Below are 144,179 nucleotides of genomic sequence, written 5' to 3'. Positions count from 1 at the left end.
GTGACAGATACAAGAATAGCTGTGGGATTTTGCAGAATGACCACTGTGGAGCAAAGAGGGCGCAGTCTTTCACCCGCCCTTGGGTCACTGATTAATTACCTGAAAAGTTTTCTCACCTCAGACTTAGAGAGTCTGGGCTTTTCCCTTGTTTATTTTGGCTCTTTTAAAGCTCCGGTGGGATGGTTACACAGTAATCCACATTATATTTGTGAGGAAGTGCTAAGAAAATTTTCCCTTAAAAGAGTTTATCACAAATGCTAGTAAGAAGATGATGACTCAATTCCTGCACTGGGAAGTCAACATGTCTCACTTCCTGGGTTTTTCAGAACGAGCTGCAGAGTCTCTTAAAATCAAATAGTTGCTTTTCATTAGATATTCTGTTTATATTATTTATGTACTGAAATGTGTCCCTTTTATTTTAAGCAGTAGAATAGATATCTCTACAGTCTTTAAGAAATACATGGTCAGGGCTGTGGGTTCTGGAAACACTGTGTTTTTCAGACTGTAACAGCTGTGGATGGCAAATTGTCCTTGCCTCTGAGGTGAGCAAACAGTATTCAACTACTTAATCCTATTATCAAAGTGAGTTAACAGGATTCAGTTTAAATAGCACCAGTTCATCATTGCTGGTGCAGACCTGAATAATGAACGCGCAGGTCTTCTTGTGTCTCTGGCTCTAAGACAAATACTACCGGTTTCACACTGTCTAGTGTGAGTCTGGGAAACTGATGACCCACATCCCTCTGTTTGTACATGTGTGTGTGCTTATGTGTGCATGTTGTGAGTGTGTGGGAGCATTGTACATGTGTATGTAAGTACGTGTGTGCATGTTGTGAGTGTGTGAGCTTGTGTATGCATGCATGTATGCATGTGTGGGGGAGCATCTGTGCATGTGTATGTGTGTTGCATGTGTGTGAGCATGTGTATGCATGCACATGTGTGATGTGTGTGTTTGTTCAGCATTAAATATATCCCTGACATTTGATTGGCTTTCCCTTTTTCATCTCTGTTGAAAGAATGCAAGTCCTAAACTCATCATAATTTTTAGGAAGCAAACTGAAATGCAGCTATCCACCAGTCGGTATTGACTCTATGCCAGTATCTTTTTAGCAAACACTTACTTTATTGTTATTGAAAAATAGTATAATATATAAAGACAAGTTAGACATACAATGTTTGACTATATAGAAAAAATGACAGAGAATGAAAATTAAGTCAAAACAGTGGAATAATAATAGTTAGAATATGAAAAATGGATGATCAGTACATTTTATAGGAATTCAGAAGACACAATCAGAAGTGCAACTTACAGAGAAGCAAACACGTGGCCTAGTAACAAATTTGAACTTTATTTTTATGTTATCCTGAAATAGTCATAATTAACTTTGTTCCAAAATTATAAATGAGTCAACATGACTAAAAGGTGTTTTGACACTGAGAGTTCTTTTCTAGAGGAAATAAATTTGCCTAATTTTCAACATACTTAAAATAGAATCAGATTTTAAATGAAGTCAGCAATGACTTGGCACCAGGTTTTGGAAAAGTTTGATCACGTTGTTGAACTAGCAGCAACAAATGAAATATTTTTTATTTTTAAATTAAAAATTGGAGAGTGTATATGAATAAAATGGCAGACCTGAGTTCTATCCCTGGGTCAGGAAGGAGGGTCCATCCCTTCTTCATCCCTTCCATGAGGGTCCATCCCCATGGAAAGGGGAGTGACAACCCACTCTAGTATTCTTGCCTAGAGAAATCCACAGACAGAGGAGCCTGGCAGGCTATAGTCCATGCGTTCACTGTTCATTCTTCAGGCAAGTGGTACCATCTGAGTCTCCCTTGTCTTTGGAGGCTCACAGCCTGTGTTGAGGTGGGAACCCAGGCCCCCCCGTTGCTGTCCCGGCTGTGGCTCATCCCACTTGTCATCCTAGCGTACCACCCTTCTCTTCCTGCTGCCACCACCCTGCCTGACTCACCGTCTCCCACCTGGCGAATCTCCACAGCCTCCAGGCTGGTTTCCATGCTCAGATCCACCCACCCCAGGGCATTTTCTGCAATGCTAGCGGCTGAACGAGCTTCTAAAACTCATCCCGAGCATGTTACCGTTCTGCCTAAAATTCTTCAATGGCTCTCGACTGGGCAGACTCTAAAATCCTTCACAGAAAGACTTGAGAACCGATTTTCTGCCCTGTCTTGACCCTACACTAGAGCTAGCAGTCCCCTGGGGACCTTCCTGCTGACCTCATGGGGGTCTCTCTGCTTGGGGATCTCAGCCTGTCACTGGGGGGCTTGCATGACACCCCTGCTCTGTTCCTCTACAGAACCTCACAGCAGATTTTTTTTTTCCATCCAGTACTGGAGTAGATTATTGTTTCAATCAGTCAGTCTGAATTTCCTGTTAGAGGCTAGACACGGAGCCCTGTGGGAATGGACCATCTCTCACTACATTGCTTTTGTTTTTGCGTATTAATACACAGCAAATTTTCAAAATTTTTAGTAGATTAGTATTTGTGAAAATCTGAGATCAAAATATTCCCAATATCCTTTCTTCGAGTCATCTGATTATCAATTATCATTTGAGTCACTGCGTTATTTACATGTCATATCTTTAAAAAAATATATATGGAGTTTTCTAACAAGAAATCTACATCGTGTCATTACAGTGAAGCTTAAACAGTGGGAATTACACCACCCGGGATGTGCTGGTGACTGTGATGCCATCTCCACCGTTAGGGAAAAGCACGGACAAAAAGGCAAAAAATAGAAATGCACAAAGAATTACCTACGGCAGAGTGTTACAGCTTAGCTTTAAAACCTTAAATATCAAAGAGTTCTTTTTTAGCTACCGTGCTTTTTCTACCGACAGTATCTCCTCATCTCTCATCAGATGAGGATGGTGCGAAGATCCTGCTGAGGCGTGTCTCGGCCCCCAGAGTCCACTGGGGTCATATTTAGAACTTGGCCACAGCAGAGACTTGGCGCTCACACCCCCCAGGCCAGCATTCTGCTTGGCGGAGCCTGCCAGGTGCCTGATTGCGCGAGCTGGGATGGGATCGCTCAGTGTGACAGTCGGGGGAGATTTCACAGATCACAAGTGTTTGGAGAGCCTAGTCGCAATCCAGCCATGGACACGAGGACTGCCATGTCCCCACTAACCGCGGTGGGCTGCCAAGCAGGAGGCGAAGGTCACACGGCGGCACCGCTCCTTTGGATGGGCGCCTTGGAGGGAGAGATGCCTCAAGGCGAACTGCGGGTGGGTATCGTTTTTGGAAAAGAAATTTCCAAACTCTGTTCTTTACCTGATCAGCCGACAAGCAGAGGGAAATTGGAGTTCAACATCACTCGGTGGATAATAAGCCTTTAAGTAATGACATTTTTACAGGCCGTCCTCAAAGGAGTCCAATGCCAACTTTGTTGTGAGGCAGATGGTGGGGAAAAAGGTGGATGTGAATCTGATCATTTAGCAGGCAAATTAATTTATGTGACAATAACCAGCCTCCAAATTGGGTTTATTGACTCATTACATTTTCTCCCTATGAAATTTAGTAAAATGCCAAACTCTACATTTTAAAGGAGCTGAAGGTTATTTTCTCATTTTAAAGGGGGCACATTCAACATTTGTTAGGATCTATATTAACAGTATTCCCAGAGCTTCAAGTAAGCTGGTGATTTTTCTGTAGTTTCCTGATAGTATGTGTGTAATAAAATTATGGTCCCCTCAGCAATCCTTAATTAACCTTAGAAATAATCAATTATTTAATTGCTGGATCGCTCTATTTAGGAACCCAAATTATTTTTTTAAATTAATTCTCCTTTTTAAAAACTTTATTTTACATTGGAGTATAGCCAATTAACAAAGTTGTGGTAGTTTTAGGTAGACTGCAAAGGGACTCAGCCATACATATAGATGTATCCATTCTCCCCCAAACTCCCCTCCCATCCAGGCTGACACCTGACATTGAGCCAAGTTCTCTGTGCTATCCAGTAGAATCTTGTTGGTTATCCCTTCAAAATAAGAGGAGCTCAAGTTAATAAAAAAATTAGACCAGTAAAACCTCAAATTATTTTGATAAGTAAAAAAAGAAAAGAAATTAAAGGAAAGAAGAGTGAGATGAAATGTTAATATCATTTTGGCTGCTCCTCGAGTTTGCGAGGTCTGCTTATAATAGAGAGGTTGTCTTATGTGATCTGCTAAAGCCTAAGTTTGAGCAAATTTTCTGGTAGATGGTGAAGGACAGGGAAGCCTGGCATACTGCAAAATCCATGGGGCCACAAAGAGTTGGATGTGACTTAGCGACTGAACAACAACACAAGTCTAAGTAATGAAAAGGAAGGATTTTCTTACTCTAGAAAATCTAGAAGAGAAACAGTCTATGGTTTTGATGAAACCATAGACTGGGCACTGAGTTCTTCTATCCCAGACCTTGACTCGTAGGGCTGGCCCTGTAGGACCTTATTAGATACACCTCTCCGAGGCATCTCTGAAGATGGTGTCTGGGGCCGGTGGCTTTGTTCTGGTTGTAGCTGGGGGCTCCCTGGGCAAGTGCTTCAGCACCTCCACCCCAGCCCAGCTGCAGACTCTTGGACTTGCTCTTCTTGAGCTTTAAAAAGCCACATCTTTCCCAGACTTTCTCACCCTACCTTTTGCTCATCTCCTCAAGGAATTTTGCTAGAGGTGTCTGTTTTGTTTGCAAGACAAAAGTAATTGGTATGGGAACCATGCTTTTAAATCTATCTTTTAAAAAAATCACATAAATACACTTTTGTTGGCACCAATGTGAGAAATGCGGATGGATCTAGGCTACTGAGTGTGTGCTCCCGGTCCTCCAGGGCTGATTCTGGGTGGTGTCTTTGTACTTGTCCATGGGGGTCTGTGGGGCTGAGGCTGCCCTGTCTGTTTTCTAAATGTGTAGCCAGTTGCTTCGACGCTGTCTGCTGCCTTGGATGATTCATGTATGCATGCTCAGTCATGTTCTACTCTTGGTGACCCCATGGACTGTAGCCCGCCAGGCTTCTCTCTCCATGGGATTTTCCAGGCAGGAATACTGGAGTAGGTGGCCATTTCCTTCTCCAGGGGATCTTCCTGACCCAGGGGTAAAACCAACATCTCCTGAGTCTCTTGCCTTGGCAGGTGGTTTCTCTACCACTGAGCCACCTGGATTTTGAGCTCTTGGAATGATGCTAAATCACATAACCTTTTCACAGCTGCATAATATTCCAGGTGTGACTGCATCTGTTTTGTGCATCCAGGCCTCTTGGTTTCCTCCCCTGAGAGGGAAGAGATAGGACACATCTTCCTCTTCTGGACAGAAACTAGCTGCACCGTTTTTTTCTTATGGCCAGAGGCAAGATCTGCCAGCAGACATGGGAAAATAAGCATAATAAAGCATGATTAGGATCAACAATTGCTAATTTGTTTAGAAAGCAGTGTATCCAGCAAACTACTTTTGTGAAATGCTCTGAAACTGGTCCACCCAATATGTCCCCTAAAATACACACCACTGCTCCCTCTCCCCCCAAACCTGGGCCACCTCCTGGGCCAGGGTCTCCCTAGTAGCCCCCTGCTGCTGGTCTTCTGTCACTGCCCAGCCTTGAGCAGGACCCCAGACCCTCCTTCCTGCGACCTGGGTCTCAGCACCTTGTGGGCAGAAATCATTAATGGCTGTGTTGGCAGTAGGGTTAGGGTGGTCTCTGTACCCCTGCAGTGGTACCCACAGCTCCCACAACCCAGCCCCAGCCAGAGCCAGGGGATGGATATTCCGACCCACCTTAACCACTGGCCAGCCATGGGCTCATCCATTGCATCACTGGCACTCCCCATGTAGCCCCTCATGCACAGAAGGAAGTGTCCTGTTGTGTAACCCATGTGGTTCGTCTCGGTTGTGAGACTCAGCCCATCTCCGTACTGATCAAAGAGCAGGGGAGCTCTGTCTCTCAGATGCCAGCTCTTAGATCAGCTATGTATTTCATCCTCACTTCAACAGTTTAAGATCTTTTGAAGGATTTTGCTTCTGCTTTAAGCATGTGAGTAGAGATGGTTATTGAAATCCCCAAGCCGCCGGGACCTGGCTCGCTCACACCCTGGCACCGCTCGCCGTGACTGGCAGGAGGTGCTTTGGCCAACAAGTCCTGTTCTAATCAAATGCTTTCATCTGAGATGCAATTCACCATTTCTGAGTGGCAAAGAATCCTTGCCCGCAGGATGGACGTACAAAGGAGCAAAGCTGAGCTCTTTAGACACTTCCATCCGGAGGGAAAGAGCCTTCTTCCAGAAAGCCTGCATCCAGCGCTCTTCGGAGCCACTGTCCTAAGACTCAGGGTGACTGGATGGTGCTCCCACCCCCGTGTGGCTTTGGGTCGAGTTGTGGATAACATCACAGCCAGCATCACTGCACTGTGATAGAAGATGGCGAGGTCACTCTAGAAGCATCAAGACTCTGGAGTTCACAAGGGGGCAAACGCAGTGGCAACCAGGGTGAGGAGACCCTGGATGGAGGTTTCGGAACTCTGATGCTTCTTCCACCAATCTTGCCCCAGCTCTCATGAGGTGGGTGCCCTGCCATCCAGGTGGGCCCAGGTAGATGCCAGTAGTTCTGGCACAGGTACTCAGGCACCTTCTTTGCTCCAGGACCGTGTGGTTCTGCGACAAGCCCCTTCCTGCTGTGCCTGCAGCCCCCGTCCTGCCCAGCTGGGTGGTCGAGTGTAGACCTCCAGACATCATACATAATGCAGGCGAAAGGCCAGCTGAACATGCTCCCAGCACAGTAAAAATGCTCCACCTGTGACCACTGTGAATCCTGCACACGAACAGATCTCCAGGGAGAAAGGAGAAACTAAAAATACCCCTGCTGGGTTTTTATTCCTCTCGACCTCAGCCAGGAAGTCTCCGCCATGACCCCTGGTAGTGGTGCCTCTAGCCCCCATGCTTTCTTCAGCACCTTAGAAGTCCAGTCAATCGATTCAAGACAACACACATCTCTCATTGCTTCTCTTCCTGAAGAATCATCAAGAAAGCCTTAGGCCAGGCAGGTTCCAAGGCAATAAATCCCCAGACCATGGAGATTGGGTACCCAGGATACAACAGGAATTTCTGAAATACAGTATGCATAAAATTCCATTTTCCCCATTCATGGAAATAAAAATGGGAGAATTATATGTTTTATATGGGATCATTCCACTCTGATTTGAGGCCTTCTGGAGAAAATGGCCTCAGGGTGAAGGCAGACGCTGCCCCTGATCCCCTCCCCAAAGGGACATGGCCTGTGCCTGGAGGTGGCTGAGGGGCACAGCCCGGATGCAGGGCTCCAGTCCCTGCTTTCCTTCTCAGGGTTGTGGGGATACTCCAGGGTCATGGGGAGGCTCCCGGCTCACAGAGGCAGGTCCGTCCTTAGCAGAGGCCTTGGTTGCTTCAGAGACACACTGGGTGCATGCCAGGCAGCCTTAGGGAATGAAGGTGAATGTTTTCTTTTCAGCTTAATAACCAATAATTTGGTACTCTTTCTGTCAATATTTAGCAGATTCTTTGGTTCTGCTGTGCTAGATAACACTGAACCAGAATGGAAAGTGAGGATAAAAATCACCCCCTTCAATTAAAACACAAGGGCTTCCTCGAGAAAGCGACCCTTGAGCCCTGTCCTCCGCCCGCCCGTGAGCAGCCAGCTTTGCAGACAGGCTGGGCAGCTGTCGGGGCCTGACTAGTGTTCCCAGATTATACGTGATGAAGCCCTAACTGCAGTCCCTGAGAGCAGGACTGTGGGTGCAGACAGGGTCTTTACAGAGGCGATAAAGGGGAAGTGAGGTCACTGGGTGGGTTCTCATCAACCTGACTGGTGTGCTTGTAAGAAGAGGAGATGAGGACACAGAAACTCAGACAGCAGCTCCCCGAGGGGAGACCGAGTGAGGCCATGGGAGAAGAAGCCCCACGGCCGTCTGCCAGCCGCGACAGGCTTCCAGAGAAACCAACCCAGCCTACACCCTCAGCTCAGACCGCCAGCCTCCAAAACTGTGAGAAAAGGGTTTGTGTTTTTAAGTCGTCCAGGCTGTGCTGTTTTGTTACTCCCACTCTGGGAAACTAATAGAATGACGCACACATTTCATTTTACACTTTTGTTCTGCGTGAACATCTGGTTGTGAATCTGATTCAACCTTATGATCTCTCTTTTTCTTGGAAACTAAGGAGAAAATGTGCTAGGTTTACCTCTGAGTCTTCTTCTCCCACCGAGTATTATATTTTGTGAGAAACCTAGTGGATAAGTCATAATTCTGGGTCCATTCCAAAGTATAAAAGAAAATATTATGATTCATCCACAATTCTTTAGAAAATAGACATGATGTATATATTCCACTAAATGAGAGAATGAAACAATTTCTTAGTTCTAAAGACAACTTCCAACATACTGAAGCAAAACACACAGAGAAAGTGTTTTCAGAATCAGTGGAATATTTTCCAAGATAAACCAACCCATGTTCATAAATTGGAGTGTAAATTTGCTTTGCTCAAACTTCTGCAATTGTTTCTGATGAGGATGATTTCGCAAGAGGTTTTAACAGACACTTGGGTGATTATTTCAGCTTCAAAACAGATTATAATCAGAACCTGTGCTGCAAGCTCAAACTTCCAGTCAGAATGTTGGGAGTGCTGGATCCTGAAATAACTCTCTTTCCACAATGACAGTGGCTGGGTCCCGGGTACCTTTTGATTCAGAAAGACTAAAAATGAGCAAAATGAAACGACTGCTTTCCACATTCCTCTTCTAATGTTATGTGAATTCATAAAAAGAACCAGATGTTGTAGTCATTCATTGTCGAAATACCTAATGAATGACAAAAGAAGCCTAGGACATTTTTAAAGGTAATTAACAATACCCTAAAAGCTTCCTTTAATGTACATTCACCTGTGAATGTCAGAGATCAAGGTTTGGGACAGATTGCTTTTAAAGGGATTGGGGGGGGGGGCAAGTTTTTTATTGCTTGCTTTTGAACAAGTAAAAATAAAAACACAGAGAAGCCGATAACAATTATGACACAAAGACTTCAGCTGGTCTGAGACACAAGCAAGGGAGGAAGGTCATCTCAGCCAAGGATGTGACCTGAACTTCGGATTCTAATTTTTGCCCAGGCGGTTTTTTCAGGCTTCTTGTCATGTAATTAAAATAAAGGCCAGGGAGCAAATGAAATGAGTGTTCAAACATCTAGGAGCAGAATGTGTCTGTACTGTCTGATTTCTCAGGCTGAATTCAGGGTACTTGAGTGTTTATAAACTATCCTCAAAACTATCAGTTTATCTATCTGAAATATGGCATAACAAAAATAAAATGAGAAATGTCTTCTCGGCACTTTAAAATTTCCTTGGGTTGTGGATGATGACTGGTGGCCCATCCCTCCGAGTGTGGAGGGTCCCCATGGCTGGGCGAGCAGGAGGCCTGATGGCCGGTCCCCAGGGCCTTAGAAGGGCTGCGAGGTCCTTCATCCCGTGGGACTGGCCAGACACTGCAGTGCCCACGACTTCTGCTCTGTTTATGCCATCAGGTAGAAATGCACTTGGGCACTTCCAAGGTAGGGAATCAAAACATTTTTTTTTTTTTAAATAATTGGGACTCTCCAATGCTTCAGGAAGCTCTTGTGAGATTTCAGATGTTCAAAAGAGGGGATCCTTTGATGCTGGTGTAGGAAAAGCTGTCAGGAAGTGCTCATTGTCACTGGTTAAGGCAGACCATTCTGTTTAGAATGTTGGAAACAAAAGCGTGTTTACTCACAGATGTAGAGAACAGACTCGTGTTTGCCACAAAGGAGAGGTGGGGTGGGGGATGGAGTGGGAGGGTGGGGTTGGCAGATGTAAATGTTTATATGTAGGAAGGATAAACAACAAGGTCCAAATGCAGAGCACAGGGAATTATATTCAATATCCTGTGATAAACCATAATGGAAAAGCATATATTAAAAGAAAACACAGAACAGCAAAAAAAAGATGCAAAGTTTTACAGAGGGGATTAAATTAAAGTAAGTCATGTAGATGAGTAAGTCAAGAGGTAATTAAACCAAAGTAAGCCCTAATCCAACCTTGTAAGAAGAAGAGACAGGATGCTCCTGCACAGAGAAAAGACCTTTCGAGGACACAGGGAACAGCAGGCTGTCTGCAAGCCCAGAGGGGCCTCAGTGCAAACAAAGTACGTTAGCCGCTTCAGTCCTGTCTCACTCCTTGTGACCCCATGGACTGTAGCCCTCCAGGTTCCTCTATCCATTGGAGTCTCCAAGCAAGAATGGGTTGCCATGCCCTCCTCCAGGTCATCTTCCCAACCCAAGGATCAAACTCAGATCTCCTGTGTTGCAATCAGATTCTTTACCATCTGCAAGCCAAGGAGAGGGGTCTCAGTGGAACCAAACCTGCCCACATTTGAACTTAGGTTCCAACCCCCAGAACTGTGAGAAAATGCATTTGTGTTGATCTGGCTGCCCAGAACAGTGGTATTTTGTTATAGCATCTCTAGCTGACTAATACAATAACTGTGATAATTACCTTTTATCATCAATATCTTTCTCAAAAAAGTCTGAGCCAACACTATCCTACCCCTTCCTATAACCTCTAAAAAAGATCCAAAACAAAATAAGAGAAATCCTGACATTTTTCCCCCAGGTGGAAGTTCTGAGAGGGACATCGCTTTCAGATGGTTTTCTCTGTCCTTTTGGGTGAACCTCCAAAAGAACCAACCCCTGCTAGCTCACTTGTTTGCAAACTGGATAGTATTCCAGGCTTTTGGAGGGTTTATAAACCACCCTCTCCCCTGAGTGCAAACACACCTCCCGCAAGTTGAGAAGCAGGAGTGTGAGCTACTCAAAAAGCTTCAACCTCCTTCATCTCTTATTTTAAAAAATACTAATATATTAATATTTGATGTATTTGTATTTACTTCAAACTTTTTTATTTTGCATTGGGGTATAGCCGACTGACAATGTTGTGGTAGATTCAGGTGAACAGAAAGGGACTCAGTCACACATACACGTGCACACAATGTTATGTGCCAGCCCGGATGGGAGGGGGCTTTGTGGGAGAGTGGATACATGTTTATGTCTTTCTTTTTAAATCATTCTCTTTTCAAAGATTCTGTCTGGTATGAAGTGTGCCCCTTGCCTTGTGGGAGGGCTCCTGGATCATTCAAACTGCTCCTAAAGGTTGTTATTTTTTATTCTGTTCAGTTTTAGAAAATAAGGTGTTGCCTTCTGGTTTCATTCTGCCAGGTTTCATCCTTTGATGCTGCCCTCTGGTTTCAGAGGGGCCTCTTGAGTGAAACAAAGATGGAGCTGGGGTGGGGTTCTGCCAGGAGGTTTAAAAAAAAAATTTGTATTTATTTATTTTTGGCTATGCTGGGTCTTTGTTGCTACACTGGCTTTTCTCTAGTTGTGGTGAGCAGGAGCTATTCTTCACTGAGGTGTGAGGGTTTCTCATTGTGGTGGCTTCTCTTATTGCTCCTGAAGCATGGGCTCTGGGGTACTCGGGCTCCAGTAGTTGCAGCAAGTGGGCTCAGGTAGAGGTTCCTGGGCTCTAGGGCACAGACTCAGTACTTGTGGCACACGGGCTTGGTTGTTCCACGGCATGTGGGATCTTCCTGGATCAGGGATGGAACCCATGTCTGCTGCACTGGCAGGAGGATTCTTTACCACTGAGCCACCAGGGAAGACCCAGCCAGGAGGCTTTAAAAAATTATTTTGGCTGTGCTGCGGGGCACATGGGATCTCAGTTCCCCAACCAGGGATGGAACCCGTGCCTTCTGCATTGGAAGTGCAGAGTCTTAACCACTGGACCCCTGGGGAAGTTCCTTGTTACAAGCCTTCATACTGTCTGAGGCAGACCTAGACAGTCCTCAAGCTGGGTCTCTGCACCCCTGGCAGTGATCTGGTGTGAGTGGTGTGAGCATCATCAGATCCCGCTCCTACTCTTACTGACAGAAGGTCAAGAAATGTGTGAACTGGAAACACGCTTCTGAGTGGTACCATCAACATGATGGGCTCCTCCATGACTTATATCTTATACCTGAAATTAACAGCCCAAATTTGGTCTCAATGCTGAGAAGCACTATTGTGCCATGTGCTCCAACACCATAGTTTTGGGAATTTCTGTGTGGTGTGCTGAAAGACTGTTTTAAGGGGAATAGTTTATGGTGAAGCCTCCTGAGAGCGCCTCTTCACTAAAACAATTCGATATTTATAAATGCCTGGGAGGCGGATGGGCTCCTGAAATTGCATCCCCACCTTCGGAAACATTTTTAAAGGGCTTGTTGAATATTAATGTGGTGTACAATGACTTTTGAGCTCTTGCCAAGAGTGCCAGAGTAATATAGGATACACATGTCCCAGGGTGCCTGAAAATTATTTTAATTTACAAAACCCGACCCAAGCTGCTGTTGGTAGATTTGAACTTGAGGGCAGATTCTGCAAAAGAGGTAGAACATTTGCAAAAGTCTATAAAGAGGCATTAGAATGCAGCCCAGGACTGAGAGCATGTTGAAGCACATGAGCTCACAAGTGCAGGGAGAGATAGCACATGATATTCAGAAGCACAAGATGCTTCAGGACCTGCAGTTTTTGCAGGTGAGTCACAGGTGGCTGTAAGAAAAAGGGAGGCAGGGAGCTCAGATCACCCTGCTCAAGGAATCCTCACGTCCTCACCTTTTCTCCTGGTCCTGTGCTACTCGACTTCTCTCTTCTGATTTTTCTATCATTCTATTTTATTTATTTATTTTTAGTTCCCATTGTTTCTTTTTCTACTACTTTATTAAACTGAACAATCAGCTTTCTTTGTCTCCACCGCCTTGGGGACTTTCCCTTTCCCTTAAAACACATTTCCGCTAAACTGGTGGCTTAGCAGTGAAGAATTCACCCGCCAACTCAGGAGACTTGAGTTCAATCCTTGGGTTGGGAAGATCCCCCAGAGAAGGAAATAGCAATTCACTCCAGTATTCTTGCCTAGAGAATCCCATGGACAGAGGAACATGGTGGGCTACAGTCCATGGGGAGGCAAAGAGTCGGACACCCTTAGTGATTAAACAACAACAAGAGCCACCTAGTGTGAGATATATTAAGTACTTTTCCTCATGTTTTATCAAATAGCTTTTTTCCTTATCTCTACATCATGTCAGCATCCTCTTGTGTAAAATGGGATGCTTTTGTATTAAGATCAAGTACAAAAAATGCAGATTATTATTAGATTGAAAGAAGATGACATAACATTTAAAATATAAATCAGCTAAGCTTGAATTGAAAACTCTGACCTGGAGCACAGGCATCTCTGTTAATTATCTATTGGGTTATGCAAACAGTGTTTGCACGGGGACAACAGAATGTCAGTTTTCTCTGAAGTCCTGCCATGTATCGGCTAATTCATGCAATAAGAATTTATTCTGACATTAATTAAAAAGCAACCATCACAAAATGTCTTTCTATTCATGGAACGGAAAATAGTGCATTCTTTGTAGAATTAGGCAAAATTTCAAAAATTGTCCCTACAACAAATAGATGAATATAAATTTTAGTGCCAGTGCTTGTGGTTTAGACCCTAAGTCATGTCAGACTCTTGTGACCCCGTGGATTGTAGCCCGCTAGGCTCCTCTGTCAATGGGATTCTCCAGGCAAGAATACTGGAGAAGCCATTTCCTTTTCCAGGGGAGTCTTACTGACTCAGGGATTGATCCTGGATCTCCTGTATTACAAGCAAATTTTCTATTGATTGAACCACTAGAAAAACCCCTTAGTGCCAATAGTCAAGAACAATTACTTTTAATTAGAAATATTTTGTTCTCATAAAAGTTCTGACAGAAGTAAAGAAAAATTGAATAAGATTGTAATAAATATCAGAACATTGTATCTGACAAACAAAAAATGTTATCTATAATGATACGGGGATTTTTATTATTTTTACAGGAAAAGGAAGTAGACTGCAGGGATGTTACCTCCAAAATCACACAGAAAGTCATCAATGAAACCAGGATTTCTCTCCACTCTTCTCAATTCCAAAGGTCGTGCTCATACAAACAGGAAAAATTGTGTTTACAGGCCCTGCATTCTCAGCCGTAGTCAAAATAGTCACTTTAACATATAGATAGATCTAAGAACCTCTTGATGAGGGTGAAAAAATAGAGTGAAAAAGCTGGTTTGAAACTCAACATTCAAAAAACTAAGATCATGGCATCTGGTACCATCACTTCATGGCAAATAGATGGGGAATAAGTGGAAACAGTGACAGATTTTACTTTCTTCGGCTCCAAAATCGCTGTGAATGTTGACTGCAGTCTTGAAATTAAAAGACACAGCAACCCAGGGCAGTGGTGTCAGCAGCACCCCGGGCTCCCACCTGGAGCTGCAGTCTCCTGGCGGTGCTCTTAGAAGTAGAGGCTGTGCGTTGCCTTCTACATTTCCCTGTCCTGTGTCTAGTAGACACAAGATGTTGTTCAACTGCTAAGTCAAGTCTGGGTCTTTGTGACCCCACGAACTGCAGCACGCCAGGCTTCCCTGTCCTTCACTATCTCTGAGGGTTTGCTCAAGTGAATGTCCATTGAGTCAGTGATGCCATCCAACCATCTTATTCTCTGTCACCCCAACTCCTGCTCTCAATCCTTCCCAGCATCAGGTTCTTTTCTAATGAATCGGCTCTTCATATCAGGTGACCAAAGTATTGGAGATTCAGCTTCAGCATCAGTCCTTGCAATGAAAATTCACAGTTGATTTCCTTTAAGACTGGCTGGTTTAATCTCCTTGCACAAGATATAATGCAGTTAACCCGTGAAAAACAAGCATTAATAACTTAGTTTTTTTTTTTCCCAATTGCCATGGGAGAAGCCCAGGAACAGCATGAAAACACAAAAAGATATGACACTGAAAGATGAACTCCCCAGGTCAGTAGGTGCCCAATCTGCTACTGGAGAAAAGTGGCAGAAAAGTGGCTACTGGAGAAAAATGAAGAGACGGAGCCAAAGTGAAAACAATGCCCAGATGTGGATGTGACTGGTGATGGGAGTAAAATCCAATGCTGAACAATATTGCATAAGAACCTGGTATGTGGGGTCCATGAATCAAGGTAAATTGGAAGTGATCAAACAGGAGATGGCAAGAGTGAACATCGACATTTTAGAAATCAGTGAACTGAAATGGAGCAGAATGGGTGAATTTAATTCAGATGACCATTATATCTACTACTGTGAGCAAGAATCCCTTAGAAAGAATGGAGCAGCACTCACAGTCAACAAGAGTCAAAAATGCAGTACTTGGGTGCAGTTTCAAAAATGACAGAATGATCTCTGCTTGTTTTCAAGGCAAACCATTCAATATCAAAATGATCCAAGTCTATGCCCCAACCACTAAGGTGAAGAAGCTGAAGCTGAAGGTTCTATGATGACCTACAAGACCTTCTAGAACTAACACCAAAAAAAGAGAGATGTCCTTTTCATCATATGGGACTGAAATGCAAAAGTAGAAAGTCAAGAGATACCTAGAGTAACAGGCAAGTTTGGAATTGGAGTATAAAATGAAGCAGTGCAAAGGCTAACAGAGTTTTACCAAGAGAAAGCACTGGTCATAGAAAACACCCTCTTCTAACAACACAAGATATGACTCTACACATGGACAAAACTAGATGGTCAATTCTGAAATCAGATTGATCATATTATTTGCAGCCTAAGATGGAGAAGCTCTACACAGTCAACAAAAAAAAAAAAAAAAAAAAAAAAAAAAAAAGAAAAGAAAAGAAAGAAAGAAAGAAAGACTGGGAGCTGACTGTGACTCAGATCACAAACTTCTTATTGCAAAATTTAGACTTAAATTGAAGAAAGTAGGGAAAACCACTAGGCCATTCAGGTAAGACCTAAATAAAATCCCTTATGATTATACAAAGGAAGTGACAAATAGATTCAAGGAATAAGATCTGATAGACAGAGTGCCTGAAAAACTACGGACGAAGACTCATGACATTGTAGAGGAGGTGGTGATCAAGACTGTCCCCAAGAAAAAGAAATGCGAAAAGGTAAAATGGTTGTCTGAGGAGGCCATGCAAATGCCTGAGAAAAGAAGAGAAGTGAAAGGCAAAGGAGAAAAGGAAAGATATACCCATCTGAATGCAGAGTTCCAAAGAGTAGCAAGGAGAGTTAAGAAAGTCTTCCTCAGTGATCACTGCAAACAAATAAAGAAAAACAATAGAAGGGAAAAGACTAGAGATCTCTTCAAGAAAATCAGAGGTACCAAGGGAACATTTCATGCAAAGATGGGCACAATAAAGAACAGAAATTGTATGAACCTAGCAGAAGCAGAAGATATTAAGAAGAGGTGGCAAGAATACACAGAAGAATTATACAAAAAAAGATCTTCATGACCCAGATAACCATGATGGTGTGGTCACTCTCCATGAGCCAGACATCCTGGAATGTGGAGTCAAGTGGGCCTTAGGAAGGCATCACTATGAAGAAAGCCAGTGGAGGTGATGGAATTCCAGCCGAGCTATTTCAAGTCCTAACAGATGATGCTGTGAAAGTGCTGCACTCACTATGCCAGCAAATTTGGAAAACTCAGGAGTTGCTACAGGACTGGAAAATGTCAGTTTTCATTTCAATCCCAAAGAAAGGCAATGCCAAAGAACTTTCAAACTATCATACAATTGCACTCATCTCACACGTTAGCAAAGTAATGCCCAAAATTCTTAAAGACAGGCTTCAACAGTACATAAACCATGAACTTCCAGATGTTCAAGCTGGATTTGGAAAAGGCAGAGGCACCAGAGATAAAATTGCTAACATCTGTTGGATCCTAGAAAAAGCAAGAGAGTTCCAGAAAAGCATCTTCTGTTTTGTCAAATGCCAAAGCCTTTGACTGTGTGGATCATAACAAACTGTGGAACATTCTTAAAGAGATGGGAATACAGACCACCTTACCTGCCTCCTGAGAAATCTGTATGCAGGTCAAGAAACAACAGTTAGAACTGGACATGGAACAACAGACTGGTTCCAAATCGGGAAAGGAGTATATCAAGGTAGTATACCGTCACCCTGCTTATTTAACTTACATGCAGAGTATATAATGCAAAATGACGGGTTGGATGAAGTACAAGCTAAAATCAAGATTGGTAGGAGAAATATCAATAACTTCAGATATTCAGATGACACCACCCTTATGGCAGAAAGCAAAGAGGAACTAAAGAGCCTCTTGATGAAAGTGAAAGAGGAGAGTGAAAAAGCTGGCTTAAAACTCAACATTCAAAACACAAAGATCATGGCATCCGGACCCATCACTTCATGGCAAATAGGTGGGGAAACAATGGAAACAGTGACAGATTTTATTTTCTTGGGCTCCACAATCATTGCAGATGGTGACTGCAGTCATGAAATTAAAAGACGCTTGTTCCTTGGAAGAAAAGCTATGACCAACCTAGATAGCATATTAGAAAGCAGAGACATTACTTTGCCAACAAAGTTCCATCTAGTCAAAGCTGTGGTTTATCCAGTAGTCATGTATGGATGTGAGAGTTGGACTGTAAAGAAAGTTGAGCACTGAATAATTGATACTTTTGAACTGTTTCATTGGAGAAGACTCTTGAGAGTCCCTTGGACTGCAAGGAGATCCAACCAATCTATCCTAAAGGAAATCAGTCCTGAATATTCATTGGAAGGACTGATGCTGAAGCTGAAACTCCAACACTTTAGCCTCCTAATGTGAAGAACTGACTCATTGAAAAAGACCCTGATGCTGGGCAAGATTGAAGGAAGGAAGAGAAGGGGACAACAGAGGATGCAAAGGTTGGATGGCATCACCAACTCCATGGACATGAGTTTGAGCAAACCCGGGAGTTGGTCATGGACAGGGAAGTCTGGTATGCTGCAGTCCATGGGGTCACAAAGAGTCGGACATGACTGAGTGACTGAACTGGACTAACATGGGAAGGTATTGAAGTGTTTCATGTCGGGGTTTGGGAGTAACGATGTGACTTGTGTTCTATAAAGATCATTTTGGCTCCTGAGAGCTGAACGAAATGAAGAGGTCAAAAATAGAAACTTGTTAGCAATCTAGGCAGGAAAAAAACGTAGTAAACTGGGGATTTGTCTGGGTTCCCGTGGGGAATGAGTAATAGGGAGGAGTTCACGGTACCCCTTGGTTTTTAGGTTTGGCAATCAGGTAAAAGGTGTTCACCGCAGCTGAGGTTGTAAATTCTGTTTAAGGGCTTATATGTAAGAACTGTGCTTGCGATGTGTTGAGTTTGAAATGTCCGTTAGCTAGTTAACTATAGATATCAGGTATGCGATTGAATTCGATGCTGCGGCTTTGGATTACATCAGAGCTGGAAGCATAAACTTGGGAGTCATCAGCAAAAGGTAGTATTTAATGCCTTTGGATTCTGAATGAAACATAACAGGTGTTTGATAACTATAATTATGTGGTGGGTGAGTGTGATGCCATAACAATATGAGGTGGAGGGGGGGAGGAGAAGGAGGGCAGTGCTCGCAATTATCAATGGTAGAAACAGTCACTTTATGAAATACACACTCTGCACAGCTGAGATGATCGGGCCATATAAAAGCACAAAATGGAGAAAACAATGTTAGGGATGTTGTGTTTAACTGAAAGGGTGAACCACAATCTCTTATTTTAAAGTGACTTATTTCACTCTCTTATGATTTATTGCTAGTGTATAATTTTTTGAATGTTATTCATAAAACAAAATTTCAGAAAACAGGCAAGATGCATTTATCAACACTCAAGCCAGGAAAATTTATTTTGATGCCACTTACCTAAGAAGAATGGTTCAAAATGTATTGAAGGAAAAAGCTCTAAAATAAAAGGGAACCAAAGGATACATAAAATGCTATGGAAAATTAGGCAATTTTTTATCATTACAGAAATATTTGCCTTCACTTAGGAGAATGAATAAAAAAAATTTCCCAAAGTCTTTGCCATATGAAATTGAATTTTTTTAACTGTAAAAAATTAGCAGCTTGATAATAACATAAAGGGATGAAACATTTTTTTCTAATGATGCAAAGTGGACTGAAACCATCACAACCACTGCCAGGAAAATTTCTACAAACAGATTGTTCTCCTCTTATTAGATTGGTGTTAATAATTATCCAGGCACCAAATGGCAGTTTGGAGAATTGCTGGAAGAAGACTTTCAGACCAATTCTTCCAATTGAGACATTGAGGGACTAAAAAATGTGTGGAATTGAATTAAAACACTGGTAAAGCAATTTGTTTTTTCTTCTCTGTTACAAATAAGCTCATGGAGTCTGTTAGTGACTCTCATAGCTGGTTGGAGGGACTGGGCAGAGCAGGTGACATTCACCAAGACCAAGGTCACCTGGCCCCAGGGCAGGTAGTGTGGCTGTCCCCACTCAGCTTCCATCCTAGAGGGAAAAGCTTTATTTTGAGACTTCTTACCACAAACCCAAAGAACAAAGTAGCATCTGCAAAGAGGTGATTACAGATTGTTGTTCACAGATTTGCAGGTGAGAAAACCCTGACCAAAAGCAAAGGTGTCCTCTTCCAGCCCCTTTATCCTTTAATCCACCCATCACAGCAGCTGGTAAACTGTACATCACAAGTATCACAGAGACCCTTCACAGGCAGGACTCCCTTCCTTTCTCAGGGAAGTAGTCCTATGTGGTGGGAAACCACATGAGACTGTTACCTATTGTCCTATAAATTAATAACATCAAGGCTTTTAACATCTGTCCCCGAATTGTTCATTGTGCATATTGCAAAAGTGAAATTTGAATTTTCTGGATATTTCCTTTTAAATGTTATTAGAAAAGAGGTAGGAATTTGTCCATGAAACATCACCCAAATACGAATGATTAGTTGTACAATGGCTCTGCGTTTCTGCCCCACAGGAGGGAATATATAGGTTTCCCAGGTGGCTCAGTGGTAAAAAATCCACTTGCCAATGAAGGAGACACAGGTTCTATCTCTGGGTCAGGAAGATCCCCTGGAGGAGGAAAAGGCAACCCACTCCAGTATTCTTGCCTGGGAAATCTCATGGACAGAGGAGCCTGGTGAGAGTCCATAGGGTCACAATGACTCGGGCATGACTGAGGATGCACGCACTATATGGTTACATGTCACACCCTCTGTATTTGCCCTCCAAAGGAGGGTGAGGCTCAGAACCAGTTTCAACTTTTGAGAAAAAAGAAAAGAAGAAATGTCTCTGGCACGTGGCTTAAATGAAACCAGTAGAAAACTATGCTAATGAAAATAATATCTATCAGTAAATGTTGAATCACATTTTGGGTACAAGATACATGTAAAGTCCTGGACTTCTCTCAGCCTCTTGTTATCATAGAATGTCCATCTTCTTGTTTGTTTTCAGAGAATCAATATATTTAGCTTAGCTTAAAGAGTTGCGACACCATCAATTTTGACCAATGCCAAAGGTATCTAGGTATAACATTAAAAAAAATCTTATGGTAGTTGAGTTAAAATATAAATACTACTTTTCTCTCTACAAATAATGTCACAAAATCAAGTTTCTTTCTCATGGTATAAATCAGAAGAAATTTACCATTTTAGTTTGTCCATGGGCTTCCCTGATAGTTCAGTTGTTAAAGAATCTGCCTGCAATGTGGGAAACCTGAGTTCGACCTCTGGGGTTGGGAAGATCGCTTGGAGAAGGGAAAGGCTACCCACTCCAGTATTCTGGTCTAGAGAATTCCATGGACAGTATACTTTATCCATATTAATTAGAAAATGCCCACCTTCTAGGCATTTCAACGCATATTGCGTTTTTTTTCTACTTTGAATTTGAAATTCTGAAATAATCTGTCATTGCTAGAATGACTTCCCTCATGCTATCTTACAAAAAAGACTGAAAATCTAGAATGAAGAAGTTTTGATCTGTTCTTGCATAAATAGCTCTCATGTGGCTCAGCTCCAGAGAGAAAATGCTATTAATGTGGAATTATTAGATTAGGTGAATTTACTGGTTCCAAAACAATATTCTTGATGGATGCAGAATTTCTTTTGTTTGTTCCAATATGTTATTTAAGGTAAACTCTAACCTTAATTTCATTTTTATCTGCCTTCTTCAATATGAACTGTACCTTGACCAGATGACTTCTATTAAGAGAATTATCTTCTATTACTAGTACTAGGGTTAAAAAGAAAAGTGCTTTTGATTTGTGGTGTTGGAGAAGACTCTTGAGAGTCCCTTGGACTGCAAGGAGATCAAACCAGTCAATCCTAAAGGAAATCAGAGATGAATATTCACTGGAAGGACTGATCTTGAAGCTGAAGCTCCAATACTTTGGTCACCTGATTTGAAGAGTTAACTCATTGGAAAATACCCTGATGCTGGGAAAGATTGAAGGCAGGAGGAGAAGGGGCGACAGAGGATGAGATGGTTAGATGGCAGCTCCGATTTGACAGAGTTGAGTTTGAGCAAACTCTGGGAGATGGTGAAGGACAGGAAAGCCTGGGATGCTGCAGTCCATGAGGTCGTAAAGAGTCAGACATGACTGAGCGACTGAACTGAACTGAGCTGAGCAAAAGATACAAGAAAAAATAAAGTAGCAGTAAGATGACTGGAGTAGAAACTGTTTCACTGGGAGGATTTTAATAAAATGTCTTTAGAAGAAGGTCCCCAAGAAATCATCGAATCCAACTTCTTAGTTTTTTGTTGGAGGAAGACAAAAAGAGATAAAATCATTGGATAAGAAGTATCTTGCAGATCAAAGGCTAGAATGTAGGCCAAATGAGTTTAATTCAGTGTCTTTTCTACCTTGGCTCATATCGATTTTATTTCTTTACTATGTCTGTATCTATCATGTATCTCTCTATCTATAGATTTGTCTATTGATTTATCTACTGATCTATTTATCTATTGATCTATCTTCATCTACATCTACGCTTATGTAATCATGACTTTCTATGTACATGTGCTTATATAATCTTGTTCTCTAAAAGTATTCACATTTGGAAGAAAGTTCAAAATAGCTTTTCCCACGCCATGTCACCTAGTGTCTTGAAATAAACTGAGAATTTTAAATAACATGCAAATAATGTCCTAAGGAATTAAATTGAATTATGCTTAATTGGGGATATAAGTTATATATCACCCACATTAACTTATTCTTTCACTTATATGTCATAATTAACTTTTTATAAATGTTTTGTTGCAAATTAACCCAACCCATTAAAGAAATGAGGTTATAGTGGCAAGGTTGCCCAAATAAGCTCAGTTTAGTTCAGTTCAGTTGCTCAGTTGTGTCCAACTCTTTACGACCCCATGGACTGCAGCACACCAGGCTTCCCTGTCCATGACCATCTCCCAGAGTTTACTCAAACTCATGTCCATCGAGTAGGTGATGCCATCCAACCATTGCATCCTCTGTTGTCCCCTTCTCCTTCCTTCAATCTTCCCAGCATCAAAGTCTTTTTGAATGAGTCAGTTCTTCACATTAGGAGGCTAAAGTATTGGAGTTTCAGCTTCAGCATCAGTCCTTCCAATGAATATTCAGGACTGATTTCCTTTAGGATTAACTGGTTTGATCTCCTTGCAGTTCAAGGGACTCTCAAGAGTCTTCTCCAACGAAACAGTTCAAAAGCATTAATTATTCAGTATTCAGCTTTCTTTATGGTCCAACTCTCACATCCATACATGACTACTGGAAAAACCATAGCTTTGACTAGACAGAACTTTGTTGGCAAAGTAATGTCTCTGCTTTCTAATATGCTGTCTCGGTTGGTCATAGCTTTTCTTCCAAGGAGCAAGCACCTTTTAATTTCATGGCTGCAGTCACCATCTGCAATGATTGTGGAGCCCAAGAAAATAAAGTCTGTCACTGTTTCCATTGTTTCCCCATCTATCTGCCATGAAGTGATGGGTCCAGATGCCATGATCTTTGTGTTTTGAATGTTGAGTTTTAAGCCAGCTTTTTCACTCTCCTCTTTCACTTTCATCAAGAGGCTCTTTAGTTCCTCTTTGCTTTCTGCCATAAGGGTGGTGTCATCTGAATATCTGAAGTTATTGATATTTCTCCTACCAATCTTGATTTCAGTTTGTACTTCATCCAACCCATCATTTTGCATTATATACTCTGCATGTAAGTTAAATAAGCAGGGTGACGGTATACTACCTTGATATACTCCTTTCCTGATTTGGAACCAGTCTGTTGTTCCATGTCCAGTTCTAACTGTTGTTTCTTGACTTGCATACAGATTTCTCAGGAGGCAGGTAAGGTGGTCTGTATTCCCATCTCTTTAAGAATATTCCACAGTTTGTTGTGATCCTCACAGTCAAAGTCTTTGGCATAGTCAATAAAGCAGAAGTAGATGTTTTTCTGGAACTCTCTTGCTTTCTCTATAATCCAGTGGATGTTGGCAACTTGATCTGTGGTTCCTCTGCCTTTTCTAAATCCAGCTTGAACATCTGGAAGTTCATGGTTCATGTACTGTTGAAGCCTGGCTTTAAGAATTTTGAGCTTTACTTTGCTAGCATGTGAGATGAGTGTAATTGTGCAAAAGTTTGAATGTTCTTTGGCATTGCCTTTCTTTGGGATTGGAATGAAAACTGACGTTTTCCAGTCATGTAGCCACTCCTGAGTTATCCAAATTTGCTGGCATAGTGAGTGCAGCACTTTCATAGCATCATCTTTCAGGACTTGAAATAGCTTGACTGGAATTCCATCGCCTCCACTAGACTTGTTCATAGTGGTGATTCCCAAGGCCCACTTCGCATTCCAGGATGTCTGTGGCCCAGATCATCAACTCCTTATTGCAAAATTCAGACTTACATGGAAGAAAGTAGGGAAAACCACTAGATCTAAATCAAATTCCTTAAGATTATATACTGGAAGTGACAAATAGATTCAAGGGATTAGATATGATAGACAAAGTACCTGATGGAGGTTTGTGACATTGTACAGGAGACAGTGATCAAGACCATCCCCATGAAAAAGAAATACAAAAAGGCCAATAAGCTACCTGAGCGGAAATGCTTCAGAAAAAAATGCCAGAAAAACTTAAGGATTATAATAAACTGATGGTGGTTTATTTGGTCAGTCATGTCCGACTCTTTGTGACCCCATGGACTATAGTCCACCAGGTTCCTGTGTCCATAGAATTCTGCAGGCAAGAATACTGGAGTGGTTTGCCATTTCCTTCTCCAGGGGATCTTCCTGACCCAGAGACTGCAGGCAGATTCTTTACCAACTGAGCTACCAGGGAAGCCCCTATAATAAGCTAGTGATAGATGGACAATCTCCATTTGATTCATATGTGCATTTCTCACTGACTCAAGTCGAGCTTTATTAATACGCTTTTACTCTAGATGTTGTAAATGATGAACTTCCTTCTCATTTCCTAACAACAATAACAGTAATAAAATATTAGTACCCAGGGACTATTAGGACCCAAGCACTATTCACATCATTGTTGCTCAGTCATGCCTGACTCTTTTATGACCCCAGGAACTGTAGCCCACCAGTCTGTGGAATTTCCCAGGCAAGAATAGTGGAGTGGGGTGCCATTTCCTATTCCAGGAGCACTCTTTTACTTACACAATCAATTAACTTAGGAATAAGAGAGCCTTCGCTATTTTCTTTCACTGAGGCCTCTGTTCTGACCATCCTTCCAGGGGCGCAGCCAAAGGACCCACTTCCAGTCCTGCGCCCTGACTCGTCAGAACTTGGTCAACCCTGGCGGAGCCCTGAGTACCTGCTTCTGCCACTCCCCGTGCTCTCACTGGATTCTGGTGCATCTTTTGTTTTTATGGTTCATCCATTTGCTGATTTGAATGCATTGATGGTTTGTAGAGGTCATGTGTCTTTTGGGTGAAAGACGATAAAGAATCTGATTTATTAGTCTCTCCCATTTGTCTGCTTTGTCTGTCTTGAGCTCAAATCAGTTAAGGATTCATACACTTTGGGGAAGAGAATTGCTCTTTGGTTTGAGCAGTGAGTTTCTTAATCTTGCGCTTACCTCTGACCCATGTCTGAAATTCTGCACCAAAGCCAGAAGCTTTCTCTCTCTGAGTCACAGGTTTCTACGTCTGTGACTCAGAAAGGCCTTTATCTCTCACTGGTGAGTATGTAATTTTCCCTTTCTCCTGATGATATTACTAAATTAGATTATAAATCTCTTAAAGGAACTATGATCTGATTGCACCTATATACATCAAATATTTGTAAAAGTTCCATAAATGAAGGAAATGTAACTTTGGGTACTCTCAATGTTCTCAAAAACTGTATTCTTATAGCCCGATAGGCTCCTCTGTCCTTGGAATTCTCTTGGCAAGAATACTGGAGTGGGTAGCCATTTCCTTCTCCAGGGGATCTTCCCAATCCAGGGATCAAATCTGGATCTCCTGCATTGCAGGCAGATTCTTTACCATCTAAGCCACTAGGGACTCCATATTTCTATCAAAATCAACCCAAACAACATTCTCCCTATTGCAACACGCTGAATGAAATCATATCTTTCATTGTACAGTGCATTTTATACTTGACACCAAAGATCTACTTTCTGGCACTAGACTAGTTTTCATGTTCTGGAGTTTTGTATAAATGGAATTTGTCCTTTTTTTGGGGGGGGGGTCTGGCTTCTTTCACTCACCGTTATTGTTTCAAGTATCAGCACCTCACTCCCTTTTATGGCTGAGGAGTGTTCTATTACATGAACAGGCCACAATTTGTTCATCTACTCACCTGTTGCTGGACATTTGGGTTGTTTCTGGTTTGGAACACTGATGTACAAAAATTTTCATGGACATACGCTTTCACTTCTCCTGGGTCAATACCTAGCAGTGAGAAGGCTGGTTCTGAGCAGATTTCAGTGTTTAGCTCCATTGCTCTTCTGTTAGAATGTCTTGAAATTGAACCCTTCTTTTTATGTGGCCAAGGGAGTGATTTTAAGCAGAAATTTTCCACAGAGAGATTTTCCAAAGCTCACAGGATGACCTAAACAATACTTTTGACAAGAACAATGAATTTGAAAAATCTGTGTGGCTTCTACAGGTTTTATTCAAAAAGAGAGAATCTAGGTTGCCTGAAATATCTGTAAGTTTCAAATAATATTTCCAATAGCATAAAATTATCCCAGTGAGACACTGTTAACCAGAAATTACACTAGTGATGGTCATAAACATGAATGAATAGATCAGAAGCTTCACTGATACAGGAAAGTAATATTATGAGGGTGATTGTGGGGAATGATGAAAGAGGTTAAAAAATTATCTCAGAACGGTCATTTAAGGACATTTCTTTATAAAGTTTTTTTTTTTTTTTTTGGATGTGGCCCATTTTAAAAGTCTTTATTGAATTTGTTATAGTATTGCTTCTGTCTTATGTTTTGGTTTTTTGGCCACAGGGCATATGGGATCTTAATTCCCTGACCAGGGATCACACCTGCACCTCCTACATCCAAGGTGAAGTCTTAACCATTGTACCATGAGAGAAGTCCCTAAGCACATTTCTTTATAGATAGCATCTGTGCCTCTAATCAGCTCTTTCCTGCTGCTGCTAAGTCACGTCAGTCATGTCCGACTCTGTGCGACCCCATAGACGTCAGCCCACCAGGCTCCCCCGTCCCTGGGATTCCCCAGGCAAGAACACTGGAGTGGGTTGCCATTTCCTTCTCCAATGTGTGAAAGTGAAAAGTGAAAGTGAAGTTGCTCAGTCATGTCTGACTCTTAGCGACCCCATGGACTGCAGCCTATCAGGCTCCTCCGTCCATGGTATTTTCCAGGCAAGAGTACTGGAGTGGGGTGCCATTGCCTTCTCCAATCTCCTTCCTGTGGGCCTATAATCATGTTCAAGGCTTTTCCCTGAGAAGTAAAACAGAAGGACACTTTGCCCCCACCCTCCCCCGTGACCCCTCCCCCCTTCATCTTGCAGAGCCAGTCCTTCGTCAAATTCCTCCTGGCCTGCAGGTGGCCTTCTGGGGAGGATGGGTTTCCATTCCATGCTCCTGCTCAGTCATATCCGACTTTTTGAGACCCCATAGACTGTAGTCTGCCAGGCTCCTCTGTCCATAGAATTTCCCAGGCAAAAATACTAGAGTGGATTGTCATTTCCTCCTCCAAGGGATCTTCCTCACCTGGGGATCGAACCCTCAGCTCTTGCATTACAGGCGGATTCTCTACCCAGGCAGCCATGGAGAAGCCCTGGGTTCCACTATCAGTAATTATCACCAATTGCTCCCCTCAATACTGTTCATCACATGCTTCCTGCTTAGCTGTCTGCTGCCCTGAGTCTGCGGTCCTGCCTTCCGCCCGGTGATTCTCCTGCATCCTCACCTTTCGGGTGGATTTTTCCCTCCTTCTCATAAACATCAGGGTCCTCACTGCTCTATCCTCTCTACACACGCTTGCTCTGACACCGAGGTGAGGATGTCAACTTCTCTTGAGTGAACAACAGACTCAGAAGCCCCTGGAAGAGGGTGAATTAGGAAAAGGCAGCCCAATCCCTCCTCCCTGCAGAGGCACAGCTGAGCCCAGGGCACGAGGTTCCCGGAATCTGTGCCCTCAGGCATCGTCCCCGACACCCTTTTTCCTGCTCTGGGTGTCTCTTTGCTTCTAGCTGGTTCTCACTGTTTCAGGAAATGCAGTTTAAAATGTTCCTCTGCACTGCAGGTCTCCTCCTTTAACTCACCGCCCCTTCATTCTGCTCTGATGAAGGAGATTGGCGTCTATAATTACAAACAAGATTCACCTCCAACTGGCATGTTTTCTGAGAACAGCAGGAAGTACACAAGTACTGATAGTAATGTTTTCTGGATAAAATTACAGTTTCTTTTTTTTTTTCATTCAGAGTAGCTTATCAGAATAGCTTTCACTGATATGATTCCCCACTCATCTCTTCAGTGATATCATTTTAATAGAAATGTATGTGTTTAAATATGGTAGGAAAATTACAGGAGAAGGAGAAATTTATTGGAAAATACTGGGAGAAGGTAAGAAGGAAGTTGCTGCCAGGAAATGGCCACTGATGATGTGTTCATTTAAAGATTAACATTTCACAAAATCTCTTTTCAATATTTCTTTGTATTTCCTAATTTTCAGTGCAATTTTGTCTGTGTTGACTTGCTAATGTATTTGTGTGTCAATGAAGAATAATTTGCAAGAAAAAATACAGTCCAATATTAAATAATAACAAACAGCATTGCGGTTGTTTCCACTAGAGGTCAGACAAAATAAACGTGCCGGAGACTTTGTTCCTGTGTCCTTCACGAAATATAATAAAGCTGAGCTATTTCCAGTGCATATTAAACACATGCTTTGTATTTCTCCTAGCTTTTCCATGGAGCCAGAAGAGAATGCCTCTATTACTGTAGATTATGTAGTCGAAATCATATCCGTTTATTACTCTGACTTTTTAAATGAAATGAATAGTTTATGAATTAGTAACAAAATCGTAAGCATTTACAACATTATATTCCTTAGCTGACTGTTGCTAACTCGACTCATAAAGATATATGAAGTTTCATATATATTTTAAAAAGACATACAGTGTGAATTAGTGAAAAGATTTTGTTCAAGATTCTTTTACAATAACTAACCTTAGTAATGAACATATTTTATACATTGTACTATCTTCTTTATAAGATATATTAGAAACGGACTTATAGACACAGAGAACAGATTTGTGGTTGCCAAAGGGAAGGGGAGGAGAGGGCAGGGTGGATTGGGAGAGTAGGGTTAGCAGATGCAAACTGGTATATTTAGGATGGAGAAACAACAAGGTCCTACTGTATAACGCAGGGCACTGTAGTCATTATCTTGTGATAAACCATAATGGAAAAGAATATGAAAAAGAATGTATGTATATGTATAACTGATTCACTTTGCTATACAGCAGAAACTAACACAACATTGTAAATCAACTATACTTCAATAAAATTAAAATACAGATATATTAAACACTGAAGCTCAGTAAAATCTCTACTGAGTACCAAGAGAATCTCCCTCTCCACCCACCGTCCCCCAGCCACCTCCTACCCTTGAATCTTTTCTGTGAAGATGGAATGGACAGGCCTGGAGGCAGGAGGACCCGGCTTTGATTTGCGTCAAAGCTGTGACCTCAGGTGAGCTCAGCAAATTCTCTGACTCATGGCCTGTGTTCACAGTTGGATGGAGTCATAGGGACCAGGGCCAGTAGCTGCAAGGGCTTGGGGGGGTGGGGGTGGGTGGTGACTGGATCATGGAGGCAGGAATTCTTACAGTGAAAGGCCCCCAGGAGAGCACATTAGGACCCTCTTAGATCCTAATGGGTTTGGAGAAGGTGCTAGAAAGCCTGTAGATTATGGGGCAGAGACTTGAATTAAATCACAATTTCCTCTAATATCCAAACAACCCAGAAGCTAGAACTTGAGGACATTTATAATACTTGTAAACAATGCTGCCCCGAACTATTTTACTTGTGAAAGACAATTAAGTAAAACACACCTTACAGGTCAAATACCATTAGCTGCTCATACCTCACTTCCCGAGAGTTGTCCTGGTGCTGTGCCTGCACCCTGTGGACCCCACTGCCTCTGCATTCCAAGTCTTCCTCGCCCTGCTCTTGTCTGATCTTGTTTATGTACCTGTCCCAGGTGATGCCCCTGTATCACCTTCTGTGCTAGTCAGATCTGACCATCAATATCGGCCCCCCATCCTGGGCTCCATCCTGCACTTCATGTGTCTCTTCCTTGTCTCCTGCCGGCTCCTGCGTACAGGTATCCATCTCTATTTCCTCTCTGTGATTTCGTCCATCCTTCAAGTCCCAGCTCAACTATTACTGCCTGGAAGTGAAGGGCTGGGGGTGCACTCAGGCCAAAGCACCGACACCCCCTCCCCAGCTTCTGGGAGATGTGTGACCCCTACTGAAGGGAGCCCCCTGGGCCTGGCCATTCCCTTCATGGGCTATGGGGTCTCAGGACTCCTTGGAGGTTGGTGGTGGGTCCAAAGGCCCAGCGCCCTGGCTTCAGCATCGGCCAGTTCTGCGGTGTCAAGCCATCCTGGCAGTGGAAATGCGATATTCCGACTGTTGTAACTCCAGGGATGTCCCTACTACTGATATTTTTAGAAAAAGCCTTCAGATATTTTAGGGACTATTAAAAGGCTTCCCTGGTGGCCCACATGGTAAATAATCTGCCTGCAACACAGGAGACCTGGGTTCAATCCCTGGATTGGGAACATGCCCTGGAGGAGGGTATGGCAACTCACTCTAGTATTCTTGCTTGGAGAATCCCACGGACCCAGGAGCCTGCCAGGCTACAAACCATGGGGTCACAAAAAATCGGATACAACTGAGAGACTGATACACACACGCAAAGGACATTATTAAAATGAGAAAATTTTCCAGGTCTACAAAATAGAGGTGCAGGTGAATTGATTATAAATCGACTAAGCAGCGCTCTTGACCAAATTCAATCAAAGAATAAATTGGACTGTCTTCAAATAGAATATTGTGTAGGTTTGACTGGAGGAGTACCATGAGTGCAGAAAAGATGGAAGGAAAACAAATTGAAACGAGTGGATGAAAGTTGTCATCGTCCGCAAGATCCATGGAAACCCCTCTCCCTTTTGGTGAGGTGCCCCCCGCTCCCACCCCCCGTAGGTCCTGTAAACCAGCCCTTTTCCCAAAGAGTAACAAGTCAGGTGCTGGATGGATCAAGTACAGAAACAGCCTCAGAATCCTGTGGGGACATTCAGGAAGAAGATGCGTGTGATGATAGGAAATGGTTTTGGAACCGAGCGCATCGTGGGAAATGTGTGTAATTCAGCCACAGGAACAGGCTAAAAAAGGCTATTGAAAAGTTGATTCACTCATTGTGTGGGGCCAGATCCAAGTGTAATTGCAGTGGAGAAATTAGCATTTCATTATTGCAGAGCGGTTCTGAAAAACTGTGTCTTGGCCAATTTGTTTCTCTAAATCTGTGTAACATTATCGAACGTGAGTCAGGCGATAATATTTTTCAGGCTCTGCCTACTTAGTGCCAAAACCCCTAGATGCAAAGTTAAAAAAAAAACTATTCATACAGATGCAGATGTTTTTAGCTCTATACCAAATATTTCACCTACAGTTTTCACTCTTATAAATAATTATTTTACAGGTTTTGGGTGAAAAAAACCCCACTGATTTGCCTGTCAAGTAGGATTTTTCAGGGTTTAGAGGGGAGGGTGACTGTCCTGCCACTGGGCTGTCTGTGGGCATTTCAGGATTGGAGTCTTTTAGGAACTGGACTTCTTAGCCCCCTCAAATTTAGTCATATCCATAAATGCATATAAACTTTGGACATACGCAGTCCTTTTAAAGAGTGTCCAATAATTTCAAATGTCCAGTTTTCAAGAAGAAAATAGACTTATCAGAATTATAAAAATCAATAAATTCAAAGTGTTTTCAAAATTATGATTTTTTAAATTGTGGTCAGAGGAATGCTATTATTTGAAGAATTGTTGCACCCAATTCTGCCCTGGATAAATGAGTCACAGGTGATGTTTCTACATCAAGTGGGCTCAGAGGTAGGAAATGAGAAACACCTACCTCAACATCCATCCTCTTCTTTTCGCTGAGTGACAGAACTCAAATTCCAACTCTTGGCTACATACGTGTGCGTGCTCAGTCGTTTCCGACTCTTTGTGACCCCAGGGACTATAGCTTCCGTCCATGGGATTCTCCAGGCAAGAATACTGGGGTGGGTAGCCATTCCCTTCTCCAGGGGATCTTCCTGACCCAGGGAGCAAACCTGCCTCTCCTGCATTACTGGTGTCTTCTTTACTGCTGAGCCACAAGGGAAGTCCCTTGGCTACATATGTTATTATCAAAAATAAAAAACTTCCTCTAGCGTTAGTTAAGTCCATGTGACTAATTCAGGTCAATGAAAGCAAAGTACAAGTGTTATACGTGGTGTGTGGGATGGACAGTTAAAGGGATCAGCTAAGATTTGTGGCTCAATTTTTGCTCTTTTGTCATTCTTTTCGTTCTTCTGTTAGTCTAGAATGCAGGTGAGATGGCTGGAGTGCTAGTAGCCATCCTGGCTCATGTGATGACCCAGAGGATGCAACTTAATGATAGGATATTAGCTCAGAAAGATTAATGAAACTAGAGTCACATTGAATTGTCTGCCATCCACCTTCTTGAAAAAAGAGAGAAAGCAAGACCAAAAAACCCTTTCTATCATTTGTACTGGGATTCCCAGGTGGCTCAGTGGTAAAGAACCCGCCTGCCAATGCAGGACACACAGCAGATGGGGGTTCAATCCGTGGGTCAGAAAGATCGCCAGAGGAGGAAATGGCATCCCACTCCAGTGTTCTTGCCTGGAGAATCCCATGGACAGAGGAGCCTGGTGGGCTACAGTCCATGGGGTTGCAAAGAGACAGACCTAACTGAACACGGTGCACCATCACTTGTACTAGAGTTTTACTGTTATGTTCAGATGATCCAAATCTAACACAGTGACTCTTTATCTATTAAATTAGAAAATCCTAACATAATTATAAGTCATTAAGATAATAGCGATTATTTTGTGGCTCAAAAAGCTCTAGGTATTTGGATTGAACATGGGCCTATAAATAATGGTGAGATTTTTCATTTATTACTAGTTTCAGTGCTTCAAAGGTATCACAGTGACAAACACCTGACACTCAGACACTGAGGCTTCAACATTAACTTGGACGACATCTGGGAAGCTGGGAATAAGTACCTGATCCATTCCTTGGGTGTGCATGTGTCTGAAAGCCCTTTGGAATGTATTTGATCTTCATTCTACTCTCTGAAATGTTTCCTTGAACTTGGTCTCCTCCCAGTTTCCTGCACGGTCGCCTTTGCTCAGAACCTCACCATCTGCTCAGCTTTGCAAGAGCCTTGGCATCTGCCCATGCCCATCCCCACCATGTACTTCACCCCCCACCCAGATCTGAGATTTTTCTCAATCAAGGATCAGGTTCAGCGTAATGAGGTGGGAGAACCATGGTGTTCAGAGTCAGACAGACCTGAGTGTAAATTCTAACCGTTCTACTCACCAGCTGGGTGATCGTGGACAAGGTATTTAACTTTGGGGAACCTTTGGTAAAATAAAAATACAGTGGCATGCCTCATGGACGGACATGTTCTGAAGTCACACAGGTCCAGCATTTGGCGGCTCTGGTTTTCGTTAGGCGCCCCTCCCACAGGTTCTGCCCCAGCCCTCTGCTCATCTGTTTCGTTGCACTCAGGGCTCACGTGTGCCAAAGGCGAGGGAGCGGTGTGCTTTCTGATCTGCCCATTTCACGGTGTTCAGGTTGAAGCCACTGTCACCGGTGTGCTCCTGCCGTGTTCTGAGAACGTGCCATGTCCCCACACCCAGGAACTCTCGCTGACTCTGGCCACCTGGTCCCCACACCTTCCCTGAAGCCAATTCTAGCAGCTCCAGGGCCTCAGGGCTCCTTTAGTCCACAGGGAAGTCTGAACTTACCCTGGAGAGCAGAGCCCACCCTCCACTTTCGTCATATGACTCACCACGGCCTCCCTACTGCAGTGTCTGTGTGCACGTGGCTTCACTAATCCAGGCACGGCCATCCAGAAGGTGAAGCTGCAAATAACTATCCTGTTGGTTTCAGGAACTTCCCCCAAATCCGTTTACATGGACATTGGATCGGTCAGCTTCAGTTTCCGTTTACTCTCCCACACTCCCTCCAAAGCTCTCCCCTCCGAACCGGGGCCACTGTAAGGGATTACACCCCACGCCTTACCCAATCAGACCCTTGCTCAGAAAGAGTTTCCCAAGCCAAGAAAAGCCACCTTCACCTTCCCTTCAGGATCAGAGGCCCTCCTGCAGTGGAAACAATGAACTCAGATTTGAAATGCAAATCAAACCACCAAGAGTTATCTTCTCACACTGGTCAGAATGACCATCATCAAAAAATCTGCAAACACTAAATGCTGGAGAAGGTGTAGAGAAAAGGGACCCCTCCTGCACTGTTGGCGGGAATGTAAATTGATACAGTTGTTATGGAGAACAGTGTGGAGATTTCTTTTAAAAACTATCGATAGAACTACCACATGACCCAGCAATCCCACTCTTGGGAATATACCCTGAGATAACAACAATTGAAGAAAACACATGTACCTCAATATTCATTGCAGCACTGTTTACAATGGCCAGGACAAGGAAGCAACCTAGATGTCCATTGACTAAAAGTGGATAAAGAAGATATGGTACATATATACAACAGAATACTACTCAGCGATAAAAATGAATGAATTTAAGTCAGTTCTAGTGAAGTGCATGAACCTAGAGCCTATTATACAGTGCTGTTAAGTCAGAAAGAGAAAAACAAATATCTCTAATCGTGCATGTATATGGAATCTAGATAATGGTACTGATGAACCTCTTTGCAGGGAAGGAAAAGAGATACAGACACACAGAACAGACTTCCGGACATAGAGAGGGGACAGAGAGGGAGGGATGAAGTGAGAGAGTAGTGCTGAAACATATGCATTACCATATGTAAAGCAGCTAATGGGAAATTTCTGTCTAACACAGGGAACTCAATGCTGTACTCTGTGATAGCCTAGAGGGGTGGGATGGGGTGGGGTGGGGGAGGGATGTTCGAGAGGGAGGGGATGTACGTATTATGGCAGATTCACATTGGTGTACGGCATTAACCAACACAACTTTGTAAAGCGACAATCCTCCAATTAAAGATGAAATTAAAAAAAATAAATTCAAATTGCTCCCCCACAAATGGTCACTGTTGCTTAAAGGAAGAAGTTCACTGGATATTTTTTTTGGTTCTCTAATTTCAGATTGGTTCCCTAAGCTTCCGGTTCAGCCTTGTAGGCAGATCTGTACTCAAAAAATTATGTCAAGGTCTATAGTGATCTTTTAAAACAGAATTTGGTTGTGTAGATTGGTAATTGTTAAAAAAAAAATAAGCTGAAATGAGTAAATTTTCAGGTTGTGCGAACACATTCAATACATTTATAGATTTAATGGTGCGATTAGCTGCTTTGCTTTCTTGCCTGAACACATAAAATTTATAATAGGTCTCGGATGTTTTCATAGTTTGGCAATTTCTCCCTCAAAAGAACAGAAAGGGGAGGAAAAGAGCACTGCGACTTCTCAGCTGCAGAAACACACTCATGGTTTTTCTTCTTGAACAGTCTTCTGGCTCCTCAAAGAAGAGATGGTCTGATAATGATGTCCGGGAGCTATGCAGTGAGAGCCAAACGCAGACTTCACATTTTCTAGCAGTTACATTAAAAAAAAATAAGTATAACAAAATGAAAGCTAATTTTAAAGCTGTATTTTATTCAAGCTGTTATGTGCAGCATGGACGTGTGTCACCCCGTGGCTCTAGGCAGGACTTGAGCCGGTTGCTCCTGCACAGGGAGCAGGAGGGGGACGAGAAGGGCAGGCGGTGAGGGCGGTGTGGATGAGCACAGTCTCCAGGCTGGGAAGGGCCCGTGGACAGCGGGCCTCAGCCGAGCTCCCGTGGAGCTCCTGGGTGACTCCTCTTTAGAGTGTGCAATGATCGCAATCGTTCATAGCTCTCAGAATTGTAGTCAGAGTTAAATCACATATGCAAAGCCCCTGGGAAACCCCTGGTGAATGTTCAGCACTGAATAAAATGTTAAAACAGACACATGTGTGTGCACGCATGCACACACACTTTTTTAACTTGTCCTGGGCATTTGGCAGTACTCGTAGGAATCAGTCAAATTCTGCTTGTCCAGGGCGGGAAATTAGCCTCCGCACGTTCCCCAGTGGCTCAGTGATAAAGATTCTGCCTGCCAATGCCGGAGACACCGGAGACCAGGGTTCGATCCCTGAGTCGGGAAGACCCCATGGAGGAGGAAATGGTCACCTACTCCAGTATTTTTGCCTGAGAATTCCACGGACAGAGGAGCCTAGTGGGCTAGAGTCCATGGTGTTGCACAGAGTCAGACACGACTGAATTGACTTAGCACACACACATGTTGTCCATAAGGAATTTGCATTCCCTCTTCATTAATTTTTTGTTAAAATATTTATTTTCATTTATTTATGTGGTTGCACAGGGTCTTAGTGGGTTTGGAAGAGATGCTCCCGGTGAATTGGGGGAGACATAGGGCATCTTCAAACATGAACAGTCATTCTGGGGTGTCAGTTGTTCTGAGAAGGAGTGTTTCCAACAAGAGCATGGTGAGTCCTTCCTGATGCGATATGTGTATAGTTGAGAAGCTGCTGACAAATACTGGAGGTGCTGAAACACTTTCTTCCTGGACAAGGATTTCCTGGAGGCAGGGAGGTCTGGTCTGGGTGCATCAGAGCACGGCACAGCCAGAACTGGGTGTGGAAGGTTCTTCCTCTCTGGTCCGAGGGCCTTATTTATTTCTTTATTTTTTTGGCTGCCCTGGGCCTTTGTTGTTGCATGTAGCTTTCTCTGGTTGAGGTGAGCAGGGGCTACTCTCTAGTTGTGGAGCGTGGGCTTCTCATTGTAGGGGCTTCTCGTTGTGGAGCATGGGCTCTAGGAGGCACGGGCTCCATAGATGTGGCAAATGGGTGGAGTTACCCCCTGGCATGTGGGATCTTCCCAGATGAGGGATTGAACATGTGTCCCCTGAACTGGCAGGTGGATTCCCAATCACAGAACCAGCAGGGAAGTCCCCTCAGGCCTTATTTCTCAAATTCAAGGATGCTAGTCTTGGCGAGAGATGTTCACAGCGATTTCCAATGGATAGATGTTTGATCCTTCACAAACACTGTTAATGTCTGTCCCCAAAGTGCCATTCTTCCTCCCAAACATCTAAACTATCTCCTCGTACACTCAGTCCCAGATTTCATTCCAGACCGAATAAGGTAATCGGTCACAGAAGGAAAATAGCTGCATTTATATATGATAATACATATTTGAGTGGAAAACTCTGAAAGAGCAGATGTTTCTTAGAGCAGGGAAATGTCCATTCTCTTTATGTTTCTGCATATTTAATCACTGGTAAAGGTCGGCACAGAGTGTCCTTTACTTATTGGAGGCCAACGCGAAGCTGTCAATCCTACACAAGGCAGCTTTGAATCCAACTCAATAATTATGTTGTTCTGCCCTAAAAACAACAGCAAATATAAGTCATTTATATTTTCCTTATTTGGGGGCAATTACAATCCAAATGAAGATTTTCAATCCCAATTTGTCAGGTTAATGATTAGGGTGTCAGATTTGCATGATGGGTCTGTACAAGAAAAACACATCACAGGGGTGTGGCTGAAATACAAAATGATGCTTCTTTGAACAACTTTATCCAGATTGGTGGTGACAATGACCCCTTCTCCCCTCAGCCTGTTGGGACATTGGCCAGGAAGTCGGGAGTTGACTGGATGCTGTTGATGGCCTCCAGGAGGGACAGGGGCTTCTCTGGGGGTCAGAACTGGGTTGAATCCTGACCCTGGATTTGTCTCTGGCATGTGAGGCAATTTATTGACTCTCCAAGTCCTGCAATGCTGATGGAAACCTTTCCATGCGTTGGGTCTAGGAAGCTACGAGGACGAACTCAGGACCTCAGAACACCAGGAGGCGCGGTGGTCCTGTCAGGATTTAGGGGTAGTCCACAAATCTGGGCTTCCCAGGTGGTGCTAGTGGTAAAGAATCCCCCTGTCAATGCAGGAGACACAAGAGATGCTGGTTTGATCCTGGGCTGGGAAGGTCCCATGGAGAAGGAAATGGCAGCTGCTCTAGTGTTCTTGCCTGGAGAATCGCAGGGATAGAGGAGCCTGGCTTGCTGCAGTCCATAGAATTGAAAGAGTCGGATATGACTGAAGCAACTTAGCACACACGTGTCTGGGCCCAACAAATCTTTTTTTTGTTTGTTTGTTTTTAAACATTCAAGTTTGGAAAAGCACATAGCAGTATTTATTAGAGCTGGCCCTAAAATCCCATTCTTAGTTTTAGTCCTGAAAGAAATAAGTCAATACCAATAGATGTCATAATCTTGACTAATTCTTGTTTTTTTCTTTGTGTTGACACAACAACTCACAGGTAAGTAGACAGAGCCCCATGGCTGAGATATTAAAAACAGTGGAAAGTGGTCCAATCTGACTGTATCTTTTCCTGATTTTCTGGTCTTGGACAACTTATCCACTTTCCTGAGCAACAGTTTCCTCATCAGTGTCTTTGGGCCTTGGGAAATTCACTTCATAAACGTGCTTGAGAATTTCAGGACATGACTATGTGAGCATCAATGATGGGGTCTGACGGTGTTGACAGTGATTAACCAATTAATCTGCTTGTGTTGTAATCAACTGCTCAATCATGACAGGAAATAGCAAGGTACTGCTCCCAGACCACAATAAAATGGATGTGATGTGTGGAAAGAGACATAGAAAACACGAGTTATAAGATTCATAAAATATTTATGTATCATGATGTCAATTTTTAAAACATTTTCTAGGGAGCCAAATCAAAAACTCATTTACCCTCTTCTTTTTGCTCATAACATAATTACAGTGGAAGAATTTTACTTCTCTGCCTAAAGGCTCCAGGACTTTTCATGGGCTGGTGACAAGGTTTTCACCTCAAAAAGAACCACAGCGAAACTCATGATCAGTTTTTATTTCCTACCAAATATCAGAGGTACAGCACTGAACACAATTGTATTGCATTCAGGTAAGAAATTGTAGGGCTTCCCTGGTGGCTCAGGCAGTAAGGAATCTGCCTGCAATGCAGGAGACCCAGGTTCAATTCATGGGTTGGGAAGATCCCCTGGAGAAGGGCATGGCAACTCACTTCAGTACTCTTGCCTGGAGAATTCCGTGGACAGAGGAGCCTGGTGTAATTGTTTGAAAGGATGGAATACATTGTCTTTAATGGAGATTTGATCCTTCTTTGGTTTTAGATCTTTCTTTGGTATTCTGAAGTCTGTGTGTGGAAATTACAATTGTTTATCACAGATGTTTATAAAATGACCCCCTCTCCCACTTACCTGGGCTTCTTGCTTCTTATGGCCTCACTTCTCACTCATTTTGGGATATTTCAAACACCTGCTTGGTGGATGACCGTCTCATTGTCATCTTTTGTAGATGCTTCTCCACGCTGCCTGCAAATTCTTTCTTCCAACTTGCCAACTCGTCTGTAACCAGCGCTTCTTTCCAGGGAATCGGAGTCAGGGTGGTACCCTGCTCACTGCGTCTATAGGAGGCTGTGTCCCTGTCACTCACTTCCCTGTCCCCTGCTAGGCGGAACTCCCCTGGAGTGGGCCTAGCACACACGTCTTGTGATAAAACACCTGTCGTCTGAACATCTCTGACTCTGCATCCTGTCTTGTTTCCCTTCTTCTCCCACATCGACTGGGATGTGTATGTGGCTCGTGGATACAAAACTCCATGGAGGGCAAGATGCTCATGCTCTGCAAGGGGTGCGTGGAGCAGATTTGCGGCTTGTGATCCCTTTATAGGATGAATCACATGTGCATCGTAGATAGATCAACTGGTGATTACAAGCGAGCTACAAGGACTTCCCTAGTGGTCCAGTGGTTAAAGAATCAGCTTAGAAATACAGGGGACACCTGTTCGATACCTGGATCAGAAAGATCCCACATGCCTCGGAGCAACTAAGCCTGAATACCACAACTACTGAGCCGGCATGCCTAGAGTCTGGGAGCCACAACTCGCGAGTCCAGAGGCCGCAACGACAGAACCCGAGTGATACAGTGAAGTCCCCCACTTGCTCCAACTAAGATCTGATGCAGCCAAATAAATAAGAAAATTTTTTAAAATATTAAAAAAAAAACAAGCTAAATATATCTTTAACTGCTGTGTGCCAACCCCTGTGATGCAAAGGTCTACTCAGGTATCTGTCTTTACTCTGGGGACCCAGACTCCCTTTCAGTCAAGTTTGCTTTAACACAAAGATGACATGGGTTTTTAAAAAAAACTATATTGAGTATAAATGGCAACCAACCTAGAGACGTGTAAAAGTGAGCAAGAAACTGGAAAATAAAATCAAGCTGTTTGAAGACAAGATAGGAAAAATATGCAAGACAAAGAGGTGCTGTGAAGAATTAATGATTTTCCTTTAATCTGAGTTCAGCTGGCTTGTAGGAATACACAGAGATACTCCTCAAAGCAGGGTTAGCATTAGGAGGGTGGGGCCTCTCTCTTACTGCTCACCAGACGCGGGTGAATTTCCAGCAAAGGTTTCCTGACATCGGAGGCAGTGGCCCTTCTGTATGTGCATTTACTGGAACCCAGACTGGGATGGCGTAGCAGCTGGCAAAAAGTCCTCTCCATTTGGGGTGAGAAATCAAGCCAAGCAGACTGGTTGATGGACCCCAAAGAATCAAAGTGATGCAGAGGCTCAGGGGTGCCCTCCCCTCCCCCACTGAGCTCCTGGGGCAGGGGGACAGTGTTTATCATGGGCTGGCCACAAGCATCTCTATATAGCAGCTCGAGAAGGACCACAGTGAAACTCTTTTCCGTTTTTATTTCCTACCATACACCAAATGTACAGCACTGAACACAATCGGTTGCTTTGATGTAAGAAATATTAATTGTTTGAAGAAACGGTATACAAACTACTTCAAATTAAAAAAAATGCATACATCATTGCCTTTTTTTTTGTTTGTTTACAAAAGACCCAATTTACAGTATCGATCATTAACATCATGGAAAGAAACAAAAATTCAGTGCACGTTACAAAACAGACCAAGTACAAAGGAGGCAAATAAAAACAAACATCCTTCACAAAACCATCCTCTTCAAACTACGTAAACACAAATCAACGAACCTGAATTGCAGTAAATTATGGTAATAAATACATAGGTTGGTAAGAGATTTCTTTTAAATTAAATAAAATATATAACAAACTCGTTAAAATATTTAGCAAATTAAACCTTTGTCTTTGTAATAAGTGAACTCATTTGTATGCATCTATCGAGGACTGTATAGCAAAATGTTTGTAAATACATAACTTTAATAGAAAATTTCGTTTGGTGTCCCGTTTATAATAGACAGCACACGCGTTAGCTCTTTTTTCTTAAAGTTGATTTTTAAATACTCACCGCTCCTACCTAAGAACTGACATCTCATTTTCACTAGACTAAGAGTCAAGGATTTCAATGAAAGCCAAACCAAAGATAAGCCCCACTTAATACAGAACAATGACTAGTGTCATGGTGGGGGGAATTACTGTGCATGGCGCTTCAGCTGGTGCAGCAACAGTAACAACAGTGGGAAACAGCAAGCCTGCGACCATGGCATCCAGTCCACATACACATCCATGTTGCTAAGAAAAATAAACACTTTGTTACAGCACAGAAATCAAGCCCATTTACACAGAGGCACGTCGCACACCCAGGGTGTGTGCACAGCAAAAAGGCAGTTTAGCTGGTTGTCTATACCTTTCTCTTAAAAAAAATAAATATAAAAAAACTTTTGAAACAATGCTTAACTACTTTACAATCCCTGAAATAGACATCGCCTTTCCTATAGCAACTACTAACCTCTGATCCATCCAGAAACTCGAGATCGAAGGCTCAATCTCGCGTCGGTGAGCATGTCTGTGTGCCTGTGGGTGTGAGTGTCTGTACTTTGCAGCACGCCTCTGTCTGCAGAAAGACTTTTGTCAAATTGAAAGCTGTTCCTTTGCCTCAGGAGGCTGAGACAATGTTGCCAGTGTTTAAAGCAATGACTCAGATCCGGGTACCACTCTTGCTTGTGTGACTGTATTTTCCATTCCTTTCCAGTCAACCCAGTAAGATAAATGCTATTTCAGGGGGATATGGTATCTACACAGTTTTCCATGTGGGTGCGTTTACATTTGCTAAGTACAAATCTACAACACTGTCCCTTGTGTATTGTACCAACAAGTGGCAGGAAAGCCTGGCCAGTCACATCGAGTCTTACTTCTCGTCTTGGGGTAAGAGCTGCCAACTATCTGGTGTAACCTAAAAAACAAATAGACAAACCTGCATCGCTAAAAAGCTTGTTTCTTGAAATAATTTCAAATAAATAATTCATATGAACTGAAACCGGACAGCGAAGTCGAATACTTTGCTGATTGCTCTATTTAATTATTGCTAACAAATTTGAAACAGGCTGGTTTTCAGTCCACTGTGCTTCTGTAAGGCACACATCCTGTGAGTGAGTGCCTTTTATCTTGTGTCCCTCCACGCATTTTACCCAAGCCCGTTCATAAACACAAAGCTCGTGAAAGGGGTTGGGGGTGGGGGGTAGAGTGTGCAATAAAAATTAAACTGGACCACAGTGCAGTCCTTAGACAAGGATTTTCCTTCATATTTTTCTGTCTTCTCCTTTAAACCCAGCCAGATATGTGATTTGAGAATAGCATTTCTAATATTTAAATTCTATTGGAAAATAAATTAATAAACACGCTTGTAAAAATATGGCAGACTTCAAAATGCAGTTAAAAGATAAAAAACTCTTTGATTAGAAATAAATAAAATATAAAAATGTCACATTTATTTTACATATACTGTACAAAAAAAAAAAAAACCCAAAAGAGTGCAATGAAGGAATAAAGGAAAACATATGAAAATAAATAAGATCTAATATTTGACTGCATTGCTTTTTCATCCAAAGAGTCTATCATAGTTTTTCTTTCCTTTTCACGTCAGCTGGGGGGGGGGATAAATTAGTGCAATGTTGCAATTGTAAATGCAGTATGGCCACTGCCTGCCCGGGCAGCCTGGAGCCCCTCCAGGTGCGTCTGTGAGGCTGGCAGGGCTCCCCGGGGCTGGGGCGCTGCGGTCTACACATGGATGCCCTTGACCGCCTGCCTGATGCTCTCCAGCAGAGCTTTGCATTCCGGCGAGGAGTCCCGCTCCAGGTTGCTGTACATGTCTGTGAGCGTGCTGACATATGCCTCGAAATTCTGCTCGCTGATGGGCCCCTGAAGGAGGACAGAACACGGGGCTCCAGTCACGTGACCTGGGTTGCTGGGAAAGGGGGAGCAGATCTACAGGGTGTGGTACTCTGACCCTGGAGTCTGGGGAGGGGTGAGGGGCCCCATGTGGCAGTCAGAGTTCAGGGGAAGGCAGGGGTGAGTGTGTGATGGGCTGGTCTGCTCACTCTTGACTCAGCTACCAGGGTGAGTGTGATCCTTTGTCTGTGCGTGTGTGCCAAGTCCCTTCAGCTGTGTCCGGCTCTTTAAGACCCCATGGATTGTAGCCCACCAGGCTCCTTTGTCCATGGGATTCTCCAGGCAAGAATAGTGGAATGGATTGCCATTCCCTACTCCAGGGGATCTTCTCAACCCAGGGATTGAACCCACGTCTCTTACGTCTCCTGCATTGGCAGGCAGGTTCTTTACCACTAGCGCCATCTGGGAAGGTCGTCCTACTGTCCATACTTTGGGAAAAGCTGGGAGCCACACAGGGTGGAGGTCTGGCTACTGGGTCAGGCCCCTCCCAGCTACACCCCTTCTGCACCCCTTCTGCACCCCTTCTCCCGAGGAGGGGTCTCAGCCTCAGCTCATGTGTGCATGAGCTCAGCACGGAGACCTCATCTGTGGGAGGAGGTGCAGGCCAGGTCGGGGAGGGGAGGCCCTGCTCATGCCTGAAGCTTCCCCAGACCACCCTGAGCTGGGACCAAAGGGATGTGGGGGTGAGGGGGCAGTTGTCTGGTGGGAATTGTCCTCTTTCATCCTCAGACCCCTTTGCCCACATCCCCCTTCCGGAGAGTCAGAGGCAGGCTCTTTTCCCCCCTTCTCTGTCCCTCCAGGTGATGATGGGAGCCACTGTCAGGTTTGCTCACCTCGGCTCTCTGTGTGTTGGGGCACCTCCTCCCCCTGACCTGATGGCTCAAACTGAACAGCCCCCCAACACATGGAAACTGCACATGAGTGGGAGGACCGAGCGACCAGCAGGTCTCCCCTGCCTGAGCCACCCCTCTGCCCTAGCCCTGGGAGGGAGCCTGGGGGCACGGGGAGGGAGCCGTGGCCTCAGACTGACCATCTGTGGGAGCTGGATGTCAGCAAGGCTGGAGATGAGGGCCTGGCTGAGCCCCGCCAGCTCCTTCAGCAGGCTCTCGTTGTTCTGTTCTATCAGCTTGTTCTCCTCCTCGATGGTCTTTAAGTTGCTCTCCATGGACGTGATCTGAAAGGGAGAGAACTTGGGAACATGGAGGCAGATTCCGGAAGGACAGGGCGCCAGGTGGGTCTTGTCCCATCCTGACCCCCTTCTCTCTTTCTTTTTACCTGCGTCTGAAGTTTCATCATATCAGCTTCAATTTTAAGGTTGGACTCGTTGAGTTCCTTTATTTCTTCATCCAAATGCCTAATTTCTTCATCACTCTCTATACCTGTAAAAAGTCAGATTATTTCAGTTCAAAGTGAAAAAAGAAGACTGACAAATCTGAGTCCATTTATGTTTAATGTGTGGTTTGCTAAGTGAGAGCTGGACTGTAAAGAAGGCAGAGCGCCAAAGAATTGATGCTTTTGAACTGCGGTGCTAGAAAAGACTCTTGAGAGTCCCTTGGGCTGCAAGGAGATCAAACCAGTCAATCTTAAAGGAAGTCAACCCTGACCTTTAAGTCAACCCTTAAAGGAAGTCATTGGAAGGACTGATGTTGAAGCTGAAGCTTCAATACTTTGGCCACCTGATGCAAAGAGCCAACTCACTGCAAAAGACCCTGAGGCTGGGAAGGATTGAAGGCAAAAGGAGAGGGTGACAGAGGATGAGATGGTTGGATTGGCATCACCAGTGCAATGGACATGAACTTGGGCAAACTCCAGGAGATGGTGGGGGACAGGGAAACCTGATGTGCTGCAGTCCATGGTGTTGCGAAGAGTCAGACACGACTTGGCGAATGAACAACAACAAGTGAGAGTAAGACTTTAACTTGAAATGTTGAATTTTTACCCAAATCCATGCCCAAGATTCTAAGAAAGTGGGTTCAAAGAGTTGTAGGATGTACTCCCTTGGTAAGACATGCCCTAGGGTTAAATGTAGCTCTGCTGTGTTCCAGGTCTGCTGCCAGATGGATTCACAAGTAAGGTCTCATTGGAACTTGGCTGGACCCTGTGGGGCAGGTGTCATCACCCCTCCTCCCATGAAGGCCAGAGCCTCACAAGGGCTAAAGGAGGCTCACTGACCACCCACACGACCACATCACCTGGCTGGGGCCAAGGGAAGGGGCAGGGCTGACCTGAGATCCAAGGCCTGTGAGTCCTCTTGTGCACAATGCTACCAGGACAGGAGCACCTGGGCTGAGCTGATTAATGACCAAATGTAGGGACCTTCTGAGCCACTATTAAAGGCAGAGGGGGGGTCCTGGCAGGTGGGTTCAAGCCCAGGGACCCACAGCTTGGCTTCTTCATGAACTTGAATCAGAAGCAAATGTGGTCTGGGGGCAGTGCGGCTTTGGAGTCTGAACACTGCCTGACCCTTGTTCTTGAAGTTGAGTTACTTCACCTCCTCATGCTTCAATAAAATGCTGTGAGAATTAACACAAAAAAAACATAAAGTGCTGAACAGATAACAGGTTCTCAATGAACAGGGTTATCTTCCCGTCATTCTTTCATAAGAGGAATATGAATGAATACTAAAGATTTTAAAAGCTAGGAATAGTGGCTGATACTCAGATGCCAGAAGCAGGATTTAAGGTCATCTCAACAGTCCAGAATGACAACTCTAAACCAGAAGATGACAATTTAGCAGGATAAATGTGGTCGCCAGCATTTAGATTTAGTAAGATCAACGCCTGGAAGCAGGCTGGGTGGGAGTCGACAGCTTGTGTGAAGAGGTGCAGGCTCTGGCACCCTCCTGGGTGACTGTTCTGGAACAACAGTGCATCACCTACTGAAGCGGGGCCTCACAGGCTCCACGGCCCAGCAACTTTATCCCTAGGCCCACACCTGGGGCAAACTCTACAACAAGGAGGATGTGTGAGGTGCACGAGGCATATTGTGCATGGAAGCACAACCTGGAAACAAGCCACTATTTTTAAGAGTCACACATGGATTTAAAAGATGGAGCAATGCTTTCAGAGAAATAAAGTAGCAACAACTGCGAGTCTCTGGCTCAGTTCTACTCATGTAGAACTGGGTGCCAAAGATGCCATCGACTAAAATCGATAAAGCAAAGTAATGACTTTGCCTCTGTTCCCCAGATGTGTCAGGCCGATCTTGTAAGAGAAGAACTCATGTGTGAGAAAACGCTGATGAGAACTCAAGAAAAGTACTCGGAAATCAGAGGGACATGAGAAGATTCCAGTAGGGAGGATGGCTTAGCCACTGTGTCAAGGGTCAGCCCTGGGAAAACGTGCAGGGAAATAGACACAGAGATCCTGAATTAAACCATCTGGATTCACCATAGAAATATCATTCTGGGTGTAGGACAAAAGGCAAGGATTCAAACATGGGTGCCCAGACCTTGAAATTTGATAGAGGGCTCATACCACGGACACACATACATGCAGGCTCATACAAAAACTGTCATTTTAAGATTGAAGGACACAAGTTCAACCAGTGTACCCTAATTCATCCAGCATCATTGCCCGATTTTCTCTGTTGGAGATCTTTATTAAAAAATAAGGAAAAAAAACCAAGACGTTGTTTTTTAGAGAAAGTTATAGCTTAGTTCAAATTTCAGGAAAGTGTCTTTCTTGCCTGTTCAAATAGCACTTCCAGCATGGAGCGGGGTTTGGATGTGGGCCCCTTTGTGGGCCAAACCTCGGGGGTCGTGGCCCCACCCTGTCCTCCTACCTCCAGATGCTTTGACCTTGATGGTCATTAGTTCCTCGGAGACCTTGCCCTTCTTGATGGCTTGTGCGTTGAGAGGACATCCGGACAAGCTGTGAAAGTGAAAATTACACCAGTGGGTGAAACCGGTACTGTTTCTTAGAAAAATTAAAACTTTGGATTCACTACATACTCCTTAAGTCTTTGCCTGCCTACTCATTACATTATAATCTGCAGTCACTGTGCAGAACGTAACAATATCTTCTAAAACAAAAGCAGTGAAAGTGAAGGTCGCTCAGTCATGTTTGACTCTTTGTGACACCATGGACTATACAGTCTGTGGAATTCTCCAGGCCAGAATACCGGAGTGGGTAGCCATTCGCTTCTCCAGGGCATCTTCCCAACCGAGGGATCAACCCAAGTCTCCCACATTGCAGGCAGATTCTTTACCAGCTGAGTCACAAGGGAAGCCCAAAAGTACTGCAGTGGGTAGCCCATCCCTTCTCAGGCGGATCTTCCGGACCCAGGAATTGAGATGGGGTCTCCTGCATTGCAGGCAAATTCTTTACCAGCTGAGATACCAGGGAAGCACACAATAATGTAAAATGTTTTGTATTTTTTCTTAAAATACAAATAGCTACCGTTGATCATTATCATTTAATTAATTTTTAAAAAATATCACTATTTTGTATTTTTGTGTCATTTTTTTTCTTTTAGCAGTAGTTACTTTATTTTCTGTAAATGCAAAATTGTATCTATATATTTTGAATAAGATTTGCTCCAAATTAGTCAAAATGCCATGGATAATAAATTTAGTTCTTTCTGTCTCTATACACACTGTCATCGGATCTTTACAGAATGACTCAAAATAATACAAGCTCAAAATAATTATTCTACTCCGTGATGGCAAATTCAGTTTGGGTAAGTGAAAGTTTCAAATTTACTCTTTAATTTTTCTTAAAAAAATTGTTTTGTTGGAATATAGCTGTTTTACAATTCTGTATTATTTTCTGCTGTACAGAAAAGTGAAGCAGCTATTCTGTAATATTTTTTTTTATTTCCCCTCTAAGACTTCATTTTGTAAAAATGATGTTTTGCTTATTCAGAGCTTTATTTTCTTCTCCTTTTTTTTTTTAACTTAATAATTTTATTTATTTATTTTTTCTTTTGGCCATGGATAAAATGTCATTTTTCATTAAAAAATCTCTTTGTTGCTGTTTAGTTGCTAAGTCGTGTCCAACTCTTTTCAACCATGTGGACTGTAGCCCGCCCGGCTCCTCTGTCCATGGGATTCTCCAGGCAAGAGTACTGGAGTGGGTAGCCTTCCCCTTCTCCAGGGGATCTTCCCAACCCAGGGATCGAACTCGCATCTCTGGCATTGGCAGGCAGGTTCTTTACCACTGAACCACCTGGTACCTAACAGGAAAAGAGAAGGAAGGGCTGCAGGTATACTTATGTGCCTTCACTGCTCACAGTGCACTGTGTTGTAGACTGTTTATATATCTTTCCTATGAAGCTGTTCCGTTCAGGCCTGCTTCTTTCATCTGTTTTATTTAAATTGCGCCCAAATGATAATGACATTGAACAAAACATGTTTTCTGTTGGACATGATGAGATGATTTTTTGTTCTAAGCAGCCATTAATTTTTTGTCATTTGTTATATTTTTGGATCAACAATTTTGAAATAAAATTAAAAAATTATAATAATCAGCCATTGAAAATATTTTTTCCCACAGAAATTTGGTTTCTAATTATTCATGAAACAATCATTTTCCATCCAAAGATTAGGACATTTGGTAGAGTGAAAGAGGATATTTCTGAAGCAAAACCCTTAGTAAACGCTTGTAGCGTGCATGCATATTTTGAAGAATTTAAAATTAATATTTAAAATATTAAGATGATATGAAATAAAACAATACAGATATGTAATACTACATGTAAAAGGAAGGCTGTGTGGTTTTCCAAGACTTGATAAATATGAAATATTTTCACAGGAAAAAAAAATAATGAAAAAGTAGAAACTGAACTGTGACCATGATATTCTGTTTTGGAAACTGCTCGCATAAAGGGTGGCCTCAACTGGCACAACATTGCAAAACAATTATCGTCCAATAAAAAAAAAAAGAAAGAAGATGTAAGAAAAAAAGAAAAAAAGCCTCTATAAGCTGCATTATTTTTTTTTTCTGGGAAGTTTTTGCAAGGCTGTCTTGTTTTAAGTCACCTACTGTGTTCTTAGAAAAGGGTCACAAACAGGATTACTGTCTAGTTGGTAAATGGGACTTTAAAAGTGTGAAACAGATCACCAGCCCAGGTGGGATGCATGAGACAAGTGCTCGGGCCTGGTGCACTGGGAAGATCCAGAGGAATCGGGTGGAGAGGGAGGTGGAAGGGGGGATCGGGATGGGGAATACATGTAACTCCATGGCTGATTCATGTCAATGTATGACAAAACCTACTGCAATGTTGTGAAGTAATTAGCCTCCAACTAATAAAATAATTGAAAAAAAAAAAAACTCTGAGTTGAAAACAAAGGGGGTGCAGGCTCAATCCCTGGTCAGGGAACTAGATTCCACGTCCCATGGGACATGGCCAAAAGATAAAAATAAGAGTAACAATAAAAAAATTTTTTTTAATAAATAAATAAAATTAAGTTCCAAAAAAAAAAAAAAAAAAGTGACCTGTGGGAGGCTGGTAACAAGATGGATGTTAACACCTCCAGAGAGTTCTCTGACTCTATCCTTGAGGGTCTGGGTTATCCAGACAACATGGGGTGAGAGGAGCGGTTGTGTGGATGGTCAGTGAAGCCCCACAACCACGGGACTGACATCTAGTACAGTTCATGACAGATGCGAGACTCCGGTCTAAAAATGCCACTGCGGGCTTCCCTGGTGGGCCAGGGGTTGAGTCCGAGCTTGCAATGCAGCGAGCACAGGTTCCATCCTGGTGGAGGAACTAAGATCCCACATGCTCATGGCGGGGCCAAGAAAATTTTTAAAAACACTAGTGGGTATTTTCTATCTCCTGGGATATGAAACAAATCCTAAATTTAAGAAAACTGGGGCTTGACAATATTTTTAAAGTTCCTTTTTCTTTTGAGGAGGCCAGGTCCTCCCCAAGGCTCAGTTCTGCTGCTCAGGGAAAGGGAAGGTTAGCCAGGCATCACCTTCAGGGTCTGGGCTATGTGTTGTAAAGGCAGAAAAGATGTGCTTTTTATGGCTTGGACTAAATTCACAGTGCTACTGAAGTACAGAAAGGTAATTTTAAACTATATCTTTGTCTGCCCTGTTATAATGAAATTGCAGGCGACACATTTGTGTGAGGGACACCCCTCTATAATATATTAATAATCCTCAATAAAATGAGAGTTACATGTAGTAATAAATGAGTTATATTTAGTCCCAAGACTTCTGATTTTCAGCTTTGAACATCTATGAGTGTGTGCGTTTGTTTGTGTATTTAATACACCATTCGTCACCTCAGTTGCTATTCTTTCAAAGTGGAGGTTTGTAACATGAAGACGCAAAGCAAGGTTGTAAAGTAATTAGCATGTAACCCTGATGCTAGAAAAGATTGAAGGCAGGAGGAGAAAGGGGCGGCAGAGAATGAAACGGTTGGATGGCATCTCTGCCTCAACGGAGATGAGTTTGAGCAAACTCCAGGAGATAGTGAAGGACAAGGAAGTCTGGCGTGCAGCAGCCCACGGGGTTGCAAAGAGTCAGACACGACTTAGTGACTAAACAGTAACAACAAACACAGCCCTGACGTCATGCACATGTAACGGTTCTCTAGGCAAGCTTCGTAATTATTCTCCTTTTGCTGAATCTTAAATGAGAAAAGTTACAGACCGTGCCTTAGAGGATGGCCAAGAGAAATCTGCAGGAGTGTTTGCCTGGTGGTTGGAAGGAGCCAGGAAACAGCAGGGGTGGGCTGAGACCTAGCTCAGAAGAGCTTTGTGTGAGCTGTGCCCGGGGGCAATTCTTGAACGTCTCTGCACAAGGATTTGTCTGTCAACAGAGGCAACCATAGCGCCTGTAGCTCATGGGGTTTGTGAGGGTTTAAAGGAATAAACAGTGTGAGGAACTTAGTTGGAACAGGCTCTCTGCCAGGACAGAGCAACCTGGATAGCGGCGGGCCTTTGGCAGAGATGGGAAAGACAATCGAACCACGTCAGGATGTTAGGGGAGAGAACAGGACAGATAAAGGCGTATCGTGGGTCAGTAGTGTGATCCTAGCACAAGTCATTCCGACTGTCATGAATTATTGCATACCTGCACATACATTAATACAACTGTACAAAAGGGAAATGAAATAGTCTGTGTCAAACACTTATTATGTGACAGGCAATAAGCTAGGCATTTTATTATACCACTTGTATGAAATTCCATACAGTGTTAAAAGAAAAGCATTCCACCTCAAAGAGAACTTCCCCAGGTGACGTTCAGGCTCTCTGAGTAGCAAGACTGAAAAGCAGTGAAATCTGAATTATTCATTTGTCTAAACTCTTAATTGTTTCTCTTCTATAAAATAATATCTCTGCATTAATATTGCAGCCTATACTTTTTGAGCTCTTCATTTCCCTTTTCATGTTATGAAATAAACGGTCTGTACATAGATACACACAATGCATATCTGCAGTTGAAAGAACAGCCTTGAGGGGTTTACCACGCATTTACCTGCAAACACAGAACACGCTTTCAAGCCTCACCAGCCCTGTAGCAAGAGCTGTCTCGTGGCCCCCAGAGACGGCCACTGACTCCAACTATAGAGGAATAATTACCTGACTCTTTAAAAATGGAATTTTGCTATGTGTTTTTTCACTTGGTGGAAATAAAATCACATCACACGTGTCCCTCGGTACTGAGTCACTCAGTCCCTGCTCCAGTCCTCGAGGCGCCTTCAGGTCCACACAAATCGGCAGCCTGCACGTGGAACCACTGCTGTTTCCTGTGCTTCGGGGACCATGGTGGGGGGTGGGTGGGGGGCCAGTGGGGGGCTGGTGGGGGGGCAGGTGGGCCCCAGCCTGGAGTCAAGGGAGTGGACTTCCTGGGATACGTCTGTCTCCGGCTCCAGGTTCAGGAGGGTCTCTGGGGCTGAGTCAGCAGCTGGATGGCAGGGCACCCTCGCTCGCCTGCCCCATTACACCTGATGCATCAGCTTCCTGACACAGTTCTTCCAGCTCCTCCTCCTCCATCCACAGCCCTGAGGGTCCCTGCACCCTCATCAGGCCATGGTGTCATCACGGAAAACTACCTGGGAGTTCACAGAGAATTCTAACTGAGGGACGCGCTTGCCACCGTCCAGCATTGATGTTTCATTATTGATGCCAACGTGGATTGTTACAGGCTCTGTGATAAGGAAGCATGACCGCTGTGGAGCCCGTGTGCCCCTCGGCTCACCTGATTTGTGAGATGACAGTGCAGACCCAGCAGAAAACAGTGTGTGCTGCTGTGAACGTGATCAGGCATCTGAGAACCGTCAGAAAAGAAACCACCAGAAGAGTTCAGGGGCACTTCCCTGGTGGTCCAGTGGCTAAGACTCTGCACTCCCAATACAGAGGGCCCAGGTTCAATCCCTGGTCAAGGACCTAGATCCCAAAGGCCGCCACTAAAGATCCTATATGTTGCAACAAAGATCCAGCACAGCCAAATAAATCTGTAAGTAATAAATAAATGTTAAAGGATAAAGAATCCAGGTTCCTCTACAAGCAGGTGTGACTCTCGGAGAAGAGAACCTCATTTCCCGACACACAGACATGCACCTGGGAATGGAATCGGCTTTGCTGTGTTTGCATCCTGCCCATGAGCAGAGCGCCAGGACTCCCTCGTGCTTCATTAGATCTTAAATCTGCATCATGAACCACGGCCCCACGATGGGAAGGGCACAGTGCCAGGAGAAGCGTGCAGGAACCCTCCAGGTCCTCTCCTTGGGGTGGAATGAGGACGACACCTGGGCTAGGATCAGTGCTCCTGGCCACGGGCCAGGGTGAAGTACATGCCACTGAGTGAAGAAGGAGCTGAGTACTTGGGAAGCTAGAAAGGCTTTTCTAAACCTCTCCTGCCCTCTGTGTACTTAGCAGCGGTGGCTGTGTCCTTTGCTTTCTGGCTGCTGGGGATGAATCACAGCTTCCCAGCTGCAAACTATCTACCATTTGGTCTGAAATGGAGCCAGTTCGTGAGCAGAAGGGAATGACATCAAGGAGTAAAGTGAAGCTTCACAACCATATGACATCAGAGAGTTGCTGTCACCACCCAGAAGTAAAACAAACCCTTGAAAGACAGAACCATCCGAAAAACAGTGGCATGAGCAACATTTTAGGATAAAAGACACAAGCACATTTTCGAAAGTACCTGAAAACCGAGCAGGGAATTTCAGAAATAGAGGAAAGAACATTTTCCATCCTTCAAACTGTTCTAATATCTCTCAGGCAAGACTCATTGCTCGAAATCTAAGGTGCTCATTGCCCAAACATTCCTGACCTGGGGGGTCTCTCCCCCCAACCCAGGAGGTGACAATCAATCATAGCAACCACATGACAGACAGCAAAGCTCACCTCCTGTGGGTGACGAACACGTTGTTGACATGGCCCAGCCCATTGCAGCCTGGCAGGGGGCAGTGAGGAAGCTCCTGTTTGTTCAGTTTCCAGGAGAGGGGTGCCCCATTGAGCAGGTTCTCCTTCTGTCTCTTGGCAGCCAGGGGACATCCAGATGCCGTGCGGTGGGATGTATATTTACCTGATATATGACCTTGGCCATCACACCCAATCACAGGGCATCTAGAGAGACACAGCACAGTCATTAGCTGCTGGGGGAAATGAGATAACCCAGGTGAGGTGCTGTGACGTAATCGAGGAGGCGATGGTGAGTTCAAATCACACAGGAATCAACTGAGGGAGATGACAGGGTTTACCAGATGTCTGGTAGATGCTGTCTACCTTCGACCAGGGAGACAACAGATCCTGGCAATAACAATGGTCCCCAGGCTCTGAGCTAAGCAACTGTCATACATCATCTGGAGGAGAGAGCTGCCGTCCCATTTTATCATGTCATTGTGCCAACTCCCTTCAGTCATGTCCAATTCTTCCTGACCCTATGAACTGTAACCCACCACGCCCTCTGTTCAAGGGACCCACCAGGCAACAATACTAAAGTAGGTTGCGATGCCCTCCTCCAGGGGATCTTCCCAACCCTAGGATCAAACCCGCATCTCTTAATGTCTCCTGCGTTAGCACAGAGGTTCTTTACCACTAGCGCCACCTGGGAAGCCCATCCCATGTTATAGGTGGGGAGAATGAGATTTTGAAAGCTCAGGGAACCTGCCACCCAGTTTACAGGGAGTGGAGGCTAGTTTGTGGCCACATTCTCAGCTTCAGAAACAACCAGGGAAGCACCTGGTTACTGGTTACATTGCCTCCAGACAAAGTTCAGTTCAGTTCAGTCGCTCAGTTGTGTCCGACTCCTTGTGACCCCATGAACCGCAGCACACCAGGCCTCCCTGTCCATCACCAACTCCCGGAATCTACCCAAACCCATGTCCATCGACTCAGTGATGCCATCCAACCATCTCATCCTCTGTCGTCCCCTTCTCCTCCTGCCCCCAATCCTTCCCAGCATTAGGGTCTTTTCCAATGAGTCAACTCTTCGCATGAGGTGGCCAAAGTATTGGAGTTTCAGTTTCACCATCAGTCCAGACAAAGACTGAGGGTCTAAATGTTAACAGCCTCTCCTGCATCACAGAGCCCATGGCTCAAAAAATAGGAGATTTGGTTTCCAAATGTCTAAGGGTTTCATGTTGTAGAGCAAAAATTGGTACATTTCCACACTTGTCTCTGCATCCATCACCCAAGTGAAAGTGCGAAAGTGTTAGTCTCGTCAGTCATGTCTGCTTCTTTGCAACACTACGGACTGTAGCCCACCAGGCTCCTCTGCCCATAGGATTCTCAGGTGAGAATCCTGGAGTGCATTGCCATGTTCTCCTGCAGGGGATCTTTCTGACCCAGGGATGAAACTCACATCTCTTTTGCATTGGGAGGTGGGTTCTTTACCACTAGTGGTACCGGGTAAGCCCATCACCCAAGGCTTGAGGCATATTTCTCAGAGGAGGGAATTCAGTTTAGACAAAATTGTGTCTAAGGCAGAATGGAAGTTCCAGGGGAGGTGCAGCCACGTTGATGACACCAGGGCACATCCCCAGGAGATTTCCTTTTGGAACAAACTGAGAAAATAAACCCACCACGCCTTCTGCAGCATCCAAGAACTGAGCGAGCAGAGCGGGGAAGGGGAGGTTTCCTTCAGCCCCTGATAACTCTGTCTGTGCTGTTCCAGTGCTTGTGATGCTCATGATGCTGGGTCCCCAGCCACCTCCCAACCTGGATCCCAAGTCCTGCCCACTGACCCTCACGAGGCTTCTGCACTGAACCCAGGTCGCTTACTTGAGTTCAGGGTCTTCCTTTTCTTCCTTCGTAGGAGTCACCTTGACACCACCTTTCCTGGCCCGAGGGCAGCCGGACAGGCTGAAACAGGGACCCAACAAAGAGCAAGAGAGAAGCGTGTGATCTCACAGCATGTTGCCGCCCCGCTGATCTCCATCTCAGGGGGCAGGGGTCTGTCCTACCTGCGGTGGGAGGCATAGTTTCCGGTCACGTGCCCTGAACCGTCGCAGCCTGGGGTAGGACACCTGGAAAAATGAAAGCAGAGCTGGGGTCTCGTGGGCGTGGCGGGGGTGGGTCCCACCATACAGCACAGAGCCAGGTATTCAAAAGCAGGATGAGCCGATTCTGGGGGGCTCTTTTTGCTTAAATATGACTGGTTTTGGCTAAGAATCTATTTTTAAAATGGAAATGCTGGTATGTAACTACTGCCCAATGCTTGGGAGAAACCGTATCTGCTGTTATCCTGCATTCTTCTTTTCATCTTTTTAAACCTTATTTTGGAATGACCTGAGATTTGACCCACAATTTACCACTGGACGCCTGTCAACATCAGGCAAAGTTCTCATCTTTTTCTCAAGTCCGGTACATTTCCAAGGCCAGTACATTTACAGGCCAGTAAACGAACTAAACTAAATTTCAGGGACTTGGTTTTAGTTGTGGACTTTTGGTGAGAGAGTACGTGGTTGTGATTTACTAAAGTGCCATCTGCCCCTAGTTAGGACCACCCTGGCCAGATATAGGTGCGGAGGTTGGGTCTACACTTACTTGAGCTCCTGAGAGTTGGCTGCCATGAGGGATTTCAGGGTCTTATCTGCCAGGGGACATCCAGAAACACTGAAGAGGGAGGAGAGAGGCAAAAACAGAGATATACTGCCACACTCAGGCCCGACCCGGGGGCAGCCTCAGCTTGTGAACAAACCCATGTTCAACCCATGGACAGGGAAAAAGAAGCAGGTCTGAACCCGGGTTTGCTGCTCTAGCTGGATCAGGCTTTGGACACCTGGACTACTTCTCATAGACTGTGGTTTGCTATTTACCAAGCCAGGGGCTTTACCCAGGGACACCCAGACCCTAGTGATGACCGACCCAGAGAACCCTCTGTCTGAATCCTGAGGCATGGTGCTCAGGGTTAAAGCCACGGCCAGAGGGACAGCGAGCCACACAGTGACGCGGGAGGGTGGAAGGGCCGAGCTCCCACTGTCTGCTCCGCTGTCTCTTTAATCCTGCACCAGCCGCCTGCCCCGGGGAGGAAGTCCCCACAGCCTGAAGGGTCAGCCCAGTCGCTGCTTTCCTACCCAGGTTTCATGTAAAGCTAAACGGGACCACAGCCTGAGGTGAACCCTAACTTCTGGGCTGTAGCCTGCACCACAGGATCAGGAAGTCATTTTTGATCACAAAAGTATAATTTCTTTACAACATGAGTAGAAAGAGTGAAGATTTAAGTTAGCTTTATTTCTGAAAAACAAAATGAGCCAAACACCCAACTAACTCAGCCTCCAGTTTCTGATGGAGAATGTCTTTCTAGAAGGGGTGAGGACGAGTCCTTGAAGAGGATGGGGTGAGGGAGCCTGACCCAGCAGGCGGTGAGTTACCTGCGGTGAGATGCGTAGTTGCCCGTGACGTGGCCACTCCCATCGCATCCTGGTGTCGGACAGCTGGGTCAATAAAAACAGAATCAGGATTAGGTGCATTCATGGGGGCACTGGCTCTGCCTGGCTGGTCATGAATGTGGTAGCTTATCTTTTAAGACCAGTTAACACATGTGAGATGTGCAGAAGCTAAAGTAACTAAGGAACTAAGGATGTAGCTATATAAGAACCCAGAGATTCGCTAAGAAGAAACTTGTATGGGCTGAGCTGCTCAGTTATGTTTGACTCTTTGTGACCTCATGGACTGTGGACCACCAGATTCCTCTGTCCATGGAATTCTCCAGGCACGAATACTGGAGTGAGTTGCCATTTCCTCCTCCAGGCGATCTTCCTAACCCAGGCATCAAACCCGTGTTTCCAGCATTGGTAGGTGGCTTACCACTGAGCCACCTGGAAAGCCCAAGAAGAAACTTATGGTCCTGAATTATGAGCTTCCAGCCTTGTATCAGTTCTCTGAGTCAGAATGATGCCAGAAAGCGATGCTAAAATGTGTGTTCTGGTGATGGGTGAGAGTCAACAGTCAATGCTGTTCTCATTCTTTGAAAATAAGAGTTAAAAAATAATTATTATAAACCCATGCTTTATCATGATAGCAGCTCTTAGGAATACTGGTACCAACTACATCACAGATTTCAGAAAGTTTTGTAAATTTTTAAAGAGAAAGATAATGTTGTAGCTTCATAAACATGTTAGAAATCACCTGAAAAAGATCTTTGAAAATATGACCTATGGCTGACACGTAAATTGACATTTCAGATGGGAAAGCTGCTGATAGTACAGAAATAGGTGAGAAGTTTAGTTAATAAAGCTGTGATCAGTTTTATCCTAAGGTTTGAACCCACTGAAGACACTCATGAATCAACAACCTAAGCAGTAGTGTCTCCCACCCACCTGTCCAGAGTCTGTCCCAGGCACTTCATTCATCTGAGAAGCTGGTCACATTCTGTGTATCTTATGTGTGGTTTAAAAATAATGAAAGAGGATAGTTATCCTGAACAGGTTTACTCCCATAGTTAACAGGTTTCTTAGCCATTTATTTTTCTCTGACACTGCTAAAATGTTGCTGGGGTGAGCAGATTGACCCCCACCCACTCAGTGATCTTTATGACGGTGCCAATAATCACAGGAAGCATCAGCTACTGATGTTCTAGGCACCCTGCCTTATGGAGAGATTTACCCATGTGTGGAATCAGACTCTGTCCCTTTAGAGGGGTACCTGGGGATAGTCTTATGACATTCAAGATTTCTGAAATGTCACCTTCTCAGTATATTTTTCCTGTAAGCTACTTTCCAATAGTTCTCAGTTATTCTAAAGAAACCATACAGGAAGAACACCTCCACCTCTCGGGAGAGGCCTAATTTTCAGAGCTTGATCTGAGCTAAACCAGCCAGCTCTCTGCCCACCACCTTCTTAGACAGAATGATGTTCTAAGGAAAGGAAGGAAAATTCAAAACTACAAATATATGCAAACAAAAAAAGAGAACAACAATTCACATCTGAGCTGAGTTATCCCGCAAGTGCCATTTGCCCGCTCAACAGAGAAACAGTCTTTTCTGATCATTATGCAGCTGGAATATTCAGAGCGTGAGGGATGGCTTATAACGGCCTGGGAATTCCCACTTTGGAAATACATCGCCACCTGGTGTGCCAAAACAGCATTGCGTTTATTTTGTTTCACTTTAAATTTTATTTCTATTTTTTAATCATCCTTATTAATACTGCCAGGAGAGGCAAAGAAGTGCCAATGATTTTTAAACCAGACAGTGATAAATTACTTAGAAAGTGTACTGATAAAGCATGCATTTAGGAAGTATAATGATAAAGCATGCATTTAAATAGTGGCTAATTATTTTGTTTAAGCTTTGTGCTTTAAAGAGGTCAAGCAATAAAGCAAAGGCTGAAGGAGTGACATAGTAGGAAAAATTGATACGTTGGGCTCTGATGGCTGGGTTAATTTACAGATCTTCAATGAGAAACCTTACACAGTAACATGTACCAGTTGGGTGATACGTTCTGGGAAGATTTGCAAAGGAAAGCGTCAGTTTAGAGAAAGGAAACCAGCTAGTTCCCTCAGTAAGTGGCGCTCAAAATCTAAATGAATTTATGTTGATCCCACAGCATCGAAAAATCTGTTCTAGCCAGTTTCTAGTAAGCAATTAAGGTACATTTACCGGTTAGAAACATGAAGCATAATAAGGACTGGGTGAGTTGTTTACAGAACCCATGTGTGACACAGGGTTGTGGGAATGCGTGGTACCCACCCCAGTGCTCACCTGTCCCGAAACAAGAGGAAAACCACAAGGCCTCTAAGGAGTTCATTTCCTAGGAATTCATGACTACATTCCGAAAATCATTCACCACATTTTCGGAGCCCTTTCCCTTTGCACCAATGAGAAGGACCCGTGACAAAATAATTGCACTTCATTTTTCTGTCCAACATGGTGATGCAGGTTAATCATCAGTTTTTCACACTACATTTAGTTTGAAATGACTCTGGAAATTTCCAAAATCTGCCTTCAAAGGATAAACATTGACCCTTTTTGAGGATCTTTGAGATAATATGCAGAAACAAAATCCATACAAAAATTTTAGAAACTTGACTAGCAGGCCACGAGGACGTAAGTAGATGACTGCCCAAGTCACCTCCCAGAGGGTACAGTGCTCAGTGACGCTCAGGCATCAAGAAACATTATTCTTGTAAGGGAACCGAATGCTTGGGCGTTCTGCCTTTTCTGCTTTGACTCCGTTGAATTTCCTGTGGCATTTGAAACCACCAAGGGCCCAGGTGGGAATTTTCTGAGTTCTCAGCTCCCATGACCATCACTTTCCTCCTTGCCCCCAGGTCTGTTTTCTTTGTGGGCGTCTCTGACTCTCTCAGGTCCCAGCAGGACGCATGCTCTCGAATTCTGAGATGAGCACTCTGTCCCCTTCCTTCTATATGTCTTCCCCAGAGGCACCGTCTCCCAGGCCACATCTCACGTCTGCATCTCTAGTTAACGTTTTAGATGATCTTTCTGAGCCCAGACGGTCCCCCACGTGCACACGGCCTCAGAAGAACTCGGCATACTGCTCATTCCCAAATAGCCCAGCACGAGCTCATGTTTCCGCTCAAATATCCTATGGTCTGTTCATGGAAACTTGCAACCAGGCCATCTTCTCCGGGCCCTTGTCCTGCCCCCGCCTTCTGACTCTGTCCCTGTCTCTCTCCAGGCCGCCTGGTGCCAGGGCTCAGTGTAGGGCCTTCTGGTCCAAGAAACGCTTCCTGATGGAGAGCCCACTGCAGCTTGACCAGTACTACCTGCCTGGGTCTTTCAACTCTCCTGAGTCACAGAACTCCTTGAGAATGTAACAAAAACCATGAACTCCCTTCCCAAATAACATTCTGCAGGGAGTTTTAAAAGTTTCTGGGCTTCCCTGGTGGCTCGGATGGTAAAGAATCTGCCTGCAATGCGGAGGACCTAGGTTTGATCCCTAAGATGGGAAGATCCCCTGAAGACAGGAATGGCAACCCACTCCAGTATTCTGGCCTGGAGAATTCCATGGACAGAGGAACCTGGCGTGCTACAGTCCTTGGGGTCACAAAATGTCAGACACAGCTGAGTGACTAACACTCATGCAGACTACCTCTAGCCCTAACTTGACTCCTCTGAGGTCAGGGAATGTCAGATTAAGATCTCTGATCAGAATGTAAACATTTCTAATTGTTTTGCATATTTTGTTTTTCAGTTTGACTTTTAATTCCCTTAGCACAAAATCGAGTCATGCACCTTTTTCCATAATCTTCTTAGTTCTGAGTAGAGGTCTAGATACACACAGAATATTTAACCATCGGTCAGTCGAAATTGCCCTAAAACAGTGCCAAGTCAGCTCCATAAGCCAAGGTGTAATGGCTTCGATCAGTAGTCTCTATTCTAGAACCATATGTCACTCACGTGATGAGTTCTTTCTTGAGATCTCTGGTGTGGAGCTTGGGTTTAGGGCTTGGTATAGAGGCCTCTCCAGAGAACTTCTTTTCCTCTACATTTTCTAGAGAGCTCACTGGGTCTTTCTGGAAATAAAAAATACAGAAGCACACAAGGTATTAGGAAACCCTGGAAAAACAATTGTATTTGAAGTCATCGGGGTCAAACCTGAGTCTTGGCTTAAAGACTTAGATGACATCCCTTACTGGATTTGTACACAAAATAAATAAGTTAATAAGGGTACACCCGGACTGCCATGGACCTTTATCCTTGGTAAAGAGTGAGAAATTATAACTCACAGGCACAATTTTTAAAAGTTCACATGTTGGCAGAAAAAACTACAGAGGAATTTCTCGAGCTATGTAAATAAGTTAATATCTTAATGTATTAACTTCAATATATTTCAAGCTTTACAGTATAATAAACATTTCCTAGAGAACATGGAAATAGTTCTTTAGGTACATAGCGTGCAAGTATGCTAAGTCACTTCAGTCATGTCTGACTCTTTGTGACCCCACATACTGTAGCCCACGGGGCTCCTATGTCCTTGGGATTCTCCAGGCAAGAACACTGGAGTGGGTTGCCATGTACTCAGGAGTCACTGGTAAAACAAAAGTAATTCTGCAAAAAATGAATCACACAAATTTTTAAATAGAGAATGAAGAAGTAAATTTAGCTTATTAGAATGTCCTTCCTGATATGCGGATAAGATTTAAACTATTTGCTTAAATGCATAGTGGCTGAGTCCACAATGTCTCGGCAGCTTTTAGCTTGATTTTTCTGGACACCTGTTTTTAGTCTCACATCAGTCACTTCCTGTTTTCCTTAAACTACCTCTTTTGCTAAGTTGGTTTTTTTCTCATGTTTTTACTCTCTGGATGGACTGTCTTGTTGGATTATCATTAATTTTCATGGTCTCCTTTTAAGCTTAGTACTGATCCTGATTTCATAAGGAAATCTCATTGATCCTTTTACATCACTTATTTACCATCTGATATATTATTGTCAGACAACTAATGATGGTTTCACTCAAACACATAATTAGTTTACTTTTATCATTAAGCTTATATTCAGTAAATGTAATATTTTTTGGATTTAATATTAAAATCAGGTTAACTACTATTTTAAAAAAAAACTGTCTCCTAAATCTCAAAAGTATTGATCCATTTAAGATGAGAAAACAATTTTGAGTTACTGAAGGCAAATCTCATTTAAATCACATGGACATGACATTGCAAGGATAAATACAATTTTAATCATTCTGATTTGACACTCAAAATCAATGGAAAAACAAAATCTGTGGATTTTCCCAATCTAAGAAAAATTCTAAGCCTTGATCTCAGTTATAAAGACAAATGTAATTTCCTTCATTAATTACTTGGATGACAGTTCAATCGATTATTTTACATAAGATCACACAGTGGTGAAAAAATGTGAATGACCTCAAAGGAACAGGATCTTCAGAGCAAATTAATAAAACCTGATTTGGTTTAATTTCTTTTTTCATATTATTTTTAATACTGAGTATTCCATTTTAAATTATTGATAAATGTCTGAAACTAGTAGCAGAAAATCATACACCACTAAAAAACAAAGAGAAATGGGTGCTTGATGATCAGTGTCTATTAAGGTACAAGGAGAAGGGTTATTTTAATGCTGCTTCTGTGAAATCTATAGAAAACAAGTGAAAGATGCTTATCCTTTTCACCTTTCACAATGTGACTAGAGTGAAGCAATTCCTAATTATAAGACCTTAAACTGGATACACTATTTTTTAAAAAATAATGTTTGTTACTTATTTGCTGTGCTGGGTGTTCATTACTGCCTAGGTTTTTCTCTAGTTGTGATGAGCAGGGGCTACCCTCTAGTTGTGGTACATGGACTTTTCATTGCAGTGGCTTCTCTCGTGGAGGGAAGCTTGTGGGGTGCAGGCACTAGGCGCACAGGTGCTTCAGTAGTTGCAGCTCCTGGGCCCCAGAGCACAGGCTCAGGAGTTGGGTCGTACGAGCTTAGTTCTGAGATACGTGGGCTCACCCTGGACCAGGGATCGAACCCGTATCTCCTGCATTGGCAGGTGGATTCTTTACCACTGAGCCACCAAGGAAGCCCCCAGATACACTATTATCCATTTCATTTGGAGGTGCCTGGATTCAGCATGGGTAGTGTTTTCCACTATAATTCACAAAACCTCTGGGCCTTTTGAAAGTGGATACAAATGTATATCCAATGACCTCTTCTGCTAAGTTGATATTTTGTAATGCTTTTTACTCACTGGATGTAATTGCTATTAACTGATCCAAAAGCAATGTTGGATCATTACTAATTTTCATGGCCTTCTTTTCAGTTTAGTACTGATCCTGACTTCACAAGGAAGACAAAGAACAGACTTTGTTTTCCTGTTCAGATGCTAGATTTTTCACAAAAATGGCATAAAGCAGAAAAGAGCTATTTTATTATTTTCTTTGTGATAGAAATGAGCAAAGTATATCTAAGAAGGCATATACATTTACAGATGAACATATAAAGGTTATCAGTTGTTGTTTGTTGAATCTGCACATTGTAGAAGACAAGGGAATAAGATTTTGAAAGAAATAATCAGCTATGAAAGCTTAACTTACTTGACTCAAATACATTCAAAATTAATTCTAGCAGAATATATGGTATTTAACTTAGCACAGTAAAATGTAGTGCTGTTTCAACAGAATAATTTTATTGGATATGACTTTTGAAATATTTTGCAACTTCTTTAAAAAATTATGGACTCAGGTATGCAATCGCATCATGAAATAATTGTCTCTCCCTTCCTCCTTTTTTAATTCTTTGGCTCAGCATTCTACCTCTAGAAACTTGCAGAGAGCATATGTATTAAAATACAGGTGATTATAAGAATGTTTAATTTTGTTACAGAAGCATTGTATATCATATAAACTCCTAAATTGCATACCATAAAAAATATGTCAACATCATTTGTCAGATTTTTTTTTCAAAATTTATAGTATCCTTTTGAAAATAATAATTTATATTGGAGATACATAAGAGAAAATGTGGCATACATATATGTCTGTGTTTAGAGAGTGCATGGGTGCGATGAAATTCCTTTAATGTACAAATAAGAGTTTATATTGATTTTAGTAAAAACCAGAACATAATGAGAGCATGAATAACAGATAATAGCATCTGGCACTTTTAACATCTGAAGTCTTTGGAGAACTGACAGTTGAACAAAACTGACAGCTCTAGTTATTTCTCAGCACTTTCCTTTCGAGATAGTTTGAGATTTTTCCAGATTCAGGATTTTTTTTTTAGGGGGCATCTGGACAGGCTATTTCACTGAGAGAGACAGACAATATTTTCTGAAAATTACCACCAAAATTAAGCAACTGTTGTGCATATGAACAAGATAACAATGAATTAGAAATAATCGCCCAGTTTCTGGTCATGGGTACAGGCGTGAGTGTCGTGTGGGGTGGGGGGTGTGGGAGGTATGGGGGTGTGGGGTGTAGGGGGTGTGTGGTGTGTGGTGTGAGCGTGTGGGGAGTGTGGGGTGTGTGGGGTACAGGGGGCTGCGGGGCATGAGGGCGTGTGGGGTGTGGGGAGTGTGGGGTGTAAGGGGTGTGTGGGGTGAGGGTGTGTGAAGTGTATGAGGTGTGGGGTGTGGGGAGTGTGTGGAGTGTGTGGGGTGTGGGGTGTAAGGGGTGTGTGGGGTGTGTGGGGTGTGTGAGGGTGTATTGGGTGTAGGGTGTAGGGATGTGTGGGGTGTGAGGGGGTATGTGGGGTATGGGACTATGTGGGTGTGGGGTATGAGGTTGTGTGAGGGGGTGTGGAGTGTGTGGGGTGTGGTTATAGGGGTGTGTGGAGTGTGTGTGGAGTGTATGGGGTGTGGGGTGTAGGGGTGTGTGGGGCGTGAGGGGGTATGTGGGGTATGGGGCTGAGTGGGTGTGGGGTGTGAGGTGTGTGGAGTGTATGGGGTGTGGGGTGTAGGGGTATGTGGGGTGTGTGGGAGTATGTGGGGTATGGGGCTGAGTGGGTGTGGGGTATAGGGGTGTGTGGGTGTATAGGGTGTAGGGGTGTGTGGGGTGTGAGGGGGTATGTGGGGTACGGGGCTGAGTGGGTGTGGGGTGTGAGGTGTGTGGAGTGTGTGGATGTGGGTGTGTGGGGTGTAGGGGTGTGTGGAGTGTGTGGGGGTATGTGGGGTATGGGGCTGAGTGGGTGTGGGGTGTAGGGGTGTGTGGGGTGTGAGGGGGTATGTGGGGTACGGGGCTGTGTGGGTGTGGGGTGTGAGGGGTGTGTGGAGTGTATGGGGTGTGGGGTGTAGGGGTGTGTGGGGTGTGAGGGGGTATGTGGGGTACGGGGCTGTGTGGGTGTGGGGTGTGAGGGTGTGTGGAGTGTATGGGGTGTGGGGTGTAGGGGTGTGTGGGGTGTGAGGGGGTATGTGGGGTATGGGGCTGAGTGGGTGTGGGGTGTGAGGGTGTGTGGGGTGTGTGGATGTGGGTGTGTGGGGTGTAGGGGTGTGGGGGGTTGAGAGCAGCCAGACCCCCAGCGCACCCTGGGACCCTGAGCACACCTCGGCGGAGTTCCCGGGGACCACAGCCAGGACCATCCGTCCCTGCTGTGCATGGTCACTGGCCATGTTCTGCACCCGGGCTCAGAACTCTGGTCCTGCCGGCCTGAGAAGCACCAGAACCACTGCAGCCTCCGCCACACACCCGGCCGGACACTATCTCATCATTATTCTCCTTTTTCTTTCCTTCCTGCTTTTTCTCAACATTTTCCAATTTTTGTGTGTATTATTTTCTTCTCCTTTTCTCCATTTACTTCCTTTTCTTCATTTCAGGGAATGCCAGGGCCATTACTTAATTTCTATATATGAAAAAAGAACAGCAAGTTCACTCCATCTGGCCTCAATTTCCTTCTCTAGAAACTTTGGTAATAATCCTGCTCTTCAGATTAGTCAGGAGAATGAGACACTGTACAGAAATCCGTATTCTGACTCAGTGTGGGCTCCCTCTGCTACCTTCACCACGAGGACACTGACTACCATCGACTTCTACAAAATAATAACTATCGAGCATCACATTGCTCATTCTGGGATTCAGGACAGAATGTGAAAAATACTCTCAGTTCGTAAATCACCTTGGCATGGACGCAGGAACAAAGAGCCGGGGTAAGGAACCATCCCGGGGCTTACAGGGATTCAGAAGCACTTCTGTGTGTGTCCCGCGGGGACAACTCAGTGCCCAACAATGAACCACCCACGCTCAGACCCTGACAATAGGCACTGAGCTTAAAAACCACCTTGTCAACTCAAACCTAGTGCAAGCTCTAGGACTCCAGGAACTCAGCATCTCCAAAGCCGTCTTTGTTCTTGTTGTAACATCGAACTTCCAGTAGCTTGTCAATCCCAGATGTCAGATGTGTGCTGTGTGCGAAGTCCCTTCAGTCATGTCTGACTCTTTGCAACCCCAGAGACTGTAGCCCGCCAGGCTCCTCTGTCCATGGGATTCTCCAGGCAAGAATACTGGAGTGGGTTGCCATTTCCTTCTCCAGGGGATCATCCCAACTCAGGGATTGCACCCACGTCTCTTATGTCTCCTGCATTGGCAGGTGGGTTCTTTGCCACTAGCTCTACCTGGGAAGCCCAGATGTCAGATACTCAGGTTGCAAATTGTAGCAGTGAGTCTGCACTAGCAGACCTAAAGGAAGTAAGCCACTCTGAAAAGAGCAGACATCTAATCTAAATGATCCATCTTCCCCATGACTGTGCTAGGACATCAGCTCCATCAGCATTAGATAGGAACGGACCCCAGCTGAATCCACAAAGCTCCCCAGATGACTCCTCACATGTTTCTAAAGAGAGAATATTTGTTATGAGACCACTTTCTGCTGAGTGATAAGATGTATACACAGCCAAGGCGGTCCCCAAGGTACCTACTTGACCTTCAAGTGGCAGGAGTGCACCCAGAATATAAGGGGTACCCTGCAGACATTGCTACAGAAATTATGGTGGTGGTTTATAGCTAAGTCATGTCCAACTCTTGAAACCCCATGGGCTGTAGCCTGCCAGGCTCCTCTGTCCATTTCCAGGGATTTTCCAGGCAAGAATATTGGAGAGGGTCACCATTTCTTTCTCCAGGGGATCTTCCTGACCCAGGGATCAAACTTGCATCTCTTGCATTGGCAGGCAGATTCTTTGCCACTGAGCCATCAGAGCCTATGTCAAATGACACAAAGACCCTGGAAGGGAGCAAGAACCCACTTTGCTTTGTTACTGATGGGGACTGGACTGGACGTCTGACTATGTGCAAGCAGAAAGGAGACTTGTGGTGAACACTGACCATGGCCAGTATACAGTGGGGTTGCAAGGATGAGGAAGAGAAAGTCCAAGCCCCCAGCATGTGGCACCAAGCCTCTCCAATGTGGGGGGTTTCATCCCAGTGGACTCGCTCAGGAACAGGGATGCACTAACGGTCACTCTGTAAGGGACCGTCCTCCATGCCACACATTTTTGATTGGACCCCACCTCCAGGTCTCATGCCTGGGATTAGGTGCCCTCCATTGGGAGTGGTTTAGCCAAGGGACTGGTTGGCAATAGGGGGTCTCCTGGACTGGGGGTGTCCCTGACTCAGGAGAATCACCATCCTTGCTCTCATCTGGTCTATGCTTCCAGAGGATCCACTCCCACCACCTCACCTCCACCTCGGACTCCAGTGTGGAATGATGGCAAATGTGAATGTACACACATTTCTGTGTGTACGCAACGACAAAAACGAGGTGTAACTTTGGGGACTTTGCACGAGCTGGACTGATCAGGGAATACGGAGGAGGACAGAGACACATGTTCACCAATTCTCCATCACCACCTGAAGCAAAACAGCTTCTTACAGTTTACAGGTCTGTTTTATATTAAAGTTGAATGTGTATGATTTAAAAAAGTTTTTCTAAAGTAGTTTTATGATAGATTAAGTCAAACCATCCCTAAATACTTGGGTGAACTTTTAAAAGCCGAGCAAAAGAACAGTGACTAAGCCCCACATGGCAGAATCTAACCAGAAGCTGCTGCAGTAGGAGACCCCTGCCCTCCTGGGAAGGTGTGACTGGTGGTGACGGAGACACAGACCTGCCTTGGGTCCTGGAGGCTCCTCCAGCCCCATTCCCAGCTACTCTGCACGCCTGCTCAGCTGCTCACTCACCCAGGAGCTTGGCTACAGGGTGGTCCTCCTACCAGACAGGTGTCCTACATCCTCGGGGCCAGTCTTACTGGACATGGGGATGCCAGGGAAAGTGCAGCAGGGGTAGGGAGGAGGGAAGGACAGAGGGGAACAGAAAACACCCCAATCTTGTGATCACTGCCACTGCCACTGACTCATGCCCAGAGATGTTAAGGAAGATGCTAAAGTCACACAGGGAACTATACTCAGTATTATGTAATAATCTGTAAGGGAAAAGAATCTGAAAAAGAATACACACACACATATGTAGAGTGGGTAGTGTTAGTCGCTCAGTAGCGTCCGACTCTTTGTGACCCCATGGACTGTAACCCGCCAGGCTCCTCTCTCCATGGGATTTCCCAAGCAAGAACACTGGAGTGGGTTGCCAATTCCTCCTCCAGGGGATCTTCTCGACCCAGGGATCGAACCCCAGTCTCCTGCATTGCAGGTAAATTCTTTACCATTTGAGCCACCAGGGAAGCCCACATATATGTACATGATATGTATATGTATGTGTACATTTATATGTATCTGAAGCACTGTGTTGTACTCTTGAAACTTATATGATATTGCAAACCAACTACACTTCAATAAAAGATAAAGTGTATGCTAAGATCAAATTAGCCTCCGTTCAAAGTCTCTGAGCTTCAAAAATCTGAAAAAGGGGGATGATGCTTACTTCCAAATGTCTACTTCAGTTCTTCAAATGTGTCAGCTGGCAAGCACCAAGCACTTCCCTAGGACAGACAGAATCGCTTGCAGGAAGGCTGGGGTCAACGTGCAGTGACCCAGAGTCTAACCAGTGGAGGGTGTGGCTGTGAACTCTTTGGAATGGCACTGAGTCAGGGCTCATCAGACCCATGTGGGGGCTCCAGCCATGAGAGGAAGCTGATGGCTTCCTACACAACATCTGACTTCTGGGGTGACGCCACCTCCAGGGATAACCCAGCCCACAACTCTGGGGTTGCCATCCTGGGACATCCGACAGCCAGGATCAGTCCCTGGACTACAGCTCTGCACGTAGGGATGCCCACACCGCCCCTCCGTGAAACCACGGAAGGGAATTTGACAAGAAGCATCCTTGTACCAGATTTGCTCTCGTGTTCCAGCCTGTGGTGCAGAGACGTGTGGGCTCATGGCTCACAGGCTGCTGCGTCCCCAGGATAGATGACACCACCTCTCAGCGCACACAACCCAATCCTTAACAGTGATATGACAGACACTAATGACATCTCGTTTTACGCAAGGGGTGGGAAATGTTGAATTCATTTGTAAATACCTCCTGAAATTTAAAATCATCGCTTTACCAAAATCGAAAACCAGCTACAGAATTACGTATTATCTAAATAGGATGGTGAGAAATGGTGCAGGAGGAATAAGTGGACCCCGCTGTCATGTTGTCTCCCACTTATTGATCGACACTGGAACAGTACCTCTTTCTCCTCCTCCGTCTTCCCGTGGGCTTTGCTATAGTTGATGGGCGCGTCCCAGCCTTCGTGGTCACACAGGGCCTGGTAGAAGGCGGCATTGACCAGAAGGCTGCTGGTTTTGAATGGGGAAGAGGAAGCGGTTGGAACAGAAGGATTAGTGGAAGTTAGGGGTGCGGCTTTGTCCAGGATTCGAGCTTTTTTCATGCTTAAGTCCAACGTGCCATTCTCATCCACTTCTATCTCGGCCCCCTGTATATAACAGGAAACAAAAAAACCATGTAAGCAGTTTGCAGTGGTAGCCTGGCCATGTGGGGCTTTTAAGGGATCATTTTAAATGCAAGCTTTTATGGAAGTATATCTGATTTTAAATCTCGCTTTCTGATTCGCTTTGGTTAATGTTCAATTCTTAGGCAGACTTTTCAGAGCAGCCCCATTAGGGAGTTTTGTGTTTCTGGGTTTAAGCAATGTAAGCCTAAATATAAGTAAGATGGTCCAAATACTAAATGCATAGCTTTAAATCTTCCTTCCTAATTTGCAGAATTATCACTTCCAATTCATCCTTTAAAGCATTAAAACTGGAGTTAATAAAGAGACACACTTTCCTCCTCCCAACATGAAAAACATGCAAAAAACAACCAGCTGGGAGAGAATTTTTATTGGGAAATATTAGAACCATATTAGATTACTGTGACAGTGACATTTTACCCTGGGTGACTTGAACCAGAAAAGCTTGGTTAACTCGTGGGGGGCGGGTTGGGGGGAGGTGGGCAGTGCACGCCTAGTTCCCCCTTGGGGCCATGAGGTGGCAGCTGGCAGCATGACCAGGGTGGGGGTAGGAGGTTAAGTTCTACGTTGAAAACTCCAGAATAAAGGTGATTATTTTCCAGATACTCAGTATGAGACTTTAATTCTGCCTCACGACGTTTCTCCTCAGGAGACCTTGGCTAAGCTTCGTTTTGTTTTTAAGGCTCAAGTGCCAACAAGGTCCCCATGCATCCTGGCCCTTCCACAAGTCACGTGCCCGAGGATGGTGTGCACGGTCCTGAATCACGAACGCTGCCAGACAGTAACTCCCAGGATGCTCGGAGAGTGAGCTTGTTACCCTCCTAAGTGGGTCAAAGGAATACCTTCCCGGTGTTCTCATTGCCATCCGTCAATTCACAACTAACTTCTAGACAATGTCTCTCCTCTGTTCCTTTTGACTGGAAAAGCAGGAGACTTCCCTGAATATGTTCCTAAGATCCTTAACAGTTACTTCGCAGGGGTTCATTTTAACCCCCCAGTTACACTCTGCCCTTACCCCTTCCCCAGTGTACTGCCACTGAATTAAAAAATAAAAGCATCTCTTCTGTCTGCTAGTTTTACCTGCAAAGTTTTTATTCTCAGTCTCTCAAGTAAAGATGCTTTACGATATCCGTGGGAGGTAAATACACTTCTAATGTATTTGTACTAAGATGCTTTCGTCCTGTCTTTCTGTCCTTTTTAGTAAATAGTTTAATCTCCTGTGATAGTTTTAAGCCCTGAATTTCACAGTAGAGCTTATCCAGGATAATAACTTAGTAACCACCACATCTTATGCCATCTGTATAATATCAAATACATTTTTATACCAGCATTAATAAACCTTAGTTACAAAAATCCAAGATATTAACCATATCTGTGCTGCACACTCTCTCCATGATACAATGCAGTCTGCCACATCACATCAAAACAACTTTTGGCTTCAACGCTGATATGTAACTATAGCAATGAAACAGAGCTATAGCAATCAAGTTTAATGGCCAATGTAAAGTAAAATGCTAAATATTGTAGTTGCTGACATTTTTTTCATAAAAAAATAAAAAACTTGGGTTAAGACTGCACAACCAACATTCACATAAAATTCCAGACCTCTGTGACAGATGGCTTAGGAAAAAGGAGCCACGTGACTGGGCTGCAGCGTTTTATAGTGCAAAACCCATAAATAGTGCAGATTCGAGCTTGCTGAAAAAAAAAAAAAACCAACTATTCCAAGACAACACCAATATATATTTTAGTTTTTACAGGAAAAAAAAAAAAACTTCCAATGAGTAAATGAGAAAAAAAAAACAGATTCTGAGTTGTGGTGGTTCTACATCTTGAGTAATCATGGGCTGATTGAAAAAAAAAAATCATTCCTAATGTTTGAACGAGGTGGTTTTCTGTGCCCCGTGCCCCAGCCGGCTGCTCTGAGCACCTGACCGTGCTGGGGAAGGGGAAGGGGAAGGGGGGGTAGCAGGCGGCCATGCGGGTACAGATGGGCTTTAAGTGAGCTCACAGATGCACTCGACAATTACACACAGCACCAGAGAAGGGGCCCTTTCTGCCCATGGATGGGTGGATCACACGTAAACTGCATGGATTTCATTCAGAGCAGTATCAATAGACATCATTTCTCTCTGTGCCTGAAACTCCACATGGCAGGGCAATGAGGAGGTGGGTGGTGGGAGAGGCCATCGGAGGGGAGAGGACAGCCCTACCCAGACAGGGACCCCCAGCCCGACTCCTAAGATGCTCATTTCTCAAAGGGCTGTTTAGATCTTATTTTAATCGTTTGAATTTTAAGCTTCTTGAGCCTGGTCTAACACTGCTCATATACTCTCCAACTTGGGAGCAACATCAGTGACCATGTAATTCATCCACTTCTGAGTTAGAGATATTCCCTGTGATGTGTTGATTTTCAAAAGGATGGAGAAAGCACATAACATTTTCAAGCCACTATATTTAGGGCAAAAGAAAACGGAAAAATCTAGTGTCGCTGCCTTCAAGAAGCTTATTTGATGCATATAATCTTTTAGTGAAAAAGACTACAAATTATTATTTTAGTTTATATAATTTATGTATAAATTATACAATTATAAATTCTTATTCAGCTGAAAGTTGAGGTGATTATCTATTATAAGCCTTATCTGTACTATAAAATCAGTAGTGACTCAGATGTCTGCCAACAGAGGGACAATATTACACTGCACCTATTAACTGGCACATTATGTGATCAGTAAAACGATAATTTCAAGGACTTTGTCTCAACAGGGAAAAGACTTATGTCACTGAAAGCAGTAGACAACCTGGAATTCTGGTTACACTTACAACTAGGGAAAATGGGAAGAAAATCACTTTCTGAAGAAGAACAAAAGGGAAAACACAGAAATTCTTGCGAGCATGGGCTAAGGGCTCTTCTCCTTGAATATTTCCAGGAAAATGATAATATTATATTGCTTCAATAATAAAAAAATTATCTTACATTCAAAGATGGTGACAAAGTAAATAAAAAACAAAACTGCAATTTTACTTTAAATGTTCTGATTATGAAAACATTAAGTCCCAAGGCATCAATACAATAAGATAGCCTTGTTTTCCTTATTTGGCATATTTTCCGTTGTTACTAAGGACAGGTTGAACCACCTCCTTGTTTTGTGACAGGACTAAGACAAGAGCAAGGGGAGGGGGTCTGCAGATGGGTTTCTGCTCCATCTCTCCACGAAGGCTCTTCTGTTCTTGATTCAGGGGGTTGTCTGGGGAAACATCTTCTTCACATTGAAAGTTCTCTGAAACATGTTTTCAAAGTAGGCGGGGTATTGAATACAGTTCACTGTGCTATACAGAAAGTCCTTGTTAACAATACCCTGCCTACTTTGAAAACATGTTTCAGAGGACAAGAGTGTGTATGTTTACCCCAAGTTATTTATAGCACAGGGCACTCTACTCAATAATCTGTAATAATTTATATGGGAAAATAACCTGAAAAAGAATAGATATATGTGCATGTACAATTGGATCACTTTGCTGTATACCATAAACTAATACAACACTGCAAATCAGCTATAATATAAAATAAAAATAAATTAAAAATCTAATTAATATAAAAAAATAAAATCTTCTTGCCTATCCTCAAAAAAAGTAGGCTAGGTACTAACCATAAACAAATGGGGACTTCCCTGGTGGTCCAGTGGTTAAGACTCTGTGCTTCTTCTACAGGGGGTATGGGTTTGATCCCTGGTCAGCGAACTAAGATCACACATACCCCTCAAAATTAAATGAATAAATGAATAAAATAAATGAACTGAAAACATCTTATTCTTACTAAATTGCAATTGAACATTAATATTAATACTATTAAGACTATGACTCGTAAGATATACTAATAGAAATCCTGTGATGAAATTCAGAAGAGAAGTAAGTGACTGATAGGAGGTGTAAAATTAAAGTGTTGTTGTGTTAGTCGCTCAGTCATGTCTGAATCTCTATAACCTCATGGACTGTAGCTCACCAGGTGCCTCTGCCCATGGAATTGTCCAGGCAAGAGTACTGGAGTGGGTTGCCATTCCTTTCTGCAGGGGATCTTCCTGACCCAGGGGTTGAACCCAGGTCTCTTGCATTGCAGGCAGATTCTTTACCACCTGAGCCACCAGGGAAGCTAAATTTATAATCTTTTCCACTAAATCTTTGTCTGACACTTGAAGTCATAGTGAAAACTCTTGGTAGACCAGTAGTTTGTACACCAGGGAATGATAAATTCTTCAAGGAGATCAAAAGTTAGGCATGAATTCAAGTTTTGTCTCTAATAGTCATAGCTTTGCCACTTAGGGGCAATTATTTAATATCTCTGCACTACTTTCTTCACTTGCAAAATGAGATGCCATTCAAGTAATTCTTGGACTTCCATGGTGGCTCAGATGGTAAAGAATCCACCTGCAATGCGAGAGACCTGGGTTCAATCCCTGGGTAGGGAAGATCCCTTGGAGAAAGGCATGGCAACCCACTCCAATATTCTTGCCTGGAGAATCCCATGGACAGAGGGGCCTGGCAGGCTACAATCCATGGGGTTGCATAGAGTCAGACATGACTGAGTGACTAAGCACACAGCACATTATGGGCAGAGGGCTCATTTACAGTGCATGACACATAGTAGGTATTCAGCAGACAACACAACTGATAATAATCATAATTTGATTGGGTGTTTGGATGCTAAGAGACCTCCCTATGCTGTTCTACATGGAAGCAAAGAGCTGGTTTCCCCACACATGTCGCTGATTCCCTGAGATCTTGACTACAGTCCCTCAGAGCAGTTCACTCACATTGTGCAGCAGCATCTGACTTCACATTAAAGTTACTGAAAAAGGCTGATTTTGGATTCTAACCACCCCCAGAGCCACCAGGCTATTTCTGAGAGAAGGCAGCAGGAGTGGCAATGTGATAGCGTGTTGTTTCTCGGCCTTGTTCAAGCACAAAACAGACTTTGAACTTTAAACATTTCAAGCAAGTGTCAATTTTTTGTTTTCTTTTAAGGCACACTGTGCATATGCCACTTTGTCTAAACAGGTGGGGAAAACACCAAAACAAACAACAGAACACTTGGCAAGCGGCAGCGATTGGGATAAAGATAGACTGTGTGCCTGTTCCTACCTCTGCTGACGAGGGAGGAGGAGGAAGGTGGGGAGGAAGGAGGATGGAATGGGCTCCGCAAACCCCCGCTGCTCACTCCTCCTGCTGCCTGGCTCTCCTCGGTCCTGTGCTCATCTCAGGAGCACCATCTCCAGACTCAAGGGGGAATGTCTGAAGCTGTGGTCCATCTATGTTTTGCAAACTCACAGGAATTCCACATGGAACTGAAGAACAGGCTGCAAATCTCAGGACCAAGGACAGTTCTAGTATCACACTGTGGCTCATTCTTCAAACAAAAGGGTCCGTAACCACAATGATCTCCACTCAGTATTGCTATTACTAATTTTTCTCTGATTTGATTTCTGAAAGAGATACTTAAAACACCCACAGGTGGTTTAGGCAGTGTGGACATGCTGTGTAAATGCCGGATTGGATTTTAACAGAAGCAATTCTTTCTAAGATCTACTTTTAGGATGTAGTAGATGTGAGCTTGGGCAGCGACTGACAGCGTTTGCCCTGGCACCTGCACCCAGGGCTGCGCAGGTGTGAAGGGGGCGGGTGTGAAGGAGGCATGTGGGGTAGGCAGACAGTCAGGCTGAGAAACTCGGGAAGGTGGACACTTCAGAATGTTCATAACGTTCTTCATTGTTGGTTCTCTTGCCTCCCTGAGGTTTGCCTCTGTCCTCGTATCTTCCACAAGAGTGGGGATTTTGCATATCACTAATTCAGTTATCCTGCCAAACTTGGGGTGAGTTATGACTTTGCACATAGCTTGAAAGAATTTGTATTAGTCCTGATGAGTGGGTATGAAGGCAGTCTCAAGGTCAGTGTCCTTTGGCTTGATTTTAACAAAGTCATGCCCACATGCAAGATTCGTAACTTGTTCTCCTCTCGGCTCTCTTTAAACAACTTCTGAGAAGCTCACTGGGGGAAGGAAAGGACCAGATGGAGGCACAAGAAAATAAATCTTTTGCCAAAGTTCTGGTCAAATTCCTTACAGAGTCACCCACACCTCCCCTGGACCTCAGGAAAGGCCCCTCTGAAGACCTTGCTCTCCACCTCTGGTGACCACTTTTTTCGTCCTTCTCTGACTGTAAGCTCCTCAAAGGTAGGGTCTCTGAGGGACTCTGCTCTGATGGGCAGCCCAGCACCTACAGACTTTCCAGTTGGGGCAGCTGGATCCTCCTGCCAGATTCTCTCTAGTCCATCAACAGTGCGTCTATGCTCAGCTCTAGAAGTGGAGAATGGGGGAAAGTCGTGTATTTCTATATCCTTCTTTCCGAACTAAGAACTCAAGAGGTCTCTGGATTCTGATCAGCGAAAACAAACGCACCAAACACCCACCGTGGAGGAAGCCCCGCATCCTGGTGGAGAGAGAATCATGCTAGTGTTCAGTGCGGAGCGAGACTGTTTACACTTAATACCACACGAAACAAAGGGCATGGAGCAGAGGGCGTTGCGGACAACAGAAACGGCCGGCCCAGGGCACTGCTGGATCAGAGCCCGTGTTTCAGGGTTAATTACTTTGGCTTTCTCTCTCTCTCTCTCTCTCTTTTTTTTTTTGCTACAATAATTACTTTTTGTGGTTTTAGGAATGTATGAGGTTCTCTTTTAAGGTCAGAAAATAGAATCCAACCAGGATAGAATTCTGCAAATCATTACAGTGGTGTATAAAGGCCTGGAGGAGGGTGACACAAGGTGACAATGTCGGGGGCCACACTGATCCTGTTTATCACCCACAAAGTCCAACGAGACAATTTTCATGGGAAAAAGGTTTTGAAAACAGCCAGCATCACAGATGCCCTAAAAACCAACTGCCACATTTTTTGCCCCTTCCACTCTTATGGTCTCATCCGTGGTCGGGCTCCTGCAGTTAAGGTGTGGTTGACAGTTTTGGGGCTCGGACATTTGGGGGGTTCCTGTCATCTTTGCTGGACTCACTCCTTGGCTTCAGCGATTGATAGAATGTGGAGAATACAAAGGTAAAAGGCAGAAATTTGAAGGAACCAAGTGATATTTATCCACATAGAGGGAAAGCCTTCACCCTACAACCATTCACTCAAGCAAATATAAGCAGCGTTAGCCATTATAATGCTGGTGCTTTGGTTTTGTGTGAGTGTGCTCAGTTGCTGGTTATGTCTGACTCTTTAAGACCCCATGGAATGTAGCCCACCAGGCTCTTCTGTCCATGGGATTCTACAGGCAAGAATACTGGAGTGGGTTGCTATGCCCTCCTCCAGATCTTCCTGACCTAGGGATCAAACCCATGTCTCATGCATTACAGGTGGATTTTTTACCGCTGAGACACCAGGGAAGCCCCTTTATTCTTACAGGATAGCCTAAACTGACAATAAAGCAAATAGGAAAGAAGACAGTTTAGTATCACTCCAATGAGCTTCACATTAGAATATCCCTTTAAGAAGGAGAAATGTACTCAGGTTTTTAAAAATGAATTTAAGAATAACCAAAGTTACATTCTAAAGGACCCAAAATCATTCATTTATGTAAATAATCTCTGACTGTGATTTCTGGGGAAATTGGAGTTTTCTTTATATTTTTGAGGCAACGTGTTTTCCTTTGTTTAAGGAACTCATTTGTTTAAAACGGTTTTTGAGTGGTTTTTGGCCACCAACTCTTCCTGGGGTTTACTTGGCTCAGACCTGTCCAGAAGCTAATTCTGATTTTTCTGTCAAATGCACCATGCCACTGTGCGCCCTGCTCTCCTGAAGGCCTGGCACGCGCACAGGTGAGCAGCTGACTGCACCGGGACAGGCTGAACTTAAAGGGAAAGGGGAGCGAATGCTTGTGCTCACTGAGTTTGGGTTAGAGTTTAACCAGGGCATCTTCCACCCAGAGGAAGAGGAACTCTTCTCTAATCACCACTTCTTTGGTGACTCAGACAGTAAAGAATCTGCCCGAAATGCGGGAGACCCAGGTTTGATCCCTAGGTCTAGAAGATTCCCTGGAGAAAGGAATGGCTACCCACTCTAGCAGTCTTGCCTGGAGAATCCCATGGACAGAGGAGCCTGGCAGGCTACAGTCCATGGGGTTGCAAAGAGTTGGACATGACTGAATAACACTTTCACTCTTCTCCAAACCAGCCTGGGCACGCTCTGTCACCTGGCTTCTGCCAGCTAGGTAGGAAAACAATTTCTTTTAACAGCCTTCCATGTAGACAGAAGTTACTGGCTCTAGCTACCTGCAGCCAGTTCTGGCACCCCCAGCTGAGGGTCACTGTTACTCTAGAGCATCACGACTCCATCTTTGGTTATTATTTTCATCAAGACATCCTAAACACATATGTCTACTTCTTCTTGTTAGTTGTCGAGGAGAGGTTATTAGAGAAAGGTGATTAATTTTGTGAGCTCCAGAAAGATGGGGATCTTCAGAAACTTCCTAGAATTTGGTTCTGGATTTGAATTTGGGCCCTGAGCTCTCAAGAGCCCTTGATCCTTCTTTTGTTGACTTAATGGACCCAGGTTTTATGATGTCCTTCGAGAAAACTATAGCATCTCAGACCATTTTATGCTCTATGAGGGTTCCACACACAGTAATGAGATGTCATGAATTTTGCCATGTTTTACAAGTGGCGGTTTCATAACCACATCCTACCATCTTTGATTCTCAGACAGTGAACAGTTTCCGCTGTTCAGACAGATTCTAGTGCTGTCTGTGTTCATGCCGCTGTGGCCAGGACCCCAACACAAAAAGAGGTTTGGAATCCACTGGGCTCCCCAGCCCAGTCTCCACACCCTCCCACCCAGCTTCCATGCACAACCTGCAAATGAGCCGTGGTCTCCCTAAACCCACCAGGCTCACCCCTTCTCAAGACAAAGGGGGCCAGGCCGCGGGGGTGGTGAGCATGGCCAGGATTGCGGAGGCAGCCTATCCTCACGGCGAGCCGCTGGCCCCCCTCCGGGCTCTTGGCCTGCCTACCTTGGCGTGCAGACCCTGCTGTCTGTTGGCGAGGATGTCAGCGGCTTCCCGGCAGCGGGTGGACAGGTTCAGGATGGCCGCAGCTGCTGCGATGTGGGTGTCTTCACTGCGCTGGCCGGAGCCGTAGGAGCTGGCACGCCCTGGACTCTGTGTGTGGGTGCCTGCACTCGGCAGCCGGGGGGGAAATTTCCCTGGACTGGAAAAATGCTTCGCTGTTGAAGAGAGATTTGATTAGCAATTGCACAAACATGGATTTACTCATTAAATAGACTTGTTTGAAAGACAGAACTTCTTGCATGAAAATATGTGAAGACTACGTACATAGAAGCACACTTCATTCTCTCTGGGTACCTTAAATGAAGGTTTTCACTGGATTGGTTTTCACTGGAGTTCATAGATCAAACAAGGTGACTGCTGAGAAAGAAGGCCTATTCTCTTACTGTTTTTTGTATTTACACATTTTATGAGAAAAACTCTTAACTCAGGTTACTGGGCACGTGCTCTGGCAGCACAGGTGATAAAAATGGTAGATTCAAGTCTATGCTTATGAAACTTATCGCGGACTAAAGAGGCTTAAGGCCACAACGTCCACAAACAGTGTAGGTGTGAGAATCAGCAATCCCTGTGGAGGAAATGGACTGTTTCATATTTGTTCTCACACTAACAATTTATACTTAGATGCAGAATTGCATGCTTTGCTATCTGTTATGCAGGTTTGTCTTGTGCTTAAATCAGTAGAAGTTTCTCTTCCTCCAACTTGGTGGGCCTGAGTAGATGATGAAGCTTGTTTTTTTTTACTTCATTTTTGTGTTCCGGTGCAGGGCAGGGAGTAGGGGATGGACTGAGCCCAAGTTCTTAAGGTGAACAGAAAGGCACTGAATTAACAAGGTTGAGTCCTCCCTTATGCTTCTGCTGTGGGTACCAGGGTGTCCCTGAGAGAATTAAACATGTTTCTCTTTACTCTGGGTGTTTGCAAACATCATTCAGGGACCGGGAGGCACATCCAAAATTTAATGTGGGATATAAAGGTATTTGGCTGTTTTACTGTATGTAGTGTTTATTTTAAATATTTGATCATTGTTTTTCATAAAATATAGTTAAAAACATTACCAAATATTCCTGAAGTTATAAAAATGTCACCGAAAATTCTACTTTTTAAACCAGTATCCATATTATATGAATATTTAGAAGGCTCTTATTAACTAGTAACTAGTTTCACCTGAATTAAACATATATATATGTGTGTATATTTTATATACATATAAAATAAAACTATCTGCCCCCAGATACAAAACACTGTGTGTGTATTTGTGGGTATAATTTTCCCCATGAATCTAATAGGTTGTCAGTGGTTACCTATGTTGGTTATGCTTTATTTTTAGTAAGAACAGGTAAAACAATCTTTTAGAGTACAATATATTCTAGTTGATGGACACACTCCTCCCTAGCCTGTTTAGCCACTGTTGGGTTTTACACAGCATTCAAGTTCTTTGAAAAATTTGGTGATTCATATCACAGAAGGGAGAAACATTCTGTGTTCCTAAGAGCACCACATCTAGGTAACTATGTGTCAGATCAAAGGGAGTCCAGGGATCTGCACAATGCTGTAAAAAATTCATGGTCTATGGAGGACTCCAACTGGGGGATTATTTCCCTTTGTAGAAATCATTCCTGGATTTATTCCCAGGTGAAAAATCTCACCTTTTCATTAGAATATTCAAAGACTCTAAACAACTGGAAGAAACTGTTAGAAAAAACATCAAGTTTTACATGTTACAACTGCCTTTGCATTATGACTGTCCATACAAATGTGTCATTGTTAGAGAATGAACATGTTTCTGCATTAATTTTTAAATCTGTGGGTGAACATCTCCATAGTCACACTTTTTTTTTCCTAGTAAAATCTTGATTTCTGAACTGTGAGTTTCTTCTTAGACCTTTCACTTTTTCTCCCACCTTAAGTCTGAAAGCTTTTGCTAATGCAAGTAATACTTTAAGCAGTATTTCACTGTTTTACCTATTAGATTTTCATAATTTTAATATGAATTCAAATTACTGTATTATAATAGCTATTGCAGTTTTCAGTATACTAATCCCAATCCTGGCTAAATGAGAATTAAATATTTTGTCAGAATTACTGTATTTAGATTCAACAACGGCACCATATTTGTAGAATAATTAAAACATGAACTATTCACCATACTCAGTGTAACATCATGTAATATCAATTGTACTGATTAACTTATTATTATTATTCTTGTTTTATTTCACTGTATATTTTCTCTCCTCCCAGCAATAGTATATTATCTATTATTAAATATTGCTAAATATTACCAACAAATAATATATTACCTACATCCCCTCCCATAACACACACATACACAAGATACATTTTTTGGAATAAGTATTGGAATTCAAGCTTACATTCAGGAAATGGTGGTGTTTTCCGACCTGTTTGTACAAGGGGGCGTTTACCAAAAACCTGGGCATCGAAACTGGCGTAATCAAAGGGTACTTTTCCAAACTTCTCTTGCTCTTTTGACACCGTGGCTCTGGGAGAGGTGATGGCTTGTGATCGGAAGTTGAATTCGATTTGCTTCACCAAGCTCGTCCTGAAGAGAGAGGCACAGAGCTCGAGAGAAACAGGACACTCTCATGAGCATCCCAGCGTCAGAATTTAAAGCAGGTTGGATATGTCACACCTGTGGGTGCTACAGAGACATGCCCTGGGGGAAAAGCTGTGGTCACAGCCGGACGGGGTGGAGGGACAAGGAGGTGCTTTGGGTCCTGGGTGGTCAAGTTGGGGGGTGTGGGGGGCAGTTGTACATGGCTTGTCTGAGTCTCTCATCTGTAACAAAGGGAGCATCATCCTCCACTCATTAATAAAGATGCTTAAGGAGCAAGTATGTGATGTCTATTTGCACTCCGAGCTACCTAGAGAAAAGGGTCACGTTACTGTCACCAGGGCTCTGATAAGGTGCACACATCCCGCTGTTCGTCAGAGTAGCAGTGAAAGTCACGACGGTCACTAGTGAGGAAATGTCAACATATTCTGTTCGGCAGAGCCAACAGGACCCTGACGTCCAACAGGGGCAGTGTCGGCACCAGAGACTGGATTTCTGAACCATGAACTTCTTCTGAGCCTTTTTACTTTTTCCCCCACAAGTTCAGATTAAATGCTTTTGCTGTGTTATGTAGTATTTCAATATTTTATCTATTAAATTGCCATTGTTTCAATATGAATTAAAATTACTATAATAGCTATCACACTAGAGTTATCTTAATCCAAGCTAAATATGACTTAAATATTCCTTTAGAATTACTGTATGGATTAAACCAGGGCATCATGTCTGTGTAGCGCCAACGTCAACCAAGTAAAACACAAATGTGGTGCTGTGGTCTAAGGCCAAAGAACACAAATATACCTTTCACTATTAAGTAGTATCAACATACATTACTTTTCTTATTTTTCCCACCAAAACATACTTTGCTCATCAGAATGTCAAAGTTTCTGTGATATTTCTTGGATTAGGTAAAAAGCTTTTGAGTGCTACATCAAAGTATTTAAGTGATTAGTTGATCTTGTTATGGCATAAATAACTAGATTTATAGCCTTAATATTGCAGCAGTGTTCTAGCCTAAAATAATACGTCTCCTTTAAGAAATGGGCAAAAGGAAACAATGCTATATTTCTGCGTTTGATAAATAACCTCCTTAGGGAAGTTCCCTGGTGGTTGAGGGGTTAAGAATCCAACTCCCAATTCAGGGAAAACAGGTTTGACCCCTGGTTAGGGAAGAGCCCACATGCCATAGAGCAACTAAGCCGGTGCACCACAACTACTAAAGCCCTCAGGCCTAGAGTCCGTGCTCTGCAACAAGAGTGAAAGAAAGTTAAAATATTAGTCATTCAGTCGTGTCTGACTCTGTGTGACCCCCATGGACTGTAGCCCACCAGGCTCCTCTGTCCATAGGATTTCCCAGGCAGGAATACTGGAGTGGGTTGCCATTCCCTTTTCCAGGAGATCTTCCCAACCTGGAAGATGGAACCTGGGTCTCCTGTATCGTAGGCAGATTCATTACCATCTGATCCACCAGGGAAGAGCCACTGAAACTTGAGAGCAGCCCCTGCTTGCCACAACTAGAGAAAGCCCTACAGGCAACAAAGACCCAGAATAGCAAAAAAAAAAAAAAAAAAAAAAAAAAACTTACTTAGGGAGAAACTAGAAAATACAGTAATACTGACAAAAATTTTTGTTATAAGATTTTTAATTGATAGCTACTCAGTAATTCATCATGATCTTTGCTTGACTTATCTTTTTCACTCATGTAATTTTGATTCTTGGCAAAGTCATGCCAATTGCCCCTTTTAATTAAATCTACAGAGGCAAATATTAAAGGAACACCATATCTTGAAAATGTTCCTAATAACTGTTTTTCTCAGTGTCTCAGTAACAACAATGAAGATCTGGTTATCTGTTGTAATCCTGAAATCATTTTTCCTGCATGTGTGATTTTTGTGTTAATAAGTGCACCCACCACTTCACACTGTGTGGTCCTCTGTCGTTACTTAGGTGTAGGTAAAGCCCTCCAAAGTGCTTGAGACAATAGAGGACCCAGGACGAAGAGGAGGTATTTTATTACTAGTTACCAATTTGGAATGAATGTCTGTTTTAAAGAAACTATATGCATATCTGAAAGAGAAGGATGGATATACAGCATCACATATTTTGAGTGATGAGATTTATGAGATGGAAAGGTTACGTCAACCATAAGGTGGTGCGTGCCTGACTCGTGGGAGGGCTTGCAGTGAGTGACCCAGAATTTTGATTAATACATGCTATCATATGAAGTGAAACTGAAAGTAGCTCAGTTGTGTCTGACTTTTTGCGACCCCATGGATATATAGTCGATGAAATTCTCCAGGCCAAAATACTGGAGTGGGTAGGCTTTCCCTTCTCCAGGGGGTCTTTCCAACCCAGGGATCAAACCCAGGCCTCCCGCATTGCAGGCAGATTCTTTACCAGCTGAGCCACAAGGGAAGCCCAAGAATACTGGAGTGGGTAGCCTATCCCTCCTCCAGCAGATCTTCCCAACCCAGAAATTGAACTGGGGTCTCCTGCATTGCAGGCAGATTCTTTATCAACTGAGCTATCAGGGAAGCCCATGTCATCGTATACTTCATATCTTTTCGATTCATCCACATTATGTAACTCTGCACACAGATTAATTTTAAGTTGAACTTCTGAAGGGTCTAGCAGTTCATTTCAGTGACATGATGATGAACTGGGCCAGCCTCTCAAGTGGACAGTGGCTGTTGCGCACTGAAATGAAGGTAGCCCATGATGCTGGCATGTGGGGGGCGAGGGACCCTCAGTGTAGGATCTCGGAACACAGGGAGCATAGGAGACTGCCATACCTGTGACCCTGCTCAGGACACTGTCCGGTTTTGGGAGAATCAAGCTGACTTTTGTCCTGGGACATTGCCAGTTTTTCAGCTGCAGCAATTGGACAACCAGAAAGACTGTTAAAAAAAAAAAAAGTGGGCAGATCTGAATTAAAAAGAGAATGTAATTTGCTTGGGCACCTACCTCACTCATCCTTGGAGTACACCAAATGTTAAGTCGCAATAATATTAATAATTCCCTTAGCACCATTCTCATTCTAAAAGATCCCAGAGGGCTTTGCAAACTATTGTGTCAACATTTTTCCCCAAATCTCATCTCAGAGGTGATAGAAAACAAACTCATTTTAAAATCAAAATATTATGTAAAGGAGATATAACTGAATTATTTGGAAAATTGGTGGTATTTTAAGTATCAACAGAATGCACTCATCCAATGGCAATTATCCAACTATAGATAATTCCATGATATAACAGCTTAGGGCCTTTGGCAAAATGTTAAGAACTTAATTTTACATCTTAGTTTAAATGGAGATTACAGGATATAAGTTTTCTAGCAATATGCATATGCATCAAATAGTATCTCATGATTACATAATCTATACATAATACATGTAAAACAATAAGTATTTCACCAAAATATTTATATGTATGCAATACATTTGTACATAAATGCACATATGTGTTTTAAGTTAGTTGCAATCTCTGTGGAATAACTCAAAGAAATGATGCTTGCCTTCAGTAATCTGAAGCTCTATGGTGACTGCTTTAATGCACATTGGATGGGGTTCAAGAGAACCCCTAAGCCACTCTTTCCAATGTCAAACAGCTCTGGGGAGGTTCAGAGCAGAGGTCACGGTCTGTGTGTGTCCGTATATGAGTATCTACCCCCTGGTGTTCAAATATGACATTTTTTGTTGGCTACTCTATGAAAATTTCTAGGGAAATTATGAGGCATTTTATTTTTTACTCTCCACACATCTAGAATATTTCTTATCTGTGTCAAGTGCTAACATAGTTGACAGTGATCCAGCAATTGTGACAACACAGGGAAGTCCCTGGAGTCGCATTCGTATTACCTCCTGTGCGTGTTGCGGTTGCTATTCACATGCCCTCGTCCCGTGCATCCCGGGGTGGGGCACTTGAGCACATTTTCATGCATGGCAAGAACTAAGCACAAAAAGCACAGAAAAGAAAAGAGCAATTTACTACCAGTGCATCACATGCCAAGAAACTGATATCTCAACTTCGCACCCAGATGAATCTAGTTACGATCCAGCTTGCTCCCTTCCCATACAACTTCGGGTTGAAGACCAGGAGCCCGTGCGAACATCCAGTATTAAACGTCTTTGGGGCGGCTGGCACTGGGACATGCCCATCAGGGCGGGCTGTGTGGCCTAAGAGGTGTTTCAATAAGAGGCTCCAAAATGGAGGATGGAGCCTGCAGGTATTTCAAAGCTTAGGATCAGCTCTCCCCTCCCCTCTCCCTCCAGTTTTGGGGCTCATGGGGGGGCCATGGGTGGAGGGACTAACAAGGCCCTCACTCAGGGCCCTCAGCATCTGCAGGAATGTCCTGGGCGACGCCTCAGATGCCAGGTGTCCCAGCTGCCAAGAGAGGTGGGGGACACAGATGATGCTCTGGAATCTCGGGTGAGAAAGGACCACAGGGCCCACAGAGCATCACTCAGGCCTTTTATCTCCTGTATATTCTGAGGCTTTGATACTGAGGTCTTGCTGACTCTGGGGAGATGGCCCCACCTGGGGCTCCCTAATTCCTAGAGGTTGTAAACACTTTTCAAATGCAAACCAGATAATTGGAGTCCACGTCTGATACCCTCCCCCATCTGATTCTCACTCCAGGACACTCTCCACCTGTCCTAACCCCCAGGGCCAGGTCCCAAACCCCCAGGCTCCAGAGCTCCCTGGAAAAATTCCAACTGGTCGATCTGAGACTGGCTTACTTCAGCGAAGGCTCCTGCCAACGATTCTCCCCCGCTCTCCTCAACTCCCCACATTCCCTGCTGGCCCTAGTGCTTCCCTGGAGGCCCCGCCTGGCCTGAGGAGCCCTCTGCTCTTGGGAACTGTGAGAAGCAAATTATGTTTTCAAGTCAGTCATCTCTTGATCTATTGGTCTCACTGCATACCAATTTTTTAATGAATACATTGTATTTTAAAACACCCGGCTAGACGGGAATTGTCTTGACACAGAGAGAAAATTCAGTGTTTCCCTGTCTAATCTCAAACTGGAGGAGAAGGTGGGCGACCCCATGGACGTCCTTCAGGGCCAGGCGGCACTCACTCTCCAGGGGGACCCGCACTTTGTGGGGGCACCCCGAGAGGCTGCGGTGGTGGGGGTACAGTCCCGTCACATGCCCCGTGCCGTCGCATCCAGGGATAGGGCATTTGGTCTCTCTCTTCTCAGGCCTTGGCGAGTCTGCGGAGGAATTAAATGGAGAGACAGCTGGTCAGTCCTCGCCCTCCCTTCAGAAAGCGGCCCTGTGGGGCGGCCTTCTCCTGTGGCTTAGCCTCCACAGAATAAACACTCACCTCAAATCGCCCTGAATAAGACCCTCCATGAAGACCCGCGGGAGCAGAAAAAGTGCCTCCTCTCTGATTTTCTTGGTATTTTAAGCAGAGGCTGAGACAGGGCGAGGGTGTGTCAAAACACAGTGACAGTTTCAAGTTGTCATGTCAGAACGTAGTTGTGAAAAGTCAGCCCTACACCAGAGGATGAGTAGGCTCCAGAAAAGCAAAAGAGAAGGAATGTATTTAAACCCACACAGTCTCTTATTGAGGGAATCTGGAAAAGCCAGGCTCAACCATCACACGATGAAGAAGCTGTCCTATTTGAGGAGGGACTGCCTGGCTGGTCCAGCGGGTCCCGGTGGCAGGTGCAGTGGCCCCAGGGCTCTGGGTCCCATCCCCGTGGGGAGGCTGCCCTGACCAGAGGCCACCTCTTGCCACTCCCGGCCAGTGGACAGGGCCGCAGGGGCCCAGGAAGCCCAGACCTCCGTGGTCCACAGCCCTGGATCAACTCGCCCCAGCTGTGGAGGAGAAGAGGCTATGGTTTCACTCCTGATGCAGAAACTGAAGGTGGAGGCCTGGCAAGGACACATCCTTGGGGGAGACCTGCAGAGTATGGGGGCAAGAGAGTGGGGCAGCCTGGAGTGTTCACAGGGTGCTGTCAGAACACGTGGGGGTGGGGGTAGACCACACATGCAGCTGGTAGAGGAAAGGGACGCCTAGTAACCCACACAGTCAGGCGGCCTGGAGGGCGTGGGCTGACGACAGCTCAGGGTCCTCATTTTCCAGCACACGTGAGGCTGGGGGTTAGATGATATGTGTGAGTGTGTGTGTCTGTGTGTGCATGTGTGCTCAGTCATGTCCGATTCTTTGCGACCCCATGAACTGTAGCCCGCCAGGCTCCTCTGTCCATGGGATTCTCCAGGCAACAATACAGGAGTGGGTTGCCATTTCCTTCTCTAGGGGGTCTTCCTGACCCAGGGATTGAACCTGTGTCTCCTGCATCTCCTTCATTAGAGGTGGGTTCTTTACCCCTTAACCACCGGGGAAGCCTGAGGGTTAGATCAAGGATTACATCAATACATAAAATAAATGAGGACTAACATCAGTATGCTCATATTCATGACTGAGAGGGAAGATAAGCTTAAAAGCGAAATGCATTCTCAGAGCTGAAACTGCACTCTAGTGAGTGAAGCGACAATGCCAGCTTGGGACAGGTCTGTCCCTCACATCTGGGGCTTCTAGAGAACCAGGACCAGAACGGGCAGAGAGGGCTTCAGAGAAAGGACCAGTGTGGTGCGGAGGCTGCGGCTTATCCGAACTCCAAGCATCAGGAATCGGGAACACATGATGCTGAGAGTGAACGTCAACAGTCCACGAGGTCCTGCCGCAGGGAAGCCACGGGCGATGCGTACGGGCAAGGTCCCAGCTGCGAGGACGCCGAGGGCCCATATGCTCCGGCTCCAGAGGCGGCACGGAGCGCCAGGCAGCGCTGCCGATGAATATCGTGGAGAGCAGACGTGCCTCAGTGTGGCCGCGCCACCCCAGTTTTCAGAAGGTGCACGGTCCTGGGCAGATGGGCACAGCAGGTCGTGTGTAATGCAATTACTGGGGTCGGGGGGGGGGGGGCGCTGGTTTTAACAGAGGGGGAGGAGTCAAGGACCCTTGGAGTTAGAAGTGCTGCCTGGGGAGGGGCCAGGGATCGGCAGGGAAAAGACATGGAGGTGGAAACAGACACTGGAATAGCTGGTGTGCATGTTTCCTGAGACAGGATTTAATGCCGGGGTGTGGAGACTTCACTGTTTTCTGTGAGACAAAGGGATGTATGAAGAGTTCTGACATGTATGATTTTGTGGGGCTATTTTTCACTGAGTCTGAAAATGCTGCCAAATTTCAAGTTCGTTTGGGTACAGAATGTCTGCAGAAAGCTAGTCAAAACCCTTGATGTTTGATTAACATGAAATCGGGATGGGGGGCTGCTGACACCCCATGACAGTGTGTTGGAAAGAAGAAGCAACCTGAATTCTGATGGCCTCCCTCCCTCGGATCTCGGCCAGGTGAGGCCTCATTTCCAAACCACGGTGAGAGGTCTGGCCATGCTCTCTGCCTGCGGGAAGCCAGAGGGGGTGTGGGAGATAAGGGAGGCTGGCCCCTGCCCAGGTGGGGGCCGTGTCTGCCAGCCCCTCCTTTTGGGAACAAATACGCCCGCAATGCTCTCTAGGGCCAGCCCCGTGCCTGAACCAAGCGCAGCAGCCGCTCTGGGGGTGGGAGGGCTCTCTGGCCTGGCTATTCTTTCTTCATTTTCTTTCCTGGATGCTGCTTAATGAAAATGACCTTGTATTCTGGTGACCTGACATCCTGATGGACTCGTGGGCTTGTTCCCATGGCTCCCCTTCACCCTGAAAATGTCACAGGCTGTAGAATAAATTTTACGGTGACTTTACTAACACTGCGACCCAAAACCTCCCTGTGGCTGGTGGCAACAGGACAGCCAAGCCCGGTAACTGAAGACTTTGGTGAGACGATACTTTAAAATCCTAGTATTCTTGGAGAGCAAAGTCTCACGCCCGAGGCGCATGGGAAATTAGTGCTAACTTGTTGTTGTTTAATCACTCAGTCCAACTCTTTGGGTCCCTGTGGACTGGAGCCCACCAGGCTTCTCTGTCCATGGAATTCTCAGACAAGAATACTGGAGTGGGTAGCCATTTCCTCCTGCAGGGGATCTTCCTGACTTAGGGATTGAACCTGCATCTCTTGCTATGGCAGGTGGATTCTTTACCACTGAGATGGCTGGGAAACCTGGTGTTAACTCCGGCACATGGAATATACTCTCAAGAGAAAAAAAACAGCTCCTCTTATGATCCCACACCAGGGGTGAGAGGAAGAGTATGAACTTGGACATCCTCTGGGAGAAGCCTGAAGTCCCTGTAGTCAGCTTCACTGTTCTGTCTGTTTCTTCCTGTCTGGAATGAAGTTCCCTGCATGGACTTGACACCCCAAGGCATGACCTCACCCGCCTCCCCCACCCCACACACAGGCTACACCATGGACTCATCTAGTCCCATCAGTGATGCTCTAAGGCTCCACCGTGATCTGTATTCCCTAACTCACATTCTATTGCCTTGTTAATTTCTGTAAACAAAAACGTTTTGAAAGTTCCATGAAAGAGACCAAAGTATTATCATGTGCTTTAAACTGTGGCACAAAGTATCTCCAAAGTTGAGATTTCATTGGCTGAAGATGCCATCAGTTGTAAGAGGAAACATTATTCTGTGCGCCAGTGAGAAAGGAAAAACAATTGAAAACTGAAAAATGGCACACCCTTATAATTTTACAGAGATGCTAAAATGGGAAAACTGTGTGTCTTAGAAGGGAGGAAATAGAGTGCTTTGGAAATGATGGGGTTTTGGAATAGGAAGTAAATTTCATCTTTTTTTCTGATTCTGTTGTTCATTAAAACACATACACTTGTGTGCGCACGTGCGCGCGCACACACACACACACACACACACACACACACGGGTAAGTTCCACAAGCTGAGTGTGAATGGAGTGCTCAGGGCTGCTTATACAGCATCCTGCCCCAGACCACAAGCTGTTCCTTAATATCCAGCCCTTACAGTATGTACCCAAAGAAGTACTTGTCTTATCCCTCACCAAATGACATTATTTTATTCTTTTTTTCTCAGAGATGAGCTATAACACAGTATTAGACAAGATTGCAGGTGAGTACTAAAATGGACTTAAAACACCCACCTGATTTCTCGATAAATTTCAGTGATCAGAACATCTAGCTAGATAGCACATTATTCTCATCAACCCTGTAAGTCCGCAAACTTGAACTTCTCTAGGATATTCCTCCCCTAATTCTGTGGTTCTCAGATTTTACAGTGTCCAAGAATCACCTCAGGAACTTGCTTTAAAAAAAGCAAGTTATGCACATGAAATGATGTTCAACATTGCTAATTATTAGAGACATGCAAATCAAAGCGACAGTGAGGTACCACTTCACACCAGTCAGAATGACCATCATTAAAATGTCTATAAACAAAAAATGCTAGAGAGGGTGTGGGGGAAAGGGAACCCTCCTGGACCACTGGTGGGCAAGCAAACTGGTACAGCCACTATACAGCACAGTATGGAGGTGCCTCAGAAAACTAAGATAGAGTTACCATATGACCCAGCCATCCCACACCTGGGCACATATCTGGAGGAAAATGTGGTTAGTTCAAAGGGATACATACACCCCAGTGTTCACTGCTGCACTATTCATAATAGCAAAGACATGGATGAGCCTAATGTCCACTGACAGAATGGATAAAGAAGATGTGGTACATACACACAATGGGATATTACTCAGCCATAAAAAAGAATAAAATAATACCATTTGCAGCAACATGGATGGACCCAGTGATGATCATACTAAGTGAAGTAAGTCAGAGAGAGAAAGACAAATATCATATGATGTTGCTTATATGTGGAATCTAAGAAAAATGGTACCTATCCATGAAACAGATTCACAGATATAGAAGAAGAACTTATGGTTACCAGTGGGGAAGAGAGGGGTGGAAGGGATAAATTAGGAATTTGGGATTGACATATACACACTACTACATGTAAAATAGATAACTAACAAGGACCTACTCTACAGCACAAGGAATTATGCTCAGTGTTCTATAATGACTTACATGGGCAAAGAATCTGAAAAAGAATAGATATATGTACAAAGGGCTTCCCAGGTGGTAAAGTGATGAAGAATCCACCTGCAATGCAGGAGATGCAGGAGACACAGGCTTGATCCCTGCGTGGGGAAGATCCCCTGGAGGAGGATCCAGTATACTGAAGTAGGTTGCCGTTAAGGACCACCCCTTGGGAAACCTCGCTTAACTGAAGGACTCATCACCAGGCCCACAGAGTGCAAAACTCAATGGTGGTAGTGGGGTATGTCTTCAAGGGAGATGCAATTTCCAAAAATATGAAGATTTTAAGGTCTCCCCCAAGCACACTGACTTTCTCATTCGAGTTTGGTCCAGATGTTTCCAGATTCAGAGTTAGAGAGCTTGTTTAAAGCATAGGCTTATAAAGGAATTAGCTCCCAGTCTTGTCCCAAGAATGATGAGAACATCTTGCCTGGCTTGCAAGTAGCCTGATGTTATTTTGAAACTCCAAGCCAATGAGATGATCCCAGAAAGAGGGTGGGAAAGAACAATTAAAATTCAATAAATACGAATGTATCTCTAACATATCCAACATAGCACTTCTTTAAAAAAGTACTGTATATTTTTAAAAAGTCATATTAAGAGAAATACAGTCAATGATTTGTCTTGTGTGTGAAAACCACGTAAAACCAACCAAGCTTGATTTGAGAACAAGCTAGAGAATAGGAGAAAAATTTGGTAATTTTATAGTACAAATTAGATTTTTAAAATGTGTAGTCAAAAAGCTATCTGGCAGAAGCAATCAAATCTCACTCATTCCCCGCCCCCAACTCTAAAGCAATTTTAAATGAAATAAAAGCAAAACCAGGTCTTACGTTTATTGGGAAAGACTTGTCTTCCACCCATGTCGATGACTTTGGTTTGCCTCCTCTCCCCCGAGAGATGCTCCAGCAGAAAGCGGTCCAGCTCTTTGTAGGTGTTGTGGAAGACGCAGCCTCGCTCAGCCTGCAGGGCGATCGCCTGCTCCAGCAGACTCAGGTTCCCCTTGGCTTTCTCCAGGGCAGCAGCCTCCTCTGTCCCGGCGACCGGACACCCACGACCGTGACTGCGGTCCTCACTCCCTGGAAAGGAGGGCTGGGCTGGGCCATCTGATGGGTCCAATGGGGTGTTCTGAGGGTCTTTCCTTTCTGTTTCTGAATCACATGCATTTTTGCAGGAGATAAACTTGTTGCCTTCAGTTTTTATTTCAGGAACTTCCAGTAGGTCTTTCCTATCATCCACTAAAACATACTTTGGGGCCCTTGGAGGTTTGGTTTCTTCTGAGAAGTTGGAGCCACTGTCCCAGCCATTCTCCGCACTTTCAGAGTTACTGTCACTGTCAGAGGAGGGCGAGAACCGCAGCTGGGAGTTGTCGGCCTTGTCTTTTCCATCATCGGAAGGAACCATAAAGCACTCGTCCACTTCGTCCCCCTCTGCTTTTAGAGACTGGATGCCGCTGTCGTTTAAATTTTCACTTATAGTCTGAACAGATGCACTTTTTTCCAGGGTCCCCAAGTGCATTAGGGATTTGACCACGAGTTCCTGATAACAGCCGTATCTGTCTTCCTTCCCATCTGAGTTTTCTTGTGCGGTTGAATGAAACTTCTCTTCCATGGGTTTTATCATGATTTCTTCAAGGGGAAAAAGAAAGCCATTATTTGAAAAACAAGAATGAAAATATTTTAGGGAAATTACAATGATCAATAAACAGACAGATACATGTACAATGGGCTTCCCTGGTGGCTCAGGAGACACTGCCCTGTTTGAAAAGTACAATTCGAACACCCACAGTTCAAACCCTGGATCAAGAAGACTCCCCGGAGGAGGGCATGGCGACCCACTTCAGTGTTCTTGCCTGGAGAATTCCATGGACAGAGGAACCTGGAAGTCTACAGTTCATAGGGTTGCAAAGAGTCAGACACAACTGAAGCGACTTAGCACACACACATACATATATAATAGATGCAATATGTGAATATGTGGACTCTATCAATTTTATAAACATTGGGTAGAAAAATATACACTTTTGACAAAACAAAGTAAAATTCAGATCTTAATGTTCTTGAGAATTACCTTTAAAGAAATGAGCTATTTGAATTTGCAACACGTCAGAGCTAAGTGTGTTTATAGTTACTGAAATAAATGCTCAACCATCAGAGTTCTGAATGTGAAATTCACATTACTGTACCTCTTATATTTGCAAGTCTCAGCCAACTGGAAGAAAATCAAATATATGTCCTATTATGCATTTTAAAGGAAGTATTCATTGGTTTTTCTCTGCTAGCTGGCAATATATTTTCAAAGCTTATTCAGTCGATTTTCTCTACTTCTGTAGAGAAACAAACTTTCAGATTTCAAACTTTCCCAAACAAACTTTCAGATTTTATGGAATGTTAGCTAAAATACACAACATGTCTACACAGAGATGGTAACTAAAAGAAGCCCTGATCACTTTCATACTTGTATCATGGAAATTACACACCAAGGGAAACACAAGTAAATGGAAAAAGAGTAAGATGGAATAATGCCTTGATTAGTAGCACAGTTTCTGGCCTGGTACCCACGTACACTTATGTGAAAAGGGAGGTGGGGATGGTTGGAGATGCTGAATGTCAGCTAGTTGTTCCCAGTCCTGATGGTCAAGAAGGCCTGGGACTGAGGACAGGCGCCCAAGTACCAGTCTGTCCTTGTCATATCCACATCCAGAGCAGCCATCAGTGTCACCCCCCTTCCCTCTTGGCGTGGCCTAGTCGGGGTGACAGACGGTGTGTGTTTATTTATATACACTGTCCCCGTGCAAACACACCAACTGGGTCCACGGGTGCCCCAGCCCCAGCCTGGCACCTGGGGAGGGGTTGCCCAGGGAGCTCAGCGCTTGCCAGGCTGTGAAATACACCAGACAACCCGGCAGTGGTCCCTGGCACTCATGAAGACAAAAAAAAAGCAGGACCATTTCTGTGTCTCTACAGGCAGAGTGGGGGATGGGAAGACAAAATAATAAGCCTCCTTAAAGATTGTTAAAGACACCAAGTGCAGGACATTCTGCGTTAATGCATGTCTTGAGGGGGAAGAAAAGCACAGGCGTCCCGCGGAAGGGCTGCGGGAGAGGGTGTCTGTGCAGAAGACAATATGCCTTTTTTTGGGTCCCATTTAAATTTTTATAAACATTGTCTCTGACAAGGACACTCAAAAATACATCTCCATCATCTTCCTTTCTGGTAATTATCTCCCTAAATCAACACTGGACTGCCAGGATCAAGTAAATATTGCCATAGTAACTAAAAGCATTTTTGGATGAAGAGAAGAATTGAGTCACAACACTAGCCCCTTTAAATACCACTGATTATAGGGTGCAGTCCTTTGTTGGGATCTATTCAACATAAACTGAAAAATTTAACATTTTACTTCCTAGAAAAGAGGCTGGCAAAACCCAGCCCATAATATTTGAGAGGACGGTCTATCCTCTCCTGAATTCATATCAGAGGAACTCCAGGTTTAAATAATATATTAAACATAGTCTAAAATGCAAATGAAGTTTTTCTCAATATCACGGCTGGCTATTAAGAGAAAGTGTAAAGGGTTATGATAATTTTAGAGTATTATGAACTACAGAAAACAAATAAAAAGCGTTTTCCGTGAATATGCTCAATTCATTGAACTATTCTCTCAACTCCACTTAAGTACCCACATGTGTACAATAATGATTTATAGACATTATACCTAATTATGCATATTTGGGCTGTGTGAGAGTGCTAACAAAAGCTCTGGAAAGCAACAATTACCTCTGTTGCTTAGCTACATAGTTTAAAATATTCCTATTAAGTGCAGATCGTCGGAGAGGCGGGGTGACAGCCGTGCACGTGTGCCCGACAATGCGTGTCACCGAGCCGCTGCCAACGCGAGCGTTTTGGGTCATTTCCAGTTTCCATAATTGTTTGGTTCAACTGTTGGTTATATGCTAAAAGAAAATATTTATTAATTATTCTTCAGAAAGAGAGGAGCCCTGCCGGGAGAGGTGCCGGCGTGCAGCGTCCGGGGATTTCCAGGCATGCTCAGCAAACCTGCCAACCAACCTGCCACGCGCCCACTCCCGCTGCTGCCACTGTCATTGTCACAGACAGAGACCCTGAGTTCACTTGGAGCCTGACAGATCTGCGACAGGGCGCCCAGGCTCCCTATATTCTCTATGCTCATGCAATTTTACTTTCCCGGGTGGCTCCGTGATCTGTTTTGTGCTTCTGCCCCTGAAATAACCCAAAAGACCTGCACTGGAGACCTCATTTGATCCTGGGCCTGGCGTGTGTCTGTGTCAACCGCAATGGCTCCTCAGCCTCATGGGACAGCAGGTGACACCCTCCGGTCTTCAATAAAGGATGGACACTGTCCCTTTCCTGACGCTGCAGCAGAACGAGCGATGGTAGAGGAGACATAGGAGCCTCCACCTGGACAAGGTGGGGCCTGTCTTCATTCAGAGTGAGGAGTGACCTGCTGGCCGTGGGAGGGCCCAGTCTTGCCCTGAATCTGAAGAGGACTCAGCCCAGGTTGCCATTGTCCACGTCACACACACGATCACCAGCTGCCTTGGGAACAAGAGGGTCTGTGCACAGCGTGGAGGGAGACTCCCCCTGCCCAGGTCTGAAGTCCAGAGCCTGGGGTCATGACCTGTGTAATCTCAGGCAGGCCACTGTCCTCGGAGTCCTGGGTCCTCATCTTTAAAGCGATCATGAGGGGCTCCCCTGGTAGTCCAGTGGTTGAGAATCCACCTTTCAATGTAGAGGACACGGGTTCCATCCCTGGTTGGGGAACTAAGGTCCCACATGCCTCGGGGCAATGAAGCTGGTGTACTGCAACTACGGAGCCTGGGGCTGCCAACTGTGGAGCCCACGGGTTCTAGAACCCGCGCTCTGCAACCAGAGAAGCCCCCTCGTGCTGCAGCTAGAGAAAGCCTTGAGCCACAACAAAGACTCAGCACAGTCAAATTTTTGTTTTAAAAAGGATGATCTGACATCCCAGTGACCAATGAGCCAATGATAAGATATCCTGACAATAAACTGGTATGTCCCTGGTATGATGTCCAGTTACTTATTTCATTTAATCTTCACAATAACTCCAAGAAAGGTACCTTTGAATCTCTTCTACCAAAGGGAGACCAGGGTTCTAAAGAGCTAAGGGCTTGCTCTGGTTCACATGGCCAGCCAGTGGGGGGCTAAGAGTCAACTCTGAAGCCCGGTGCCTACTGTTTGCCCAAATCTGGATACTTTCAAGACTGAGTTATAGGAAAATACTAAAATACACCTGTCAGCTAACTGATGATGAAAAACAACACAACCTAATGTATAAATAAAAATACATAAAACAAACACAACAAAACAAAAACTAACATCATGCATTTCACAGCAACATGTGATGGAAAATTCCTCTGGTACATTCCCGGGCTTGGAGAGGGGTAACACTTTCCTCATAGAGCAAAAAAAAAAAAAACAAAAAAACAAAAACTGTTTTTTGAGGGGCCTGATATGTAAAAGCTCACATTTACTTTACACCAAAGTCTCTTCTCTGAAGGGTCTGGTAATCCTGAAGGTACAGAGCACTGATCACCCATGCATCAAAACAGCTTAAACAAAAGAAATCCTCCTAGTGGTCCAGTGGTTAAGAATCTGCCTTGCAATGCAGGGGACACAGGTTCAAGTCCACGATGGGGAACTAAGATCCCACATGCTGTGGGGCAACTAAGTCTGCGTGCTGCAACTAGAGAAAGTGCGTGCTGCAACTAAGACCCCATGCAGCCAAAAATAAAAATAAATAAACATATATTAAAAGAAAGAGAGCCTCTAAAAGTCATCACATGTTTTGAGTTTGATTCCTTTAGTATAACTAAATTTCGGATTTTAGTTTCTGTTTCTAGATAAATGATTTTTACAGGTAAATTAGTTTTCCAGGCCTCCTGAGTTATGTCAGTTTTGCTGAGAATGAAAGCCCTAAGAAATGAATTCGTCTTTCAAAGTTTTTAAGTGGGAGTGGCTTATCCCTTACTTGCTGTTTCTTGAGAGATAAAATGTTCAAAATATCACTGCAGTCCCCAGAGCTCCCACTGGTATGAGGAGTTTCTCAGATTCACGAGCTAGTGCTCACAGCCTGGGGAGGACTCCAGACAATGGTTCACCCCACTTCTTTCCTTCATCTGCACGGGGAATACATGAGCTCAACCTGCCTCCTGATGGTGCTTTGAAAGCTCACCTTCTGTTTGCCCTAGTGGAAAAGGTGCATCTGCTTTGTTTTGTCTAAATTTTCTTCTATCTATTGCTCTTTTTCTAAAAATGTTTATTTATTTTGTTGCACTGGGTTTTTGTCATAGCATACAGGATCTTCAGTTGCAGCATGTGGGATCTAGTTCCCTGACCAAGGATCACACCCAGGCCCCCTGCATTGGGAGCTCAGAATCTTAGTCACTGGACCACCAGGCAAGTCCCTCTTCTATCATTCTTATTGCCCACGGGCAGCTCTTGGAAAGACAGCTGGCAGAAGGCGCATGGGGCACAAATTTGCCATTAAAGGGACTCAAGCTCATGATCTTAGCTTTCGTGAGCTTATATCCTCTCTCATCACCTAAACTGCCCACTGAACACACAATCAGGCACACACCTGGTCAGGTGAATACCTTGGGGCACCTGGATGGTAGATAGAAGTCCTTAGGCTGGGCTTGGATGAAAACCCAGCTCTCTTTCTCTCTGGGGGAGTTGCTTAGGAGGCTGAAGGCCACTTAGAGTCTTCCTCTTCCAACCAGGGAAGGGGGCACCTGGGACTGGTCATTTTTGGATATGTGACTTCGTGATTTGACATGGTGGGGACTTTGCCCAATCTGCCTTCTGAAGGTACTCAGAGCATGAGGATTGGATTATGGAACATGATTAGCTGAGAGATCAGAATCTTGCTTGTCTTTCAATTGTCTCTTAATTATCTTCTTTCCAACAGCTACAAGCTGCATCACCTTCAGCATTAACTCGTTTGTCCTCAGTGGTCTCATCTGCACACCTGTCAGGTCACTGTTGGGTGGGTTAAGTGATATGATTTATGTGCTCAGGATATAGTAAGAATCAAAAGTAATGGCCATCACAGTGTAAGTTTAGCATATTCATTATTAGTAGTACTGGTTCTAATATTGAATATAAAAAAGAGTGAACCTTTCAGAGGCTGCAGAGAGGTGTCCATCAGTGCTTATAAGTGAATATTTAACTGAGAACATTTGACAGTATATTTTCCTGGTCAATATCAAGCACCTACAATGATCATTCATCAACAACAGAAGGTGGGAAGCCTGTGGGCAGGTATGGACCTGGTCCTCATGGCACCTGCAAAATGTTTTGTGTAAAAGATGTAAAAGACTTGGTAAATTAATGTCAATGGTATTAATTATTGTGTGTGTATATGCTCTGCTCAGTCATGTCCGACTCGTTGTGACCCCATGAACTGTAGCCCCCCAGGCTCCTCTGTCCATGGGATTTCCCAAGCAAGAATACTGGAGTGGGTTGCCATTTCCTACTCCAGGGGATCTTTCTTACCCAGCGATCAAACCCATGTCTCTTGTATCTCCTTATACCTCAAGTCTAACCATACTAAATCAAGGATTTTCCCTGACACTAGATTCAACCTGCAATTTTCAGGAATCAACAAGAAACTGACCAGCCCAAGGAAACAAACAAGTCAAGGATGATAATTTACAGATGAGCCATGAGGCTTTAAGATGTATGTTAAATACAGAAAAGTCAGGAAATTTACTCCAACACAAATAAATAAGAATACAATTGTTTTAACTACAGAATCTCACACTACTTGCAAGTTGAGATTACTGGAGATTGATGATTGTGCTCTAAGATTTGCATCTACTCAGTCAATACACTTTGACACTTTTTCTGTTAACTCCTATTGCAATTACTACCATTCTATATGCAATAGGTATTTATGACCTAAGAATCTCATTGCCTTAGGCTTGTATAATGTATACATCTTTCCAAATGACAATTTATTTGGTATATTTTGATTACTTAAAAACACATTCAAAAAACTGTGTATGTAATAGCACACGAAAGTGAAAAATATTACTTGCTCAGTTGTGTCTACCTTTTTGCAACCCATAGACTGTAGCCTGCCAGGCCCCTCTGTCCATGGAATTCTCTAGGCAGGAAAATGGAGTAGTTTGGCATGTCCTTCTCCAACGGATCCTCCCAACTCAGAGATCAAACCCGGGTCTCTCACATTGCAGGCAGATTCTTGACCGCCTGAGCTACCAGGGAAGCCCATACTTAGCTCTAATAGCAGAAACATACATTTAATTTCACTTTCTAATTAAGTCAAACTTTAGATCTCCATATATTTTTAAAAACAAACTTTTGAGATACTTCGCATGTCCTTCAATGTCAGCCTCATGCACAAAGTGGTCTGTGATGGTCTAGCTCCTGGAGGTACTGGGACAACCAGGTCTAGGGGGTGTGACCATGAACTGGGGAGAAGAACATCCTAAAAATTTCAAAATAAAATTATGGAGGGGGATTAAGAGCTGCAAACTACTATGTGTAAAATAGATAAGCAACAGGGTGTATCATACAGCACAGAGAATTATAACTGTTTATGGTGTACATTTATAACTGTTTATGGTGTACACTATGCTGAAACATAATATTGTAAATCAATTATAAACATCAATTATAAACATGTTATTATATCAATTAATAACAAGTAAAATTTCAAAATAGAGACTGCGTCTCATATGTCATTTGGAAATGTTGTAAAGCTCATTTTGAGGTTTTCTTTTTTAGGGATTGGACATCTGCCCCATTGCTGAGTCAAGGTCCTCTTCAACTGAAAGACTGAGCAGCTTTTTACCTTCTGCAGAAAGAGGCACAGTCCAAGCTTGTGCTGCTGCAAATGGCCCAGGGGCAAGGATGCTCTGCGGCTTGTGTTTGACCTCCCCACAGTAAAGGAGGAAAATGATCCTCGCTAGCGGATGCTGAGGGAAACCAATGTCTGGTTTTGATCCCACATTGGGATGTGCTTTCCCACCACACACGCTGCATGTTCCCCCTAAGGTGGGCCTGGGTCTGGGGAGGAAGTGTGTGTGCTGGGGAGGAAGTGAAGTAAAGCTGGGGCCAGGCCCCTCGCTACCTGTGCTGGGGTGATGGTTGGTTTCCAGGCAATCATCCGGCCCCTCCGCCTCCATCTGGTCTGCACGCCCCTCCTCACTGTCCACGCTGGGGCTGTAGTGTCGGGGCTTCATGAGCAGGGACTTTCTCTTGTTGACTGGGACCCCCAAAGCCTGCTCCCCGGCTCTCCTCTTCTTGGCCGTGGTGCAATCGTGTGCAGCGCTGCAGTAACAGACACAGGTTAAGAACATGGCAAAAGAGTTCATGGCTACCTGACCCTTGACCATCACCAAGAAAACCCAAAGGAAGTTGTGGCCCAGTTTGGGATTAGTTGTCAGCACTGACAAAAACAGCCGGTGAGCTGAATCCATTGAACTGTGTAGATTCTATTTTACTGCTGATCAGAAGAGTTAAAAAAAAAATCATCCTTAATCCTGAGTAAGCATATGTTAATCTGAGCTTTGCCTGGCACTAGACTAAATACCCAGGGATGGATGAAACAAGATTTGCACTGGTTTGTTAATCCCAAGAAAGAGCTAATGTGAAAAATATACCACCAGCTACAAGAAATGTGTCCAGTATGGATAAATCACAAGGTTTTTCAGATAGTTGTTTGCTACTGAAACTGCTTATCTCTGCCACAGTTGCATGTCAAACTTGAGATGCCATACCCTGGGCTTTGACTTGAAAGACGGGGCATTAAGTGGGGGTGTGGGGGGAGGCTGTGAACATTTGATCAGCCCATCTCCAGGCACAGAAAAAAGTGGAAGGATGCTCATGGCACTCTGCCGTTTGAGTCTCACCCATTTGGCACACAGAACAAACAAATAAAAGGAGGAGAAAGGAGATTGGATTTCACAAAAATGGACCACAGTTTATCCTTACTCCTGCTCTCATTTCATTTTATTTGGAAGTCCTCCTGAGGATGGCCCTTTGAAAACACATTTCCTACATACAGCTCGCTTGGCGTCAGCAGCTCACTCTGTGCTGAAGTTAAGACAGACATTCTCTTGGTGAGATCTAGGAAGACCAGAGGGGTCAGCCAACATTGAGTCTCTGACATACATTTATTAAATGCTCTTTGGAGAAAAACGCAAGGGCTTAAGATGAAAAGATCCAGATGAGAGTACCCTGGTCGCAGAGTAATGAGATATTATTTATTCCATCTCTAAAAGAAGGTTGAATATTCAGTAATATTAAGACAAGGCCTTAACCTGTTCTTTTAAAAACATCAATACAGAGAAATACCAATGGTGGCCCGTTTGTGAAAATTATTTGATCATCATCATACATGAATTCTTGGGCTTCACAGGTGGCGCAGTGGTAAAGAATCTGCCTGCCAAGGCAGGAAACTCAAAAGACTTGGGTCCTACCCCTGGGTCGGGAAGATCCCCTGGAGAAGGAAGTGGCAACCCACTCTAGTATTCTTTCCTGGAAAAACTCTATGGACAGAGGAACCTGGCGGGCTACAGTCCATGGCATCACAAAGAGTGTGACGTGACTGAGCACAAGCATAGATACATGAATTATTGAATTTAGAAGGGTAGATTTTTAAATTTCAGAAGAAAGTAAGTGCTCTTTCTTTTCTGGGAAACAAAAGATTCTGGAAGGAGGGATAATTCAACAGGGTTAGAAATCCCTCAAAAAAAAAAAGATTAAAAATTGAGAATTGAAGATTATCCTGATGTGGAAGAGAAGAGCAAGCTTCTGAGATAAACTAATGTGCTTTGGCAACATTTCTCTGATGAGCCCAAATTTAAAGTGACCATGTACAGACGATGGGGTAGAATAGAATCTAAGAAAATGAGTAGGAGAGCAGACAGGGGCCTTCAGGAGGAGACTAGAGGGCCCGAGCCTGGCCAGTCAAGCAGAACAATCTACGACACGTGTGTCTTACGTCATGGGAGCAAACGCGGACACAGAAGCAGACCTCCCGGGGCCCACGCCTTCTCTGGCCAGCAGGACGATCTGTGAAAGGAGAGGGATAGGAGAAGAAAGCTCCCAGGAATGTGAAGAGGGTTCAAGAAGCCCCCTAAACCAAGTCTCCTAAACCAAGAGAGTTTCCATCAAGATGCTCACAAAATACACAAGTAAGACCACTTTACCGCTATCCAGAACCAAGAAGATTTATAGGAGATGAAAGAGGCTTCCAGCAAATGACATTCAGATGCTAAAACAGGGAAGGAAAGTGGACTCTAAACACCAATGTAAGCAGAGCATGGGCTCTGGAAAAGAGGCTGGAAAGGTTTATTCAAACAAGGCTTCATCAGGACCAGGACAAGCACGGATCACAGAGACCTGGCTGGAGGACTTGGCCAGTCCCACAAACACCATTTCTTTCTGATGGTTGGGGTGATGGATGAGGTGGAACATCTAGTTCCGGTGGGATTCTTACAGATTTTGCCTTGTCAGTATATATTTTTGAAAATAAATTATCTCCTGGAGCATTTGTTCTCATTTCCTTTTTTTTTTAAATATAATTTTATTTATTTATTTTTGACTGTGCTGGGTCTTCGCTGCTACACGGGCTTTCCTCTAGTTGCACCAAGGGGGGTCTACTCTCTAGTTGCAGTGTGCAGGCTCCTCATTGCTGTGGCTTCTCTTGAGGAGCACGGGCTCTAGGGCGCACGGGCAGGGCAGGGTCTAGAGCATAGGCTCAGTAATTGCCGCACACGAACTTCATTGCTCCAAGGCATGTGGGATCTTCCTGCATCAAGGATCAGACCCATGTCTCCAGCATTGGCAGGCAGGTTCTTTACCACTGAGCTGCCAGGGCAGCCCTGTTAATAATTTTATCTTGTTAATGTTTTTATCCAAGTTTACTTAGGAAGACAAGGAACTTTCCAAAAGCACGTGACCTGTAACTGGTGGGGCTGATATTTGAATCTAGCCTGCTGGTCCCCAAAGTTCATGCTCTCGCTACATGTTGCCATATCAGAACAAGCAAACTGGGCGATTTCCTTCTGGCTTTGACAACTGGGTGGAGCAGGCTCTGTTAAACCAGTCACTGCTCTAACCAGAGGAAGCCACCTGCCACAGGGCTGATCCCAATGATTCAGGTCTCATTAAACCAGGAGACGATGCTCAGTCAAAGCAAAGAAAAATGCCACAAAACGTGGTTAAGACACAGGCTCCCCACACAATGTCCGTAGTGTGGAGCAGTAGAACGAACATAATGAGGAGACATTAATGATAATAAAGATCAAGTTCAGCATTTGGATCCAAACAATAACTTGTGGAAGGCTGAAAAGGATATTAAGGTCTATCAAAAAATACAAATACAGCTTCAAAGAAATGAATGCATTTGATACTAACAGTGCTAATATTAGCTGTGTCACCTGCAATGACTAATTGAATCTTCTGGGATGCTAAATTCCTCATCCAACAAAGAGGGATAGCAATTTCCATTATCACATGTTGTGGGCAAAGAAGGTGATATCCGTGCTGCTGGTGAAAAAAGCAGGTCGGGACAGGGCGGTTCTGACTCCTGGTTGTGCCTCTCTGTGCCTTGGACTCCACCAAAACCCGGCTGAAGCCTCCACCCAGCAATTCCAAACTCTTCCCCCACCGGGTTCCCTGCACAGACTGACGCAAGCTTGTGTGTCTGTAAATGTGTTCTACTTTTTCACATCGTATTTGTATTTACATAAATTACATTAGATTTATACACAACATTTGCTTTAAATCTCACATCCTGTGCATTTCTCCACTGCAAAGTAGCTGTGGCCCAGGCAGCATTTGGAGCTGAAATGAAAGCCTTTATAATAAATATTACCCTTTGTGTGTGCATGGAGAATGGTCTCTCTCCCTCGTTTTCCCCGAGGGCACACTGTTTTGGCTTTATTGTGACACTTCAGTGTGACACTGCAGTGAGGGAAAGCCAGGCTTTACATGTCACTGAAAGAAATGCCACAAAATGCTAACATATCTTCTCAAGGTTGCCAGAAATCATTTCCACTGGGTTGTGTTTTCCCATCTGCGGAGCTCTGAAATGTTAAGGAAATAAATGAGCTCTATTATCTATATTTTTCTAGTAGATGAGAAAGAAAGAGAAAAAACACACTCAGCCCTGCATTTATTGTTCTATTCAATCAAACTGTTGCTTTAAACAAGCAGAGTCCTCCAGGGAGCGTTACCGATGCACCGAATACCTTTTAACGCCATATTTCATATCTGCGGTTTTGATTTTATTAAAATATCTTTAGAAGATCTGTATTTTTACCTGAAATTTTTGGTTACATATTCATCAAATGCTTCTATTTAGTAACCCGAATTCTAACTGGAAACGGTGCTCCCTTTGATGACAACATATAGCTGAAATTTTATTCAAAAATGATGGCAGACAACAGCAATTAGATAACACTGATGATAGAGTCATTGCTAGAGGTCTGTTAGACGTCAAATTCACTGACCTTTCAGGTTTAGGAAACTGTGAGTCCCTCAAACCTGTGCAATGAACACTGGGATCTAGAATACTTTTCCAGCTTATTTTACACAGTAATAAATCCTCAATGCAAGTTAACAGAAGATATGTAACATATTTAAAAACACAGGTTCATATATGGGAATGGGCTTCCCAGGTGGCACTAGAGGTAAAGAATCCTGCCTGCCAGTACTTAAGAGACACAGGTTTGATCCCTGGGTTGGGAAGATCCCCTGGAGGAAAACATGAAAACCCACTCCAGTATCCTTGCCTGGAGATTCCCCATGGACAGAGGAGCTTGGCGGGCTACAGTCCTTAGGGTCGCAAAGAATTGGACACAACTGAAGTGACTCAGCACTGACATATATTGGGACATCCATTCCCAACATATATGGGAATAGAATCTAAAAAAGAGTGGATATATGTATATATATAACCAACTCACTTTGCTGTACGCCTGAAACTAACGAAGCATTGTACATCAACTATTCTTCTATAAAAATTAATTTTAAAATGTAGGTTCAGCAACAGCTATACTTTGAGTACATCCCCCTAAAAGAATAGAACAGGAAAACAAATGGAAGTTATAAATCCCTGAGTCCAAGAAACTATTTATGTGCTCCAATATTTCCAGGGAAAATCCATATTGGGTATTTTTGTTGTTTTCTTCTGGTTAGAAAGAAAAGCACAGACTCTCAGGAAGGGACCCAGAAGTATGAATCTGAAAAATGACTGACAGGAAAAAAAATGCAGGTATGATGTTTGAAAAAGAAAAAACTTATACCATTATTATTTTCAGAAACATGATATTATTTGAGGAAACCCCCAAAGAACCTAAATTATTAAAATAAGGAAGCAAATTTAATGAAGTCACTGCTTAAAATGATTTGAACTTCTATAAAATAGTGATGAAAAGTGAGAAAAAATTAAAATGAAACCATTTATGATGCATGGAAGTATGAAATACTGAGGAATAAATTAATACAAGACATGTAAAACTTATACAAAACATATAACATTTTGAGAAAATTGAAGACAATCTTCATAAAGGAAGAAATAGAAAATGTTCATGGAATAAAAGACTCAGTACTGAGATTTCAATTCTTCTCAAATTTTACCTACTAGTTTGAATGTAACCCCAAACAAAATCCCAAGAAGAATTTTTTTCTTTTCTTTTTTTTTTAGCAATTGACAAGTTAACTCTAAAATTTGTATAGAAATGAAAAGAACCAAGAACAGCAAAAATGGTCTTGAAGAAGAACAAGGAGGAAGTTTAAAGAGTTACAGACCTGGATGTCAGACTTTATCATAAACCTTTAGTACCTGAGACAGGTATTTCTGGTGCAGACATAAACAAATAGAGAAAAAGAACAGAGTATATATTCCATCTACTGGATCCAGAAATAAACTCACACAAATACAGTCAATTTATGGCAAAGGTGTCAATGGGGAAAGAGTTGTCTCTTCAGTGGCTGGCACTGGGTCAACTGCATATTTAACTGAAAAAAAGTCTTGACTCTAACTGATGGTAGTAACAACAAACTATTCATGACAGGTTATAGATCTAAACCATGTACTATAAAACAATAAAACTTCCAGAAAAAAATGTGAGAAAGTCCTGTCATGACCTTGGCAAAAACTTCATAAGCAGTTTACAAAACACAATGATTTAAAGGAAAACACTGATAAGTTAGAATACCTTAAACTTAAAAACCTTTATTCATCAAGAAATATTCATCATATGCAAAAAAAAGAAATATTCATCAAGTTAATAAGGAAAGCTTTCTGTCAATATTTTGGTTTTTAGTCTATTTACACAAACTTGTTTAGGTTGTGAAAATTCATTGAGCTCTCCTCTTACGATAAGTACATGCTTCTGTAGATATATTATACTCTTCAAAACAGTAAAAGGCCAATAAGACAAAAAATTCTTTCAAATGAATAGGAAAATGATAAGTAACTTAAAAGTGGGCAAAAACATGGCAGGAAAACTGATATACAAATGAAGAGGCACTCAGGCTCTTTCCTCTCCAGGTAAACACAAAAACCTAACTGGCTTCTTGGCAAGTGAAGTGGGAATCCTCTAAAACTTCTTCATCCCAGCCTCAAAATAGTAACCCCCAAACATCATATTCTAGAAGAAATGACAGCGATTAGTGTCACTTAAAATTTAGAGGACGCATGGCTGGTGGGCCCTATGTTCTTTCTCTTCATTAAATCTAACAGTGTGAGTGAAGGAAGTTAGACAGAGAAATAGCATATGACATCCTTTATACATGGAATCTAAAAAGAAGTGATACAAAATAACTTATTCACAAAACAAAAAGGGATTCTCAGACTTAAGGAAGAAACTTGTGGTTGCCTAGGGGGAAGGATGGGGGGAAGGGATAGTTAGGGAGTTTGGGATGGACATGCACACACTATTGTATTTAAATGGATAACCGACAAAGACCTACTGGACAACACGGAGAGCTCTGCTCAATGCCACGTGGCAGTCTGGATGAGAGGGGAGTTTGGGGGAGAATGGAGACACGCAGATGTAGAGCTGAGCCACTCTGCTATGCACCTGAAACTATCACAACACTGTTAATCGGCTATATTCCCAAATAAAACAAAAAGTTAGAGTGCAGACTCTTAGTAAGACTGATCCTCGGGGTTAACAGTGGGCAACCACAAACTCAAATAATAGTACTAATTGCAACTGCTAGACCAAAAGAAAGGATATTTACTTTACAGATTAACATAGACCCAACTATGAGTGTTCCGCAGTCACTGATGTGGCAGATACATACTTTCCAACCTCCATCAGCAAGTGGAACCAGGACTGTTGGCATTCCCCCCACCGGCTCAGCGGTAGAGAACCCTCCTGCCGGTGCAGGAGAGGTGGATTTGATCCCTATGTCCAGAAGATCCCCTGAAGAAGGAAATGGCAACCCACTCCAGTATTCCTGCCTGGGAGAATCCCAAGGACAGAGGAGCCTGGCGGGCTACAGTCTGTGGGGTCACAAAGAATAGGACACAACTGAGTGACTAACACACACACAACATGTATTTGAGTGTGGATTCGCCTGGCCCATCTTCAGTGCTTCAGACAGCACTGCTGTCTAAATGTTCTGCCAACAAGAATTCTCACAGGTCTCTAAGAGACCCAGCTAGGAAGACAAAGAAAATAACTGGATACACCACTGGTATGACTTACAGCACATCCCGGCCTGATGGAGTGACAGAATAACCTCTGAAAGGCAAAGCTGAGATGCTGGTTTGAAGGTGCTACCCTGCCAAGAGGGCATGCTTTCTTTGGGGCTAGTATGCACACTTGATGACCATTATGTAGTGTCCTGCCCTCCATGGTTTGAATATTTGGGCCTAAGAGCTAACAAACAGGTGGAATGAGGAATGACTTGGTTTAGCATGATTCCTAATGACCAACTTGAAGGATCTGTATATTACTCCCCCTAAATCTATCCTCTGAGGGTCTAAAGGTCCTGGTCCCCTAAGGGAGGGCTTCCACTAGAGGACACCTGAGAGTCTGATCAAAGTTCCAGCTCTGCCTGCCTCTCGGTCATGGGGATTTCTTGGGCGGGCAGTCCAGCAGGCAGGAGGGTTGCAGTCCCGGCAGGAGTATGGATCCTGGCTGTCGAGAACAGCAAGGCTGCCATTAAATTTGGGGAACAGAGAAGAACACATTTGGCCCTTTAGTGACCCTCTTGGCCTCTCCTGGTTCTTTCTGGCCAGACTTGACAGCCAATCAGCTAAGCAGCAGCCAGAAACTTGAAGGTCGTGGTGACCAGGGCTCAGGTCCCTTAGGGATGAAGGTCACCAGGTAAGCCATTTAGGCAAGCAGGGATGCTAGGCAAGAAGGAGGGTGTGGATGGAGGGGTGTGTAGACAACGAGAGGGACCAAGCCTGGGAGCAACCCCCACAGCCGAGTACCCGGGAGTGTGTGCTCACCCGGCTACTCTCAACTTCTATGAAATCAGGAGACAGGCCCCTGAGGGAAAGTTAAGTCTGTGTTCACTTGAAATGGGCCTCCTGATTTCCAAGTCACAGGCCACCGCAAACACTAGTTTACTTTTACACAGACGAGCCTGGGGAGTCACTTTTCTTTCATGGAGGACAATGCTCGAGTCCACGCCCAGCTCGCTCAGCCACATGGACACTCGTGCCCACGCTCACGTTCAGAAAGCTGTGTGAAGCACAGCACCCAGAGAAAACCTATAATTTAAGCTTCTCCTGTGACTCATGTCATCAATTCAGCAGCCACGTCGTTGCTATTTATCGATGGTTGGTTTGCTGTCATGGAACACTGATTCCATCGGCAAGGTTATTTGATAATATCAGGTTTAGAAGAGCAAGGTTTTTTCCCCCATAAGGCCAGAGCTAATAGATGCTTTTTCCTCATTTAATTGGGATTAAGTTTTATGAATGATCAATTACTTGCACAATGCCCACAACAGTTTTTTCATAAAATAGTCAAGCCATTAAAAGCCACATTGTAATAATAATAATAATGATAACAAAACAACAACAATAATAAAAACTTGCTCTGAATCCTGAGTAACAGTGGAAGGAGCTAAAAATACTCTCTCAACCCTCCTGCTCCCTTCGCCCCACCATGCTGGTGAACACTCTTCCCTGGGATATCATTTTGACAACACTATTAAAACACACTCTTGTGCCACCATGGAGGTCTAGAAGTTTCCATGATTGCAAAACTTAACTCCCTAATTGTCATTGTCTCTCCCAGTAACCTGGAACTGTCTAAAAGGGAACAGAGTGCTTCTTGTTCATTTCTTATCTCCTGTACATCTATAGACTTCCTAGGTGGCGCAGTGGTAAAGAACACGCCTGTCAATGTAGGAGATGCAGGAGACAAGGGTTTGATCCCTGGCTCGGGAAGATGGCCTGGAAGAGAAAATGGCAACCCACTCCAGTATTTTCACTCCATGGAAAATTCCATGGACAGAGGAGCCTGGAGGGCTACAGTCCTTGGGGTTGCAAACAGTCGGACACAACTTGAGCATGGACGCACCAGCACCAGTGCATCTATAAGGCCTGGGTCTTGGTATCATAAATGTGGCCTGCAGCTGAAGTCCATCCAGATGTAAGTGTATGAAGATGACTTCATGCAAACAAGAATTGCCTTTCCCTGGGAGAGGCATCAAAACCTACCCAATGACTGTTCAGACAATGTGGTTGCCCATTCTCCTTGGAGCAACAGGTCGCTGATCCACATGGGCTTTTGCTCCTAGTTGCCCTCTCCACCAAGGAAAGCCAAAAGAGAGATGGTTGGGGGTGGGGTTAACAGGAGCAGGTGAGTCAGTAAATCCTACTTTATTCAAAAAGTAAAATCACGAACTAAGGATGGGTTTGCAGCCTCTTTGTGATCGATCGTGGGGCAGTCACTCTGGGAAACACATCAGGACCACACAAGTAAGCCCTACATTTGGTGGCTTTAAATGAAGATCAGGAAGCATAAAGTACCACCTATTTTAGTTCTGAATGACTGGAACACAGGCACCCTCTGTTCTCTCCTGTGAACATTAACTGACTTTTTCTTTTTCCCAAGATGTGCAGACATGAACTCTTTCTAAGGAGCGGGCTCTGAATGGCTCTGAATATTGAGAAGGACAGACAGTAAGGCTTAATTCGTTTAAAAATTTGATGTAAGAATGAAATGTTTTGGGTGCTTCCCAGGTGGTTGAGTGGCTAAGACTCCACTCTCCCAATGCAGGGGCCCAGGTTTGATCCCTGGTTGGGGAAGTAGATCCCACATATCAAAACTAAGACTTTACAGGCTGGAACTAAAAATCCCCCATGCTGCAATGAAGAGCAAAGATCCCGTGTGCCACAACTAAGACCTGCTACAGTCAAATTAGTTAATTAATTAAAAAATAAAAGTATTAAAAACGAATGAGATGTTTTTACATTCAAAAGATAATCATAACCATATTTGGCATATTAGCAACTAACATAGTGGCTTCATGCTCTTTAAAATATAATGAATTCACTTCTTCAGATGACATTTATATACATGTACTTCTGCCAGGTAGTCTTTATATTTGATTATTCTGTAGTAAGAAGGAGAGTCACATCACTTTTGTCATCTAGAATGGATTTTATCAAAGTTGACCTTTTTCATTATTTGCTGCTTTCTTTTCCTGGTCATTCCTGGTGTGGTTTCTACTATAGATATTTCTCAGTGTTCAAAAGAATGGTTTTCTCCGTTTCAAGAGGGATGGGTCTAGTAGAACATTGAAAGCAGACACTTGCAGAAGAAGAAAAGGTAACATGAGGAGAAGGAAAAGGAGAGAGAGGGAGAAAATGTGAGGTGGAAACGTCAGGGAAGGGAGGCTGGGAGGAAGCTGTGTGTACCCATGTGTGCATGTGTGTGCACTGTGTATGTGCCCTTGTGTGTGTGCATGGGTACCTGTGTGCGTGTGTGCATTTGTGCGTGGGTGTGCCGAGGGCACAACGTCAAAGACCAGCAGAAATAAACGCCAAGAGCAACCAACATGAGGGAGACGCTCACCCACTGACGGAAACAAAACGGACCAGGCACCCACACAAACTCAACAGCACAACTCCATCAACTAACACGGTAACGTCTGGCTTTTAACACGGCTGTCACAAAAGACACTTTTAGAGCATGTGGCTCTTTTATGACTACCGTCATAAATGCCGATTTTATTTCTTGACATTTACCTGAATGCAGATATTTGGTCCATAAATCTAGTTTCCTTTCTTAGTTCCCCGAACTAAAAAAAACCTGGAAACTTACAGATACACACAAGGCCATCGGTATGAACAAGAGTTGTCTGACATTTGGATGGCTTCCATTTATCCTTCTCCACTTCACCAAAACATATCATGAATCATTTCACAGAACTTGCTGCCATGCAGGAGAAATATTTAAAAGGAGGATCAAGCATTAAATAGTCAAGTGAGTGCTGAATTAGCAGGGATCATCTCCTCCGATGTATTATTAAAATTGGGTGTGTGTAAATGTATGTGTCATCTCACTATATATGTGTATGTGGAAGTATACATATGCACACACACAAATCTGTGCAGTGCTTTGGCAGCCAAGTATTCCACTGCATCAGAAATAACTTGCTTTAAGAGGCTGTCCCTGATTTAGAAGCTCTCAACTAAAGATTGAGCCTGCAAGTCCACAAGTCACTTCCCATCAAAGTGAGTCTAAAGTTCAGGGAAGAGCAGATCTGACATGCAAGTGGATTGAAAGCCTGGAAGAGTTCACCAAGAAGTCACCAGCAAAGAGGGTCAGGGACACATCCGGGGTGGGGGTCCAGTGTTTAGAGAGTGGGGAGCTGAGGGAGAACCAGAGATGAGAGCTGAGACAGAATCAGAGAGGCAGGGGCGGTCAGGAAGGTGAGTGGGCCTGCCAGTCCTTCCTTCCTGCAAGCAACTTGGAGCCCTTGACCCAGGAGAGATGGTGGACTCTGTGTCTGCCTCTACCTCCAAGGACACAGGCCTTCAGAGGGCTGAGGGGTCTGAACTCTCTCAGCTTTCAGGGGGTACCAGGAAGAGCAGAGCAGACTCCATGGTCACCCGTGGCATAGGAGATCATTTCCCTACAAGTGTGGCTGTCCTGGCCTGGAGAACATCCTGCCCCATGAGCAGCATGCCATAGAGTGGAAGCATGCACCCGACCTCAGCTGGGGACCACGTGAGCACCTTCATGGGTCAGATGCCCCAGTCCTCGCCTTCCTCCAAGCATCCAGTTCCACCTGCTGCCCTGTGACCTCAGGCCTCCTGTCCACAGACTCACTGGCTGATTTCTTACAAAAGCATCTCAGAAGCAGGCAGTAGGCACTTATATTCTGGCTGTGATTTCTTTTCCTGACTGAAAATGACCAAAGAAAACTAAGGGAGAAAGTAACAGAATTAAGCGCACCTTGTTTTTATGTTGGATGAAATAGACTGTAGGGGAAAACATGTATTGATGGTAGAAAATAAAAGAGAAATGATTATTATAGTGAGAGTGGCCTGGTTTGTAGTCAAAGGGCTGGTGCAAGCCCTGCCAACTAAACAGTCTTGATTTTATTTATTTTTATTACTTTTTTGGCACTTTTTATTATTTTATTACTATGGGGTCTTAACCCTTTTAAAAAGTCTTGACTTTGAAGGGACAGAAGTAAGGAAAGAATTGAAGAATTTGAAAGCAGAGAGGTTATAGGCACTATGTAAAAGAGAATCAACATATTAAATAAAAATTCCTTCATACGAGTCACTAATTACATCAAGGTAAATGTGTTTGCTCAGTCGTGTCTGACTCTTTGTGACCTCATGGACTGTGGCCCACCAGGCTTCTCTGTCCATGGGATTTCCCAGGCTAGAATACTGGAGTAAGTTGCCAATAATCCCTTCTCCAGGTCTCCAGGTCTTCCTGACCCAGAGATTGAACTTGGGTCTCCTATGTCTTTTGAAATGGCAGGTGGATTCTTTACCACTATACCACCTACAAAACCCACTAATTGCATTTTACTTATTCTCTAAATGAACATTGGTAGACAATAAGAAAAAAAACCTCAAGTAACATCATGTACTAAAGATACAATGGTAAATAAAATAGATTTCTTGTTTTCAAAAAGTTTACAGTATATCAAAAAGAATTATGTATGATTCATTAAACTTTTGTTCAATAGTTTGCTCTTTTTTTGAAGTCTCACCAACCAAATTCTAAACTTGAAGGCAGGGGATCTGCTTTCTTCTGGATGGGTGGACAGATGGATGAATGAATAATAAAATAGCTATAATTCAAAGTAATAAGTGCTTTAAAACAGACAGGAAAAGAAGTGCTTTGGGGACACAATGGAAGAAAGTATTAGTCAGTCTGGGAGGTCATGGGGACAGCTCATGGCGGAGATGACATTAGTCATTAGCCTTAAAGAGTGACTACAAATCCCACAGGGGAAAAGATAAAGGAGAGAATGTTGCCAGGAACAGATGTAATAGAATTGAGATGGAAAGAGAATGATATAACATAAAATGAAATAAGAAGGAGTTTTAGGGTTGGGATTTCCTGCAGAAAATAGTCTGGGGATGAGACTGGAAGAAGAACATTTGGAAGTGGATGTGATACAAAAAAAGCACTTTCTGTTTCGAGGATGAAATAAACAAGGAGAATAATCACACAAGGAAAAAACTAAGTGAAAAGATAGCAGAGAGCTTCAAAGGCAAAGACAAGTCAGAAGACACTTCTGCATAAAGCCGGAGGTCAGTTTAGCTCTGCTTGGAGGTGGGGGACAGTTAGCGGGACCCAGAGGCTGAGACTGAAAACGCTGCATGGAGCAGCCTTAGTCAAGAAGGCAGAGGGATGTGACATTCTAACATGGCTCCGAGGTCCCACAGAGGGTCTGACCCACAGCGAGGTCCCCTGGATCCAGGGCGGCAGTTCACCCAGATTCTCCCCAACACACTCTCCTGACAAAGTCCCAGTCTGTGTTAGAGTTTCAGGAAGTCACACACGGAGAGGAAACACTGCAACTAAAGCACACACACGCTTTAGGTGTAGGGAGTTGATGTGTCTGTATGTGGGACACGTTTATCTGGGTTCACACTTCCAGGACGAAAAACACAACAAAGTGTCAGAGCTCTTATGTCTGCAAACACACACTGTAATTGAGAGGAGACTTCTAGTGGGTATATTAATAGCTTACTTGAGAGATAACAGCAGAGATGAAGAACCTGCCAGTGATTCAAGTTAATCGTTCCTTCTCAGAAGATGAAGGAGAAATTAGAGATGGAATGAAATACCTCTACATTGGGTTAGAGATGCTCCATGAAACAACTGGGTGAGAAGACAGGGACTACATCTGAACTGTGACATGCCTGGGCAGGTTGAAAGGAACCTCAGTGCATTGGTTACCTACACATCCAGGTGACAAGGCAGTCACGTGATCCATGGAAGCTGAAAGAGACCCTGGATTTTGTCGGAGACATAACCAAATCCTCTGAAAATACATTGTAGATGCTTGTGAAAAGTGAAAGTGTTAGTCACTCAGTCGTGTCTGACTCCTTGCAACTCAACAGACTGTGGTCCGCAGGCTCCTCTGTCCATGGGATTTCCCAGGCAAGCATACTGGAGTGGTCGCCATGCCCTCAGAGACTTCCTAAGAATGCAGGTTCACTCAGTCTGGCGTTAGCCTGGGAACCTGCACTTCTAAAAAGTGCCCAGGGGTGCTCCAAGCAGGTAGACTCTGGGTAACACCTGGTCCCCGAGTAGGAGCGGACCTCTCCCTCCACAACGTCACCCACAGGGATGTTATCATATAATCCCCTGGTTTATTATACCAATGTGCTAACTGGGGCAACACTGGTGCAGAGGAAGTGCTAAATGAACACCACGGAAGGAAATAGTCTTTCCTCAATCAAGAGTAGCAAATTGTGCTGTGTAAAAAGGTTTGTGTATCCAGGTGGCGCTAGTGGTAAAGAAACTGCCTGCCAATGCAGGAGAGGCAAGAGACGCAGGTTCACTCCCTGGGTTGAGATCTCCTGGAGAAGGAAATGGCAGCCTACTCCAGCATTCTTGCCTGGAGTATCCCATGGACAGAGGAGCCTGGCGGGCTACAGTCCATGGGGTCGTAGAGTCGGACAAGACTGAAGCAAGCAAGCACCAAAGAAAGAAGAGCTAAGTGGATAAACAGTGATCTCTGTGGTTGAGTTCTGCAAACCTAAAGCCTCGGCGGGTGTGTCTTCATGTGTGGCCCACAAGGGTGGCCTGCATCATGGTTTTAGAAAAGGTCTGGTTTCTGGAGATGTTCGTGCCGTATGTCCTAGAACCGTTGGCTGACCTGTACCACCCATATCCTTATGATAACATTGGAACATGGAAAGAAAAGGTAGAGAAAAGAAAGCTTGTTCTTATTTTTTCTGAGAAACTTTACTCGGAATATTTATGTATAATCCCCATGGTGTTTTTCCCTAAATGCAGGCTTTATGCTAAAAAATAGAACATACACAACCAAGCTGGGGAGCACCCGCCCCATGCAATCGCCATGTTATAGCTGCAAACTGGAAAGCACAGCTCTTCAGTCTCTCAGCTCCGCGTGCTGTGTTGGCCCTGTTCTAAATGCCCGTCCTTGGCCTCAGACCAATGGCAAAAACAACACACACCTCAGGATCTGTAAAATCCGCCTCGGAAGGACAAGGCCCACGACAGTTCATCACCTGGGAGACAGTGTTTTGAAAGGAAAACAACTAGAATGAACAGAGATTTGTAGGAACTCCAGGTATTTTAACACAGACTTAAAAATCACATAACTCATTCATGGAATACAAAAATCCGGAAGGACAGTGGTCTCTAATCAGCAGTGCTGTGAATCAAGAAAACGTGCTAGGCTTGGTTTGTAGGTCTGATACAGTCCACCTTGATTTATTCATCTATTGATGAGGTGTAAGTAAATATTCCCCCAAATGTGGATGCTAAGATGGGATCTCAACATGCCAGTGCAGGTTCATCACTTGTAACAAAGATATCACCTGGTGGGGGTGCTGACGGTGGGGGAGGTTGTGGGGGTCTATGTGGCATTCTCCACCTTCTGCTCAGTTTTGCTGTGAATATAAAACTGCTCTAAAAAGTAAAGACTATTGGGGGAACAAAGGAATGCTAGGTTCTGTAGTAACGGGGCAATACAGTGACTACAGTGAGTCCGGTGAGACATGGAGTACACTCTGGACCACAGACAGGCCCACAGTCTGACTCGGGTCCAGTCTCTCTCAGTCAAAGACCTCGTGGGAATAAAGCACTCACTTCCCCCAACCCAGATTGTCAGTTAAACCTAGACAATGTCACTTGAAATCAACACTGAATATTCATTGGAAGGAATGGTGCTGAAGGTGAAGCTCCAATACTTTGGCCACCTGATGTTAAGAGCCAACTCATTAGAAAAGACCCTGATGCTGGGAAAGATTGAAGACAAAAGGAGAAGGAGGTGGCAGAGGATGAGATGGTTGGATAGCATCACTCAATGGACATGTATTTGAGCAAACTCCAGGAGATTGTGAAGGACAGGGATGCCTGGCTTGCTGCAGACCATGGGGTCACAAAGAGTCAGACATGATTTAGTGACTGAACAAAGTAAAAGGAGACAACTGAATTAAAATTTTATTACAAAACTTCAGCTAACTGGGAGGCAGCAATAAGACCATGAAAGGACAGTGGGATTTACCTCTAATATAATTAAGAGCCTTGAATTCACTTGTGCCTCTAAGGAGTCACATAGAAAAGCCATTTCAGAGGCTGGAATATATTTTCCTAATGAGAGGAGAGGGGTTGGACTGGTGTAAAACACTTTGCCGACGCAGGACACAATTACCAATATTAGCAGATCCAATTGCAGGAGGGTCAGATTAAGGATAATAGTAATAAAAGAAAAGAGCACAGAAAATCCAACAGTCATGATTTAGCGGACGTGTGAGAGCCCCCTCAGCACCACATGTAACCTGAATTCTGCTGGAGGAAAAGCTGGAAATGCTAATAAGACACATGATTAAAGGTGGGTCTGGGGTTATAAATTGCTTTTTTAATGGTGAGGATAGTAGCTGACATAGAGGATCATAAGAAGATGAGAATGTCAGTATCAATTTTTATTAGTGTCAGGAACAATATGCAATATATTTAAATCAGCTTCATTTGTATTAGTGTTTTTGTAAGTAGTAGCTGTAGAAGCAATAACATGTCCAATGCATTCTAAAAGAAAGAACTAAATAAAGTTGCCAAGGTTCTCTGAAAAAGAGCCACAAGTTTTACACTGGGGAAAATCAGCCACATTTCCTTAGATACTCAGAATTCAGGGGCAACAAATTCTGGGTTCTGGACCAGAACAAAGCTGCAGAATCAGTCAGAGGAACAGCTGTAACAAATGGATAAAGTTGGACAAAATTAAAAAGAGACCAAAACTATAATTTTCCATACGAATCGGACTTTTTTTCAAGGTCTGTATAGAACGGCAATTAGGGTTCATACCTGGATTAACCTGAGCCATTTAAGAAACAGCTTGAGACCTATTTAGCCTGAGCATGATCAGGCTGTTGAAAATAAGTAATTATCAAATTAACAATAATCAGTAATTTTTATAAACTCATTCTCAGTAAAGAAAAAAATAGGTGAATTCATTTTGCTTATGAATTTTCCAGCAATTACCACAAGCTTTCTGAATTGATTAATTAATTTAATGACAAGTTAGGTAAAATTGAATATCTGACAAACATTTTTTTAGAGAATTAGGAGACTGGGAAATGTTATCTTTAATTCAAGTGTATTCTTTTTTGAATTTCAGAAAACTAGGCTTTGAAATGCAAGTTCGATCCCTGGGTCAGGAAGATCCCCTGGAGAAGGGAATGACAACCCACTCCAGTATTCTTGCCTGGAGAATCCCGTGGACAGAGGAGCCTGGCAAGCTACAGTCCATAGGATTACAAAGAGTTGGACACAACTGAGCAACCGGAACACCAACAGGCTTTGAAAAATAAACTCTAAGGGTTAAACTACAAAATTGTAACAATCCAGATTCTGAGGACATGGATGGCAGACTTTGTTCTTGATTCACATCCTGGACAATCAGCATTAACTGCACAGGAGAGAGCATGCAGCCAGGGTGAGGAGCTGGCCTGAGTCCGAAGTCTGAATTCCTTACTAGTTGTTTAATCTTAGGCTATTTATGTAAACTATTTATGTTCACTTTCTTTATCAGAAAATTGGAAAAATAATAGTTTCTACCTTGTAAGGTTCTTGAAGAACTGATGAGACAAACTGCTCCAGGACACTCAGGACTCTCTGACTCTCAATAAATATTAGTTTGACTGTAATTATTGATGTTAGTAAATATTAACATATTTAAATATCGCTTAAATAGTAATCTCTATTTCTCCATTAGTTAAGTTCAATTCAGTCACTCAGTCGTGTCTGACTCTTTGCGACCCCATGGACTGCAGCATACCAGGCTTGCCTGTCTATCACCAACTCCCAGAGCTTGCTCAAACTCATATCCATCGAGTCAGTGATGCCATCCAACCATGTCGTCCTCTGCTGTCCCCTTCTCCTGCCTTCAGTGTTTCCCAGCATCGGGGTCTTTTCCAATGAGGTTATTTAAACAATGCTGCTTCTCTCACAAAGTTGTTTCTCTCTGCTAAAGTTTTTTTTTTCCCCTATGAATTTTAGGTCAAACACAGAATATATTCATTTCTTCAAAATTTTCCTTTGCTTTTCACATTATTCTTCAAGACACATTACTCAAAAGGCCTTCCCTGCCTCTGAGTAGTTCGACTCCCTACAAAGAACCCTACTGGAAAACGCACTTAGTTCTTCAACTGTGAGACTTCTAAGGAGCACCCCCCGGGAGGGTACGTATCTCAGACCCCTGAATCCTTGAGCACTGTCAACTTCTCTCCTCTACTCCTCAGAGCCATCATCTCCAAACAAAAAGGAATTGTCAACAAGAAAAGATGCAAAGCAAGAATTTAAGGGAGCCAGATACTTCAGTCATTTAGTCCTGTCCCTATGTGTGGGTGTATTCTGGGCTCTACTCTTATAAAGGCAGTTTAAAATGTAAAATTCTCAATGACAACATCCATGTAGAAAGGGCCATGGCTTTCCTGCAAACACATTTACACAGAGAAAAGCACCAGCCTGAAGGCTTGTACCCAATTCTGACAGATCCCATCCCACTCAATTGATGAATGGACTGAAGGGGCTCCTTTAGGAAGTCACAGAGCACAACTGCCTGGAAAATTGACTATTTAAACTGTCAATGCATACACTGTAAATTTCCAGGTGTACCAGACACTGTTACACATTCACACGCCATTACAGGTCCAGACACTGTTGCCCGTACTCGTTTTCACACACTTCCCCCAAGGAACAGGTATACTATCGCTGTTTTCAGAAAGACAGATTAGACCCTGAGCTTGGGACTTCCTGGGTTTGCACACCTAGAGAAGAGACAAGGGGTTCCTCTTGCTTGACAAATTTTGTTTAAAAATATCACAGAAATAGGACAGAAAACGTATCAGCAGCCTATGTTTCTTTTTAAATATGCACTTCAAAACAAAACAAAGCTAGACCTTGCAAAGACTCTATGAAAGAAAACCTATGTATTGGAGTTTATTCTGCAAAAACTAGTCAACTGGAATTTCCAGAGCATTGCCTGAGGCCCATATCACAGTCTCTAAGTCTGAAGTGCTTAGATCCACCTTAAATTCCATGTCACGTTACCTTCAAATACCTACAGTCAAAAATTCACATGATTATCTGATAATTTTTTTTAAATTTTTTAAATTGAAGTATGTTGCTTCACAAGGCTGTGTTAGTTTTTGGTACACAGCACAGTGATTCAGCTACATATATATTATATATAATTTCTTTTTCATATTCTTTTCCATTAGAGGTTATTACAAAATATTGAGTATAGCTTCCTGTGCTATACAGTAGGATCTTGTTTATTGATTTTATATATAGTAGTGTGTCTGTGTTAATCCCAAACTCATAATTTATCCTCCTCTTCCTTTTGGTAAGGATAACTTCGTTTTCTATGTCTTGTGAGTCTACTTTTGTTTTGTAAGTAAGTTCATTTGTATTAGCCAAGACAATGGAAGCAACATAAGCGATCATCAGCAGATGAATGGGTAAAGAAGATGTGGTACAAGTGTACAACGGAACATTCCTCAGTCTTTAAAAGGAATGAAGGAATATCCCTTGTAGCAACGTTGGTGGACCCAGGGATTATCAAACTAAGTAAAACAAGCCTGACAAAGAAAGACATATCATGTGATACCACTTACACGTGGAATCTAAAAAAGAATTATCTGATTATTAAGGAGAAACATGGGGCACTCTGGACTGGGCTTATTCCTCAGTCAGGGTCTCAGATGACCTCAGTTCTCTGTTTCCATCAGCACGAAAACAAACCACAACCCATGGCTGATTCATGTCAACGTATGACAAAACCCACTGCAATGTTGTGAAGTAATTAGCCTCCAACTAACAAAAATAAATGAAAAAAAACAAACAAACCACAAGCAGGGTGTGTACACAGAGGCAGCGCACCCCATGAGGGGAATGTGGGAAACCACTCACGTTACAGAAGAATGGTGTCTTGCTATCAAAACATAATCTTGGGTTGTTTTAGATGTTTCTCCCCTCCTTTGTCTCTTTGGGGTAGAGACAAAGGTACAGGAAAGAGGCCCATTGGCTTAGTGCTCACAGTAAAATGAGGATCTGTGGCTTAAAAAGTACAAAACATTCTAATAATTAAATCTTAGAAAAAGTAAAGTAGGGCAACTCTTACCTGAGCTCCTGGATTAGAGAATCCATTGGTGCTACTGACAAAAAGAAAGACAGAAAAGGAAAATCAGTGTATGATTTCGAAAACTGTATGAGAGAAACCTTTCATCTCCTCGGGATGACAACCAGTGCATGGTTAGTGCAGTACATGCGTGCTAAGTCACTTTAGTACTGTCTGACTCTTTTCAGCCCCATGGACTATAATCCAACAGGTTCATCTCTCCATGGGTTCTCTAGACAAGAATATTGGAGTGGGTTACCAGACCCTCCTCCGACCCAGGGATCAAACCCAAGTCTCCTACATCTCCTGCATTGGTAGATGTGTTCTAGCACCACTTGGGAAGCCCTGGTTAGTGCAGATCCAACAGTTTCCCTCGGGGCTGATTCATCTTTCCAGTTCTGGTTCTTTGGATACAAGAAGACAGGTGATCACGGCCCAGGCATATAGTTCTGGATTAGGCCTCCAGTGACCCTGGGACTTCGCAGTCATGGATCAACTTTCAAACACCTGTCTCTAGAACCTCACTGAAAAAGTACAGGAGCACAGAGGACAAACTATTTTTTATTTTATTTATTTTAAGGTTTTTTTTTTTTTTAATGTGGACCAATTCTTTAAGTCTATTGAAATTGTTACACTATTGCTTCTGCTTTATGTTTTGGTTTTTTGGCTGCAAGGTATGTGAGATCTTAGCTCCCCAACCAGGGATTGAACCCACACCTCTGCATTGGAAGGTGAAGTCTTAACCATTGGACTGTGAGGGAAGTCCCTGCACTACTTTTTAAATCAATTTTATTGTCTCTAGGAAAATTTTCAAAAGAATCTTTTTGCATTTTATTTATATTCTACAAGCATTTAAATAGAATGGACAATATTTTATTAATAAATGTCCTAAGATTCTGTTCCATAAATTTTATTCCTGGAGAAAGAAGAGAAGTTTGAGTCACGTTAATTTCAACCTCCAATTAAAAATAAGACACTTATAGAAAGAAAAGCTTTGATTTTTGTGAAGACTTATGGACAGAGGGAGGGGGGAGGAGAGGGTGAGATGTATGGAGAGAGTAACATGGAAACTTACATTACCAAATGTATAATAGACAGCCAATGGGAATATTGTACGGCTCAGGGAACTCAAACAGGGGCTCTGTATCAACCTAGACGGGTGGGATGGGGAGGAAGATGGGAGGGGTTGAAAGAGGAGGGGACATATGTCCACCTGTGGCTGGTTCATGTTGATGTTTGACAGAAAACAACAAAATTATGCAAAACAATTATCCTTCAATTAAAAAATAAATACATTTGTAAAAGAAAGCAGTTAGAGAAAAAAAGAAATGATGGGAACTAAAGAAGTTCATGTTTATAAATACCTGCCTACCACAGAATAAGCAGCATATTGACAGAGACAACAGGTGGTTTTAAAGATGACTCATGCTACATGAGAAACAGTTGTTTCATTTCTCCAACAACATTTTGGCTCTGTTTAAGAGTGCTTATGTATGTGCCAAAAGGATTCAAAGTCCAAAAAGAATGGCAAATTAAAATGCATTTGAAGTATGAGAGAGTTGTGTGCTTTCAAAAGTCAGAATAAGAGATTCAAAAGATCCAAATAGTTTCTAGAATACTAATATTTATGGCAGACGTGAGCCTATCCTAAATAGTGCTAGGATATTATCACTAAACTCTTATTCCATGGAGAATTTTGCTGCCTAAAACTTTGATGTTTCCAAAATTGTATTCCAAATATTAGGGACTGTAGCCCACCAGGCTCCTCTGTCCATGGGATTTCCCAGGCAAGAATACTGGAGTGGCTTGCCATTTCCCTCTACAGGAGATCTTCCCGACCCAGGGATCAAACCTGTATGTCCTGCCTTGCAGGCAGGTTCTTTACCACTGAGCCAGGAGGGAAACTGTTCCAAATAATAGGACATATGATGTAATTACTTTTAAAGTAACTTTAACTAAACCTGGTTAAAGAATAATGTACAACTTCAGTTTGGGAAGAGAAAATTTCCATATCTTGGACCAAATGCAAATGCATGATTCTGCATTTTGGTTATCAAGCCTAATGATAATCAGGGTTCTATTTTAACTGAAAAAAAAAATTAACCTGGAATTTTAAAAAATGCGTGATTCCATACTTCACTGAACTGGGGATTACGTACCTTGACTACACAACACAAACACTGCTAACAAAAGCATTGAATTTGATTAGATGCTTTCAACTGTAAATCTCAAAATGCTTCCAGACGACTGCGTGATCACTCCCCAACCCAACCCTTCCTCCACCAGGAGGCCGACCTGAGAAGGGTCAGGCTGGGAACAGCCACCCGGCTCCCTCCAGAGGCCAGGCCGAATCTTCCGTTTAGAATGGAGGGTCACACAAATATAGCTAATTATAATAAAAGTTATTTTCCTTAAGGGGTATTATTGCCAGTCAATCCTGTTTTCCAGATGTTTCGATCATCAAGGGCCTGTTTATATTTCAATATTACATTACCATCTGTTGGTTACAAAAAGAGAGGGTAACCGGCAAGTTAAACCTTTCAGACATGACTTTGCAGAGCTGCCGAAAATCCCCGGCGGGGACAGTCCAAAACCAAATATCATCATTTTACTTGCGTGAAGTTTAGATTGGGAGCCACTAAACCAGATAACATAAAAATCAAAACCCACTTTGGCAATAAATGAACGGTTTGGACTTCTCCCTTGGGTGTTAAAGGTCACATTGATAATTTGAGGTCTCCATGAAGCCTTCTTCCCTCACTGACCCTTATACTGTTTTGCAGGATGTTTAAATCTACTCATGGTTGTATTTCATAAACATTAGCATCCTACATTATTTGGCCTTTTCTGGGTCCTTTAACTCCTGGTTCATATTCTTTAGCCTCTTAGGGCCATGATACAGCGTCCTGGCTTGATTTAAAAACAGGAACTCTGAGGAAGTTGTGATCCTCCTGACTACACATCGGGGACCAAGCATGGGACGTCCACATTTCACGGTGTGCTGGGCACGGGGTCACAGAATCTGCATGTTAACTCACCCTTGGTTCCTTTTGCACGGGTACGAAGCGTTTTATCTTCAGCCTCTGCATCCATCTGTAACGTGAACACAAAGTCCTGGGTCATTCCTTTGACACTGACTAAAATACAAACACAGAAGTTCTGAGATCATTATGAAGAGCAGAGGAATTTCCCCGCTTCCGAACAGCATCTGACTCTGCGGAGACAGAACTGTGACTGCTGTCACAGCCCGCAAGTTCTGGAACACTTCTATAGGTGCTAATACCAGAGGGAGTGGGCAAGAGAGCAGATGTTCTTGTCTGCAAGTGCTCACTGGTGACTCAGACACTTTGGGCATCATGAAGATGGAAGGAAGAATGGTCTGATTAACAGTGTTTGTGAAAGAGACCAAACCTTAAATACCAAACCAAAATGCTCCAGACTAAGTTATTCAACCAGATTCGCTTGTATTTCTAGACCCTTTTGGATACAGGCCTCTTTCTAAAGAACCTGCCTACCAACGCAGGAGACACAAGAGATGTGGGTTCTATCCCTAGGTCTGGAAGACCCCCTGGAGGAGGGAACGAGTAACTCATTCCAGTATTTCTTGCCTGGAAAATCCTATGCATAGAGGAGACTGGCAGGCTACAGCCCATAGGAGTTGGACACAACTGAGCACACATGCATGGCCAGCTTCAGATACAGGCCTGTTTCTAAGTTAGGAAAAAAAAAAATTCCCAGTGGAAAAAACCAAAGTAACACAAAACCTCAAAATGCCCCTATTGTAAAATACCACTGGAAATGTTGATGACATTTACTCTGGTAATTCCAGAATAGAGGTGAGTTATAATCATTCACATCTATAAGGAGAGAGAACTTTGAGTGTTGTTTCTGTCAGCATCAAATTCCCTAAAACATCATTACTAATGATCTTAAATATAACCAAGTGAATTATCAAAAGGGTGCCAAGCTTTAAAAAGTCTGCTGTTTTTGTCCACATGGAGATAGATTCTGACCTGACTACCTCCAACCATTTTACTAGGATCTTTTAAGCATCTCCGTTTAATTCATGTTTGCACTTTATCAGAAGGAATTCTGAAACAGAAAGTTGTTTTGCTTGTTGAAAATCAGAGGCAGGCAGAGGTGCTCACCACGGCTACCATCCTTAAACCCTGACACAGGCGGGGATGTGGTGTGCCTGCAATGAGGATGGGAGACGCATCTCTGCTCTCCGAGGCTGAGTTGTGATGGAAAGCGCTGACCTGCCATAGACTTATAATAGGGGAGCAGGTGTGGCAATGATGGACTTTAATTTCCTTTAATAAACCTTTTATGTGCCACACTTTTACTGCCATTCGACGCTCTCCAAGGTCCTGCACATAATAGGTTCATTACTTTTGATTACTATAGTCTATTGAGACAAACAACTCCAGAACACACTATATATTATGTTCAGTTAAACCAATATAGACTATTTATCCATTGTGCATTTTTTCACCTGCAACACTACAGACAAAATTAACGACAGCCCTCGTAAGCTAAAACTATTAAAACCACCAGCACCCTTTTGTCATCATTTTATAATAAACACCACACCAATCACTGAACTGTTTTGCAAATTAGCCAACAAAAAGTGTCTGCTGTTTTTTCGAGCAGCCGTGGCTTTAGCCTACATACAGTCCATTGTTATGACTATTTTAAAACTACATGATATGAGAAGACAACAAGAAAACAGGTTTTTTTTTTTCCCTCCTGTAGATGTCCCTTCTTTTAAAACCACGCAGATTTATGACAGATGTGACACTGTCTGGGATTAAAGTGGCTTGGTTTACACAGGATGGTGAGCCCTGTGTTGTGAAATCCTCCTCTGTGAGTGTCCCTGCTGCATATAAAGTGGATCAACTCGTGCAAACCCCTCTCCCTGCGTGTTAATCGAGTTGCTTGATTATAACAAGAGAGATCAGCAGCTTAAGGGTTAAAATGGTGAAAACCATCCATTTTGCTTCTGCTGCTCACCAGGGCGGGGCGGGGGTTCGGGGTGGGCGGTGAGAATCTTAAGGTTATCCAGCACACAGGCGCTCTTAGCCTCCAACCACTCTGAACATCGCCCATTCAAACACAAGTGAAGGCTGGACTCCACTGATTTCTTTGTGAAAACCGAAACACTGTGTGAAGAGGACTGCCAGGGGCACATATAAAAGTTTCAGAAACCTGCTTCAACATAACCTTCTCTCTAAGAGCTTCAAGACTGATGCTTTCACAATCCAGCTGTCTGAGCACCTGACGGGTCTGCCTTCACCCCAGCAGCCGCCTCCCTGTCACAGTCCCGGGAAGCGAGGCATAAATATTCATGGGCCCTGGCTTGAGGGTGCCTGGAGTGCCAGCCTCAGGACAGCATTCTGTGATGCTATTGTCCTCTGGCTGGACAACAGCATCATATTGGAGCACATACATCCCATTCAAGCTTTGTAAGAACTGGTAACTCATCCACGAAGCTCAGCGTTCACGGTAACATGTGGGCCAAGTGATGGGTGTGGGAGGGATCAAGGCCCCCACATAGAATTCACCCATTTCAGCTCTCCCTCCTTGCACACCTGAAGGACAGTTCCTAAGTTCAGGGTTTAGTCACATCTTGCAGCAACTTGGGGATAAGGATATATGACATCTTGGGCCTTTCTTTTGGGGCAAGAAGTTTTAACATTCATGAGAAAGCTTGATCTCCTGGGAGACCTCAGCTTGAAAATAAGCCTTTGTTCACAAAAACCTTACACCTTAGAGCAGAAACCTCTAAGCATTCTTCCTATGGATTATGTTCATGGACTTCAATAAACTGTTGATGGGTAGACTTAATTTTTGTAAAATGGAACCTTGGATTCAGTGGGCACCACATTTCAGGGATGGTTCCTTCACAGGAAGGAGGCCTTACCTCATTGCTGGTGCTCAGACATGAGGGGTGTGCATGGCAGAGGGGACCAGCTTCCTGGTCAAGTTCTCCTGGTTATAGAAGCAGCCACCATTGTAACCAACATGGGCTGCATCCTGAAAACTCCACTTCTTATGGAGACCATTATGTTTTGGTTTTGTTTTTTCTATTGGAAAAGGAGGCTTGATCAACTTTACTGCCTATGCCCCAAATGCTATGAACAAGCCTGCCACTGACTTTGTAAAACTTAATGAAGCATTTCTTCCTCAAAACAGAGCTTTGATTTTCCAAAAAGCTGTCCTTCTCCCCATTTCTTAGGGCCTTTATCTACATCCCATTGTTTATGGATGGGAATAAGACATTTTCTGAGACTCTTACCATGGGTTCCTCTTGGCTATAGCAATCAACTCAATAGAGATAAAACAGTAAAGGCAAATTTTGCCACTCTTATTTTTCCTGAAACTACTGAGAAAACTTTTATTAACCTATAACTATGGATATGTTACATATAACATTTATGTTGAAAGGAAAAAAAGGGGTTGCTGCTTGTTATCTATTTCATAATGAAGTCATGAAAAAAAATTTTTAAGGAGCTTCTCCCCCAATTCTCTGGGGAGAGGAATTAATACAAGGACAAATGGCAAGAGGGAAAGAAATTTATAAAATAAAGGAGGCAAAGAAGCAAACTTCGAGGAAGGCTATGCCAACCAACAACGGAGATAACAAAGAGGCGGTGAAGAAGAAAGATGACTATGAAGTACATTCCCACTACTTGAAATTTGGAAAACTTTCATGTAACATCTTCATGGGATTTACAAAGCTATGTGCAGGTGTCCCTAGTGACATGAACTTGATCACCTTCTAGTGACATGAACTTGACCACCTTCTCCTCCTGGCACTTACTTACATCAGGGGCTATCAGGGGATCTTCCTTCTGCATCACTCCACAGCACCGACCAGGGCTTGGTGGGGCTTGGTTGTGTCCAACTCTTTGCAGCCTTATGGACTGAAGCCCGCCAGTCTCCTCTGTCCATGGGATTCTCCAGACAAGAATACTGGAGTGGGTTACCATGCCTGCCTCCAGAGGAGCTTCCTGACCCAGGAATTGAACTTGCGTCTCCTGCATTGCAGGCAGAGTCTTTACCATCTGAGCCACCAGGGACCCCTGGAATTGATAATTTGTGGAAGGGAGAGATTCAAGGAGCAGGACACCAAATTGATAAACTCAGTTTTGCTTCCATAACATATGCAAATGACTGGTATGTGAGGAGATTTAGTTCCCTTTGATTTTATTTTTCACATAAAACTCTATTTTGATCAGTGGTTAAACAAAATTATTTGTACACAAAAACAACCTCCAAGTAAATATTTAATCACTTCTTAAGATTTGGGTAAAACAAATCTCTTGGTAATCTTTAAGCTTTATTTCTCCTGAATTCTATCCACTGACATCCTCGATATAGATTTATAAGTAGTCTCGAATTTCTTAATATTAGTAGAAAAGCCATGGTGATAACATTTTGAGGACACTCTCAAAATCCTTATACAATTAATTGTAACCTTATCTGAAAGTGAAAATGTTAGTCGCATAATCATCTCCGACTCTTTTCGACCACATGGACTGTAGCCCCTCAGACTCCTCTGTCCATGGGATTTTCTGGGTAAGAATGCTGGAGTGCCATTTCCTCCTCCAGGGGATCTTCCCGACCCAGGGATCAAATCAGGTCTTCTGTGTGGCAGGCAGATTTTTTACCATCTAAGCCACCAGGGAAGCCCTGTCTAGTTACATATAAATTCACTCCTGTAGCTACTTTTAATCTGAGAAGTCTTTCACATACATTTGACTTACAAGAAGTCCCACTTTAAAGAAGATTTCATAGTGTTCCTCTCCCGGGAGTTGTAAACCGACAAAGCAGTTCTGTCTGTTGTGTCATGTGACTCTTCCATTCCTGAGAAGCTCACAGTGATGGGGAGAGGAACTTAGTCCCGGGCCTGCCGAGAAGAGGTCCAGGGGTCCTCCCCACCAGGAGCCCCCCATCCTCAGTGGATGCTTCCTTTACAAAAGTCAGGTTTTTTTAATCACAAAAAGAAACTCAGGAAGTTGGAAAAGGCTAACCCCAGAAAATGGAACAGCTAAATGGAGTCTGTACCTTGGGACAAAACTTGGCCAGAATGAAGAACAAAGAACCCTACACTGAGTGCCCTTCCTTTTGATGATTCTGGCATCATTTTGTTTTCAACAGAGCTTTGAATCGACTGAAAATGGCAGCAAAAGATGCTTCCCTGTTGTACAAGGAAAAGATGGGGGAAATGAGTTATGATCCTAAAAGCACAGTTGACTCATTGAGAAGGAAACCAAGATTGAATGATCAAGTATATTTTTCCTCTGTTCTTACCCTCCTTTTATTTTCCTGGTTCTCTTTCCATACATTTACTTATTTCTCAGGGAGAGTAATTCAGAAAATAAACGTAAGGACTTCCCTGGTGGTCCTGTGGTTAAGACTCCATGCCTCCAATGCTGTGGGCACGGGTTCAGCCCCTGGTCAGGAAAGTTCCATATGCCATGTGGTGCAGCCAAACATAATAATAATTTGTTTACTTTTTTTAATTTGCTTTTTAAAAAAGAAAGTAAACTTAAAAACATCTAAAGGGATAAAATCAGGAAGTTTGACAGCATCCTTGATGCCATATTAGTAATTTTCTGAAACTTTTTTGAATCCTTTCTCCTAAGTGAAATGAAAAATTTCCAAATCTTTTAGTTAGGGCACAGGATCCTTGATTTCAACTCTCTGTTCCTGTCCAACTCTATCTGTACTGCTTTAGATTCTGCATAAAAAACTGAAGAACCAGACAATGGCATTCTGCATGTTGGTGATCCATCCCATGTCCCCTCACCCCTGATGGGGAGGCAGGTTCAGTCTTCTCAGACCAAGCACAGCTGTCTGGGGAGAGCTCTTCCTGAGGCTGAGGGCATGCACACCCCCACAGAAGAGCTGCCTTTGATAGGGAATTTCTAGAGTCAAATGGAAGAAACCTCGGGCCTGTGAAAGCTTGGGTGGCTTTAAGAGGAGGCTGATGTGTTTGGAGTCTCACTTTTGATTTCTGAGTTGCCTCTGCTCCTGTGTGCCGACTAACCCTCTAACTTTGCACAACTGGCAACGTGACCATGAACCAAAGCCATATGTCTGTGTCCTTTTGCCAAACGACTCCAGCAAATAGTTCTATCATTCCCTTAGGTGGACGCCGGGTGCCAAGGATTTCTATTAGTCTCTGTACCGTGGCCTCCGAGTCACAGTTTTGTGACCTAAGGGGGCAATTGCCAGCTTTGTGTTTTCATAGACTTAAAAATACTTTTAATATGCTCTGATTAAAGAGAACTCAGTGAAAGTAACACCCTGAAACCGTCTGAAAAAAATTTTTTTCTTGCTGATATTTCAAGATGCATGTGTTGAAAAATGCATAAATGTTAGAAAACAAACTTCTTCATAGAGGGGTAAGCCATTTTAAACAGATTTTTCCCAAGGATGTCCCAGTTCCTTACTTTTCAGTGTTTGTAGGAATTAACTGCAGAAAGCAGCTACAATGCTTTTAAAAACATGCTTTAAAAAATCTCACTTATTTACTCTTGATCCTTAAGTAAACTAATTTCTAATACAAATGAATTCAAATTGGAATTTTAAAACAGTTTTAATGCTGAGTCTCTCTCTAAGGGCAAACATGTGCAAACAAATAACACATACTAATCAATATGCAAAAGGGCTTGTAGGCTCAGAGAACTTCACCTGTTTAATATTTTAAAACAGGAAAGTGATCACGCTTCTGACAAAAAAATCACAATCCTAAATCGGGCATTAACAATATATTTTTGTGAAAGTAAATCAACAGAGATAAAGCAATATCATAGGGGAGAGTCTTTATAAACGCTTCAATCAGATCCATTTTATTTCAACATATTCTGCTTTTTAATAAAAATGTTGCCTTACCTCTTTCTCCAGGTAACTTGTACGCTGACTCGGTGAGTCCCCCTCCGTCAGAATGAATGAACACCTGTGTTCACTTTAGTGAGAAATCTTGCAATTCATTCTATTAAGATAAAAAATAAAAGAAAGAAGGTATGTAAGGTAGGGCAAAAAAACTGAAGAGCAAAAATAACCAGCGATGTGAACAGTAAACAATTACCTAAAATTCTGATGGACTATGCTATAAACAGAATGAAAATGTCATACTATTTAATAATATATCAATGGGGAAAAGATGTTTACCTTTATCCTGGCTGTCTGTGTTAGTTGCTCAGTCATGTCTGACTCTTTGTGACCCCATGGATTGTAGCCCACCAGGCTCCCCTGTCCATGGATTCTCCAGGCAAGAACACTGGAGTTGAGTTGCCATTTCCTTCTCCAGGGGATCTTTCTGACCCAGGGAGCGAACCCAGGTCCTCTGTATTGCAGGCAGATTCTTTACCCCCTTTACCTTTATTAAGGTAAGCCAAATCAATTTTTGTTTTTCTTACCAAACTAGATATATAGATAAGATATAGATTAAGAAGGGCATGGCAACCCACTCCAATATTCTTGTCTGGAGAATCCCCATGGACAGAGGAGCCTGACAGGCTGCAGTCCATGGGGTCACAAAGAGTTGGATATGACTGAGCAACTAAGTATACATATAGATATAGATATAGATAAAATGTCTGCCCTTTACTAGGAAATTGTATAATAAGGATTCTCAATGTCATTATTGTTGGTTTTATTTTTAACCACCAGAAGAAAAAGATCAGTCAAGGTTTGGCACGTGCTATCCTCAAGAAGTCACGAGAGACAAGATCCCAAAGGCATGTGGATTTAGAGCTGCTCTTGAACGAGGTGTCCTGAAAGGCTACTAGCACTTTTTGCCAACATTTTATCCTGCTTTCCATGGGAACAATCTGCATGTGGCTTCCTTACTTTCAGACATAACACACAGGCCTGAATCTCCTTTACCTGGTCCCAGGGATGGAACAGACTCTGTGTTCAGACTGTTTGGCCCTTGAAAGAAAACTCTGAAATTCAGTGTTAATACACTCAGCCTGACAGCGAGTGGCTACTGACATGAACACTACACACACACACACACACACACACACACATATAGCAAGTGTGTGTTAATATAGGTACTTGCTACAGTTTGTCCGTCTGCGCTGGCATTCTGGAACACAAGTCACCAACCTTCCTGGCAGATGATTTCTAGGGTCCGTGTTTACCCTTTGCAGTAGGTTGGCGCGTCCGGCTTTTTAACCATGGATTTCTGCGTTACTTGAAAGTTTTGACCAGACATTAAGCAGATGCTTCTTCAACTCAAATCAGCAGCTGTAGATCCTGGTGAAAAATGGGGATAAAACCCTTAAGACAGAGCAGATATCTTAAGACACAGATGTCTCAAGACACAGGATGTCTTACACAGCAAAAGTCTCAAGACATAGGAGGGAAGGACTGAAAAGTCACATAGGACTCGGGAGTTCTTAGTTTGGTTGATTGCAACTAAAAAAAAAGCAAAAACAAAAACCAGCTCTCTCTACAACCATGTTTGGCTTATCCTCCCTCAGCCTCGGTCGGTCCACCTGCCTGTCCCCTTTGTTTGCCACACTCTAACCTAAGACAAAAGATCTGGAAAACACTGGTGGGCAGAGTGCTTTTCTAAACCCTGAAAGTAATGGCTTTTTGTCTACACCCAATCGTGGTGTGTGTTTATTAGCAATACATTTTCCATTTATTTTCTCAAAGATTGCCAATAAAGAACTGAATCACAGAAGGGAGTAGCTCTAAACCCTCCGAGTTCCCTAATGTCAAACTCATTAGCATCCGAATAAGCACACAGCAGCACCTCATCTGCACAATCGTGATTTTTTACTACTTTTAATAGCGTTTCTCAGAGGGCTCATTTTCAACTTTCTTCAGTGGTTAGTTGGTTCTCAGGGGAAAAGGAGCTTCCTGACGCTCGCGGCTTCCCCACAACAACCCGGCCGTTTGCTGTCAGATGCGTCAGCCCTCTGCCCTAACCCCATCTGCTGTCTCTCCCCTCCCCAGGGAGAAGAGCAAAGGCAGCACAGCTGAGATCCACGTGGGGCCCTGCACAGAGGATGCCGGCAAAATATAAGTTCAGAAATGTGATGTGACACAAAAGGCCTGGGAAGTCCAAGTGCACGGGAATACGGGTGGGAAAGAGGAGCTGCAGAGGCTCGCTGTTCCAGGCATCCATCGTTCACAGCTCCACCCACGGCCTTGTGGAAACACACTGGCTGATACCAAGAGGAATCTCCCACTGCAATTGATTCCCTTCACTCCCTGCATGCGTCCTATTACTGTGTCAGAGAGGTACCCTTAAAAACCCATTTTCAAAAGTTGTCATACTTTTTCTTAACTTTTTATCTTGTATTTGGGTATAGCTGATTAACAGTGTTGTGCTAGTTGCCAGTAGATAGCAAAGGGACTCAGTCATACATATGCATGTATCCATTCTCCTCCGAACTCCCCTCCCATCCAGGCTACTACATAACATGGAGCAGAGTTTCCCGTGCTGTCCAGTAAGACCTAGCTGGTTATCCATTTTAAACACAGCAGGGTGTACATGTCCATCCCAAACTCCCTAACTATCCCTTCCCCTCATCCGTCCCCCTGGCAATCATAGGTTCTTTCTCTAAGTCTATGAGTTTGTTTTGTAAATAAGTTCATTTGTATCATTTCTTTTTAGATTCCACCTATAAGGGATGTCACACGATATTTTTCTTTCTCTGTCTGACTGACTTCACTCAGTATGACAATCCCTAGGTCCATCCATGATGCTGCAAATGGCAATAATTGCCATACTTTAAATCTCTTTGCTGATCTTAAACCATGCTGTAAAACTTAAGGACTTACTAAAATATTCTTAGGAGATAGACATTTTGGAAGACGATTAACCTAAAACTTGGGACCTTGACCAAGCTCCCCCAACTTGTAACTGAGCTAGTTCTCTGCCTACCAGGATGGACACTTTTCCATTGAAGTTCATCTTTTCATGAAACAGCAATCTTAGGAGGTGAAAATACACGACAAACCAAGGTGCTGGGAACCTAGTGGGCTGCACACTCTCTCAGCGTGTGCTGTAATTAAGACATGGCTTCACTTGTTAAATGGAGTCATCACAGAGGACTCCATTTGTGCGTTCTGCTTTATGCCAATGATCATGGATGGAGTGCTAAATTTACAGACACTTCAAGGATAAGTATTTGCTTCAGAAAAAGACAGTTCTTTTTTATTTTTTTAGCAACTTTCAAATATGCACTACAGTATTACTGTTTTCTATTTTTAATTGGAGCATAATTGCTTTACAACGTTGTGTTGGTTTCTGTTATACAACAACTAAGTGAATCAGCCATAAGTATCCCTTCCCCTCTTGAGCTTCCCTCCTGCCCTCATCTCCACCCCTCCAGGTCATCACAGAGTAGCGAGCTGAGCTCCCTATGCTATACTAGCTAATTTACAGATGGTAGTATGTATATGAAAGATAGTTCTTTAAACCTATGATATGATGTAATGAATCTGAGATGTTACTTTTTTAACGATATATCAGATTATATTTTATTGGTGGTGGTGGTGGTGACGTGTCCTAAAGTGATAAAGATGCAACTGTCAATTGTGTCCTTAAAGTAGAGGACCATAGATTTACTCACGATTCAGAAAAAAATCCTATATTAAAAAAAAATCCTCCGGACTAAACTCAAAGTGAAAACTTTGACGAAAAGGCAAGGAAATTGAATATGAAGCATGATAGTGCTGGAAGCCCTCTGATACAACTACTGCGTTTGGAGTTTACTTACCAGTGGGATTGGTCTGACGCAAAGGCCCGGCAGCCTCCTCTCAGAAGTTGGTTGTTAATTCAAACTCCAAACATCACCCTCAGGTCTAGTTTCCTGCCAAGTAAAATGAAGCGGGAGAATTCAGCATGCTAACCTCAGCACTGGGGTACCCTGCTGGCTCAGAAGGTGAAGAATCCGCCTGTAATGCAGGAGACCCAGGTTTGATCCCTGGGTCGGGAAGATCCTCTGGAGAAGGGAATGGCAACCCACTCCGTGTTCTTGCCTGGAGAATTCCATGGACAGAGGAGTCTGGTGGGCTACAGTCCATGGGGTCGCAAAGACATGGACACGACTGAGTGACTAACACACACATAACCTCAGCACTGTGGACTCTCTCTCCCAACCTCCCAACACTTTTACCCTCTCAGTCACTAATTTTGGGATCTTCACCACTTGTTCATTAGTTGGAATGGTGAAAAGGGGAGGGGGGGGGTGGTTCTTGCTCTTTTTTGTTAATGGGAAAGCAAGTCCTTTATAGTTCTAAGTGTCTAGTTTTATTTTTTTAATTTATTTTTTAAATGGAGTATAATCGCTTTAAAATGTGTTAGTTTCTGTGTACAATGAAGTGAATCAGCCATATGTACACAGATATCCCCTCCCTCTTGGACTTCCCTCCCACCCTCCATCCCACCTCCCTAAGTTTATTTTTATATTAATCACCATGATAATTTCAGTGAGAGTCAAATTTCGTATAAATTTGCCTGGACAGACGATCGAATTCTTCAGCTTTCCACTTGCCATGTTTCACCATTAAATTTCTAATGAAAGTTTAAGCCTCTTATTTTGAAGTTTTTCATCAATGAGCTTTCCCATCATAGCAAGAGAGTATATATTTAGCAACTGATGTACAGAAATGACGTTAGCCTACTGTCACATTATATTTATGCTGTCAAACATGACTTCCTTCTTCCTAGCCTTCCAGATTGATATAAGGAGGACTTGCTTCATAGACAAGAGCAAATGAAGAGAAGTAGTGGGTTACTTTTAAGTTGTTTTAGGCAAAGAAAAATACTGTTTATTGGCTATAAGCTCTACTTGTCACAGTAGGAGTAGAAAGAACTTCATCAAAACTGAAACAGCCCTCACTGCAAAATGGGGCAGTGGCATTGCTTCCTTTTAGGGGGAATGCCTTGGGTTTTAAATCACAGCATATTCAGCAAGACTAATTATTTGATATCAGCAACCAAACTGCTCTTCATGATACATTCTGAATATTTTTTGATCAACTCCAGTGATCACTGAAGTTCAACTACAAACAAAACTTCTTATGCAGTAGAGTTTGTTATTTTATAAGAAGAACAGAAACATGATTTGTCAATGTACAAAATTTCCATTGAAGGACTTAATTGATTTTTACTGGTTTGCCTGGCTTTTTGAGCTCTCTGCCCTGTGGAGTCTTTCAAGGAATCTGAAGTACAAAGAATGCTATGGCAACTCTGATCTTCTCTAGAAAATGATTTTTTTTTTTTTCTTTGCAAATTGCTGCAGTCATACAGAACATCAGAATAACTTCTGGTTTCCACTGTGATCAATATGAAATCATTGTACTTGTACTAGCAGGCATTATATTATTCATATTTGTCCTTCTACCACCTGTAAAAATAAAGCACAAGCCCCTTCTTCTGAAACTCTGAGGCAATGCCAATAACTCGTGCGAAACCCATACTTCTCCCTGCAAGAGGTTTTAACTTCCACCTGATTTAAGTCACAAAATAGCCCTCAAAGATCCTTAAAGCCTTGCTGCAATTAACATAAATGCATTCAGATGCCATTCATGACTGATAATTCCAACACCTTGTGGGTAAAAAAAAGTTGCATGCTGTAAACATTATAAACATATTCAAATAAGCTTAACACAAGCTGCCATGCTTATTTCTGCCTAGATCATGGACCAGCGAAATGGTTAATGCAAATGGATTTATAATTTGCTTTGGGGGGCCAGTTTCTTCTCCTTATTTATTAGCCCAGCTGATGGGGTAGATTTGATGAGGCACTTCTGGAATAATTGAGTCATCACACAAAGAAGGCCGCTAGCATTCAGAGTGGTTTTATCAGCAGCAAGCAGGCCTGATTACTGACAATTACACTCTGATCCGGTGATGGAGGAGAAAGAGCCAACGAGTGGGAAATGTCCATGTTTCTATCCAGGAATAATTTCTACATTCATTTTACATGCTAAGTGTTTCCTATCTCTGCATAATAAACTGTAAACAGGAATCGATGGCACAATGTCCCTTAATATTTCCTGGTAATGAAGACACAAATGTACAGTGAGTGCTGATAAATATAGATGAAACATAAGCTATTCTCCTAGTCGGTATTGTTACCTTTAAAACAAATGCATTTTTCTGGTAAAAGCATAATCAGAGCTAATGCAAAAAAATGACAGAAGATTGAAACTGTCCTTGTAACTACATAGAAACTTTGGGAAAGTCCTGTTAATCACTGCCGCCTTAAAGGCTCACAGGCTGAAGGTGGGACAGTGGGAACCACGTCACTCTGCTTCTCAACAGTCAACGGCGAAGAGCTCCTTGGGTTGCACACAGCAGAGGACACAGCGACAGTAACCATCTCTAGCACTCAGAGTGCATCTCAGCGAACTGGCACGAGGAGGATTTCGGCCTCTTCCATCAGGCCTTCCGACAGAACGGTGATCGGGAATAACCAAGTTAGACCTGAGATGGAGTGTAGGGCAGTGCTGTCTCCTGCATGGGTTTTTAACCACTTGTTTATGAAATGGTTCTTAACAAAACACCGTGAGCAAAAATTTATCTCATTAAACCAGCTTTCTCTCTGACTCAGATGCTAGTTGGGAATGCCCAGGGATATGGAATGTGTATAGTTCTTAGCGTGCTGCTATAGATTTTAGAGGGAAAACTTTAATTTTCTGTAATATCAAGTTTCTACTTTTAAACAAGCCAATCAGGTGCAAAGCCCTGCATAATGAACCTGCCTGGGTCTGTTTGCTGAATCTTTTCTCTAAAGCCCCTTTCTGGCTTCCAAAGAAATAAAAGTTATCTTCTGTTCTCCCGTGGTAACTATGGAAACTCTGTTTTATTAAACTAACCACTTAACTTCAAGGCTTGTATTGCAACTAAATGTGCTATTTTGAGTAAATCTATACTAAACAACCCTATAATGTCAAAACATTTTTAATAAAGTTCAAAGAGCACTTGTTGATTCAAAAAGGAGGCTTTTTATTATGTAAAGGGAATTTTCTCTATTTAAGCTGTTTTATTATATAGATTGTTACACAATATGCTTGATATCCTAAGACATTTTCTATTTTCCTTGTCCATTTCTAAGAGGTTTTCTTAGAATTTTTTCCAATAAGTGTGCTGTTTTGCCCAGCAGGAACTGTTTGTTTTGCATTAAAATCCTCACCATATTCTGCACAATTGGATTAAGATAAAAGAATAGAGTCATTTATCTTTATTGTCTGACCAGGAAATATGGAATGGGAGAAACTAACAAAACTGACAAAGAAATGACCTGATTCTCAAATGTTGAGGCCAGTGGCCATTGGATTTTTGCAGAATGGTTATTGGATTTTTGCAGAATGGTTTTTGAATTTTGTCCTCATTACAATTAATTTAATGATTCTTTTAACATAAGTCCCTTTCTGCTAAACATTTTACTTACTATTATCTCAATACACATTTATTGAGAACTGATCTAGGAAACTCCATGCCTGTCTTGGGCATTTAAAGATACAGAAAGCACAGCTCTTATCCTCATGGTACAAATCAGCAAACTGAGGATTCCAATAGGATGTGGAAATACGACAACAGAGGAGACAGAACAAGCAATGGGAGCACAGGCCGAGACCAGCCTGGAAACGCTTCCAGAAATGATGAATCATGAAGAACGCATCTTTGGAGATTCTGAGACTTTGGCTTAAATAAATAAATGTCACCAAAGACCAAATGAAAAACCACAGTCAAAGCTGTACTTGGCTTGGTTAAGCAATGTATTTAAGCCACAGTTTTGTTAGCTAGACAAGGGTCAAAGGAGACTAGCTGGTCAGGGTAAAGAGCTAAAATGAAATGTTTAGGATGTGTTGATTTTATTTGAAACTTTCAAAGGAACACTTCCCTTTGGTATCAGAGCTGCAAAATGTGTCTGCTGAGAAGCAGTATCACCTATGCCATGGTAAAGCGACCGAATGGCATGGACTTGTGAGTTCCAGTCCTATTTTGATGGCACCTCCAACCCTGACTCCTTGAGCTCCCTGACATCACGAAGTCAAGGTCACTTTATCCTCCCAGTGCCAGTAAAGCTTATGGACTTGAGGGGATGTGTCATGTTGACCTTTCACTGAAACACAATGTGGCCAGAGTGGGTGCTCAATACTGAATTGAATTGAATTCAGTTACTACTGAATTGAATTAAAATAAGCCTAAAATAATATTCCTTGGATGCCTGCGATACTATCCTATTAATTGTATTCAATACATAATATCCAGGACAACATCTGGAGCTTATAGATTTTGTCTGATTGCTATGCCAGTTAAGAATTTACAATTTTGTCTTCAATGTCCTCTTCCCTTATGTAAAAAAGTCAGCTCCCAAAACACAAAGGAGAGCAAGCATAACAGTGTAATAGATTTCACAGTCAGTTTCTTCCCCAAGGTCTACTTTTATCTGATTTACTTGAAAAATAACAGCACGTGATTTAAATCAGTCCTTTCAAGGGAATAAAAGCCAAAGGTAACATGGAAATATTAGTCTTATTTTTCCAAATTTGGCAAGAAAACCATTTAGGAAGATCTTCAACTCATTTAAACTATATCCAGTTTCCAGTTTCTGTATCTCACTTTTTTTACTCAGAATTTGTCAGTATGGCCACTGTCCTGAGTATGTCCATGTCCTTCAAATGGATGAGCTTTATACTGGAGATAAAAATGGAACCACAGGGAAAGACAAAACTAACCCATTACTTTTACCGTGAAAGTAAAATGGTATGACATTTTCTGGGTCAGGAAGATCCCATGGAGAAGGAAATGGCTATTCACTCCAGTATTCTTGCCTGGAAAATTCCATGGACAGAGGAGCCCGGCAGGCTACACAGTCCATGAAGTTGCAAAAGCCAGACACAACTCGGCGACTAAATAACACCTTGACCGAACTCTTTCCCTGAGAAAGGCACTCTCATGAGCACCATGGTGCACTCTTTTCCTGTCATCATCCCATGCCTATAAGGAGTTGTCACCATTTCACAATGAAGAAAGCCTTCCATGCTAACACCAGCTTCTGCATGACAGCCCTGTGATTCTAGGTGCCAGGCTTCGTGAACTCTGTAATAGTCAGATCAGTTTTCTCTCTGCATCAGGGACCTCATCTTTCCCACGGACATTCTATTCCTCTTGCTCAAGCTCAGTGAAACACAGACATACTAACCATCCCAGTAAAGTTGGTATTCATCTGTACCTCTGACGATACAAGCATCATGTTTACAAAAATACCACGTGGAGAACATTTTTGGTGGGAGGAGGGGTGTTGCAACGTAAAAGATGGAAATCTCAGAATTCATGATAACCGTCATCATGATTTACAAATTCCAGTTCTTAAAACTGATTTCTCAGTCTTGGGTACTCAAGAAATCTTTCTTCTCTTCATTTAAACACAAGAAATTCTTTAGAGGATTTACACTGGCAACTGTAAAATACATGTAAAATATTGGTTGACTTATCCTCCATATTAGTTTTCTGTTGTTGCTGTAAAAAGTCCACAGACTTCATGGCTTCACACAAATACATTACCTTACAGCTCTGGAGGTCCGAAGTCTGGGACAGTCTCACCAGGCTAAGATCAAGTCAGGCTGTGCTTCTTTCCAGAGGCTGTATGGGGAATTCGCCAGAACTGGGGGCATACCCCAGTTCCTTCCTATTGTAGGTCTGAGGTCGTTGTTTTTTCAGGGGCCATTCTCAGTGTCTTGAGGTCACTGCATTCCATGGCCCATGGTTCCTTCCTCCGTCTTCAAATGGTGGGTCCTTCTTGGGTCACATCTCCATGACTCATCCACCTGCCTTTCTCTTACAGTCCCTGGGATAAGTTGAGCCCACCTGGATAATCCAAGTGACTCTCCATCTCCAGACTCTTAATTTATTCACACTCCTTTTGTTTGTAAGGTAACGTATTCACAGGTTTCAGGAATTAAGACATAGACATTTAATATCACTGTTAATATTTGGGTTCAAAGTGCCATGTTTCCATTTGTTTTCTATTCGTCTTATCTTTTGCTATATTTTTTTCCCTCTGACTTAAGTTCTTTCAGATGTTAAAGATTTTTTTCCCTATTTATTCGGAAAAAAATAAAACAAGACAGTTTGTGGAGGCAGGGTGATTATGCTGCCCACTACATTCTTCAGCTACGTATGTAAATCCTGATTGTGTTTAAGTATTAATGCTCCTCATATGGGACAAGTGACATCATTACCCAAGAAGGCCTGGTGGATACAATTCTCAAAAGAATACATAATTGTAACTCAAATGACCAGGAAGAGACCAACATTAACAAAACCAGGCATCTTTAGTTGCCCCCAAAAAACAAGTACCTTAAATTCTCAAGTTTTTGGAGGCCATTAGAAAGTTAGGGGTACTTCTCGCTGGGAGGGGAGGGTGGAATTTATTTCTAAATAATCTTCACTCACCTTCCCTAACGTCCACTGGCTCTGAACTGGAGACTTTCCATTGCTATGGACAAGAAGTGTCATCAGAGGGAAAATGGAAAGAAAAAGAGAAACTTAATTAAACAGTAATTATCTACAGCTTATTAACTGTATGAAACAATCTTTTCAAGTAATTTACATATTGACTATGAGAGAATGGACCAAGGCACTAACCAATCGTCAACAGTCCAACAATATTCATTTGAAAGAACTCCCCTCAACAAGAAAAACAGGTGTCTACTGTGATCAGAAAATGATTTTTAGATTTGAGTTCCTTTGTCCACAAGTACATTTGAGAACCTTTTCTGGGCACACACCTGAGAGTGAAAGTGAATTATCAATGACAGTCTTTTTTAAAAAAAAAAAAAAAGAGTCAGTGGTTTAACACTAATTTCTAATCAGATCCTACAGAAAGGAACAGCCCGCACGGCAGCTGTACTTTTCCCAGGGTTAATTACCTTCCACTGCTCTCTGCTAATGAGTCAGCTGTCCCTGTCAGCGCACAGCCCTGGTTCATCTGGAGGCCTCGCTGTTGGACAAACAGCTAGTGACAGTCCTATTTACATACGGGGGTGTTTGTTGTGCAAAGATTTCCAAAGGCTTTAAAAAAAAAAAAATCCCTTCATTTTCATGTGTTTCATGCTACAAATGTTCTTACAAATAAGATTCTACTCGGTCAAGTCTACTTTTCTGCTCAGGCCACTAGCTTCACCAACAGAAGGTGGAAAACGCCAAGTCCTGGAAAGAGGCAAACTTCACAGCCTCAACAGAAAGCTTTGTCTTCCTGGATCCTCAGCATCGTAACAATGACCCCGTGGGGATGAGATGGGACTCGAAAGTTTACAACCTCCTTCCCCGCTAAAAAGACTTTCTAAGAGAGACATTCTGGAAAATTAAATTTGAGGGTAGAAAAAGAGAGACATAAAACATATCTTAGATTTATCTGTACATGAAAAGTGAATTCAAAAATTGAGCTTTCAAAAATTACTTGAAAACTATGCTCTCACTATACTAGCACATATATACGGAATTTAGAAAGATGGTAACAATGGCCCTATATGCAGGGCAGAAGAAGAGACGCAGAAGTACAGAACAGACTTTTGAACTCTGTGGGAGAAGGGGAGGGTGGGATGTTTCGAAAGAACAGCATGTATATTATCTGTGGTGAAACAGACCACCAGCCCAGGTGGGAGGCATGAGTCAAGTGCTCGGGCCTGTTGAGCTGGGAAGATCCAGAGGAATCGGGTGGAGAGGGAGGTGGGATGGGAGACCGGGATGGGGAATTCGTGTAACTCTATGGCTGATTCACATCAATGTATGACAAAACCCACTGAAAAAAAAAAAAAAAAAAATGTCTAGGTCATTGTGGGCTATATAGATATGTGTGTGTCTGTATGTATGTGTTCCTGTGACCATATATGTATATATGTATGTGTATATACATGCACACTTAGGATTTATCATCCAGTTTATAGCTCTGCTCCCTAGACCATGGTTCTGTTCTCCATCTCACAATGCAGACGCAGTGTGCCTTTACATATTTCTGAACATTGTGACAAGAGGTTTATACATCTCTTTCCCCTTTTTATCCCAGAAGGAACTGAGAGGGATCCACAAAGAGTAAAGTGCCCACTGTTCCCACTCAACAAAAAGGGGTGTAGCTTGCAAGCCCTCTGCTAGAGGCGAGGCTTCATCCAACCAAGAGATGACTGCAAAAGTTTTGGCAAAAAGATGGATGCTGAGAAATTTTTTAGCTAGTTGAGAAATGAAGACTGAAACAAGCATTGAGTTATAAATATAGGAATATCACAGAAGTTCTTTCTGTTCTGACAAAGGCCAGAAAAACTGGAAAATGGAATGAAATCATTGGTATGAAGTGGTAAAATAATGACTGGGATTCAAGGTATATCATTTAAACTATAAAAACCAGCTAGTAAGAGATTTTTTTTTTAAAGAAAGAGAATTAAAGAAGAGTAAAAACAGAAGCATTGATATATTGATGTAAAGCAAATACTAAAATAAAATTAACAACGTCTACCAAAAGAAACTAAAAATAGAAATCACATACTATAAAAAGCTATGGTACCTTTAACGAGTAACACTGTCTTGAAAATAATTAAGGTTTAAAGGTAGTATTTCACAGTGATTGTGTATTTTGTTAGCTGAGTGACCTACCAACTATCTTATAAAATAAGCAAAACACATGAACTCTACTTTTATTATGCTGTTACCTATAAACATTTCTTTCTGTACTCTCAGAGTTATTCCCACTGGTCCCTTAATATAAACAAGTTGAATTAGGCTGTTTAAATATATTGTAAGATGTTACAGAAAAACTCAAACTAACTTTTTGGCCAAACCAATATTTGGTGCAGTGAAAAATAAGCATCACTGGTCCCACTTTGACAGCCTCTCAAATGCCCCTAAATGCTTTAACCTCAGATAAGTGTCCTGCTCTGACCTCAGGTCAGTGGCTCAGGTTCTCCTCCACATCAGGACCACCTGCTTCTGATGCCCCAAACTCCTGCATTGCTAATAAGGGTCCGGGGGCTCACGCTACTCCACGGACCATAGCTTGAACAGCAGAGTGTCAGAGCAGCAGTTCTCAGACCTCAGCCAG

At 43.3% G+C, this 144,179-nt stretch overlaps 1 protein-coding gene and 1 non-coding gene across 2 annotated transcripts; one reads left to right on the top strand and one right to left on the bottom strand.

The window, feature by feature from the left end:
• Positions 1 to 42,647: 42,647 nt before the first annotated feature.
• LOC136144905 (suppression of tumorigenicity 18 protein) lies at positions 42,648 to 124,180 on the bottom strand. Its single transcript, XM_065902884.1, has 21 exons — positions 124,134 to 124,180; positions 121,099 to 121,132; positions 100,388 to 100,587; positions 100,109 to 100,111; positions 92,065 to 92,859; positions 86,309 to 86,443; positions 85,089 to 85,179; positions 84,025 to 84,129; positions 81,033 to 81,220; positions 78,609 to 78,820; positions 69,273 to 69,518; positions 60,602 to 60,717; positions 56,612 to 56,674; positions 55,785 to 55,853; positions 55,202 to 55,264; positions 55,020 to 55,100; positions 53,142 to 53,363; positions 46,616 to 46,704; positions 44,108 to 44,211; positions 43,863 to 44,006; positions 42,648 to 42,802 (listed from the first exon to the last, which is right to left on the bottom strand). Exons 2-21 carry the CDS (start codon positions 121,122 to 121,124, stop codon positions 42,662 to 42,664), a joined length of 3,093 nt encoding a protein of 1,030 aa, XP_065758956.1. The 5' UTR covers positions 121,125 to 121,132; positions 124,134 to 124,180; the 3' UTR covers positions 42,648 to 42,661.
• On the top strand, positions 52,103 to 52,175 carry TRNAG-CCC (transfer RNA glycine (anticodon CCC)). The gene has a single exon. It is a non-coding gene; the product is annotated as a tRNA-Gly (tRNA).
• Positions 124,181 to 144,179: the final 19,999 nt, after the last annotated feature.

This window comes from Muntiacus reevesi, chromosome 12 (genome assembly GCF_963930625.1).
Source record: "Muntiacus reevesi chromosome 12, mMunRee1.1, whole genome shotgun sequence".
NCBI lineage: Eukaryota > Metazoa > Chordata > Mammalia > Artiodactyla > Cervidae > Muntiacus > Muntiacus reevesi.
This window is presented reverse-complemented; position numbering and strand designations above follow the sequence as displayed.

Coding starts and splice junctions, on each gene's coding strand:
- LOC136144905 (XM_065902884.1), bottom strand. CDS start 121,124: ATGGATTCTCTAATCCAGGAGCTCAG. Junction 55,854..56,611: donor AACTACGCATCTCACCGCAG/GTAACTCACCGC, acceptor CTCCCTCTTCAG/TGTTTCTGGATGTCCCCTGG. Junction 55,265..55,784: donor GCCAACTCTCAGGAGCTCAA/GTAAGTGTAGAC, acceptor TCATTTTTCCAG/GTGTCCTACCCCAGGCTGCG.